Genomic DNA, 144,179 nt, shown 5'->3' with positions numbered 1-144,179 from the left:
GGGACATTCTTTGACAGTGAAATAGTAATCCTTTTTGGAACAAATGAAATATATTTTTATCTAGAGACTCTAGATACTCTGTTGTTTGACTTACTAGGAGCAAGAACTGTTTTAAAAGAGGTTATTAAAACCAAAAGAGTCTGTAGTGTTATATATTAAGTAGCAATGTTTTCCAGACAGGGTTAATTTGCGAGAAATGGAAAAGAATGTGAAACTTGTGTATTTGTTATATTGCGAAGAGGAAAATACAGACAAGATAATATGAAAGTATTCTGAGAGTAAGAGATCATTTCCAAAGTAGAGAAGTAGTTCAGTATAATTCCCGCAACCAGTACGAAATCTTCGGAGAAGAAGCATTGTGGAGATCGACGCATCCGTCTGCCTTGAGAAGAAGATCGGCTGCGCACAATACGTAAGTCAACGGCGAGAGACGTGCGAGTCTTGCACACCAGTACCACACAGTCTGCGGTCGTCAGGAAAGCAGTAGAAACTCCGGTGGTAATTCCTTCAAAATGGCTGTGAGCACTATGGGACTCAACTGCTGAGATCATTAGTCCCCTAGAACTTAGAACTAGTTAAACCGAACTAACCTAAGGACATCACAAACATTCATGCCCGAGGCAGGATTCGAACCTGCGACCGTAGCGGTCTTGCGGTTCCAGACCGCAGCGCCTTTAACCGCACGGCCACTTTGGCCGGCTAATTCCTTCTGTACTTTAATTAGATCCTTTAAATACTGCTCTGACGACAGCGAATTTGCACCTAACTGATCCCTTACAGCCTGCTACATAGCTTCCTATAGTTCTCTCACTTTCCCTTGTGCTTCACAAACACTAACATACACCAACTGCAACCACTTTGTCATTACTACTTCCCTGCCTAAGACTTCCACTTCAGTTTGTAGTTCCCTGGTATTCTGATCAAGTGCTTCTTCTGCAACTCGCCGCTTTACTTCTCAGGTGAGTTGTAGTAGTCGTATGTTATTCAATACGTCCTTCTCTAAACCTCACCTATCCGCAGGAGTACCTATTACTACCCTCCCCCTTTAATTCTTTGCTGCCCCACAGCTGCTTACACTAAATATAAACATAACTAAAAATATATTAATGTCCATTTCCTAGGCATTAATCCATATGGGTTCCTCATTACTGTTTCTTTCACAACTTATTTTTTCCTCTTCTAATACCTTTCGCCTCACTCTCACTTTCTGGTTCACATTCCTATCCCTGGAATTACTTCCGTACTCCCTTGAAAAGCTTTCAACCGCCCTACACGCACAATTATCGGTCTCCTCGACAATTTAATCTTGACATTTACTGGTGACATAGTGTCTACCACTTGGTATGGCCCCTGATACTTCCCAAAAAACTTTTTTATCTTTCCATTAGGCGTACACAAAGTTGGCAGCATCGCCACTGATCAACCTTATACTGTGGCATTCTTACTGTATGGTACACTGCTTCTTCCTGTTTCTCCAGTGCGTGTATTTGCATTCTGTACTGTGTTACAAATTTCCCTAATCGCTCTGGCAAATTCCTTAACAGACTCTCTAGTCTTCCCGTTATTCACTTTCAATATGGTCGTAAGACGACATCACCATTTGACATATTGAAAGTGACGAAAGGGAAGACTAGAGAGTCTGATAAGGAATTTGCTATTTCATATAGCCATAATCCTGGATTTGTATGCTGTTTTAAGTCGAAGGTGGAGATGATATAGTTCAAATAGACATTCTGGTTGGTTTGATGTGAGTCATTGCAGTATCCAAGCATGTCCCTGACTGTCCTGTGCGCTCTTTCACTTCTTCCATTGGCTTGTCGATGGAGAGAGTTCATTCTTAACTTCTTCACATTCAGCAACGTACACAAGTTCTTGAATAGATCTGACATGGAATTCGTTCCCTGGTCTATCGTTATTGTTTCAGGCAATAAAAAATCAGTATCCAATTATTCAAAAGAGCTTTTGCCACTGTTTCTGCCTGTTAGTTTGACATTGTGACAATTTCTAAGTATCATGAAAAATGATTTATGATTGTATGTAGTTATTCCCTTCAGGTGTTTTTTTGAATGGACCTAAACATCACTCCCCAGTAAAACCTTATGCTTCAGGTAAACCTGCAATGGTACTCTCATTGGACACAAATCCGCTCTCTGTGTGCACTGTATGCAGTTCCACGCATACTGGTTTACGTCTGTCTGCCTGTTCCTCTATCAATACCTTTTCACTACTCTTCTGTTGGTAGATCTGCAACCTCCATGACCCACTAATATGTGATTTTGAGCTTGTTGTAGCACGCTACTCCTTAGCTTCACCTGTGGCCCCAACTTGGTTTCTTTATATACCAACCCATCCTCCATACAAAACTATGACTGCTTAAAATACTGCTTAATGCTTCATTTACTTTTTGTGCAGCTTGCCATGCTTATGCTTATTACCCCCAACATGTAATACTGCTACTTTTCTACTTAACCTGCCCATATTTCTGTGATTCTTCCCACATTTATGCATAACTTCAAAATCAATTTCACTTAGTCTTACTGCACAACGTGACAACCTATTGGAAGTATTCTTTAATCCCAACAACCATTTTAATGCTGCATAATCTGTTACAACTCTAACCTTTTTACAGTACAGATAACATTTGAAATATGTTGTTCCTTAAATAAATCTTAACATCTCTTTCTACATTGTGGAATAATTTCTTTCCAGAGAATTTAGTTGCCCTAATACATAGGCTACTAGCTAGTTACAGTATATGATGTAGCTTCATTCAGTAATTCAAAACTACCCTCCAAAGTTGTGCATACAATTAATGACTCAACAATTAGAAATTTCGGGGAAGATCTTCAGCAGTTAGACAGGGATGAGGTGTACAAGGAACCCAATGCTAATTTAAAATATAACTTTCATGATACACGTGTAAGATAATTTGAAAACTGTTTCCCCAAGAAATTAGTTAAATCTAATTATAAGAAACCATGCATAAAACCTTGGCTTACTAAAGGAATAAAAATATCTCGCAACCACAAAAGGGAACTGTATCTAACAACAAGAAAGAGTAATGAAACAGAAACAGCCAAAATTATAAAAACTACTGTGCTACATTAAGAAAGGCTATTACAAAGTCCAGAAGCATGTGCATCATATCTGAGATTAATACCTCTGATAGCAAAATCAAAACAATTTGGAATATTATTGCAAGAGAGACAGGGCAACCAAGAGTACAATATTACGGCATTACCATCAAAGCGAATGGAAACTTGACAAACAACAAACCGGAAGTCGAAAACCTTTTGAATAATCATTTTTTAAATGTTGTAGAGAAAATAGGATCTAAATGTTTATTAGAGGAAGCAAGACAGTTAAAGGAAGAGGCCTTACCCACACAATTTGATACAACTGAAGTTCCACCCACCTCTCCTTCTGAAATTAATAAGATAATAAACTCTCTCAAGAATAAGAGCTCACATGGAATTGATGGTATTTCCAGCAGGATAATAAAAGCTTGTTCCCAAGAGATAAGTGGGATTCCTAGCCACATATGTAATAGCCCCCTCAAGCAGGGTATTTTCCCAGATAGGCTGAAGTATGCCATTGTTAAACCACTGCATAAAAAAGGGGATATGTCTGATGTCAACAACTACCACCCATTCTCCCTTGTGACTGCCTTATCCAAAATTCTTAGAAAAATAATGTATTGTACAGTAGCTTCACACCTTTGTAAAAATAAAGTTTTAACAAAATGTCAGTTTGGTTTTCAGAAAGGTTTTTCGATGGAAAATGCTATATATACTTTCACTAATGAAATAATAAATGCTGAAGTCACCCGTTGGGATTTTTTGTGATATCTCAAAGGCTTTTGATTGTGTATATCATGGAATACTCCTAGATGAGCTCAAGTACTGTGGTATGAATGGTACAGCGCTCAAATGGTTTAAATCATACCTAACTGGAAGAGTGCAGAAAGTTGAAATAAGCAGTTCACTTAATATGCAAAAAACTGGCGGTATCCCAAACTGGGGAACAATCAAGAATGGAGTGGCACAATGTCCGGTCTGGGGTCCTCTGCTGTTCTTAATATATATTAATGACTTGCCATTCTATATTCACGAAGATGCAAAGCTGGTACTTTTTGCTGATGATACAAGTATAGCTATCACCCCCAACAGACAAGAATTAACTGATGAAATTGTAAATGATGATTTTCAGAAAAACATTAAGTGGTTCTCTGCAAATGGGCTCTCATTAAAATTTGACAAAACATGGTATATATAGTTCCACACACTAAATGCAGAGACACCATTAATAAATATAGACTTCGATCAGAAATCGGTAGCTATGGTAGAATATTCAAAATTTCTAGGTGTATGCATTGATGAGCGGTTGAACTGGAAAAAACACACTGAAGATCTGCTGAGACGTTTGAACTCAGCCACTTATGCTATTAGGGTCACTGCAAATTTTGGCAATATGCATCTCAGTAAATTAGCTTACCATGCCTATTTTCGTTCTCTGCTTTCGTATGGCATCATATTCTGGGGTAACTCATCAGTGAGTAAAAGAGTGTTCATTGCACAAAAGCGTGTAATCAGAATAAGTTCTGGAGCTCATCCAAGATCATCCTGCAGACACTTATTTAAAGAGCTAGGGATCTTCACTGTAGCCTCACAATATATACATTACTTACGAAATTTGTTATTAACAATCTGAACGAATTCAAAAGTAATAGCAGTGTACATGGCTACAAAACTAGGAGAAAGGATCATCTTCACTACTTAAGGTTAAATCTAACTTTGGCTCAGAAGGGGGTAAATTATGCTGCCACAAAAGTCTTTGGTCACTTACCTAATAGCATCAAAGTCTGACAGATAGCCATATAGCATTTAAAAGGAAATTAAAAGAATTTCTTAATGGTAACTCCTTCTACTCATTAGATGAATTTTTGGATACACTAAGTCAGTAATTTTCCCACCCCTTACCCAAAAAAAATTAAGTGTCATGTAATATTTTGTGTAATTTAACATCTTGGATAGACACCTTTTATTAGCCTGATACGTTTCACATCATTACGAAGTGTCGTATTCATGATCTATGGAACAAGTACTAATCTAATCAAATGTCTAAACGACTTCTACCTCTTTTACAATACACAGTCTAGTGTATGGTTTCATACATCACATGATAAAAGAAATTCTCTATTAAAATCCGGAAATACCAATATCGGGCTCGATGTTAAAGCTTCTTTTAACTCATCCAAAGCACGCTGGCACTCTTCTGACCACAAAAATTTAGTACCCGTTTTTAACAACTGAACTGTGTCAATGGTATGATAGTATCCACAAACCCTTTTCTGAACCACCGGTAATAGTATGCTAGTGCCAAGAACGATTACAGCTCCTTTACAGATTTTGGTACAGGAAATTCACATACAGCTCTAATGTTGGGTATGCCATAAAATCGTTTTTACTTATGATGTGACATAAGTATGCTATCTGTTCCATCACAAAGCTGCGCTTTGATGTACTCAGTGTTAAGTATGCTAAATATGCTAAATTTAACCTTAGGAAAACTTCCTTTAATTGATGCATATGCTGTCCCATATGACTCCCATAGACGATTGTGTCATCAAGATACACTAACAACTGCCATGGTTTCAAACCTCTGAGTACTCGGTCCAACAACCTCTGAAATGCTGCAGGTGCATTTTTTAATCCGTATGGTATTCTTCTGAATTGGTACTGTCCACACTATGCTGAATAAGCTCATTTATGTCGATCCAGGTGTGAAGCTTCTATCTGGTGAAAATCACTCTTCAAATACATTGTTGAAAAAATTTGCATTACACTAAGTGATCCAAGGTTCTGTAATAATTGGTAACGGGTAGACGTCTATTATAGTTTTCGCATTTAGGTGTCTGTAATCAAAGAAGAACCTGTGTTTCTGCGACCCATTGAATGATTTTTGTGACATGACGACTGTTCCTGACCCCCATGGACTATTACTTTCTTCAATTATTCCATCTTTCAGCTGTTGATGGATAAATTCCTCCAAAACTGGCTGCAAGTACCTCGGTATTCTGAATGATTTGCGCTAGAAAGGTGATTTATTTCCAGTTGGTATGCAGTGGTGTGTAATATGCATAAGTGCTAATGATTCTTTTGGAAAAAATAAATCCTTTAATTCCAAAAGAAATTTTTCCATTTATTCTGCATAGCTGCTCTTTAGGTGCTTCATTATGCAGTTTCAATGACACCCCTCATATCCCATTCTTCTTGCTCCATACTAGCGATTAGCAACCTCTTTGTTAATCCTATGTCCTCTGCGCTAAAATTATCTATAGAAACAGATACTTCTCTTCATGCCTTATTTTTTGAATTTATACAATACCTCTTTTAACTAAGCAGCACACCTGACCTAATACTTCATTTTTCTAAGGGTTCCACCACTCACAAAAGTCCTTCTGGCAAGCTAGATTCAGTAATCACCCAAAGCGGTTTCGCAATACCCTTAGGTAAACAATCGTCTGAATCAAGCTTTAGTTTAGTCGGTTTGTCTTTGATGACAGAATTCCGTCGCAACATCGCTACGCTGACTATGGCTTCTCCTATCTAAAAATGTTTCGATCAAGTTCCACTCTATGTAGCTGGTACAATACTGATTTAAGAAATCAAATGCCAGGATCCTGTCATAGCCCTTACTCAGGTGTAGCACAATCTCTACACATTGTTTAACTGTACTGTATCCAGGCAGAAGTCTGTGTCCACCGATTCTAATACTGTCACTTCTTCTCCCCCCTTTCCACTCAGTCTGTACTGTGTTGCTTACATTTCACCAGATCACTACTGGCGACCAACACATGCGTCCCTGTGTCCATCAATTTCCTGCGACCTGTCATCCAATCTTACTGGGATGGATCGTAGGTGGGCCTGGCGCTATTCCTGCCTGATCCTCTACTTCTAAAACTATTACTTTCTCTTACTTTATTCACATCATCTGGTCATCGCTGGTGACACTGCTTCCTTACATGCCCCATTTGCCCACACCTGAAACATTTTATATTAGCTGCCAACACTGTCTGTTTCCTGAACATTTCAATCAACAAGTCGCTCTCTTCACATTCTATAGCTAGCTGAACTGCTGTGTGCAAATCCGTCTGACCCCAGCCCACACATGTCTTGATATTTCTGCATGCGACTTTCTTAAAAAAAGCATTGAGCACTCTGTGCTTAGTTTCTTGGAAAATAATTTCACATTCTATCCCAATTCATAGGTACATCCATGAATTTTCCTTAGCCCATATGCAAATTGTTCCACGGTTTCCATATTCTTCTTAGTTGTCAGCCCTAATAGTTCCCTATAGTATCTGGCACTATTTCGTTCCGTATGTCTCTGAATTGACCTTTCTTTAAATCCTTCGAATGTTGAGGCTCTATTAAGTGCTTCTGTATACCTACATAAGTTTATGCTTCCCCTGTTAGTCTCAGTTTTGCAACACTCAATAATTCCTTATCAGACCAAACTTCCATCTGAGCCAGATTTCGAAAGTCTCCCACAAAGGCCTGCACATCCTTGGTGCCTTGCGGGAAAAAAGCAGCAATTAAACCCTACTTGCAATAATATCTACTTTACAAAATGCATGACCATCCAACTTCTTCTCCATGACCAAAAAAAAAAATAATTTTTTTTGAATCACTGTACCAAAGATTGCAGGTTCATACTCTGATCTGAGAAAGTAACATCAGTGTTCTGACACCAGTGTTTAAAGACCCTTACATTGTCTCCCGTGCAAGTAGAAATGAGACATCAGTACGACAGTAGATTTTTTCAATTAATTTCTTTCTTCTGGCCCTCGGCCGTAGTACATCAGGAACAGCTTGGTGGAGGCCTCCAGTTGCCTCTCGTGTAAAAAATTGACGTCCATTACTTCTGAATACGCAGAGAGCGAGGCCTAGCAGGGCGTCACTCGAATGCTGCTGTCAGTCACATCTCTGGCAGCGACCCGAGCGCCTCCCTTGTGACTCATGGCAGGCTGCCCTGGCTCGTGGTAGAACAGCGGACCCCATACTGCACTCTGGGATGTCTCTATGGGTGTCGCAGGGTCGTGGTTTAAGCTGTGATACTGAGACGAGAATCATTTAGTACGTGAATGGGAATGGCTGAGAAATTCGACGCTTAAGGCACGTGCCCTAGACTCTTCCTTAGTTGCAAGTGAGGAAAGGCTTCTACATCTACATCCATATCTACGTGGATACTGTGCGAATCACATTTAAGTGCCTAGCCGAGGGTTCATCGAACCACCTTCACAATTTTCTATTATTCCAATCTCTTATAGCGCGTGGAAAGAATGAACATCTATTTCTTTCCATACGAGCTCTGGTTTCCCTTATTTTATCTTGGTGATCGTTTCTACCTCTGTAGGTCGGTGTCAAAAAAATATTTTCGCATTCAGAGGAGGAAGTTGGTGATTGGAATTTCGTGAGAAGATTCCGTCGCAACGAAAAACGCCTTTCTTTAATGGTGTCCAGGCCAAATTCTGTATCATTTCAGTGACACTCTCTCCCATATTTCGCGATAATACAAAACGTGCTTCCCTTCTTTGAACTCTTTCGATGTAATCTGTCAGTCCTATCTGGTAAGCATCCCACACGGCGCGGTTATTTTCTAAAAGAGGACGGACAAGCGTAGTGTAAGCAGTCTCCTTAGTAGATCTGTTACATTTTCTAAGTGTCCTACCAATAAAGCGCAGCCTTTGGTTCGCCTTCCCCACAACATTTTCTATGTATTCCTTTAGATTTAACTGATTTATCGTGTAACTGAAGTTTAACGAATTCCTTTTAGCACTAATGTGGATGACTTCACAAGTTCCGTTATTTAGGGCTAACTGCCAATTTTCGCACCATTCAGATATCGTATCTTCCAGAATGCTACTGCATATCGATGTTAATGATATGGGCATGTAATTTAGTGACTTACTCTTACTACATTTCTTAAATATTGCTGTGACCTGTGCAACTTTACAGTCTTTGGGTACGAATCTTCCGTCGAGCAAATGGTTGTATATGACTGTTAAGTATGGAGCTAATGCATCAGAATACTCTGAAAGGAACCTAATTGGTATACAGTCTGGACTTGCTTTTATTAAGTGATTTAAGTTGCTTCACAACTGCGAGGATATTTACTTCTACATTACTCGTTTTGGCAGCTGTTCTTGATTCGAATTCTGTAATATGTACTTCCTCTCCTTATGTGAACGCATTTCGGAAGGCTGTTTTTGCTGCACTGTCTTCGATAGTATCTCCATTGCTATCATGCAGAGAAGGCATTGATTGTTTCTTTCCGCCAACATACTTCACGTACGACCAGAAACTCTTTGGATTTTCTGGCAGGTTTCGAGACAATGTTTCGTTGTGAAAACCGTTATGAATATCTCGCATTGAATTCCGCGCTAACTTCCGAGCTTCTGTAAAAGATCGCCAATAATGGGGATTTTGTGTCTGTTTAAATTTGGCATGTTTGTTTCGTTGTTTCTGCAATAGTGTTACGACACGATTTGTATACCAAGGAGGATCTGCTCCGTCGTTTGTTAATTCATTTGGTATATATCTCGTAATTACTGCCCTTGGGGGTAACCATATTCAGTCTTGCTATGACATGAAAGGGAAGCAGTGGTTGGGAAGGGAGTAAGACAGGGTTGTAGCCTCTCCCCGATGTTGTTCAATCTGTATATTGAGCAAGCAGTAACGGAAACAAAAGAAAAATTTGGAGTAGGTATTAAAATTCATGGAGAAGAAATAAAAACTTTGAGGTTCGCCGATGACATTGTAATTCTGTCGGAGACAGCAAAGGACTTGGAAGAGCAGTTGAATGGAATGGACAGTGTCTTGAAAGGAGGATATAAGATGAACATCAACAAAAGCAAAACAAGGATAATGGAATGTAGTCTAATTAAGTCGGGTGATGCTGAGGGAATTAGATTAGGAAATGAGGCACTTAAAGTAGTAAAGGAGTTTTGCTATTTGGGGAGCAAAATAACTGATGATGGTCGAAGTAGAGAGGATATAAAATGTAGGCTGGCAATGGCAAGGAAAGCGTTTCTGAAGAAGAGAAATTTGTTAACATCCAGTATAGATTTAAGTGTCAGGAAGTCATTTCTGAAAGTATTCGTATGGAGTGTAGCCATGTATGGAAGTGAAACATGGACGATAAATAATTTGGACAAGAAGAGAATAGAAGCTTTCGAAATGTGGTGCTACAGAAGAATGCTGAAGATTAGATGGGTAGATCACATAACTAATGAGGAAGTATTGAATAGGATTGGGGAGAAGAGGAGTTTGTGGCACAACTTGACCAGAAGAAGGGATCGGTTGGTAGGACATGTTCTGAGTCATCAAGGGATCACCAATTTAGTATTGGAGGGCAGCGTGGAGGGTAAAAATCGTAGAGGGAGACCAAGAGATGAATACACTAAGCTGATTCAGAAGGATGTAGGTTGCAGTAGGTACTGGGAGATGAAAAAGCTTGCACAGGATAGAGTAGCATGGAGAGCTGCATCAAACCAGTCTCAGGACTGAAGACCACAACAACAACATGACAACCCTGTGTTTGCTGATTCCTGTATCCGTTTTTATCCTCGTTATTAACTCAGCATTATTTGTTGCTAAGAGGTCAAGTATATTTTCACAACCGATGGTTGCTATACCGCGCCCAGATGGCTCTGCTTCACAACGCCACTTGGCCGAGTTTTGCTGCGTCTGTCTCTGTTGCATTTCTGACTTTTTTTTTTTTACCGAATACAGTCGATACACTACAGGAAGTACATAGTCCACTGTGTGGGAATTATACAGTAACTGAATGTCAAGCTATTAATTAAAAAAAACACCATTAATTTCACACTTGTTCATTTCATAAACACACACACACACACACACACACACACACACACACACACACACACACACACACACACACACACCGTTGTAGTAAAGCCAACGTTTCTGTCATGTAACCAACCTAGAAGTACTAACTAACGAAAATTTTCCAGCAGCTGACGTAACTGTTCCATAAATGAGTTCAGAGCGACTGGCAGTTCTGTCTTAATGGTCCTGTTTAATTTTAAAGCATGAGTCAATACATGGTTAGACCAACATAGTTGCTCACTGGAGTCCAGATTGCAACATAAATGACGAGGATACAGTTTCATGAGGGTAAGTCAAAAATTATTCGGACTTTTAATGAGCCATTCCATTTACTTGAAAAATAGAATTTGATTTACACATTATTTTTCAATATAGTCTTCTTTCTGCAAAATGCGCTTGGTCCAGCCGTCCACAATCTTGTGTATGTCTGCCGAAAAGGTTTGTGATGGTTGAGAAGCCACTGGTTTGCGGTTGGTTGTGAAGCCACTGATGCGACACTTCTGGCACCCGTGTGTCCCAGGAAAATCGGTGACCTCGCAAAGCGTCCATCAGCGGCCCAAACGAATAAAAGTCTGATGGAGAATGATCTTGATTGTTAGGTGGATGTTCCAGCGGCTCGAAACACAGTTTCTGGATTGTGTCAAGGGTGAGGCGAGTCATGTGAGGATGGGCGTTAGGCCTACTACGTAACGGTAAAACGTACCATGACAAAAGACCTCATCCTTTATTGCAAATTGCTGGATTAAGTTTCTTAGTCAACAATGCACAACAATAGACTATGTTGATGGTTTTCCCCTTCTCCATGTAATATTCCTTTTGCATCGAAAAACACGGTTTGCATAACCTTTCTTGCTGATGTTGCAGACTAGAACTTTTTCTTCACTGGTGATTCTGGGTGCTTCCACTCCACACTCTGGTGTTTTGATTCTGGCTCATACTGATGAGCCCACGTTTCATCACACATCACTATTATTTCCAAAAATGGCTCGCCTTCTCTGTTGTAATGGTCGAGTACTTATTGGCTGACCTCAAGACGCCTAAGTTTGTGTTCTTCAGTGAGTTGTCACGGCGTCCATGACAAACAAATTTTATAGAAGCCAAGTTCATAACGGATGATGGTATCAGCAGAACCTTGACTGATGTTCAGTGTAGGCGCTATGCTGTCGATAGTAATCCGCCCATTCGTCAAAACCGTCAACTGAGCTTGCTCCATTTTGTCGGCCGCTGTGGACGTTGACAGGCGCCCTGCTTCCTGTTTGTGAGTCAGTTTTGTCCAGCCACATTTGAATTCTCGACCCACTTGAAAGAACTTGACCTTGGCAGTGTAATGTCCCTGTACTGTGCTAATAGTCTACCATGGATTTTAGCCCCTTTCACTCCTTATGACCAATTAACCGTATCACTGGTCCTTGTTCTTCGTTTGCGCATGTTGCTAATGGAGGGGATATTTTTACGCTGCCACTGCCAGCTCACTTCAGTTGCGATAAAGATCAAGTGAATTGCATGCCACCATAGTAATACCAACGGTAAGTATGATTTCACAGACTACCGCGAAAGTGTTATTTTTAGGAAGATTTGGATAATTTTGACTTACCGTCGTACATTGAGTCCTTTGCAGAACTGGAGTTTGCTTCGTTTGGAATTACTTGATTGAACTAAGTTTACTGGAAGTTGATACAAGTGCCACTCGAAGATAAATAAACGGTCCCTCATTAAAATGTAAAAGTAGAAAAGTAATTTCTGAAGCATGTTACTCATTTACGTTTTGTGTATAACTGTTGTTCCTGTTATTAAAATTCTCCCTTTATTGATGTTAATGAGGTAGTTGTCAATTTAACAAGGTTAAATTAATTATTTCATTAATTAATTGTGTTTAATTTGTAAGGGGTGAGATAATTATGTGCACTACATAGGCTACTTACGTAGGCCACTCATCTATTATTCGTATAAATTTCTGCAAGGTGGAGCAGTAAAGTTGTACATCTGTGTAGTTTTATGTCTTTGGTTACAGTTCATAGCTCATGAGAGAGGTATCTGATGTAGTCATTTCATGTAAAAATATGTGCCCGGGGCACATGAGTATCCCACTGCAGTGGTTCTTGAAGTTAAGCTTCTTTTTGTAGCGTATGATCACCTGATTTTAACATATATTGTTATAGTTCAAATTGTTAAAAATCCATTGTCTTTTTCCGCTACTACCAGTAACCGTTTTCTCTTCAGGCAAAATTAAAGTTTCGTCTAAAATAATAACTTCCGGGGAACAAATCTGTATCATTTGTGGAAGAGGCACCAAGGTAGAAGGCTTTCAGCATTGTGATATTAACAATGAAACATTATATCCTTAGGAAAAACTCATCAAACCTCAGTACGAAATCCAGTCACCTGTGTTCGTGGGATTATACGAGTTTCTGCAATGTAAAGCCTGCCATGTGCCTTGAGGGTAGAATAGAACTAATGTTTGTCACGAGGTCCACTGAGACATAATTACAGTCAAAGAATTCTGTGTCAAAGGCAGTTGGGAGTTATCACTACAGTCTGTGATTATAGCACTAACATAGGTTACATTTGGACGCTTCATAAGGTGGAGTTCCCCATCTCAAGAACATCAAGGTTGTGTCTTCTGCTCCGTAACAGAGACAAAACACGAAAGCGACTGTTGCAGATGGCCTAAACCATGTATGGACAAACCGCAGCTCTCACAATTGATATGATGGTGGCACACCGCTCACTGTTCATTCTAGTAAACTTTATTACCTACCTTTCACTCTTGCCTGGAAAGGAGTGGCTCAGCCCTTGTACAACTTTTGAGTCACGCCAATATAGCTGGTACTGCGGCAGAGGAATCCACATTCGATATAATAACTTATTTTACTGAAAATTATTTCTGAAGTGGCACACTTCCACAACTGAGCAGTTCCTGTAACAAGAGCTGCACATGGGCCTGTGGGGAACAGCGTTGTTTAGTTGTCAGTGGGTTGGGTATTATAGAGTACATGCTTTGCATCAGTGAAATTCTTCACTTTGTGTCATTAGCCCACTAAACATGTATTATAATAACAAAAGCATAAAAAATAATTAAAATGAATCTTTGTGAAACAAATGACATCGACTTTTCTTAACTTGCTGCGATCCTTACATAGTCACAGTGAGGAGTTTGTGGCCTGTGCTACTAGCTAAGCTGAAAACCCTTGGCGTAAGACATCTTCCCTTTAACAGACTCAAATTACAAAAGATGAACTCACAAGTGTGTGTAGGAAGGTATGGGACGCGTTCTCCCTATCCATTCTGTTTAGTTATTGAATAAATACTGACCTATGCTGTAACTTTTCTAGGTGTCAGTGCTGCCCTTGAGCTTTGATACACCCACAACAGAACTCATGTAGCGGCATATTTCCATCGCTACAACAATTGGGCACAGAACTTTATGAGAAACGAAAAGATAAAAATCTACTTTAAGGAATCACTGTTTCGACGACTGGCATCTAGAGTTGCTCATCATTCACACTTTCGAAAAGACATATGAGAAATAGGTGAAGGGATCCTGTAAGTAACTTCTATTTAAAGTGTAACCGAGTTTGGTCAGACTCAGTTCACTTCACTTTGCAATAACAGAAATACAAAAACGTATGAGCATTGCAAAATGGTTTGCTCGCCTTTACAATATCTGGGTTAGGTGATATGATATTCCAAAGTGAATTCTAAAGTGAGCTGCTGAAAAGGTACAATATCTCAGACACTTGGATGATCATAATGAGGTTCGTAATAGAAAGGCAAATAAAAACACTATGTCAACGCCAATGAATAAGAATATTAAGCAGTTTCTATTTTAAGAGTGGGAATTAACATTAATAAAAACTAATTAGGGACCCACGCAACAGACGTAAAAGGCTCAGAATAATTTGCACTGTCCAGAAGGTACAAAAATTGGCCGAATTTTAAGATTTTTTTATCCGGTGTTTAGTCAATGATACGTTAACATGAAAGTAGAAAATCTCACTGAGCGTTCACAGAAACTGAGAAACAAGTATATACGAGTATGTCTCACCAAACGTCTTGACCTTAATAGCTGCCACTACATAACCATTATATAATTAGATCCCTGGAAATGAAAAACGAGAATTATTCCAGTCCAGTGGTAGCACAAAGAAAAGTTGCACCTCATTGTGAAAATTTTATCAAACCCTGTTACGGTAAAACCTAATACTCAAATGAAACTAGACCAAGCACAGTTGAACAGAGCATTTAAGTAAAAGGAAAACATCATTATAAATGTAAACAATTATGAAAAACCATCAAACATCTTTATCAAACATCGTAACCATTATATATCACATAGTCACATTTAGGTAGATAAGTAACAAATAATGTAATCCAATAAAGCATACAACAAATAGATGACCACAGTAGTAGTCATAGAATAAACCATTATCATTCGTTTATCATCTATTATAAAAAAAATGAAAAAAGGAAACTAACGTATTACCTTAATTGTATTCAAAGCTCACCTTACAGAATTGCTTAGGCGTTTCATGTTTTGTTTCATATTTACTTATTTCTCAAGATCGGAGGCCTACGGGATATTAATCACAAAATTCTTGGAAATAAAAATGAACTTGAAATCGCAATAACGAAAACAGTAAAAAAATTCTGGTTTCCTACAGCACAGAAATAAGTTACTTGAGCGCAAAATTCCAATTACAGGAGAGATTTGTGCCAAACGATGACTAGTAACGTTACAACGATTTGCAGTGGTACGTGACAGAGGCGAGGCACATTCTGGCATAATTTATGCGCATAATGAGAGCGAGCAGGAGATTCAAGAAGACTATGGCCACAAGCCTGCACTTTCTATTGTACTTGTAAGCAACACAAGCTGAAACAGGGCAAGCAACTTTAAATTAAAAATGCCTCTTCTCTGTGGGAATATACATAACGGATATTCGAGTGCAGATTGTAGACACATGGTTGACGACATATGGAGGTTTGGGTTTGGCCGTGACTCATGCTTGCGTAGCCTAATGGTCAGGCGACTGCTTGCGATAAGCGGGAAATCCTGCTTCGAGCCGAGGTCTGCCACAAATTTTCCCTGTTGTCATTCGGGTATGCAGCTGACGGTTGCCCACATTTGCAACTGTGAATGATTTTCATGTATTTCATAACTGCTTTAGTCGCTGCAGTTCCTGTTCCTGAGGACATGCGTACATGTCTAGTGGATCTCTGTATCGTATTTCTGAACAACATAGGCATTGTAATATCGTACAAACAGTAATACAGAGAATCGAGAGAAAAGGAGAGGTCAAGCAGTACTCATCTGTTTAGACAAAGGCTGTATCCCATAACCTATAAGAAAACGTGTGCTATAAATCATAAATATTTACATCTTACAGCATGAAGGAGAAGCTTTATGAGCCAAAATAATTTTGTGAAATAAAATCTGTCTCTATTTCTCACCTTCTCTTTCCATATATCCCCTCCATGAAACGTGTACAGTTGCAATAAATTTCACTTCATTAGGAACTAAATCTCCTCACTCATCAACCAAGATACCTGAAGAAGTGCACAGATAGGTCCATAGTCTGTTGCAGACGTAACCCAGAACGGACTTAACTACCTCCTGTGTTGGTGATGTATCAGCAGCATCAGCCTGTTGGCATTGAACTATGAAATTTAATATGGTAGCAAATGCTTTACTAAGAGCTGTAATGAATTACACACTTATATTGTTGCACAAGTTACTTAGACCATCATGTGTTGATCACTTATCACCAGAAATTTCACATATTCTTGTTTAAGAGAGATGAAACGCCATTATTATGAATGTAACAAAAAAAATTCCTATATCATAACACTTAAAAATGCACGCAGTAAAAGATAAATATTCACATCTTACAGCTTAATGGATTAAATTTGTTACCAACACAATTCTATGAAATATAACAAATATCTATCTCTGTGTTTCTTTTTCTCCTTCAACACCCTCCCCCCTCTGCTCCAAATATCTAAACACACTACAAATGTCATTTCATTAACATCCAAACCTGTTCAAAACTTCTCATTCCACCGATCAACCGAGATAGCTATAGAAGAGCACAATTGTGGCTGTAATCTGTTGCAGGAACCACCCAGCACAGAATAATTTCCTCATAAAATGCACTAATGATGTGTAAGCAACAAGTGTCTTGGTTTTGCGCAATGAAATTTAGGTACGGCAGTATACACTTTGTGAAGAGATTTAATGTATTACATATTGTTTTGTTTGCATAAGCCACTTGGAACACCATGTGTTGAACACTAACCACCACAACCTTAACCTCCATTTTCTTATCTGTGAGGTTCATCATAGATTTTCTGTATACTGTGTTGGACATTAGTCAACTACCCGAATTATCATCCCTCCCCCTGTCAAACACACACCTAAAATCACATTTGTTTTAGCAGCTTCTAGATCAAGTTAGTTCTGTATGAGCTTCTCCCATATATTTCTGTCAGCATAGGACTTGGAGTAGAGAGAAAAACAAAGGTTCTCTCAACCCCATGACCTAAACATTTTTAATTTAAAACATGGGGCCTCCATTCTTATCGATTATAATGTAATTACAGCGACATTTCCAGTATTTTTTAAGTTAAGATGTGTAAGTCCCTCCTCTCTTTAACATTAACACAATCATCAACAATTTTCTTCACAAAATCACTAACAAGCGTATTTTTAGAAAGAAGTACAGGTCTTTTAATATTCTATCTCAGCTATCATAAAATTACCTCAAGAAACATAGTGGAAGGTATGAAGTGCATGTACTCAGAAAAAAACACATACACTCTAGTATGATAAAAGAAAACAATTAATTAAATGTATTTCAATTGATTCAATTTTAACCTGATAGTTATATATATATTGTGTTTCATACTAGATTGTTGTGCTCCCAGTTTGGCACAGCTTTGTCACGGGAAACACGGATGAGGCCAAAGACGTCCATCTTCTGGTCGGTTCCTGATCGTTTTGAGAAGGAGGTTAGTTTTTGATTATGCAAAGGCTTCTATCATTTGGAAAAGAACAACCCTGACTCCTTTACGTAATCAGTATGAATTTTATAATTACCTAAGGGACCTTTAACAAGGAACAATAATAAATTGCATTTGCAGATGAAATCATTAGTAAATGGGCAGCTATGAGTTATATAGACGACAAGGAGCGGCCTTCTGTCTACGACCAGGATGCCGCAGTATTCGCTGCTGTAGTATAGGCTGTTTTGACATTTATAAAAATAATATGACATAGAGGTAAAAAAATAAAGGAAAAGAACAGAATAAGAAGTCTGGTAAACACTAAATATATTCAAATAATTCTCACAAGCAATTTGGGTTTATTTATACACAATATAATTTACATAAGTAATTTTCTGACTGTATAGTGCGATCAGATTTCAGCCTGTCCTATGCTAGCTTCTTGGTTCACGTTTTTGTCACAAATTACAGTCATTACTTTTCTCCTTCCTTAAAGACAATTCTTGCACTGTTCAACACTTTCATAACAATAACTTGCCGATTTACAGTCTCGAACATAAATTACTTGAATTTTATTAATTTATAACTATTGTCTGCATGCTGGTAAGACCGCTCACTTTTATGGCTTAAAGACGACCTTTTTACGCTTTCACATTACAAGCAGAAGTACGATAAAATCTGAAGAACTACAAAGGTTTTTTTAAATTTATTTATATCGAAGCAGAACGCTCAGTTCTGCTTCTGTTAAAATATTTCTTTGACTGCGCAATCGATGTATTAGCGGTGAATCTTTACAGTTACGTAAATTATTTAAAACAAATGTCTTTCAAAGGATAGGTTTCACCTCATAAGTTGATCATTTAATACACAGCTAGGTGAATGCCTTTCCAAGGGTACTCACATCTTTCATACGACGGGAAGCCCAATAATATTACAATACCTGTTCACAATTTCATTTTACCAAGTAACTCATAGAAAGACGGCCATTTTAGAAATTTGACTAATAACAATAAAAGCCACGAGAAATAAGCAGTCATGTTTCTCTAAAACCCGTAAAGTTTAAACATTGAATTAGATAATAATTCCTCTGTTGTTGCCACATTTTTCAGCAGCTTTTACACAGGAACTGCTGTGTCTGGCATTCCAAACATGTTCCCTTCTCAAACAGATATCAATTATAAAACAGAGGGGATCACACTCTTCAGTGATCTAAAGCACACAGAAGAGCAAGTATGATAGAACATGCCTTAAAATAGAATAAGCAATTAAAGCCTTTTACACTCTAAAATAAAGAAACTCTTTGAACAAAACCCCCTTGGGAAAAGACGGCGAACCTTTTTCTGTAATATAATTTGAAATACAAGTAACGATGCTAGAATGGGTCTTAAATCATATAAAAATCTGACCTTTGTCTATGGCTTAATTGAAGAAGAGTTTACCAATACCTTTACAAAATACTATAGATAAACGAAATAAATAAAACTTTCGCCAAATAAGATTTAAAAAGCACCAAGTTTCAAATGAATCGCAGGCTACCCAAAATCTTTCTCTCTAAAAAGATCCAGTACATTAATCTTAACCAAGAGGAAAATTTTGAACAGAAAATAAAACTTTCATCAGTCTTTTTCGTAGCGATGTCACTCTTCACTTGGTGGTTGGGAGTGTATCTTATGAAATCGGGTGATTTTCACAGCGGAGTTCTTTCATCACCTTTCATTTTCACTGCACTATAACTGGGGATCACCTTTTCACATTCTGGTGGAAAACACTGGGAATTTCACTATGTGAAGGGGTACGACATATTTCTTGACTCGACGATCCATCGGGTCGTGTCGGGAGTCAGGAAAGTTGATGACTGGTTCAATGAAGAATGTGTCAGTTTGGGGGCTGTCTTAATCTCATTCCAATTCATGTTTCAGCACATGAAAATACAGAGAAAAAAAATCTGTATTAGGTCTTGCTCATTAACTAGTATTTTAATCTAAGGGAATATGGAGTAAGAATTTAAGAGAATAAAAATTACTATACATACTATGCACATATGTATTATATATTATCCATGGCTTATGTCTAGGTTTCATATTCTTTCATTAGCAACCCTGAGCAAAACACATTTCGTCTTGTACAGGTCTTTTTTAAGTAATGTATTTAGCAATATTGCTGTATCAATTTTCATAGTTAGGGAAAAGTCATCATTAGTGTACTTTTCATGTAAATATAGTAAAATCGCGCGTAGTTTATTAACCGTTTTATTATTTTTATTTCCATTTTCATCTCAAATCTGGAGCATGCTCGCGCCTGTTATGGAGAGGAGTGCTTATTGTTGAGCGCGGGCCGGCAAGCAGTCATTGAATGTTGCCACAGTGCTTCGCAGTCACGTGGTAACGAACTGGAGGTTTAACAGCGTTGGCAGTCTGCGTCCTGCACGAGGCAGATAGTTCAGTGGCTACCAATCGTTTTATAACTTGTGCACTTAATTGAATCATGAGTACTGGAACAGCTCATCAAGGCAACATGGTCAACCTGGACGGTAAATTGACTGCACCAGCGACGAAGAACCGTCGTCGATGAAAATGACTACGTTTACCCATTGCAGTGAGTACAATAGCTTGTCTATCCTTTGTCTGATAACCACTGTATCGTCGTTGCAACGTGAGAATACTTATAATGCTACTTCACCCGCGGAATATCCGACGTGTCCATAAGTTTATCTCAGTTTTGATTCATACAAGAGGTAACTAGTTTTTCGTGTCCATACATGTGTCCGATTACGATTTTACACGCACATATTTATATATGTGTCCATCATTTTGTCATTAAGTGAGTCATACGCAGCAGTCCATACGTATCCATATAGGTATCTTTATACCACAGAGTAGCACAGATAATGTTAAAATTACTTATCATAAAAGGATCATTTACAAAATATACATAGCTTTTTTGACTACTGTCCAAGACCTAACGAAAGTCGTGTTTGCTATTATGAATGGTGCTTCTGAAGCACTTTAGATTTTATATGTATTTTAAATCTGATTCTTTTCTTCTTATTGTTCTCTATCAGCCTTTTTTTTAGTTTCTTTGTTAATCAGTAATCAGTAAAATATACCCTCTTTTGTGTGCCGAACTGTTCACGTTCAAAACTTCATCTAATAGAAATCGGGAAAATTATTCATATTTCCTAGGCTGCTTTTGCTCACAGCAAATCAGATTTACATCATATTTCGATAAGTAACTGCAGATACGCATTAACCAATGAACCACGATCGTCAGTACACACAATATACACACGTCAAGTGTTTTGAACCAATTTCCAAATTTCTTCCCCTGCCGGGTAAGGTAGAAAGGTAAGAATGCTAAAGAAGAAAACTACAATAGGATAATGCAAAGAAATAAAAGATACGAAGATACATAATAGGTGAAATAATCACTTTAGCAAATTCATTCTTTGGCTACACCGCTTTTAATGTCATCCACGCCGCATATCTTGACTTCAGTATTAAAATGTCACACAAATCCACTTCCAAAGCATCGTCAAATGTATCTCAAAATCACGCCATGCTGACATAGCAGTAGAATATTAGCAGATTATCTCGGCCCTCAACTAGGTATCTTAGTATCGAAGGTTTCTATATGATACTCGTGGCATAGGAATAGTCTCTCTAAGTTTCTCCAATACAGGACCTAATTATCATCATAAATGCACATTTCTGGATGTCGCATAGTATTAAATAAAATGAGGAATTTAAAGAAAACCTTTACTACTTGGTAGAAGGGAGATTTGCCATAACTTAAAACTAAAGCAGGAGGTGGCACTTCGGCACATCCCTTACTCAGTTCAAAGACTGCAACCATCTATGGCTTAAGAAAATATTAAGGGAAATCTTATTTTCCAAATACGTACAGTACCTTGTTCAATCACTTCATATCCTTCAAGCTCCATCATTACTTTGCGTCCACCTCACTCAAATGATTATGTCACCTGCAGAATACATGTGCATCCTGTTGACTCACATACTTTCTAAGCAGATCACACTCTTGCTTCAAGTTGCTGCTTAACATAACAAATGATTTTTTAAATGTTTTTCATGGTAATTCTTTAGGTCTACACGGTGGTAAAGTCCTTTTACTCGTCCACTAACTGGATCCGCCAACACATAACAACCAATATGTGGCTACCTGACTATAATAAACGGTCCTTCGTATAGGTGTTGCCAATTACGATTTTTACGTAAGTTGAGAGATGGTTTGAAGTGTGCTTCAGAAGAACACGCTCGTTCAAGCGATACAACAGAACTTTTTTGACATGCTTGTCAAATGCCTTTTTTCTTAAATTAGCATGAGTCGTGATAGAGATCAGGGCTTGTCTTAACTTATTATCTAGATTTACTTCTGGACCTTGTATCTTGTGGATAGGATCAGTCCATTCATTGCTTTCCTTTTGCCTGGAGATTAGTTCTGAAGGTGTCAAAACGGTCGAAGTGTGTGGAAGGTTATTTACACTCTCTTCAAATGGAGTAACGAAATCGACCCACCGTGTTTGCTGATTCGGTACATAGGTGCGAATAAATCGATTATATTCTTTGAAGATTCATTCTGTCAGGTTACTTTGGGATCTAAATCTTGAAATTGAAATACCATTACTGGCAAGAAACAGCCTCCACTTTTTTCCAACGAAGTTTGAAGCATTATCAGACAACATGGTTTCCGGCTTACCAAAACGTGGAAAATAATCCTTTTCCATTCGTCTTATTAAAGATTTTGCACTGGAAGACTTCATCACGTATAAACGCACGCGCTTAGTGAAGAGGTCTAGCAAACAACAAGATACTTAGCACCTCCTCTTCCTCTCGGAAGTGGATCTGCATAGTCGAGACTGACTATTTGGTTACGACGCTCGGTGTAGATAGGATTCAAAGGTATGGCATTCGAAAGATTGAAGGGCTTTGCCTTCTGACAGGTTAAACAAGTGCTTAGCAGTTCATGAATTCTCTTATGCAGATTGGGAACGTAGCAATAGGCAGAAATCTTTCTTTTACACTTCTCAGGGCCATAATGTCCCCAGGATAGGTGTGTGTACCATATGAGATATTCAACGCAGTCCTCAGGAATACAAACACACCATTGCTCCGTCAACATAGATGTGCGGTGAAATAAAACACCATTGTGTGATTTATAAAATTTCGACAAACGATTGTCAGGGTTGTCTTGTAGAAGCTGTTTGACTCTCTTCCATTTTCGGTCGCTTTCTTGCAGAGTACCCATCTGTTGGCAAAGACATAGAAAATAACTACGATTCAAGGGATCAAGGAGTATCTTGTGATGGAAACCTGTTCTACAAGTTCTGTAGGCTCCGGCATACCTTCCGGCATGCGTGACAATGCATCTGAAACGATGTTGTTCTTGCTTTCACGTAAACAATTTCGAAATTGTAGCCTTGCAGAAACAGGCACCAGCGTGTAAGTCTCGGATGATAGAGCTCACATGAGAGGAGAAAACTTAGAGCTTGATGGTCGTAATATACTTTGATCGGATGACCATAAATGTAATAATTGAAACGGCGTAACGCCCATACAACTGCCAAACCTTCTAACTCCGTAACAGAGTAAGATCTCTCGCACTCCGTCAGCACACGACTGGCGAAACTATCTGTCCTAATCTCTTTTTTATCGCCAGTTTTCCTTAGCTGGAACAAACAAGCGCCCAAGCCTTGAAATGAGGCGTCAGAATTCTGAGTTCGTATCTGGATGAGTGAGGATATTGCTATTCAGAAGAGCTTGTTTGAGTTTTTCAAAGGCTTGTTGACATTCAGAGGTCCATAACCAATGAACGTTTGTCTTTAGTAGATTGTGCACACTGGATGGTTCATGGATTTATTTGGTATAAAGCGACGAAAGAAAGACGTTAACCCTAGAAAACCTTTTCATTGTCTTTTGGTAGAGGGCACAGGGAAGTTCCTTATAGCAAACAGTTTGTTAGGATTGGGAGAAATTCCCTCAGAAGAGATGATATGACCATGGAATTTTACTTCTTTTTTTACAAACTTTGATTTCTTTAAATTGGCAGTAACGCCAAAGTTAGCAAACATCACGAAGATTTTTCAAATCAAGTCAAGATGTTCCTCCCATGAAGTCGAGGGTACGAAGAGATTATCGACATAGACAGTTATTTTTCCAGTAAATCATGACCTAAGACATGGCCAAATCCGGAAATAATGACAGCTGAACTAATATTCAAGCCAAAGGGCACAACACAAAATTGATATGACTGACCCGCAAAGATAAAGGCTGTGTACTTCCTTGAAGATGGCGATAACTTCACCTACCAATAGCTACTTCGAAGGTCGATGGAGGTTAGAAATTTGATACTATAAAACCTTTTTAGTTGCTCCTCCAATGCTTCCGGTCGGGTACACACAGTAACAATAATTTTGATGATGTTCCTAGCGTCTACAACATGCCTAACACTTCCGTCCTGTTTAAATATAGACAATAATGGGCTCGAATATAGAGAGTCAGACGGCTCAACTATTATCCAGTTTAACATTTTGGGGCTTTCCTGTCGTACTGCTTCCTTGCGGGATTGCGGAACTGCATAGGTGGTTTTACAGGAGGTGCTGTGGGGCTAAACTTTGAAACACGTATGTAACGCAGCAGCGATGGCGAGGCATTGTAGCATCTGTGACCAGAGAGTATGCGCTTGACCGCGCGAGTGTTGCGAGCGGTTCTCAGTCAGTCAGTTAGTCGTTGCGAGTCTGTCAGTAGTCGTTGCGAGTCTGTTAGTAGCAGTCGTTGCGAGTCGGTAGCTCGGGTTAGTTGAGAACAGTACTCTGTCAGTAGTCGTCGCGTGCGGTACGCCAATAATCGTCATGGAGAGCGGTCGGCAACACTGGTCAAGATGGTGAATAAGGTATACTGTTAATTAATATAATTATTAGATAATGTAAAAATTTATTTATTGTAATTATTCTCCAACAAGTTCCCCAATAATAATTTTATTTCAAAAGCATTTTTTCAAAATTTAATTTTTTATTGAACTAAAGATCTCGTTGCACTTCCCATTTCATTCCACTTCTTTACAAGAAAAATTTCACAAAAATCACAAAAAAAGGAAATATTATTATTTGCAATGCAGTTCCTCCAAGCGGTGAGCAACAACAAGAGCAGATATGTGACATCGATTTATTCTGAGGTAAGACTTTAATTCTGATTGTTTTACACAGGGCCAAAGACCGATATTTCGGTTTAATTGAATTTTCTTATCACTGAGTGGACTTTAATTTTTCATCAGGAATTTATATTTGAGTCAGATTGCGAATTTCACATTTTGTTGCCATTGTCAGTACATTTCATTGTGGGCAGGTTACGCTTAGAGCTATGTCCATCAGCATTTCTATTAAGTATTGTCCATTTTCTTTTCTTTAAAATTGCGGTGGGGAGGTTACACTTGGCGACACCCAGTCCAGGATCGTATTTCGTTGAGAGTCTTTTGAGCGACAGTCAGATATCTGCTCTTGTTTGCTTAGATATAATTAGGATTTAGCGCAACGCTGTTAATAATATTGTGACTTTCTCTCTACAGGTCAACGGCAGTTTGTTGCTTTGTTGTATTTGTGTGTTGCTTTTGCACTGTGTTGATTTGTTTTGTGAAAAATTTTGACTATTGTAAAAATGCCGCGAAAGACTGTGAATAGTGTATCGCGAAGTATTGTGAATGAAATTACCGACTTAAACAACGTGACCGATAGTAATTGTGATACGCAACGTAATGATGACAATCCTGCGTTCACTAACAATCAGTGCATTCCAACCACTAATGATGACTTTCACCTTAATAATGAACAAACGAACTCAATTGTCTCGTCTGTTAACTTGACGACAATTGATGACGCAGAATGCTCTATAGTAATGAGCGCTGCCGAGCCTAACACACCCGGTTTGAAAAATTCTCGTGAAAGTGGTCAGTGTACCGAAAATACGACGGACTCGAGTGAGAAACCTTTTTGTAAATTACAGAATGACCAAATGGTCACGCAAAACAAGACAATTCCAGATCCACCACTAAACAGCACAGAGAGTATAAACGCTAATTTTGGCCTTGATCAATTTTTGGCACTAGTTTTGCAACGAATTAACCAAATGATAGAAAAGCAAGACAACAGTCGTAAAGAGTTACAACAACTATTTAGAGAACGGAACAAACAATTTTCTGAAAGTATTAAACAGCCGAGAGAAAAACACGATAATGTTAATGAACAGAACAAACAAGTTAGGGAAGAGATTATAGCTGTTACCGTGCAATGTCAGGACAATAAAGTACAATTACATGTGGATACTAAGACTTGTGCTAATAACAGTAATGAAGAAGTTGGCACTGTTGCACAAGAATTAAGTAGCACACGTGTAGACACAACAGAATCACATAAAGACGAGATTATTGCAGTCACTGAACAATGTTCAGCAAACGAAACACTGATACACGAAATTAATGCAGTCACTGAAGAATGTCCTAAAAACGAAGTACAGATTCGCGACGAGATTAATTTAGAGTCAGTGGAAGTTTCACACACTCCGAATACGGAAGCTGATGAGAAATTTGCACGACAGATCAACCAAATTGACGAAAGTGTTACAGTAACAGAGTGGAAAACTATTTCAGTCACCAATACGTCACAGAATCCGCCACGTTGCGAGCATTTGTCAGAGTCACGCAGCGTGTATAATGTGAGCAATTTACAGCAACTACGCGAATTAAAATCCGAAAAGCCACGCGACTTAAAATCTGAAAAGCTACACAACTTAAAGTACGAAATGACACAAACGAGCGGATTCACACACAAGCCTGAGCGTGTTATCAAATTCAGTGGCGAGAACGTAGATTTCAAGCAATTTGCATTTGTAAGAAAATCTAAGGAATTTAATAATGACAGCGTACAGGTACACGCTTTGCACTGTATACGACAATTTACCTTTGTACATTCACCGCTATTACCTGTAATGGAGAAGCTAGCTTTGAACCAGATGCGACAATTTATTTTTGTATTTACAACAGCATTGCCTGTAATGAAGAAATTTGAATTAGCACGAATACAACAATTTGCCTTTGAAATTTTACCGCTATTGCCTGTAACACAAAAGCTAAAATTTATTTGCAGTGCGTAAAAGACCTCAGGGGATTCATTACGCTTTAATGAATATGTGCCGTAGCGAGCATAGGGCCCCGAGCTGTAGTAGTGCTGTTTCATCTTTAGTTTTCTGCACTGCTGCCTTCTCTTCTACTATCCTTTATATCTATCAAAACTGCTCTTTAACTATTGCTCTACGTAGTATTAAGAAACGAGTAATGAAAACCAGATATGACAAACTTTTACCGAATGTGACAGTTATCAGTAGGCACTCCCGTAATGACAACTACCGCCGTAACTTTATTAACAGATAAAATCGTAATCATCAGTATGTACAAAATTTTCGGCAGTCGCAACCACATTTTTGGTAACAATAGACCTTTTCACCACAACAGCATGAAAGTCAGCCGCTTAGCATACCTAACCAACAATGCAGTCTACAAGGTCAACCAAACTTTAATGTTTCGCCGCGTGCACGTATAGTCCCCGGTCCAACAAATAGTAACGCATGGCAGCAAAGAAATAACTACGTACAGACAACACACTATTTCAACACGTATCGCAATGCGCCGTATAGAAATTACTATCATGACAGACGTAAAAATAACGAGCACAATTTTCAGCGTACATTTTAATAACAGTCGATCTTATGAGCAGCAACAACATCAGCAACAACAAATAATCATGAATGAAACAGACAATAGGTGTCATCCATAGCGTAATACGTCAGTAAGAAATAACAGAACAGTTCATATAGTGGATATGCCACAACATTCGCCCGTAAATAATAACACGTACGATAGATTTTAACCAGATACAGCACAGATTGCATATTACAGAAACGCAAACATTACTTTTGACACGCAGAATTTTGCTCACGAGAATGTTATTTGAAACATGCTTTGTTGAATGCTCCACTTTTATCGCACCCAGATCTTACAGAAATTTTTCCATTGCCACCGACAGTTCTAACACCGCTTTAGGCGTACATATTTTCCAGGAAATTGAAGAAGAAGGCTCAACAGTAATTAAAAACATCGCATTTGCAAGTCGCATTTTGTCACCTGCTGAACGAAATTACTCCGTTACAGAACTTGAAACATTATGTGTTGTATGGGCTTTTACGAGATTTCGGCATTTTCTTTATGGCAGACATACCACCGTGTACACAGACCATAGAGCGATACAATTTTTACTTTCAGCTAAATTTACTCACGATAGATTAAGCAGATGGAAACTTTATTTGCAAGAATTTAATTTTACGATTGTTCACATTCCCGGCACACAAAATGTTATAGCAGACGCACTATCGCGTTCTCTCGGCAACAATCAGCAAGACGTAGCAACCAACTTCTGCAAAACAAATTTCAGTGTCATGTACATTCAACAAGTTGCATTTGAAAATTTTATTTCATCGTCATTACAGGACATAGCACAAGAACAAAATAAAGATAACGTGTGGAAAGAAATTAAACACCTTTGGCAAGATAAGAATAATGTTCCGATTAGAAACCACTACACTGTACGCAATGACATTCTGTTTCGCCGCTCTCATCCTGACAGCAACAATTGGTTATTATGCATACCTGACGAACTGGTTAACAAATTAATCTGGTACACTCATTTAAGTTACGCACATTACGGAGCACGAAAATGTTTTCTTATACTGAGACAGAACTGTTATTTTGCCAACATGGAGAAACGTATACGACGAGTTTTAGCGTCTTGTAAAATTTGCCAGAAAGCTAAATCAGACACCACTTCACATATTCCTCCATTATATCCCATTATACCTGTTAAATTAAGACACATGGCCGCAGTAGACATTTTTGGTCCGATTCCGAGAACTAACAGAGGTTTTTGCTACATCTTTGTCGCTGTTGAGCTCACTTCAAAATTTGTTACTTTCACTCCATTACGCAAAGCTACTGCTAAAACTGTTTCGAAAGCATTTGTAAAACATTTTCTATCTCATGTAGGGCATGTAATGAAAGTAATTTCCGACAATGGATCACAATTTCGTAGTAGTGTATGGACACGCATGTTACGAGCTAGAAACATTTCTCCGATTTATATATCCAAGTACCACGCTTCTTCGAACCCCTGTGAAAGATTAATGAAGGAAATTGGTAAACTGTGTAGAATATACTGCCACAAAAGACATATTGATTGGGATACACACATACTCTCATTCCAAGATGTAATTAATTCCATTCCAAATGAATCCACTATGCTATCTCCGACTGTTATACTGAAAAACGTTGAACCACCGAACAAAATTAAAGAATTAATAGAATTTCCCAAAAGTCGTCGCCTACGACACCACGAAATAATTGACATTGCGCTGAAGAACATCAAACGTGCCGCAGAGCGCCGGAGAAGACAGCAAAAACAGGTTTGTACACGCCGCGACTTTCACGTTGGACAGAAGATACTAGTACGTACACACTATTTATCCAGCAAATTAAAAGGTAAGTGCAGTAAATTTGAACTTCTATACGCAGGTCCATATCGGATTCGCAGCATCCCTCACCCCAATGTTGTACACGTCGAAACTTTGAGAACCAGAAAATCGAAAGGCAATCACCATATATCAAACATTAAACCGTTTATTGAGTGAAACCACTGTATGATTCAACACACTATGATGCCATTTACTAATGCAATTATTTCACGTGACTAATTATTGATGATTATCGTATTTTTTCTTGGCAAGTGCCCGGCAAGGTAAGGTTAGCAGGTCGCTTTTCTTGTCGTTACACATCAGACCGTGCATATTTTTCCAGATGAATTTACACATTTACGACTATTTCTGCAATTATATTTAGGTGACTACTTATTGATGATTATCGTATTTTTTCTTGGCAAGTGCCCGGCAAGGTAAGGTTAGCAGGTCGCTTTTCTTGTCGTTACACATCAGACCGTGCACATTTTCCATTTTTTTGTGTATATGACTGTACTCCAGTTTTGTTTGTATGGACTATGAAATAGTTAAGATATAACACACACCAGTCGACTTTGACATTTTTTTTTTGCCTTATGACATCTCAACATCGTGACTGTTTTACATTTTTTTTGCTACTGCATTGTATTGTTCTGTGTACATTTTTGCATCTGAACACTGTCAACGTCTTTAACATATTACGTTTTCTGTCATGTTATGCTGTAGGGTTAATTATGTTACCATAAACCAGTCATTATCTAGTGGGTATATGATTTAAATGCAGGACATTAATCTTTGTTCATCAATTTCAGAAGGGAATGATGATTCTAAGAAATAAATTTAACATAAATGGAATTTCACCTACGGAATAAACGAAAGGAGATGCAATAACTTTATGAGGAAGAGTAAATGGATCAGGATTAACAAACATTAACAAGAATATACTATACTCATCGAAGAATAGCAGTCTTAACTAATTTTTTCTTTCAGAATACAAGGTGATTGATGCAGGCTGTCAGACTGAACTACACATCTTAGTTTTAGTGATGAAATATGCTAGAGATAAGGAATAGTTATGAAATGAGTAATGAAGTGATTTTTTGCAGATGATAATGAATACTGATGAACAATGATGAAGGATATGGTATTATGAATAATGAAGTTTTTCTTTACAGGTGATGATAATGGTGAGGTTATGATGATATGGATAATGAAGTTTTTTTTTTCTTTACAGATGAGGATAATGTTGAAGTAATGTATTTATGCTACGTAGTTATTTAAGTATTTGTTGCAGTTTGCTTTGACAGCAGGTGTTACATTGCATAGTAGGATGACTGAAAGTTTTGGAAAGGACAGCTATGGAACACATTTTTATACACACTTCACTGCCTGTTAATTCGAAGTTCACTACTTTTCAGCATAGTGTGCGTTTCTTCTTTCAGGTCAATAATCCGTTTTTGTATTTTTTCCAGGAGAAGTTTTTCATGACACTTACTAAACCTGTTACTTATTATACCTGTTCTAGTACTTGCATTTTTATATTTTTTACCCATTTGTGTTTATCATTTATAAATGTGATCACATGTACTGCCTTGTTACATAATCTTGCTACAGCTGACTCATGACGAATGACGTTACCTATCCTCATTTGCAGCAATAGGTCAAAAGCAAAAAGTGTTATGCCTCAGCAATTAATTATCGATCCCAACGCAATGCATTGCTACCAAAAAAATGTATTACCAGTCCCACATAATGTCACTAGTTTATGATAATTCTGAATAATACTGATCAACTCTGAATAGCATGTCACTTGATTAATGACCTCTTAATGAGACTATATTCAAAATGATGCTTTGTCACTAGCTAATAACTGCCACTGTTTATTGTAATGATACCACTTATACTGCCAGTGATTATTAATGATTTGACTGTAATTAACTGATTTTTAATAATGACTTCGTAATAATCTGAATAATACTGAATGATGATTTTATTCAATACTTGCTGGCCACTGAGTGCCAATAATTAATGTCACTCCACGAATTGTTATTAATTATGCCATTGATTAGCTCTTGTTTCCAATGTTGATACTTTGTAATTTGAAATGAATGTGACTGTTTAATAATGCTTTGTAATTAGGAGAAGGCTAATAATTCTTAATATATTGGAATTTCAAATGATTAATTAACGATGCCATACTTTGTTGTTGGAAATGAATGTGACTGTTTCATAATGCTTTGTAATTAGGAAAAGACTAATGATTCTTAATAGATTGGAATGACACATAATTAATTAACTATGGTACTGTTTAATAATGCTTTGTAATTAATTAAGGCTACAAATGATTAATTAATTAACTGTAATTAGACAAATGATTAATTAACGACAAATGATTAATTAACTGTAATTAGGAAAAGGCTAATGATTCTTAATTATACTCTGTAACTGGAAAAGAATGCGATTATTTAATAATGCTTTGTAACTAGGAAAAGAAGATTACTGATTCTATGTAAAACAATTAATGAACATTTTTCTGTAATACTACATACATGGTACAGAAATGTTCAATAACTGGGCTATGAATGCCGCACACTACTACTGTAATTGACAATATTATGTGACTTAATGTCCTTCACCTTATGAGCTAACTACCCTGAATTACTGCAATGTCCATTTGTCCTGTTTATCCTAGTGATCATGGAGCACTATCTTTGGTTTTGCACTAATTCTACGTTGGTGTGCCTTGTAAGAGTGTGGTGTTGACACGACATGCTGTCCACCACCGTGAGCAATGAAGACGTTATTATGGTCCCACTGTTTGGTGTACCTAATGTACTGCCAAAATGAAAACATGGAACATTACTACGACAGTTCAGTGTCTTGGCTACACTGATAAATTCTGATGGGAAAAGAACTTCAAGTTGTTTCACTTGGTGTTGTACTTCTGTGGAAAGATATGGACTTTCAGAGCAGCTGTGTGCAATCTAAAGTGCTACAACCATGATGCAATCCTTCCCTTTCCTATCCTGATTCTTGTCACATAAAGAAAAATTTTTTTGGTAACATCATTTATGTTCATAGGTTATACATTTTTCGATTCGCTGAACTCCAATGCGAGTACACTTATGTCACTTGTCAACATAATATTTTTTGCCAGTCTGTTTATTTGTTCTGAATATGCTAAAGAATTTTCAGTGCCTGTGCACTTTGTTATCTGTCAAATAATTTGTATATACATTTTTCTGATTTGCTACTATGTTTTGTACTCACATTTTGTCTTTGTCTGATATATTTTGTACTTAGTGCGTGTGCACAACATTTAAATATTCTGTAAGTTGTAGGATTTTGTTAATTAAAGAAAAATTTTGCCGCGATTGGCAAGTCCAAATGACTCACCATCGCTGCCAAATTTTTGCCCCCCCAGTGGAGGGTTATGAAACACGTATGTAACGCAGCAGCGATGGCGAGGCATTGTAGCATCTGTGACCAGAGAGTATGCGCTTGACCGCGCGAGTGTTGCGAGCGGTTCTCAGTCAGTCAGTTAGTCGTTGCGAGTCTGTCAGTAGTCGTTGCGAGTCTGTTAGTAGCAGTCGTTGCGAGTCGGTAGCTCGGGTTAGTTGAGAACAGTACTCTGTCAGTAGTCGTCGCGTGCGGTACGCCAATAATCGTCATGGAGAGCGGTCGGCAACACTGGTCAAGATGGTGAATAAGGTATACTGTTAATTAATATAATTATTAGATAATGTAAAAATTTATTTATTGTAATTATTCTCCAACAAGTTCCCCAATAATAATTTTATTTCAAAAGCATTTTTTCAAAATTTAATTTTTTATTGAACTAAAGATCTCGTTGCACTTCCCATTTCATTCCACTTCTTTACAAGAAAAATTTCACAAAAATCACAAAAAAAGGAAATATTATTATTTGCAATGCAGTTCCTCCAAGCGGTGCGCAACAACAAGAGCAGATATGTGACATCGATTTATTCTGAGGTAAGACTTTAATTCTGATTGTTTTACACAGGGCCAAAGACCGATATTTCGGTTTAATTGAATTTTCTTATCACTGAGTGGACTTTAATTTTTCATCAGGAATTTATATTTGAGTCAGATTGCGAATTTCACATTTTGTTGCCATTGTCAGTACATTTCATTGTGGGCAGGTTACGCTTAGAGCTATGTCCATCAGCATTTCTATTAAGTATTGTCCATTTTCTTTCTTTTAAAATTACGGTGGGGAGGTTACAACTTTCATGTCGAATACATAGTTGGCTATGATTCCCGGTTTCTTAGAAAAGACATTGATAAACTGTGTCAACAGGTCGTATAGATCCTTTCTTTGTCGGTCACCTAATCCATCGGATTCATTAGCCTTCGTCAGTAATTCTTCATGTGTTGGTAATAAGTCAAAGTCTTCGTCCGCGTCTCCTGCCTCGTCTAAATAATTGAAATACTGTTGTCGAGACATGAGCTTGCGGAGCTTTACTTTATGTTATTGGCTGGACAACTTAACTTTGGTCCTCATAAGTCGAATCACTATACTCTTATCACTGCATCTGAGAGTACATGTACACTAGACAGCAGAAAAAGTGGGTCTCCCCTGAATTCCAACGTGTAGGTTGCACCTGACCGTATGCAACCAACATAGCATATCTGTGTTGTACATCGTCGCAACCCTACACAGTACAGTCATTGTAAGATACACAATGGATAGCGCTAGAGAGTACTAGAGAACACCGGTCTTTATGACAGCCCGTCCAGATGTAAAGCAACACCATGATAGTACAGAAGAGAGCAGACAGTCCTTAACTTTTGTAAACTAAACTTAATTACAATAAGTCATATTTCAGACGTTATGGGACAACTAATTTTGTCACATAAATCGTTCAGTAATCCTTAGGCACAATTAAATATTTGAGACAGTATATGGATTTATAAAGTTGTATGGCAGTTGGAAACAAATTCTTTGCTGTCCAAAAGGTTTACCCAACACATGCTGAACGTCGTTCAACGTTTAATGGGGAGTGGTTTCGCATCAACTTTACGTAATACTGAGCAGTTAAAAGAAAATGTGATTAACGGCGGCAAGTACTCTACGGAAATCCCAGCATTAACAGCGAAGCACAAGTAATATCATTGTTCACATTACTCGTCAACAGTTACTTGTACACAAAGTTGTACCTTGAATGACATGACCAACGTCTTCGTTCTGGATCCGGAATGCAAACCCAGAACATAAAGCCATTGTTAACCAAGCAAAGCTTTGTGCCTTATCGAGACTCGAGCAGTAGGCAGAAAGAGACGTCAAATATTGACGTTTGCACCAGTATCAGTTATCAATTCTCAACTTGAACGTCAATGAGGATAATGTTTGTACGAAACCAGGAACCCTAACATGACAATTACCTTCTTGGTAAATTAACCACGTTGTACAGTGTTGCATAGTCAAGGAACAAAGGATGCACATGTTTAAAATTGAAACGACATCATGTAATGCTGGTGACAAGAATGCGAACCCAGCACCTAATCGGATTGTTGAATAAGTACGTAAAATCAGAATGTTGATATCACAGTTTGTCACCAGTAGTGAGGTTGGAACCTTATATGACGACTGAAGTTGTATTACCTGACCGGGATTCGAACCCGGCGCCTACCGCCGTCGTTGTCTAACCAGGAACAGACGAGAAATGTGCACTGTTGGTCCACCATCAGCGAGATGTGCGCGCGTTTAACTAGAAATAAAGCGACGAAAACGTCCATGCTGACTGAGAGTCGAACGCCGCACACATGGTTATGAAGACACGTTAGTAATCAAATTCGTATTCAGTAGTAGCTAGGAGTAGCATGCTTAGTTGCAAACCTTAAGGCCTTTCTCAAAAAAAAAAAAAAAAAAAAAATGGTGCAAATGGCTCTAAGGACTATGGGACTTAACTTCGGAGGTCATCAGTCCCCTAGAACTTAGAACTACTTAAACCTAACTAACCTAAGCACGTAATGTTTCAGAGAAACTGAGTACATGTTACAAGTGCACAAAACGTGTATTATATACTACGTATATATTATCATTTGGAGAAGCTGTTCGCCAAACCTGTTACGTTTACATTCCGCTTAGCTGTCGTGGTTGAATACACGTTTTCTTAAGGCTATATCTAATGCAGAGCGCTTACAAGAAAGAATAGTTTCCTGCATCATGCTACTGCTAGCTAGGTGAAATATTTTGTGGTAGCTATGTTTAAAATAAATGTATTTTTGAACTTATTGTTCGTCAAATATTAGTATGAATCATCAACTGTAGGTGTGCCTGCACATGCTATAGCATAACAGCTGTAGCTGCGTTAGTTTACACTACAGACTTGGGTAGGTTAGGTGTAACTTTTGATCCTTCAAGGGGTGTTCGTGGCCTTGCGGCCCGGGTCTGTACTAGCCGCGGCTCGCGAGCTACGGGCCAGCCAGGCTGGCCGAGGCGAGACGGAAGTGAGCGAGCTGGCGGTGGCGTTGGTGGGCCAACAGCCCGGAACGAGCCAGCACGGCTGCGCCGCATGCCTCTGCCTCTGCCGCTCCGTTTGACGTAAATATGTTTACCTCCTCTCCTGGAATCAGTATGAGAGCGGCAAGCAGAAATACACATCAGGCTGTCTGCCGTAATGGCTCACTGGGAGAGGTCTATTCGAGATAGAGTCGTCGATCTCACTGAAGAAGGAGGATGTTCCATCAGAGAAGCTGGCAGACGGTATGGCGTACCACATACCACTGCAACGAGATGGTGGAAGAGGCACCACCAACAGGGCTCCTGGCTCAGGCAGGAAGAGAGTGAACTCACAGCAGGAAGACAGGGACCTAGTGTCTAGGAGCAGAGAAAATCCCTTCCTCAACGCGAAGCTGTTGCGGCGGGAGACCAACTTCCCCGGCTCCAGTGAGACGATTCACCGAAGGCTGAGAGACGCTGGACTGCATGCACGACGATCTGCCGTGAAACAAGAGATCAGTGAAGACAGAGTTTTATACTGGCTAGCATTGGCGGAGCTCCATATGAGGGCATCGTGGCACAACGTCATTTTCACTGATGAGAAGGTGTTTTCCACCAGTAACGACGGTCCACGAATCGTTTACAGGCCGCAAGGGACTCGCCATCGACGCGAATATGTAACCACGACGAGAAGACGTGGCCGGCTATCTGTTACCTGCTGGGGTTGGATTTCTGCGAGAGGAGCGGGAATTCTTCACACGACAGAAGGAACTCTGGACAGCGTGCAGTATGTCCACATATTGGAAAATGTGATGATTCCGTCAGTGCGAATGCTGTACGCAGAAGGGGACGTCACATTGCAAGAGGACCATTGTCCCATTCACAAGTCTGCATTTGTTCAGCAGCGGCTCTCCAGGATTGGCGTCAACGTCATGGACTGGCCGCCACGGTCGGCTGATATGAACCCCACGGAAAACATGTGGGCTGAGGCCGCCAGAACATTAACAGAGAACTGGCCACGAAACCAACCAACTACTGCGGATACTCTTTGAGACTGCGTCCTGGAAGCCTGGGAGAAAGTTGCTTCTTCAGGCTGTTACACCCGACGCCTTATACATTCTGTGCCAAGACACATGATAGAAGTACAAAATAATGAAGGATTCTGGATAAAATATTAGAGTCCCTAAAATGTTTTGTTATGTCTTCTTTTTCGTCATTTTTCCTCATTGGGAGCTAGTGGAAGATCGCGTGGCAACAGAAAAGATACAATATGGGTTAGTTTTCCTTTGAACTGCCTTTTTAATTCAAGTGGGTTTCTTTGAATATACAGTTTGTTAAATATTCTATTTTTAATTTCATTTACACCCTGTCTAGATACTTACAAACTAATCAGCGTAGATGGACACTGTCAAAGTAGTTTTTATTATTTCAAATGCATCTCTCTCTTCCCTTCCATCCATGAATACACCCTCCATCCTCCACACAATACGCAAACGATTTAATATTATGTTTACTCTTTGTTAATATCTCCTCTATTCTCTCTCTCTCTCTCTCACACACTCTCTCTCTCTCTCTCTCTTCTCTCTCTCTCTCTCTCTCTCTCTCTCTCTCTCTCTCTCTCTCTCTCTCTCTCTGACACTACCGCCGCAAGTGCCCTTTTATTTCTTTCCCCCAAAACTTTATAAACAAATCTAGCGGTTTCCATTGACTCTACATTTTCTCTTTTAATTGCTGCTGTCTTTACTCTCCATCATTCCTCTCAACACCTATGAAATCGTATTCTTTGATCTCTCCTTCCCTATAACTCATTCTTCGTTCTGAAAACAGTCCCTCCTTATGTCTCGGCCCTGAGATAAAACGAACTGTGGCGCACATCTAAGTGAGCAATACTCTGAAAGCTTATATTTTGCACTTCTGCACTTCTATCCATTCCCAGATCCCGCTCTCCTTCCTGTTACCCGTCACTTGATATCTGCATCTACATCTAAATGAATACTGTGCAATTCATAATTATGTGCTTGGCAGGGGGTTCTGTGGCCTGTTGGATTAATCTTCTATTGATGTGTAAAACGTGTAGGTTCACATCTCACGTCAGGCGTAGATTTTTAACACACACAAGTAACTCTCCTTCACCCCTAGTAACGCCAAGTGCAGAACGCCAGTAAGCTCCGTAGTTCAATATCCGCAGTAAAGGTAACATCCCTTCGCTGCCGACTAGGGCAGAGCCGCATTCGTTTGAGCTGTGACAGATGGAGAAACCCCGGAAGGCAGAGACTCTGTCACCAGCAAGCCGTCGTAAACTAGAAAACGTATTTCATTTAATGAACCAATGGTCATGCAAGTTCACAAGGCTCTTACTTTATTTGAAACTGAGACGTTGAAAATTGTGGTGCTGGACTGGGATTCGAATTCGATTTCACTGTGTTCCCCAAGATTGCAAACTCTTCTAGGCCTCCTCGAAAGTCACCTATCTGGTTTCGAATCCTAATCAGCACAAAATATTCATTATTTCATTTCAAGTCCTGGCATGTGCACTCCGAACTACTAGTGAAAAATAGTAGCATTTTCAACGCCTCTTCATGCGTTGTCAGCTGTAGCGTGTTCGTTTCAACTCACAGCCTCATGATGAGCTTTTTATCACATCATCACAAGATCAAACGGTTCCTTACATCTTTTCAAGTTCAAACATCCCTCTCCATACTACTGGCGAAAACGGATTTGGGTTTGACGTTGTGTTCGTTGTGATCACCAACGACGATATGTTGTGGCTGACTCTGAGCACTATAGGACTTAACTTCTGGGCTCATCAGTACCCTAGAACTTAGAACTACTTAAACCTAACCAACCTAAGGACATCACAAGCATCCATGCCCGAGGCAGGATTCGAACATACGACCGTAGCGGTCGCGCAGTTCCAGACTGTAGCGCCCAGAAGCGCTCAGCCACCCTGGCCGGCGATATGTTGTTGATTCAACTTCTAGCCAGCAGAGTATTTTCCATCACATCATTGAAAGTACGAACATGCCACTCTTAGCTATTATTCGAAAAGAATTTGATAGTTAAAGTGCCTTCATGACCACGTATGCGGGGTTAGAATTCCATTCAGCACAGAACATTTCGTCGCCTGATGTCTAGCTTAAACAGGCGCACATCTCGCTACTGGTGAACCAACAATAGCTATTTATCGTCTGTTCCTGGCTAGAAAAAGGCGGCCCTAGATTCTGGGTTCGAATCCCAGTCAGGCAAAAACAATTATATCGTCATTTAAGGTTCCAACATCTCGGTGTTAGTGAAAACATTTGATATTTAACTTCTGATTTTACATACTTCGTTAACAAACCGATTAGGTGCTGGGCTCACATCCATGTCACAAGCTTTACGTTATGGCATTTCAATTTCAAACCTGAGCATACCTTGTTCCTTGTGAATGACACCATATGAAACGTCGTCGGGGGTAGTTCCCATGAAGGTAACTGTTATGACAGGATTCGCAGTTCAGTACAAAAATTTTCGTCATTTATTTTCAGGATCTGATTTGATAACTGATACTCGTGCAAACGTCTATACTTCACGTCTCTTTATGCCTAGTGATCGGGTCTCAAAAAGGCCCAAACAAAGCTTAGCTTAGTTAGCAATGGCTATAGGTGATGGGTTTGAATCCAGGTCCAGAACTACGACGTTGGTCATGTCATTTAAAGTTCAAATATGTGTTCATGTAGCTGTTGGTGCGTTACGAGAACAATATTACTGGTGATTCGCTGCTAATGTTGAGATTTCCGTAGAGTGCGTGTTGCCTTTAATCGCCTTTTTTTACTTGTTCGTCCAATACCCAGTTTCCAGAGCCACTCGCCGTTGAGCGGCGTTCGGCACGTGAATGGAAAACATTTTGGAGAGCGAAAAACTTTTTTCCAATTGCTGTACAGCTTTGTAACTCCATATATTGTCTCAAGTATTTAATTTTGACTAAGGATTACTGTACGATATATGTAAAATAATCCGTTTTCTCAGAACTTTTGGAATGTCACTTGTTGTAATTAAGGTTAGTTTATGAGTGTTATGAGGTGTCTCATCGCTAAGAACATGTTTTCTAATATCTTTTGTATGACGATATTAGTTGACGCGTAGACTGACTGCCATAAAGACCTTTGGACTCTAGTAGTCTCTTGCGGTACCCATTGTGTGTAGTCAAACGACTGTACCCCATGGGATTTTGGTGTTTAGAGGACCTGCCACACAGCTACGTTATGTTGGTTGTATTCAGCAGTGACCCACTTTTTTTGCTGTCACGTGTACCTGATCTTTGAAACCACATCCCAATTAGGGCAGAGTTGCTAAGCTTAAACTACTATGTACTATTGGCGTCTTTAATTTCTCTTTAATACACTGGCTTTACGTAGTAAATTTTCTCTCGTACACAGAACATTTCTGTGAATGCCGCATACTACTTTTGTTTCGATGCTTCGATGCTTCCATGCAGCTGCTGTTTTGGAGATTATCCACTTACGGTTCTGGATTGAATATTTAGCAGCTTTCAGATTAGTCAGTATTGGTAACAAATGAAGCTACGTCGTTGTCAGGTCGTAAGGAACCGACAGCACTCATTTGTTCCGACATATTATGCTTAACCGTTCCTCAGCGTACACCATAACGTCACACACGCTATGTTAGTCTTGTGCCACTGACATATATTGAAACCAGAAAAAAAACGACGAAATCGATATTGTAACTTCGTCTTATTTATTTTTGTGCATGTTATTCAGCTCTCGCTGTGTGCACTGCGTTATTTGGGAAGTAAGGACGCGTCTCTAGTTAGTAACGGTAGCAAACTTTTGCCCACGGCTGAATCTCCGTTTGCAAACCAGACACGCTATCAAATCGGGTCCCCCTATATAATGAGGCGAAGATGTAATTTGACAAACTCGTTTAGATGTTCTACTTTTTACTTCCATTGGTTAGAGGAATCAACCGAAGGTACATAGTGCTGTCTCCCTTAACTGACAGAAAACACAGTAAGAAATGTTACGTGCTTGTGATTAATCTACTGCTAACTAAAGTCCTTCATCTCTCATCGTCGTAATCACATTTCTCTCCGCATCACAGCTCTGTAATTCGTGAGCATGAGATAAACGAACAATTAAAATGATGCGACGTTTATCAGTCTCCGCGTGAACAGCTGGGAACGGAGCCGCTCGCGACGGCATACTTGCGTCAGACGCCGTCCGTATTCTTGGCGAGTTAAACTTGAATAACAATTCTAGATTTCTTTGAAAACGTCCGTCGTCTTTTCTTTTCGGGACCGTTTCACTGCCGCCGTGCTGCTAGAGAAGGTGTCGATGTCTGCGACGCTGTTTCCCCACAATGAGAAAATAAATTGGGCCAGTTGCTCAGACGCTAAGACAATAGGCGCTGTCCAGGTTGGAACTACTGTTGGTAAATCTGTTCTCTGACGCCTCTCTGATGACAGAAAATGCAAAGCCCTTTTATTACGTAAAACAATATCTGCATCCCTCGATATTGCGTTGATAACAGTACTGTAGGTGATTCTGTCTAAAACAGTGGTGTGTACTGTTGTAATTAGTTAAGTCAAGTAGAAAATGACGAAGAATGTTAGAAATATGGCATCCTTACCAGCATTAACTGTTCCCTTCGCTTCAGTTGCGTTACATATACTCAGGTCTCGGGAGGCGTTTGTTGCTGATACACTGTGGTGACGTCATAACATCGACACTGGCGCGACTCATTCATTACGAACGGTCCTGCACTGCCGCCTATGCTGCCCCAGCAATCGAATGTGTCTGGCATGACATTCTTCTTACTAAAGTAATGCATTGAGTACTTTAAAAGATTAATCTGAAGAAACAATTATTTTCCATTTTAATGCGCCTCTTTTTTGCTCTAGTATACGCCTAATACACCTTGAAAACGCAAACGGCGGACAGCTTTCCGATCGGTTTTAACTCAGCTGCATACAGCTGCCAACTACATAATAATTAATCATTTTATGTTGCGACTCGGCAAAAGCATCTCGCGAGCCCTGTTGACGACATATTTACATTTCTGGGACATCTTTGCCAAAATGGTACTGTGGTGTCTTGCACATTCCGGTCGTACGTAGAAACAGAGTATTCACCGTATCGACGATGGAACCCTGCAAAACCACTGCGAAGTGCATGACAGAGGGCACAAGGTACCATGACACCTGTCAGAATTTTTTCCCGTTCCAGTCGCATAAGACGGATGAGGTCGGTAGTGACACGTCACAGATGAATAACGTGTCTGTAATCATCACTTGACGGTCGTCTGTGAAACGTTGTAAGCGGGCTCTCGTGGGACAGTTTGCGTATGTCTTCAAGAGTCTGCAAGTTCGGGTTTCTCGACGTTTCCGACGCGATCTCCCACGAGTGACAGAAACGGTCCTTGCGGCCTTCCAAAGCCCCTTGCTTGTCCTCTTTCATGCGGCTCCCACACGCCTGGACCACATTCCAAGACGGGACGCACGAGCGACTTGAGAGCGGTCGCTCTCCCTGGGCTGACCGCGCCTCCCCAGTGTCCAGCCTACGATCCCAAGTGTGGCTCGTGTCTCGCCTGCTACTGGGCCTCTGTGGTCGTCACATTCCACGTACCTACAAACAGCTGCTCCCGGATATTTGCGCGAGTTGGCCCATTCCAACTGTTGATCATAGATCCGGCATTCATACGATACTTGCTAAGTGTGCAGTTTCACATTCCTGTACATTGTAAGTGAAGTGACAATCTTTGTACAGCTTCGTAATCTTTTCACGACCTTATTGAGTATTTCTGCAACTTTGTTTTGCGACACTATATCAGTAGCTACTGATCGCGGAAGTCCTCTCTCTGTGATAGACCTACGGTGACGTCATAATATCGACTACGACGAAGTATTTATCACGAGCAATTCTGCAGTGTGACGTATACTCTAGTGAGCTTGGCTTTCTATTCCTCTCACCAAGGTAACACATTTAGCACTCTGAAAGATTAATGCTTTCATGACGAAACCGTCTTTCGACTTGAATGTGTCTACATTCTGTTATAATATAGTTCTGCTACGCACTGAAAACAAACGATGGAAATCTGTCCGACAGTTTCTTACGCACCGGGTTAAAAGCGCCGAATATATACTATTTTGCTGCTTTATTCTTGCTTCGACAATCGGACCACGTGACCTGTGCTACGTGTCAGCATTGCTGTAGCATCTTTCGTCTTGAAATTCTGCTCAAGTCTGCTCCATATTCCGAACGTACATTAAAACAGTTGTGTAGTTTTCTTTACGAGTATGTGAAACAAATTCTACTCTCATAAACTCTGCCATCCGTCGTGCTTAAATAGTCGACATCACAAAATTGTTTCACAAATCGGCGCGATTGGTATGTCTACTTCTTCTTTCAAGATCGTTGACCACTATGGGACAAAGGCACCTGATTTTCATTCAAAATTCTTCCTTGTCTTGCGAAAGGTTTTCGATACAGTTTTGCACGGCCGCCTAATGAACAAAGTAACGAACGTACGGAATATCAGACCAGCTGTATGAGTGGACTGAAGAGTGTCTAGCAAGCGAAACACAACGTGTCATTCTGCAGGGAGACAAGTCTTCAGACTTACAAGTAACTTCGGGAGTGCCCCAGTGCAGCGTTATAGGACCGCTATTTTTCCACAGTAGATATCAAGAACCTAACATACGACGTCGGAAGTTGAAGGAGGCACTCCGCAGTCGGTGGTGTTGTATGCAGACGAGTCGCGACTGTAGAAAACTGCAGCGAAGCGCAGGAAGGCGTGCGGAGGACCGACGCTTTGTGCAGGGAGTCGCGACGGGCCCTCAACACGAACAAACGCAACGTACTGCCAGTATATAACCTGGGAGACCCTTTAGTGTATGATTACTAAATTACAGAACAGTCACTGTAAACGGTTACTCACCTAAAATATCTTGGAGTAGGCATATAAAGCGAGTTGAAGTGGGACGACCACACGGAATTAACTTGCGTCCACGTCACACTCCTCAAGCGGAGGGCACCTCTGGTACCGCTGACTGACAACCATCTCCCCTTTCCAGTCGCGAACGGCGCTTGGGAAAAATGATTGTCAGCAGTATTACCTCCCACTTTCCGAATTTTCTCGTCGTGGTCATTTCACGAGACGTATGGCGGAGGAAGCAGCATGTCGTCCGACTCTTCCCGGAAAGCGCCCTCCCGCTACCTCAGTAGCAAACCCCTCCGTGACGCACAGCGCCTCTCTTGTAGCGCCTGCCTCCGGAGTTTGTTGATCGTCTCTGCAACGCTCTCCCGCCGAGCAGACGGTCCAGTAACGAAAAGCGCCGCTCTCCGTTGGATCTTCACTGTGTCTCCTTGTCGCTCGTACCCAGTAAAGGTCCCATATCCGTAAGGCACACGTTTCGTGATTGGGTTACTTTTCCTTAAGATTCTCCCTATCAAACTCTCTGGTGTCCGCTTCTCCTACTAATTGGGTTATGTGGTCATTCTACACGGGACAGCTCTGGATAGGCAGGCCTAGATGTTTTACGGTAGATAGTTTCCAGCAACTTGTCATCAGTAGTGTAGTTGTACACTAGTGAATTTCCTTTCCTATGCAAGCTCAGTATGTTACATTTATCTACGTTGAGGATTAGCGGGCAGGGCCTGCACCGTTCATCAACCCTCTGCAGGTGATTGAGCAAATCGATACTGTCTCCTGGCGTGGCTACTTCCTCATAGACAACCGCACCGTCCGCGAACAATTGTTGAAAACCTTCCAGCCGTAACACTGTCACATGAGGGCTACAAACGCGCATGTTCGAAATGTAGTCTGCCACTTTAGTCACAGATTCACTCACGCGGATGCAAAGTGTAACTCTACCACAGCAGATAGGACAATGAATGTCCGAAATACCGTCTGCCACAATACGTGCACTGGTACACACAGCGATGCTACGTGAGGTTTACATATGAAAGACCAGTGCGTCCGCCCCACACTTCTCGTAACTGATTCGTAATCAAGTTGCTTACCTCGCGTCTCGTATACGTTGCCCCAAAAGGTTTCTCCTCCGCCGGTCGCGAGCTCTAACGCTTGAGCCAAACACGGTGTATACGAATGTAACTAGTCCGTAGATTTAAATGGTAAGCATAATAAAAATCGTAAAATGTTAGGTTGCCAACTACTTTTGTTTTATTTCACCAATTGCAAAATTAGTAAGTCGATTTCTGGAGCCAGTCTATCATTAATATTCGTAACGTGATACCCGGTCATTATTTATTAGTTCCCGAGCACTGCTGACGTCTCAAAAATGCTTCACACGACCTTAGAATCAACTTGAGATCGCACAAATATATGCAGTTACCTCTACCTCTATGTGTAGTTACGCTTCACAGAGCTTCTGGCGTGTTGCCACTGATCGTCGACAAACCACGATCTAGCTTCACAGTTTGGCACCTACACTTTGGTCCATCCTTCCTATCAATAAGCCTGACAGTTACTAAAAAATCTATTTAGCATTTCCTGAAGAGCTGAGCGGTACTGATGTTATTATTAACTATGTTCGTTCCAAGAAACGTGACCAGCCCGGTTGAAGCTGTGTGCCTCTCTCTCTCTCTCTCTCTCTCTCTCTCTCTCTCTCTCTCTCTCTCTCTGCTCCAGCACGACACGGCTCTCACCCACCTGCTCGCCAGCCTCCCGTAGCAAAATCTTCACATACTGTGCACTAAAACATGGCAACGAAGTGTAATACGCAAACGTCGGCAGGGATGTGACGTACACGACACACAAAGCTTTCTGCTACACCACTTACGTACTTGTTCAACAGCAGTGGCCTATGATATGTACTTGGGATACTGCGGCAATTACCTTTGTATCTGTCTATTTTGTTCGGTTAAGAGCGACATGTTGAGTTCAGTCTGTAAGGAAGTTTTGTATCCTGCTGCAGACCTAGTGCGATACTCGCTAAGCTCGGATCTCTTCACTACACGGCAGAGCGGGACGCTGCCAGATGCCTTCCTGCAGTCAACCAACACGGCGCGAAGCTGAGAGCCGGTGTCTCATACAGGAACAGAGCGGGCTGAGTCTCGGAGGTCCCTGTCTGCGGAATCCACGTTCATTTTTGTAGACGCGATTATCGTTACCCAATAATGTCATAATTCCTGAGCAAAACTGTTTCCCATAATTCTACAACAGACTGACATCAAGAATAGAAGTCTATAATTAAGTGCGTGTGTCCTACGACCCTTCTCGAGAAACGGGAATGGCTTGCGCTTTTCTCCAGTCACTACAAACCCTTCATTGCTCCAGCGATCTACGATAACCTGCTGGTAGAAAAGGGGCAAGGCAGATGCCAGACAGGTTCATTGGACGTCCTCAGGAAATGGAGTCCATCAACACAGGTAGTAGCTTAACGAAACACTCGTTCGACCAACAATTAAAAACTGCTCGTCAGTACGAGATCAGTACCAGACAGAGCTGATGGAGGAAACGGAGAAGATCCAGAGAGGAGCAGCGCGTTTCGTCACAGGTTCGTTTAGTGAGCGCGAAAGCGTCTCGGAGGTGCTCTGCCAACTAGTGTGGCAGACGCTGCAAGAGAGGCGCTCTGCGTCACGCCGTGGTCTGCTGCTAAAAGTTCCGACAGCGTACACCGCTAGAAAGAGTCGACCAGTACATCGCGGCCTCCTAGGTGTGTATCGCGGAGGGTCCGCGAAGATAAAACTATAGAGGCTTCCTAGCAATCGCTCTTCCCCCGAACACGGCGGGGTCAGAGATTTTCTCTGCCTCGTGATGGCTGGGTGCTGTGTGATGTCCTTAGGTTAGTTAGGTTTAAGTAGATCTAAGTTCTAGGGGACTGATGACCATAGATGTTAAGTCCCATAGTGCCCAGAGCCTTCCCGCGAACAACACGCCACTGGAACAGGAAAACGGGGAAGTGAAATCGTTTTACAAACCTCCCTCCACCACACACCGGTACGTGGCTTGCGGAATGCACTTGAGATGCAGACGCAGAGCAACTCTCCTCACCTGTTATTAGAAAAACTTCAACAGGAAGAACTAAAATTAAGTGAAAGTGCCACAGTTTTAATTTTTAATCGTTTGCTGCGTGGAGTTTTCATCAGCATCTGTTGTGGCAAAGGACGGCACCTCAGCAGTTAGTGTTCCCTCTATCCTCGGACGCCAGTCAGAACTCCTGTTTTTGAACTGTGACTGATTGTTGATAACAAACTTCAGAAGGAAGTGGTCGTAACGCAGGGCTCTTGCCGCTCAGCCCAACTGTTCAGCAAGTTGTCTGTGTATGCAGAATCTTGCAGGTAAGTGCGATAAATATCCGTCCGAACAGTGTGCTCTATCGGATCCTTTCGAATACAGTAACTACTCTCCTCATAAACAGCCATAAACGTAGGTGTTTTCAGTTCCACAAATGAACAAAATTTGAACTTCACCTGGGTCACATTATACGACATCAGTACCGCTCCAGAATCTGACGGTACGTGACGAGACTCCAGTCTGACGCCCCTCCCCACCCCTCCCCCCCCCCCTCCCCCCCCCGGCGACAGCCACTGTCTGCAGTTCCTGTCGACACTGGCCCTCTTTTAAGCAGAACATTTTTCACAAACTACAGGACATATTCCTGACTTAAATGTCGCTTACACTGGCGAAACCACGAGAAACTAATTTTAACGATGAAACAATTGGCTCGTCAGACAAACTTTACTTTTTCTCTCCAAGTTAACTGCAAGTCGACTTACAGCACTTTGATTCTGTACCGTACCTTTTGGGACACCCTGCACAACATAATACCAGAGTGTATTAGGAATGGGCGCGGATCGTAAACATATTTAATCTTACAAAAACATGTCCAACCTAGCGCAAACACATTTGCTACGGCGGAATTACTGTGTGCTTTCTCATTAATACACTACATTTTTATGAGGAATCGCATCTGTCACTACGACCATTTCTATGAGTGACGCATACTAAGGAACGACTGCCGGCCGAAGTGGCCGTGCGGTTAAAGGCGCTGCAGTCTGGAACCGCAAGACCGCTACGGTCGCAGGTTCGAATCCTGCCTCGGGCATGGATGTTTGTGATGTCCTTAGGTTAGTTAGGTTTAACTAGTTCTAAGTTCTAGCGGACTAATGACCTCAGCAGTTGAGTCCCATAGTGCTCAGAGCCATTTGAACCATTTTTAAGGAACGACTTTTTGTTTTGCCCACACCGGTGCTTCGACATAAACATCTAAACGTCCAGCCAAGATTAAAGTTTTGGACCTTATCCTTGTACGGTTCTGGAGACAATATTTAGCGTCTTCGCGCTTAGGCGATACTGGTAACACATGAAAATAAGTTACGTTCTAGTGAGAAGAAACTGATACCACCCGTTTGTTCCGACAGACTGTGTTCAGCACCCGGCCGTTGTGGCCGAGCGGTTCTAGGCGCTTCAGTCTGGAAACGCGCGAACGCTACGGTCGCAGGTTCGAATCCTGCCTTGGGCATGGATGTGTGTGATGTCCTTAGGTTAGTTAGGTTTAAGTAGTTCTCAGTTCAAGGGGACTGACGACCTCAGAAGTTAAGTCCCATAGTGCTCAGAGCCATTTGAACCATTCTGTATTCACGCTCCACATCCAGCCCCGCGCCACGCACATAGCGTTGCCTTATGGCGTAGGTGTATACAGAAACCGTACAGAAAAGGTTGCTTCACATCACTAAATGACGCCTGATTCGTATTCGTGAAAGTTTAGTCTCCTGGCAAACGTTAGCCAGTAAGTTTTTATTTATGATACACGAGTAGCCTCTTTACAGCCGGGTTGACCGCCTTGTCCATTTGAGTGGGCACGTTTGTAATCTGGTCCACATACCAGGCCTTGACAGCAGGAAGATGTTGAATGGCTCAGCTTTCTGATGCTCTTCAGGATACGTTTAGCGTGTCTGGTCTTTAGAGTCGTGACAGTAATCAGTATCTTAGGCCAGTTTAATGTTATCATATTTTTGGGGCTAGATATTATCTGCACAACGACCACTTTGAATGTCCTGGCGGCGCAGTTGCAGGATAACTGGCGGTGTGGAGTACAGGACCCAGTGGGCAGTAGAAACTTTCTGCTCCAGTTTAACGTTGTGCCTGTTACCCTATGCAAAAGACACAGTAAGGGCCACACTAGATGAAAGTCAGATTCATCTTTCAGAAAAAGACCCACATCATCAGCATAGTCCGTGCACGTTACTTTCGTTGTTTCTATTGAAATGCCATTTTTTGATTTCTGGGCCGCTCAATGACTACATGTTTCCTTTCGTAGGAGTATAATTATCCCCTCACAGAAATTCTGCATTTGGATACGAGCAATAACATCATTCACATACTTTGTAAATGTGGTTCCAGTAACGCGAAAGCACGTCTGATAAAATTCGATGGGGAACCCATCGATACCTGTTGGTTTGTTATTTGCGTAATGTTTGAGAATCTGTCTAATGTCATGACTGTCAAGTGGGTATCGTGGTCGTTCGTTTTGTTTGGAGGTGAGTAAGGTCTGAACCTGCAATAATGGGGAAGACATTGCAGAAGCGTGAGTCGGGCTATGGGCGAAAAGAAATACGGAACTTGGGTGGATATGTTTAGTTACAGCGGTTATCATTGTTAAACGATCGCCATTCTCATGCTGAATACATGGAAGGAAGCTCTTACACATGCTGTGTTTTACGTTTTGAAAGTAGTTTCATCTGAGATATGTTTTAAGCTGAAAGTGTGGGTTCCCGTCACAACTAGCAATAGGGCCGAGTGCACCTTTCAAATGCGGACTGTGAAGTTGGATTGAAGTTTTTCTTGAAGAAGCTGCCTGAGCTCAGTAGCGCATAAGGTGCTTTCGTGTAGCAGGCTTGGCATAACTCTCCCACCAAACAATGGCTGGGTGTGACTTTGGCTGTTTGCGTTGACACGCTGCCCAGTTATGAATGACTTCAGAACGAAGGTCATGAGGAAGAAGATACCTGGTATTGAATTTCTAAAGAGAAGTACGGTTATTTGTAAAGGCATCCCGTAATTTTAGACTGCGTTCGAAGCCACGGTGATCTGTGAAGTAAGCAGGCAAAACTTCAGTTTGAATTAGATGATCGGTTAGGCTTCGTGAAACGTACATTCGTTCTTATCTGCTGGACAGCTTGGGATAAAAATGTGCAAAATGTGTTGTGTAATGTCCTTAGGTTAGTTAGGTTTAAGTAGTTCTAAGACCTAGGGGACTGATGACCATAGATGTTAAGTCCCATAGTGCTCAGAGCCATTTGAACCATTATTTTGTAAAATGTGTTTGATCTTGATGAACAATACGCCATCTATCAGTTGTGCAAAAACAGCTGATTAGTTGTTGTAAATCTACACATTTCATTATTTGTTGTAATTTCTTATGCCGCAGCCAGCACACAATTAAAATCCTTACCTCATATTCTGCTACAATCTGTATTTGCCAAAAGACTTACGACGTCGTGATTAAAAAATATTCTTATCGTGCACGTGTAACGTGAGTGCCTGATGAAGCGTACGTACTTAAGCGGAATGTCTCATCCACAGAACATGCAATTGCACGTCCGCTGGGATAAAGCCGGACATTTTCGGCTGTAAACCTATCCCTTAAGAGAATTGTAGTTCCGGAATTGATTTCTGTATCGGTAGTAATGACAGCTTGAAAGTCAGGCAATGTCGCTACTGTTGTCGTTGAGACATGTTCTATTAAATCGTCAAGTGCACTAATCGTAACAGAGGTGTTATCGAAATGATGTTTAGTGTTAGTAGATCGTGGACTGCCATTAGACAGATGTGATGTGCCGTGATACAAGTGCGAAATAACTGGTAGAGCAGGAGAAAAATCTTTGTAATATTGTGACATTAACTGGCAGCTGGACGCTAGAGTCTGCGATTAAGGCTGGATTTTAAATTGTTGAGAAGAACTGGAGCTCGAATCGCTAAACAGTGTTGCAAGTTTTATGTGAGAAGGGATCCTCCTGACTTAAGTTTCGGCCTCCCTGTCACGTCGCCAGTCTTTTCCCTCTCTCGCTCTCGGCGGGTGCGTGAATAAAAGTGCTGTAAACGTTTTTACATAAAACACAAGACCGAATGTTTACACAGCCTTTCGTTAAGAAGACAGTAACATAACATATTTCGCAGGTATGCTGCTCTTCCCAGACAGAACTGGTTTCTTTTTTTTGCTTCAGTTTTATCGATAGCATTCGGATCTGGGGACTTCCTTTACTGTGTTCTCATGTTCTCCCCGCGCCAGCGCACTGTTTTATGAAAATCACTGCCGTAAATTCCAGTGTGTGAAACGAAGTCTCAAACGCATTTACCGAGCGAGGTGGCGCAGTGGTTACCACACTGGACTCGCATTCGGGAGGACGACGGTTCAATCCCGCGTCCGGCCATCCTGATTTAGGTTTTCCGTGATTTCCCTAGATCACTCCAGGCAAATGCCGGGATGGTTCCTTTGAAAGGGCACGGCCGACTTCCTTCCCTATCCTTCCCTAATCCGAGCTTGTGCTCCGTCTCTAATGACCTCGTTGTCGACGGGACGTTAAACACCAATATCCTCCTCCTCCTCCTCAAACGCATTTGCAGAGGGAAAAAAGAACTGTATTTTTAAAAATTACTATATGTATATAATACTAATCTGTGCAGGCTTAACACGGTAACACACTACCGTGACATCACAACACTGGCACTCGCGACGCATTTATGACGACCGACACCGTACCGTCACTTATGCTACTTCAATAGCAGAGCCGCATCAGCCGTGCATCGCTCTACTCTAACAATAAATTTCGTGGAACCGGTATTAAGATATATGTGCAGACACTGATTCGTGTGTAAGTAATGATAATTTAGCTAAGAGAACAGCACGGAACACGTAAGAGAAGGCTACATAAAACAGGGCTACAGCTGTCCAAAAATTCCTCAGCTTTGGTCATCGGACAGGAATCGGTGTATTTTACAGGCAAGTGTAACGAAATGGCGGCCCAAAGTCGCCATTCGGCCGCTGTTCACACAAGCAGAAATGTAATCACGTATGCACCCCCACTTGCATTGTCCAGTATGGCGCGAACGTAAAGAGTTACGGTGCTCCACCGGTCAGTTTGTTATGACAACCTTTATCTGACATTCACTCCTGTTGGATTCGCCAACACACAGAAAAATTAACTTCTTTCAACCTAACCTAGACCTCGGGGTGTGCTACAGATCTGCCTGTCACCACAAGGAAGATTATGGGGGGCGGGGGATCGAATTCACGCACTTTGACCATTTCACAAGCCACCACATCAGATGTTATTGTGGATGTCTGCAGTGGAAAGATGCGATCAAATCAAATTTGTGCATTGGCCTACCGAGGTGCTATGGGCGTACGAATGTAAAACGTGTGTAAAGATTTACACGTATTTACTGTGAAATAATCAGTTGGCTGGTGACCATGAGGCAATCAGCAGAACGGATACTGGACTACCCCTTCTCCACATGCGCGGATTGGCGCTTGTACTGAATTCGTCTGCTGGTTGTGTGAGACTGGCGCCCTTCCTGGCTCAGGACAGCTGTCACAGTTACTCGTCTGGAGCCTCACATCAGGCATCAACACCTGTGGTGCACTGACGCAATGACCACTTCCCACAGAGGTGACCCGAGTTCGATTCGAGGCTGATGAAATATTCTTTGCCCCGGAGGTAGCTGCGACCTTTACACTTTACAGACAAACACGCACACACACACACACACACACACACACACACACACACACACACACACACACACACACACACACAAAACCTCTCCCTCCTACCCTGCATACCACCCACCCTAATGCCTAAATACCTTAACATTTCGTTAAAAGAACCCGAAAGCTAAGATCTAATCTTTAATCTGTAAGCATTGTTTATTAACCAAAAGTAACATAAAAAAAGCACTCCGTCTTCAGGCCACGAGTGGCCTACCGGGACCATCCTACCGCTGTGTCATCCTCAGTGGAGGATGCGGATAGGAGGGGTGTGGGGTCAGCTCACCGATATCCAGGTCGTTATGATGGTATTCTTGACCGACCCCGCTACTATTCGGTCGCGCAGCTCCTCAATTGGCATCACCAGGCTGAGTGCATCCCGAAAAATGGCAACAACGCATGGCGGCCCGGATGGTCGCCCATCCAAGTGCCGGCCACGCCCGACAGCGCTTAACTTCGGTGATCTCACGTGAATCAGTGTATCCACTGCGGCAAGGCCGTTGCCTAACCAAAAGTAACATATCGAACGTAATCGTAATACTAAAACTATTCATGAAATATCATCCTAAACTTTTTGCTTTGGGACTTTGTAAATAGTACATATCTATTTTACAATGATAATACATGTTACTTCTGTTATACTGCATGTAATATCAATAGGTGTATACTTAGTGTCACCAATGTGGATTGCGACAACTGAGTAAAGAACGTAACTTTAATCACTCTCGCCGGCCAGAGTGACCGTGCGCTTCTAGGCGCTACAGTCTGGTACCGTGAGACTGCTACGGTCGCAGGTCCGACTCCTGCCTCGGGCATGGATGTGTGTGATGTCCTTAGATTAGTTAGGTTTAAGTAGTTCTAAGTTCTAGGGGACTGATGACCTCAGTAGTTAAGTCCAATAGTGCTCAGAGCCATTTTAACTATTTAATCACTCTCTTTGGTTTATTAACATTCTGTGAAGTACATGCATGTTGCTACCTGTAACAAAGGTTGTGAAGAGCGGTAGAATTAACGTTACTGGAAAAATTACATCGCATTTTCCAGTATATTACGGAAAGCAGGAATAAGCCACCGCTTACTGATAAGTGTAAGTAATGACATTAAGTCTATCTCATGTCGGAAATAATTCACGCCAATCTCAGCGTCTACAGGTTTCATTTTTATGTCTTGCGACAGTTACACCATCCGTGCTAGGCAACAGGTGTCTACGATCATCTGATGATGAATCGCTAGGCGAATCGAAATCGATCACGATAAAAAAAACTGAAGATTCTTAAAAGGTGACTGGTTGCAGTACCGAAAGACTTTCTGAGCCACGGTGAGTTTAGTAACGTTTCGTTCTGCACAGCTAATTTTGTATTGAGATCAAGGTAAAATTTTTCTGCGCAGGTCAGTTGTTAAGTCATTCCTCAAGACATTCAAGACGCATCTTCAAAGTATTTCGTACATTAAAATAGTCTCAAGTATCCTCTTACTTAACTAAGTGGTAAAACCAATCGACCACCACTCACTCTAGGGTCAGGCCGTACCGAAATGAAACTAAGGCGCGGTTCACAGCAGCGGGTAGTAATGGGCTGCTCTACTTACGGGAAGCTGAAATTTGGCACCGGTTTATAGAGACAGATCTTCTGAATTTTATTCCCGTGCCTGTGCAGCTGGAAGCTACACAGAAAGCTGTGGAAGTTGTCCAGAAGAAGGAAGTAGGCCACTTGAATGCAGCCGAAAGCTTCAGTTAACCTCCGTCAACTTTAGAACACTGCATCAGGTATTCACAACAAACAAGAAATGAATCTAGTACTTGGAGCATTGGCAGAAAACCCGTACTGTCAGTACGAACAGAATATGATGTTACAGCGGCATTGCAGCAATATGGACCACAGGTAGCATGGACTTGGAGCTAGAGATTTCAGATCTCCAGCATTCCGACTTGGAGAGCACAAAAGAATTACCAAATATTTTCGGCAAGTGATGTTTTCTGTGGGTAAAAACGACTGAGAGGGTTTCCGAAACGAGAACTTGAACTGAGATTTGAGACACGTGAAAAGCTTTCTGTAGCCAGAACGAAGAGCTTCGCTTGTTAGGAATAAAACTCGGTTTATAATTAAGTACATGCACTTAAGATACAGACTACTTTCGATGTATTCTGGTTCTAGTATTTAGTTCTGTTTCATTTTGCTGTAAAAGTCTTTAGGAAGTTGCCTGTTCAAAAACAAGGAATGTGGTGTAGCCAGAAATTGAAAATGAAGTAAAAACAGTGTCTCAGTCGCTTGTTTTCAATAAATTATGGGTGGGAATTTGAAGTCAATGCAAGAAATGTTACTATTAGGGAATATAGTAGGCTTTCGACTTTACAGTGAACCATAGACAGGAAAAATGAATGAGTACATGAATGGATTAACAGGCCATCACAAAATGCAAAGGGAGAAACTGTGAAAACATGTAAAAAATAAAAAAATACTTGTGGATTTTACAAATTCTTACTTCAGATACATGCCAGTGGCCTACACAGCTGTCTTATAGATACACAGCTAAAGTGCTTGAAAGCAATTGTGTGCTCATGTTTAGCCTAATAGGTAGCACATAAGTGGCAATGTACTAGTTCATCATATTGTCAGTTTTTATGTAAGTTATGAACTGATATATTGATTAGGAAATAGCAGCTGAAATACAAAAGCAAAACAGTGTCTATCCTATAAAAAGCACTACCTTTAAGTATTTCATACTTCTAAAGGTTACACGGGGGGGGGGGGGGGGGGGGGAGGGGAATAGAGCAAGACATTAAGCAAAAATCCCACCCCTCTAGTGAATATATGAGCTTCAAGGCTAAATTATAAAAAAAATTATCACTGTTATTGAATTATGCTACAAACATTAGTCAATGTTTGTAATTATTGATGGGGCAAGTACCTTCTTCATTTCACCATCTCTTTAAGAGTTTGTTGCCATGACATGTAACTGCATGTGTTACTGTTTTATAGAGTTACTGTGCCATGGCCATATTTATCACTTGAGTATTCTTCTGCATTTTAGTTGGGAGTCTATTTGTATTTTAGAACTAGAAACTAACTTTATATTCATAAATGGTTTTCACACTATTAATATTGCCATAACATTCAATTGTAAGCACCTTTATCATTTTTTATTCATTTTTAATTACAGGTATGTCAGGTTCACTTCTACAAGGATGATGTTATTTGGGAAACACAAATTGTGGATGAAAGGACTGGTCAGTTATTAAGAGCCCCTCTTCTCAAACCGCGTTTGAGACCAGATGCAGTTCCATCACTACTCATAAACTGTCCTTCCTACCTTTCAAAGGAAGAAAGTAGACATGAAGGGCCAGAGGAGAAAAAGCAAAGGCTTGAAAATGAGCAGTTAGCTGCAGCGTTACAATATAGTTTAGCGTCACAGAAGGACTATGAAAACACTTTCAGCTTCAGTTCTTTAGAAGAGTTGATGTTGCATACGAAGGAAGTGGAATTGCCCAATGAGTGGAGTGTGATCGAAAAACACAGTGATTTTGTGTGTTTTTAAAGATAATAAGATAACCAGCACCATTAATCACACATTCTGTCGTTATAGGTAGTACTTTATATGTTTCATTGTTTAAGAAAGATGTACAAATTAAGACATTAGGAAAAAGATCTTTTCCTGTAATTGTAACCAATATCCATGGAATTGTCAGTGTACTGCAGGAGTCTTCAGTGACAGATTGTGGGCACTCAGAAACTTCTACAGATAGTATTGTAGAGATAGTGAAATACAGTCTAGGAGTGCTGAAAGGCAGTTTACAGGAGAGTGAAAAGGAGATGGTAGGCATGTGAACATGTTAGTCTCATAAATGTCAAGAAATTTAATCATAGGTTTAGTTCTACATTTATGATACTATGTTGTTTGCTATTTCCAATTTCATATCATGCTTACAATTTTTTACATAGCAGCTCATTAATGAAAATGCCACATCCAAGCACTCTGCGTAGGATCTACAGCAAATTTTATGTGAATCCATCTCACGAAAGGCTTGGGGGAAGTAATTTCCTGTCCTATGCAAGACAGAAATTTCAGTTCTTGAACAGCGATGATGTCAATGTTGTTTTGAGTGTAGATGAAATTCATCTAAATTCTTATTTTGAATATAAAGGAGGTAGTGTTTTGGGCATGTCATATAACTCGGAACGTGCTGCAAATTCAGAGTTTGTATTTATGTTGCAGAGTGTCAAGTCTTTGTACAGCGATGTTGTTCACATTTTACCGGTGAAAACCATTTCATCTAATGCATTATACGATGTGCTACTGCCCATAATAAATGGTCTTGAACTAATAGGCTATAGGTTTTTTTTGTGGTAACTGACAACAACAAATTCAATAGCAAAACCATGTCCATGTTTTCTCTGGATAAAGCTGTTAATATAGTTTTTAAACATCCATCTGATCCTAATCGCCCACTTTTCTTTTTAATTGATGCCATACACATTGTTAAATGCATAAGAAATGTGTGGCTGAACCAAAAAAATGATGGTAAAGGTATGTTTTATCCTCAGTTTCCAGTTAGAAAAGAAGTGGAAGAAAATAAGTTTTGTGTAGCTTCTTTTAAAACACTGAAACAGATTTATGACATAGATTCCAGTTCTTTAGTAAAATATTGTCACACATTGTCTCTCAAATCACTTTGCCCTACATCGTTACAAAAACAGAGCATGAAACTAGTGCTGCAGATATTCAATTGACATGTGTCAGAGGGCCTTGAGGTAGCTAGTGATAAATTTGATTTGAGACATGCACCATCAATAGCAGAATACATTCAAATAATAACAAAATGGTTTGATGTCATGAATGTGAAATCAGTGTTTAAAGGGAAACACAAACAGAATCCTTATATGGATCCGTTGACAACTGATAGCGTTTCTATGCAATTTTTGCTAGATTTTCTAGACTGGCTTGACATGTGGAAAGCAAAGGGTCTGTCAAGTGGGTTTCTCACAAAAGAAACATTTTTTGCTATTCAGCATACAACATATGCCGTTGTAGAGATTGGTCGATACTGTACTGAAGAGCTAGGTATGAGCTATTTACTGACAGCCAACCTTCAAACAGATGTGCTTGAGCGGCGTTTTGGAAAGTATAGACAGCTTGCAGGTTCCCAATACAATGTTTCAGTGACACAAGTCTATGAAGCAGAAAAGAAGCTTCGAATTCAAAGTGTAATACCTTTAGTCTTATGTTCTCCTTCCTATGGCAATATCACAGTAGGGGCATTAAAAATTTTTGTGTTTTCTGAAGTTGAAAAAACAGACACATTAGACATAGAAGTCAGTGTCACTGTAGACGATGTTCTTTCAGTGAAAGATATTGCAACGTCTTTAACTTTCATTGCAGGGTATTCTGCTCATGCAGTGATTAAGAAGCTGAAATGTGAGAGTTGCCTTAATGAAATTCTGATTGAAAAGGAGTTGCCAATAAACGAACATTTTAGTATGATACAGAGACTTGATCATGGAGGACTAAAATACCCATCAGACACTATTTTAAATATGATTGTCTACACTTATATTGTTGTCAGCAAATGTCTCAAAGAACATGAAAGAGATTTTCTTGCCTGTACAAATCAACGTGCTATTGCCTGTGCAGTAGCACTTGCTACTCTTCAAGAAAATGACTTTTTATTATTTGATGGGCTATGCTGCAATGGACATTCATCCCAGGCAATAATGAAAAGTGTTGTTTGGGTTGATGTCAATATATTTTTAAACAACTACTGTAAAAAGGTTAATGGAAAAAAATTTCAAAAACCACTCAGCGGAAACTGCAAACTCTTTCAACATTCTTTTTAAATCATTAATACAAAACCTGTCATCAGTAATATTGCCACATCAACAAATGCCTCTTAAGCTGAACTAATTAGGTTAATCTGAAACTAGTCAAACTTACCAAATTGCAACTTATGGCGGAGAGTTTATATAAATATTTTAATATATATCTGCTAACAGCTATCAACACTAATAGCCTAACTTGGAATTTTTATCAAAGAAATTAATCTTTAATATAAAGAATCTTACACTAATTCTTTCTCAGTTAAAGTTTGGATGGTGAATGATATATACAAGGGGGAGGGGAGGGGGTGTGGCAGGCAGAGAGGACCAGTAGTAATCTTTTTATAGTATGTGCAACCTAAAAATCAATTCACTTGGTTTTCCGAGTATGACTTAAACCACTTCTTTGCTGCACACCTTATTCACAGTATTTCTAATTTGTATAATAAAGTTATGTGGCCCAACATGGCACATGCCTTTGACAAAGACAAGACAATGCCATTTTGATCACCTTACTTTATTATTTTGAGAAAAACTTACACAAACTGTGCTATAGCAGACTCCACTTTTCTTGCAAACAAGGTTAGTTTGTTTTGGTGATAAATGGAAGACAAGAGCAAAACTGCTCTATATTTCTCTGCATTCTCCAACACAATTCTTTGTATACTGAAGTTATTACTTTAGCTTGTGATACATGTGAGAAATCTGCCATTTTGTAATGATTCATTAATTGTTACATTGAAAAAGCTACTATAGTATTTATGCATTCTTTAGGTAGACAAACTTCGATTTCATGTAGTGTTTGTGGTGTTCCTCTGTCTTCTACTAATGTCATTGTTATGAGTGCAGATGTGCATGGTGTGACAATTGCCTCTCTTTTTCTGAGTTTACTACTTTCTCTGCAGCTGTTATAACTGTTGTTCTCTCAACATTTTCTTATGTAGATCATTTTTGTATGTATTTTACTACCATTACAAATGGAAAAGCTGGTAGGGGAGGGCTTTGCAGTACTTTCATGGCCTTCTTTGTGTATAATGATTGGCAGGTCTCCTCATCTAATAGTAATGTAATTGTGGAACAGCTCTCACTTCTGTTACAAGGACTATTGAGTGCCACTAATCCTCAGGTTGACTAATTACTGAGCTCTTTAAATAGATACTTGCTCTGTGCTGTAAAGTGCCTTCTTGTTAGCTCATCTTTGCTGAGCCTGTCACAATTGCTTTTCACTCATCTAATCTAATTAATGTAACCAGATCATATTCCAACACCACTTGACACATTTTTGCCACATAACATACACTTACAGATGGTAATTACTTGCAATTTACAGGGTGACCTAATATAATGTCTATATGCATCGCCATTTTTCTACTAGTGCTTTCATATGCATTCTTCCTACACATTCTTTTAGTGTCCCAATTACTTAAAGACCTTCCATAACTACCCTGGAGATTATAAAATAGCAATTTAATAATTAATGTTGTTCAAAATGTATCATTTTATTCCTAAAATTATGAAACTTAAGTCTCAAGAATGTGCTTATTGTTAATGTTTGGACTTTGTGTCCATAAGTCTTAATTATTTTGTAGCTACATAGTATTCATGCTGTACATCTATAATTTTCTATTGTGAACCACTATAATCTAAAATATTTCTCATCCCATGTATTAGTGATTATTGACAAGAGTGTATGGAAGATGAATAAAAGAAATAAAAGAAATATATAAATTCATTCATACACAGAATTTTTTTACTTCATTTGCAATCTTTCATATCAGCATGGTCAGTAGATGAAACTTGTGTTCCACTTCTAAACAATTAAACTGTTTCTAATAGTTTACCAGTATATATATTTTGGAATGATGATCTATTAAAGTATTGCAACTAAATAGAGCTGAACCACCACCCCCACCCCTTTCCCCCAACTTATGGAAGGATGAAGTATCTAAGTGACTGGTGAGCACAGCCCAAATGTGATGCCAAATGAAGGTAAGTGTTCATTTTTCACAATTATTTCATCATAGGTCACATCACTTCATAAAACTTCTCAACAGATGAAATGAAAGTTTACTTCGTAGTTGAAATTTTTTTATGTGCAATTCATGCACACAGTTTGTTTCAAAGTATATATTTCTTAGTACAGAAACATTCTTTCTTCAAAGGTATTCAGTTTAGAGCAGCGGAATTCTAATCTGGTAATCTGTATTTTGAGACCTCACGTAATTTCAATACATAATGGAAATTTAGTTAACTTACTGAGAAAAGAGAATTCATTGAAATTTGTATTGGCATACCAAAACTTTATGGCAACACCATTACATACTCATCTTAGGTCAGTGAGATTTTCTTAATGGAAAGAAAGTTTCTTAGGGAAAGGTGCACAAACTGAGAAGAGATATCATTCATTAGAACTGCATTTCACTTAAAAACTATTAACAGGAGAAATTTCTTTAAGGGGCTCCGGAAAGGCTCAAAATCATGAAAAGTTAAATTTTTACTTTTTTGCGTTTTCTGAATCTGCAGACTATTACCTTTTAATAGATATATAATTTATTCAATTCCAAAGACTACAATTATTTTTAATTTTTTTTTGTAATGTGCTCTACATGGGCGTGACCCACTGTGGCGCTGTTAAACTGCTGTCAAATGGTGTTATTATTAATATCCGTGTTCATCAGGTACATTTTAGTGATGTGAGATAAAGTATGTGTTGTGGCTAACCTGTGATGGTTCAATATATATCGCTGGTGTGATTGACGATTGTTTCATGTTTATTTACTCTGTCGTTATCTCGAAAATATTCGTAATTAATTCTGTTTCTTGAGTCTCTGTTTTGTTGAAGTATAATAATGAGTAAAAGTAAAGTTATTAGAAATCCTCTGAAGGCTTTTAAGAAAAGGAGAAATGTTGGAAAGCCAAAGGTATGTGTTATTACTGTAAACAATAAAGACAATAACCAAGTGAGTGAACCTAACCTCTCAAGTACACCTGCCCATAGCAGTCAAAGTGGGAAAGAAAATACTTCACAGAAGAAGCTTGGTTCAATGAGTGAAAACTATGAATGTTTTATGGGCGAATCGGATGTGAATGAAATATTTGATATGTCGGTTCTCAAAAGAATTTTTTCAAACTGTGTAAGATGTATTCATTGTAGTGAAGTTGGTCTGGAACTCTCCATAATAAAGCATGTAGGACTTGCTAGTGAAATACAACTGAAATGTGATAAGTGTTCATACATGACCACCTTTTGGAACAGTGTTGCAGTAACTGCAACTGAAGAAAATGGTAGCAAAATCTACGAACACAACATTAGATTTGTTTATTCCTTGCGTTCAGTTGGTAAGGGTGCTACTGCAGGTGCAATTTTCTGTGGCATCATGAATCTTCCAAATCCCCCAACCAAGTTTACGACCTATAATAAATTAATAGGGTCTAAAGTAGAAGATATCTGTATAGAATCTATGAAGAACGCTGTGGAAGAGGCAGTAATGGAAAATAATGGTAACAGAGATTTGACTGCAGCGTTCGATGGTACCTGGCATAAACGGGGACACACATCACTTCATGGTGTAGTATCTGAAACCAGTATGTATACAGGGAAAGTTTTAGATGTAGCAGTAATATCAAAGTATTGTAGATGTCCACAAAAATATAAAGGTACACATGAAAATAATTGCAAAGCTAACTATAGTGGCAGTAGTGGAGGAATGGAAGTGGCTGGTGTTGCCAGTATATTCCAGCGTTCTGAGGCATGTGATAAAGTGCGATATGTTAATTACCTTGGTGACGGTGATTCTGAAAGTTTCAAACATGTTCAAGGACTGAAGCCCTATGGTGATGATGTTGTAGTGCAGAAATTTGAGTGTACTGGACACGTACAGAAGCGAATGGGAACAAGACTTCGGCGACTGAAAGCTTCGTACAAAAAACAAAAACTCAGTGATGGTAAAGGGTTGGATGGGAAGGGAAGGTTAACTGACAGTGTAATTGACAAAATGAAAAACTATTATGGAATGGCTATTAGGCAAAATACACAAAGTGTCGACGAAATGAAGAAGGCTATTTGGGCTCTTTTTTTTTTTCATACTTCTTCAACCGATGAAAATCCCCAACATAGCTTGTGTCCCAAAGAATAAGACAGTTGGTGTAAATATAACAAAGGATTGCTGACTGGTGAAGTGTACACTCATAAGCATTGTCTGCCTCATGGAATAATGGAGGTGATAAAACCTATTTTTAGAGACTTAGCAGCACCTGAACTGCTGAAAAACTGTATTCACGGAAAAACTCAAAACCCCAATGAAAGTGTAAATAGTGTTATATGGTCGAGAATCCCCAAGACTGTATTTGTTGGAATAGAAACACTTCACTTTGGTGTGTATGATGCTGTTGCGACTTTCAATGATGGTAACATTGTAAGGTGCAAGGTATTTAGAAATATGGGAATGAAGATAGGTTCTAACATGGTACGAGCGATGCTTGCTTTAGACAAGGAACGCCTTCGGGCTGCAGACAGGGCTGTAAAGAGTCTAGAAATACAAGCAAGAGTAAACAGGAGGAGGAACAAGAGGAAGCTGGAGGAGTAGTTTGCAGAGGATGAAGATAATCCATCCTATGGACCTGGAATGCACTAAAAAGTTAATCCAATCTTTGTCGCTCGATTCCCAAAACTTTTATTTTCTCATACAAATTACATGTTTTCTAAGGATCTTCCAAACTTTCAGTAAATGTTACACAGTACCTTCTGCATAATTTAACACAGCCTTTTTCCAAAAAACTGTATATTTTTGAATATATAAATAAAAAATTGCAAAAAAATGTTGTGAATTTTCATTACAATTGAAAAAAAATCATCTTTAATAACTGAACTAAAATTTTGTAAAATCCCTGTGTTAAGTTGTAGCCCATATTCCAATAAATAATCTGTAAAAAGTTCAACTTCCTACCTCAAATACTTTGTGAGGAAAGATGTAATTTATAAGCGTTATTTTAACATTGCAAGTATAGGGGGTTCCGGAGCCCCTTAAATTTAAAAAAAAGCATGAATACAAGATTGCTGAAACGGTGGACTAAAACATATGTAGAACATGTCTTTCATGGCAGTGTTAGTTTTTGAAACGACTCATACAACTGCTTATTACCAGTGCCTCTCTATAGGGGGTGCTGTTATAATTCGAACACTATTTGTCCAATTTTCGTGTTTCTTATTTTAATTCACAGGTATATCATCCAATCAGGTTTTTAAAATGAATTTTGCTACATACGGAATAAACAGCGGCAATAACGGTGTCCGTAAAATGTTAGCTGCCAGTGTGCTACTTTGCAAAGTGCCGTCCACATTATTAGACCTGCGTCAAAGTGATGCAATATTTAACTTAAAAAACAAAAACCCTAATAGAAAGCCCGCGAGAGTATACGAGAATCTTTCGCGGGTGGCTTTCAATCAAAATTTTTGTCATTAAAAATCGCCTTACACAGGAACTACAAAACGGAAGAATGGTGAATGGTGGTCAGCCATAAAAGATAAATATATATCGTTGCAGACGTTTAGATTGGTCTTTTCGAGATTTACAGTTTATACTACAGCACTTACAGTTTAGGAATGATATTGGAAAAGAGCACACTGGCGGCAAACACTTGCACTTTGTGTAGCTGACGATCTTTGAACGGCTAACCAGACTGTCATCAGACAAGTCGTGACAATCCTCATTAAAGCAACTTCAAAATAAACTACAATGAAATGGGTCCAGTCATTTGGGAGTTTTGATGCCTCAGATATTGAAAGTTATTACAGCCACTTTTTACGTCGGGGCTAAAAGGTATGCAGAAATAAGTTACAGACAAAAGAACTCTGTCATTTACGAAAGGAAATCTTGTAATTCATGAGAGAGATATGTCAGATTTCTTCATGAATTTTCCTCGTGCAGTTCCCTTAACAGTCTATTGCTGTGGCCAAACGGACTGCGAGCACCGGCACCAGACTATGTGCGTGACGTCACTGAGCGGGCGCGCAGGCTTTCCTCTATAGGGGGTGCTGCGTTTGATGACAGGTAATGTGAAGCGTGAACGTCATCCGCTGTTGCTGTCCATACGTGAGCAAACGTGCTGAACACGTTTTTGCCTAAAACACAAGACCGAATGTTTACACAGGATTTCGTTGCTGAGAGTAAGGTAACATGCTCCAGGTGTACTGCTCTTTCCAGGAAGAACTCTTTCTCTGGCTTCAATTTCATTCATTGACGACATTCGGATCTCGGGAATTTTTTTATTGTTTTCTCGTGTTCTGGCGTGCGCCGACGAGCTGTTTTATGAAAATCAGTCCCGCAAAGTCAACGCTGTATAAACAGGCCTCAAACGCATTTGCCCGGGACACACCTGTCTAAAGTGTAGTGTACAGTGCTCTTGAACTTCTTCCACTGACAACTACATTGTTAGTGCTGCAGAGGTTATATTTTTGTGCTGACCGCTCAGGTAGTCTGAGCTCTTGCTAAGCAGAACAATATTCCTAACTTTCTTTGTATTCATGCTTGCGACCTTATTCAGTGAGACTGTAACTGTCTTGTGATCGCTAATTCCCTGTTCTGGCCTAACAGATTCCGTAAGTTCGGGTCTGTTTGTTACCGGCAGGCCTAATATGTTATCTTCACGAGTAGGTTCTCAGATTAATGGCTCGGGGTAGTTTTTGGGTGAAGCTCTTGGACCAGTTTCTCATGATTCTTTGGCCCTAACACCAGTCTTATCTCCCGCTGTATAGACGGCAGGTTAAAGTTTCCACCTAAAACTATAATGTGGCCAGGAAGTCACGAGAAACATTATCCAGGTTTCCCCCAAGACTGTTCCACCACTGTTGCCGCTGAAGCGGGGGTCTGTAGAAGCATCCCATTACCGTGTTTGATTCACCTTTAACGCTTGTCTTGACAAATTATTTTACATTGGGGATGTGCACTAATCTCACTAATGTGATCGTATTTTTAACTGCTTTAAATACCAGCGTTCAACCTCTCTTTATAACATACATTCTGACTGGAATTTAGAATCTCATTGCCACTGTTTTCGGGTTTCGCTCAGCTTTCTGTCCCAAGTGCTATGTGGGAATTGTTTATAACTGAGATTAGCTCTGCGACCTTTCCGTAGACGCTCCTGCAGTTATCTAATACCATGTGGGCTTAGAGAGAACAGTTTAAGGCCAAGTTCTCTGGATTATAGCGTGCTGCGTGTGTGACGGCGCTGGATCGGTGGTAATAAACGCGTCACGAGTTGCGCGGATTCTGGGAGCAATGGCTGCCCAAAGTCAGTCTGTAGCCAAAGGATGGAAAACCAAACAGAGGTCTTAATCGGCGAGTAGTCCAAAGACATTTCGCGCATCATCAGTGAGGCCTAACCTGAGACAGCCTTTTAATTACAAGATTTTCTAAAGTCCTCCGTTCCGAAATCATTGATATCTGGGAAGCATGTCAATACACAAGGCAAAATATCAGCTCAGTTCTTAATTGGTGGCTCAGTTACAGTAAGTCCAGTGTGCGAAAGGATCTTGTCCGCTACAGTCGTGAGGCAGATTTTTGGAAAAGGAGAGTGCAATCAGTGTTTAAAAGACGCTCTCGGCACTTCTCCTAGCCGTAATGTGAACCCATACTTTGAGCTAAAACATATTAAAGCTCTCTATTGCCATTTATTGATTTGTGGATCACTCTATAGGAAACGACACAAGCCTGAGACATATAGAAGCACTGAAAGCGGACAGCCTTGCCTGACAGACCGACAAATTGCCACGGCACCTGTTTCTCGACCATTGATGTATATTGTGGAGTTTGCATTGCTCAGTAGATTTTGCAGTAAGTTTGTGAAGCGAATGCCAATTCCCCGTTTGTGCAGCAGTTACCGTAGCTATTTGTGTCTGGGAACCGAAAAACATGTGGGATTGTGATCTTGCTCTGTGTGGTATCACGCGTCTGAGCGGACAAATTGCTTCTAAAATGTTCTTGCGTGCGGATTTGCATTGAATGGTTTTGTCTTATAACTAAAACAAGTGTTAAGGGAAGTGACTGTGCGTAGGAAATTCATTAAGAATTATTTTCCCAACCTGCCTAGTTGTGAGAACTTTATGAAAGGGTGTTTTATTCTTAATGATTAGTGAAGGATAGTTATACTTGGAATATTTATTCTCATTTATCAGTCGTTAACTTTATTTCCTTATTTTTCATTCTTTACCTTTATGAATGCGTTTGCATATTCGAACTGCACATCGCGATTTGTGTACTGCAGAAACATTTTTATGGATACCGCTTGCATTGCATATCGCTCGCAAGTACGGTAAATGAAATTTGGTTTCTGACACTTTTTTCATTATCTTAATAGTAACACGTTGCAGAACAAATGAGACTTCCGTTCACACAGGTAGGCCAACAAATGTAATTGCCAGCAAAGTTCATGTCCACTGTAAGGTACAGTGACTGTCAGAATGTATCTGCGAAAAATACCATATCATTTTACAGGTTTCAAATAGATAAATGAATTCAGAAAGATGTTATCTTGTGAATTTTCATGCACTTTCAGCACAAGGTCAAATGTGTAAAAATTTATCCCGCTCAAAATTCAATTTTAACACAGTACTGCTGCCGTGCACTGAGATTTACGTGTTTATACACCAAAATACATTTTACCAGTTTCTCAGATACCAACCAGACATTTACAAACACGAGTTTAAATAAACAAGAACACGTTTCCCTTACTGAGCAGATACCAGCGCTGTACCGTTCCAGTGTGCAGTAATAGCAGACAACACCAGAAGAAGGGCGTCAGGCGCATTCCGAATTTTCGGCGAGGGGCATAACATTGCACTGTGTTAGCTACACAAAGAGTGTTTAATATCACGGCGGAGTTGTGTAAGATTGTGTGTGACACGGAAGTTATAGATGACCACAGAGCAATGAAACCTCAGTTTATATCTGCCACCTCTGGGTAAGATCTGGAAGAAAGAAGCACTCATGTTAACTACGATATTTCCTGATGACGTTTATCCTCTGTTTTCAGGACAGCTGATGTTTTTAAGAAATTCATCTAAAATGAATGTGACACCAATGGAAAGTTAAAAAAAATGTCGGCAACGAGATGGTCTGTGCGGGTAGGTCCCATGCCTCCATTTGCAGAGGATTTGCCAGAATTACAAAGGGTGGTTGAACTTGCAAATAATTTGGACTGCGGAGCCACACACTGAACTGAAGAGCTTTCAGAAGTATTTGAAATTATTCCAGTATGTCTTACAAATGTTTTAAAAATTATTACCTGCAATAAACATACGTAAAGTTATACTTCCAACCACAGAAACAATGACATGTTTTAAGTAGTACTATTAAGAGTGTCGCGAAAGAATTAAATCAACTGACAAATGTTGCGATATTATTTACGCAGGAATTTGGGAAGAAGCAGAAAGTATTGGATTATCACCTGAACTGAATGTAAAGATTCATGACAGAGAGAAACAGAAAGACAGAAGAAATCGCTTTGTTGGTGAAGCATCAGAAGACGATTTACAACAGAGCATGAAGGACAGTTTTTAACTAAATGTTTACCACGTTATTACACAGTTGTGGGATACTTAAGTGTAAAGTGTGCTGCCACAGACAACACAGACACATTCCGTTTCTTGTGGAACTATAGAACTGAACAAGATTCTCCAGTAGCAGACCATGTGGAAAACTTCGAATCTTTCACCAGTGTAGATGTTAATAAACACGGGCTTGGACTGACAAGGCAGCCAGTCCACAGTGACGGGGTAGCCGAAAGAAAGGCACGCGTACACACACGCCGACTGGCGCGAAGTCTGGAACAGGATTCTTATGAATGCGATAAAGAAAAGAACGTAGCTACTAGAACACTTATCTTTTACTGCTTCCTTTGGTATACAGCATTCTTGATGATACAAGTGAGACTCATTAAGATTCATGCAATGGTACAAATGGCGCCTTGCTAGGTCGTAGCCATTAACTTAGCTGAAGGCTATTCTAACTGTCTCTCGGCAAATGAGAGAAAGGCTTCGTCAGTGTAGTCCCTAGCAACGTCGTCGTACAACTGGGTCGAGTGCTAGTCAGTCTCTCTAGACCTGCCATGTGGTGGCGCTCGATCTGATCACTGACAGTGGCGACACGCGGGTCCGACATGTACTAATAGACCGCGGCCGATTTAAGCTACCACCTAGCAAGTGTGGTGTCTGGCGGTGACACCACAGGGCTGAAAGAAGAAATTTTGCTCTTAAAAAGATCCATGAAGCCACTTCTTCGCCTTCTCAAAGCTCTTCGTACGTCCAATTTTAATGACGTACTGCAGAATACAATGATGGCCTTTCAGATTGTTCTGCACTTTACTTTGCCTGTTAGCATTGCGCAAGCAGAGTGGCCACTGAGTGTTCTTGCAAGAGTTACGAACTGTTACAGAACAGCAATGGGGCAGGAGCGGCATGTTGGATCAGCTGGATAGCAGTTTATCCAGTCGTTACACTATATTGGGATTATAGAAGATTAAGCTTTCAAACGTGTGGTTCCTGAAGAGGGGCAGCAGCCTTTTCAGTAGCTGCAGGGGCAACAGTCTGGATGATTGACTGACCTGTCCTTGTAACACTAACCAAAACGGCGTTGCTGTGCTGGTATTGCGAATGGATGAAAGCCAGGGGAAACTACAACCAAACTTTTCTTGAGGGCATGCTGCTTTACTGTATGGTTAAATGATGATGGCGTCCTCTTGGGTAAAATATTCCGGAGGTAAAATAGTCCCCCATTCGGATCTCCGGGCGAGGACTACTCAAGAGGACGTCATTATACAGAGAAAGAAAACTGGCGTTCTATGGATCGGAGCGTGGAATGTCAGATCCCTTAATCAGCCAGGTAGGTTAGCAAATTTAAAGAGGGAAATGGATAGGTTAAAGTTAGATATAATGGGAATTAGCGAAGTTCGTTGGCAGGAGGAACAAGACTTTTGGTCAGGTGAATACAGGATTATAAATACAAAATCAAATATGGATAATGCAGGAGTAGGTTTAATAATGAATAAAAAAAATAAGAGTGCCGGTAAGCTACTACAAACAGCATAGTGAATGCATTATTGTGGCCAATATAGACATGAAGCCCACACCTACTACAGTAGTACAAGTTTAAATGCCAACTAGCTCTGCAGATGACGAAGAAATTGAAGAAATGTATGATGAGATAAAAGAAATTATTCAGATAGTGAAGGGAGATGAAAATTTAATAGTCATGGGTGACTGGAATTCGATGGTAGGAGAAGGAAGAGAAGGAAGAGAAGGAAACGTAGTAGGTGAATATGCATTGGGGGTTAGAAATGAAAGAGGAAGCCGCCTGGTAGAATTTTGCTCAGAGCACAACTTAATCATAGCTAACACTTGATTCAAGAATCATAAAAGAAGGCTGTATACATGTAAGAAGCCTGGAGATACTGACAGGTTTCAGATAGATTAAATAATGGTAAGACAGAGATTTAGGAACCAGGTTTTACATTGTAAGACATTTCCAGGGGCAGATGTGGACTCTGACCACGATGTATTGGTTATGAACTGTAGATTAAAACTGAAGAAACTGCAAAAAGGTGGGAATTTAAGGAGATGGGACCTGGATAAATTGGAAGAACCAAAGGTTGAACAGAGCTTCAGGAAGAGTATAAGGGAACAATTGACAAGACTGGGGGAAAGAAATACAGTAGAAGAAGAAGAATGGGTAGCTTTGAAGGATGAAATAGTGAAGGAAGCAGAGGATCAAGTAGGTAAAAAGACGAGGGCTAGTCCTTGGGTGACAGAAAAAATATTGAATTTAATTGATGAAAGGTGAAAACATAAAAATGCAATAAATGAAGCAGGCAGAAAGGAATACAAATGTCTCAAAAATGAAATGGACAGGAAGTGCAAAATGGCTAAGCAGGGATGGCTAGAGGACAAATGTAAGGATGTAGAGGATTATCTCACTAGGGGTAAGATAGATACTGCCTACAGGAACTGATAGAAGCGGAAGATCAGTTTCGATTCCGTAGAAATATTGGAACACGTGAGGAAATACTGACTCTACAACTTATCTTAGAGAACCACTAGTATGAATATCAAGAGCTCAGATGGAAACCCAGTTCTAAACAAAGAAGAGAAAGCAGAAAGGTGGAAGGAGTATATAGAGGGTCTAAACACGGGTGAGGTACTAGACGGCAATATTATGGAAATGGAAGAGGATGTAGATGAAGATGAAATGGGGTATATGATACTGCGTGAAGAGTTTGACAGAGCACTGAAAGACCTAAGTCGAAACAAAGCCCCGGCAGTAGACAACATTCCATTAGAACTACTGACAGCCTTGCGAGAGGCAGTCCTGACAAAACTCTACCATCTGGTGAGCAAAATTTATGAGAGAAGCGAAATACCCTCAGACTTCAAGAAGAATATAATAATTCCAACCATAAAGAAAGCAGGTGTTGACAGGTGTAAAAGTTACCGAACTATCAGTTTAATAAGTCACGGCTGCAAAACACTAACGCGAATTCCTTACAGACAAGTGGAAAAACTGGTAGAAGCAGAGATCAGTTTGTATTCCATAGAAATATTGGAACACGTGAGGCAATACTGGCCCTACAACTTATCTTAGAAGCTAGATTAAGAAAAGGCAAACCTATGTTTCTAGCATTTGTAGACTTAGAGAAAGCTTTTGACAATGTTGACTGGAATACTCTCTCTCAAATTCTGAAGGTGGCAGGGGTAAAACACAGGGAGCGAAAGGTCATTTACAATTAGTACAGAAACCATATGGCAATTATAAGGGTCGAGGGACATGAAAGGGAAGCAGTGGTTGGGGAGTGGGACATGGTTGTAGCCTCTGCCCAATGCTATTCAGTCTGTATATTAAGCAAGCAATAAAGGAAACAAAAGAAAAACTCTGAGTAGGCATTAGAATCCATGGAGAAGAAATAAAAACTTTAAGGTTCACCGATGACATTTTAATTCTGTCAGACAGAAAAGGACCTGGAAGAGCAATTGAATGGAATGGACAGTGTCCTCAAAGGATGATATAAGATGACATCAACAAAAGCAAAACGAGGATAATGGAATGTAGTCAACTCGGGTGATGCTGAGGGAATTAGATTAGGGAATGACACACTAAAAGTAGTAAAGGAGTTTTGCTATTTGGGGTGCAAAATAACTGATGATTGTCGAAGTAGAGAGGATATAAAACGTTGACTGGCAATGGCAAGGAAAGCGTTTCTGAAGAAGAGAAACATAGAGTATAGATTTAAGTGTCAGGAAGTCGTTTCTGAGAGTATTTGTATGGTGTATAGTCATGTATGGAAGTGAAACATGGACGATAAATAGTTCGGACAAGAAGAGAATAGCAGCTTTCGATATGTGGTGCTACAGAAGAATGCTGAAGATTAGATGGGTAGATCACATAACGAATGAGGAGGTATTGAATAGAATTGGGGAGAAGAGGAGTTTGTGGCACAAGTTGACTAGAATAAGGGATCGGTTGTCAGGACATGTTCTGAGGCATCAAGGGATCACCAAGTTAGTATTGGAGGGCAGGGTGGAGGGTAAAAATCGTAGAGGGAGACCAAGAGATGAATACACTAAACAGATTCAGAAGGATGTAGCTGCAGTATGCACTGGAAGATGAAGAAGCTTGCACGTGATAGAGTAGCATGGAGAGCTGCATCAAACCAGTCTCAGGACTGAAGACCACAACAACAACAAGCTTCCAAAAAAAAAAAAGCTGAAGTACAGTTTAGTAAAGTGTTGAATTTATGCAAACTGCGAGAATCAAAGTTTATTTAAAAAAGCCATTGATTGATTATTTTTATTACCTTTATCTTGCGTTATCCGAATTAACATTGTTTAAAATAGGAAAATTTGGAGGATGCCCAAAAACATTTAGCGGGTGCATGGAGAGTCTAGTACCAGACCTGCCTGTTGATACCTGTATCGATATGGAATAGCTGCTGTTTCATAACAATACAAACGAATTACTCCGACTTCAATTCTATTTAAAGTCAGAGAAACTGTGCAATCAGAAATAAGGGAATTAAGTAACATAATAGTAATTGACATTCATTACACTTATATACGTGGTGTATGAGTCAAAGTAAATATAATTTTATTACCTGTAGTTCCACGAGTTGTGTTACCGTCTCAACTGTGCCATTATGACTGATGAGTGTCGAGATTCGTGTGTATCGTTGTGAAATTTGTTTTGCTTGCATGTGCTGAAATTTGAGCCTCAGCGTTCTGTATCAAATAGTAATTACTTTGGTTGTTGCAATCCTTTACATCAATTACAGACAACAATACTAGAAGGACAGGATTTCCTCTACATTTTGAATGTGGTATCGTTACTTTACAACTATTTTACTGCGACTGGTGACTGCTTTTCATTAGAATCAAAACGGATATTTTGTGTCTTGATAAACCAAGTGGTCTACGATGAAACGTCCATAAATTTTACAGCTAAGTTCCCCAAGTTTATAGCAGCTTTATATTAAATTGCCGCTATATGAGAGAGTGAGGTACAATGTAGGTGCTGTGTGGTTTTGAGCTGTAATTCAATGTTGAACTATTGGCACTGCTGATGATGCTGTTTTCTAATTTATTTTCGAAAACTGCAAAGTTTTCTCTGTGTGCATAGTTGTTTCACAGAATATTAGTAGCATCATTGGTTTTGGTGCTTTGGTAGTGGAACAGGTGTGACATTCCTGTGCCAGTTGCAGAGCCGGTGAGAGCTGTAATTCCGCAGACCGCCACCTGGGGGCAGTGAGGTAGCTGCCGGCAGCGGCGTCTGGCTGAGGGAAGTGTAGTGTAGACTGATGGGAGGGGAATGTGAAAGAGAGAGCGGGGAAGTTTATTGTGTTATCCTGTAATGTGGGAATAAAGGTGCACGTCGTCTGGTAGGTTGTGGCACGGTTTGCAAGAGCAGCGCAACAGCTGTCTGGGAACTGTGAGGTGGGAGGTTGTACTCCGATCGTGTTTAGTTAAATGTGGACTGACCATATAGTTCCAGATGATAGGAGCATAATATAGTGTGAATATTACTACTAATATCTCATTGTAATTAGACACGGGGAGTACAGTACTTTACAATGTTTGTTGAATATGCAGGAGTAAATTGAGTGTGATATCAGAAGTGAAAATTCTGGTGATAGAACTCATGTAGCAGTGATTTCGATATGTTGCAGATTGCGATAGTCTGATATAGCACCTTGTTGACCGCTGTGAAATAGTTTTCAGCGATCAGATATTATAGAGTAACAGTGTTTATTCACATTGAACTGTTGACTTTTGCAAAGTTTAGTGTAGATATGCACTCGAGGCATTTTCCTTGAGGGAAAGTTTGCCTGTTGTTACCTGAATTTCTTTACTGTTACCTAGTGCTGTGTCAGTTTTGCCACAGCGTTGCTTAGACTATTTGTGTGCAGTATGCTACTCGAGGAGGAGTAAAATTAGTGAGTGACAGTAGGATTGAATTTTTGAATTGTTTATTGAAGAAGAATGCTAATTATTACTGGAGAAGTTCTTTCAGTTCTGTTTTTTACAGAGAGTCCGTTGGAGTGGCTGCCTCATGACAGCAACTCCATCAGCCTCCTCTCGTTTTCATCACTGGCGAGGTCCAGTGCTGTCCGACCATCACCAGCTGTGGCCCCCCTGTCAGCCCCCGCCTCGAGTAGTACAGCCGCAACTTCTGCGTGGCCATTGGCTGCCGCCCAGTGTAGTGGCGTCCACCCTCTGCCATCCCTGGCGTTGGGATCAGCAGTCGCCCTCAGAAGCAGCCTCGCCACAGCAGTGCCGCCCCACATTGCAGCCACGTGCAGAGGCGTCCTCTGCCACCAGCTGTCTCTGGCGTCCACCGCCGCCCCCGCCTCCACCAGCAGCCACGCCACCTCGACGTCTCCCCTGTGTGCTGCACAGTGCAGGGCAGTCCACCCCCACACACCGCCCCTCGCCTCCACGTCGGCCCCATCGGCGAGCAGCGCCCTCAGCTCCCCCACTGCCCCCTGCTCGGCCACCTGGATCAGCCTGCTGCATCTCTCCTTTGCAGAGAGCCTCCTGCACAGAACACAGAAACTGCCACACTTTGCTACAAACACACACACACACACACACACACACACACACACACACACACACACACACACACACACACAACGAAGAAAAGTGCAAAAAAAAAAAAAGGTTCAAAATGGTTCAAATGGCTCAGAGCACTATGGGACTTAACATCTGTGGACATCAGTCCCCTAGAACTTAGAACTACTTCAACCTAACTAGCCTAATGACACCACACACATTTATGCCTGAGACAGGATGCGAACCTGCGACCATAGCGGTCACGCGGTTCCAGACTGAAGCGCCTAGAACCGCACAGCCACACTGGCCGGCGAGGAAAACTGTCACATGAGGAAACAACTGTTGTGAATGCAAGTCTGTCCTGAAACAAACCTACCGATCCCCCCTACCGATTCCCCCTCCCACAATACAGAACAGTGTTCAACTCTGCATATATTAAGCTACAGCAGATTTGTTCAATCCCCCTTATAAAAAATCTTCATTCATTGTCCATTAAAAGTTGAATTATACAACCTATGAATGAATTAAGTAGTCACGTTTTGTCTCACTCATTCCTGAAGTCAGCTCCTTTGATCTCACTACGCTGTAGCTAATGAGTGACTCACCTCAACTGCAGAACAGGTTTGTTACAGGTAATACTACAACTCTGTCTGCAGCTTAACTACCACATATCACACTCCATTTCAAGATTTTCAAAGAGGCACTTCCCCCATACAAAGCCAAAAAAATTCAATCCAATTATCGGTCCATTTCTTGACACAGGCTCAGAGATACTGAACGTTTCTGACACACAGACACACCGAATTGTTTAATACATCTCAGACATAAATAGCACCAACTACCTGAATGATCAGAATTTTGTTTTACCTGATTTGTATGCAATCCACATAACACATGTCCTCTGCTCTCTTTTCAGTAAAGTCGTTTCACTATACAAAATGGTTACGCCAAGAGACCACAAGAGACAACTGCTCTGTGTGACCACCAGTTTAGATGCAAATTAGTACTACGATAATGCAAATATCAGAAAACATGGTATTAGAGATTACACAGCCATTACGGTTATACACACGAATTCATTACATAGCCAACGTTTCAAAAAGCAACTTTCACCTTAAAATTGTACAACAAAAATTTTGTTTCAGCATTACACTCTCTGAATACAATCCAGCAGCTATTACTCCTGTTAACAGTAACATGAAATATGATAAATATGGCTTCAGTCACAAGTGAGGAAGAGTGCCCATGTGTAAACTTGAAATGACATGACAAAGTTTTCTGTTGACCGGAGATTCCAACCCTGGACTTAATCTGACACTTAAGTAAGCACAATCAAACATTAGAAATCGTCACTTTTAACCAGTAGCGCGATGATAAATTGAAATGACGAGATGAAAATGTTTTACCTTACCAGGGTTCGAACCCTGCACCCCACAACGTTCACTTCTAGTCAAGTGTAGACGTCACATATCGGTTTACTTAAACAGCAGCGAAATGTGCATATGACGAAACTATCTGTACTGACTATGAATCCAGCCTGCATCTCGTGGTCGTGCGGTAGCGTTCTCGCTTCCCACGCCCGGGTTCCCGGGTTCGATTCCCGGCGGGGTCAGGGATTTTCTCTGCCTCGTGATGGCTGGGTGTTGTGTGCTGTCCTTAGGTTAGTTAGGTTTAAGTAGTTCTAAGTTCTAGGGGACTGATGACCTAAGATGTTAAGTCCCATAGTGCTCAGAGCCATTTTTTGACTATGAATCTAACATTACACACATCGTTGTTGGCTACATACAAAGAGACGTTGATTATTGAATTCCTTTTAACCGGGAGCTGCTAGCTGAAACACATGATATGACGAAAAGTTCCATGTTTGACTTGCGAGTCGAAACCAGTACCCATAATTATTGTTGACAAAGTCCGGAGAATTGTTAAAAACCATAGTAATTTGTCATATGTTATTTTGTGTGTGCGTATGAACTTGAAATGACAGGCCAGGATTCGAACCCAGACGCGTGTCTTTTGTGAAGGTCTTGAGGACTTTGCAGTCATGCAGAAACAATGAAAGGGTGGAAATGTATCATCTCAAAGGGATCAAACTTGCCGAAAAGGGAGATTTGAGTGCAGCACCAACATTTTCCACATCTCAAGCTCAAATGCAATAAGAGTCAAGTACCCTGTGACCTTGCACGTCGATTGGCTCATTGATTAAAGAAAAGAAAATATCGTTTAAGAAACGCAATTGGTGACAGAGTTTCGACCTGGCATGACTTTCGCCTCTGTACTGACTCCCCTCCAGGTTACCAGAGGTGGGAGACATGCTGCTTCTGCTTGTTAAAAATGATTGCCTGGTGTCAGAAACGAACCCAGATGTTGAGCCTAGGTAGCTCGAATCATTTCAGCTTCTTTAACTGATACCCTCACGGAAGTGATGGGATTCAAAGCCACTACGTGCATACTAGAAACTGGCCGCCTTAACAACTTTTTTCAATTTTATTTTTTAACCACTACAGCATCCTTTTCTCTACACGGTATCTTCCATTACAAAGCTTTACTTTTTTATTTTTTTAGGGTGTCAGTGCCAGGAAGGTGGCGACAAAGAGGGCAGGGGCCAAGAATCCACAGACTTGTCTGCCGTGCCGCCCTTGTACCTGTCTCAGCTGTCCGCTCTCTCTGTGATGTACCGACATTCTTTTTCCGGGAGTCACTGGTCAGCACCAGGCAGGCGGGGCCAAGGAGGCCAGCAGTTGAGGACTCCGAGGCCTGCCCACGATGCATCCCCCATCCCTGTCACCGAGGCGATCCAATATTTTCGTGGATGATTTTTTATTTTTTATTTTATTTTTAATACTTCATCCAGAAGACCATGTCTGCAAAGAAACTATCTCAGCTGTGAGCGACGACTTGGAAGTTACGTGTTCACGGTTGTTTGTTTTCGATGTATTTCGCAGTATCTTGTAAGTCGCCCAGTGCGTCATTTCCTGAGGTATGTTTGCCAAGTTGGTCTTCTGTTATCTTCCACCCGCTGGAAGCTCCATGCTGCGATTTCTGAATGTAATGCATAATAGTAGAAATCAGGACAGTCCCTTCTTCTGGTTAAAACAAGTTTTGGCGTACAGAATTAGGTAAATAACATTTATTGAAATGTACGAAATCTTCTCTCTTGAGGACAAAATTGTCCTATGAGATTCCTTCAACATAAAATAAGGTACTCCTGAGCTACGTATTTTAGAGTAGATTTCTGTTCCCATAAAAATAAATAAAAAAAATACCGTTTAAGAAAAAAGAGCTTTAGGACGATTCGTTATGTTGTTCTTGTATTTACGTCTTTTCCTATTCACTTTGCAGACTGTTTCACGTAACTAACTAAAAAGAATTGCGAAGTTTCTCTTGTAGTTTTTCGCCTCAGCGAAGCACACGCGGGGGAGACGCGCCACCCCGTGGTCGGCGCCACGTCCGCTTGCGCCCGGCGTGCGTGCGGCGCCTCACCCAACGTCTGCTCGATTTGTTTCCCTCTGTTACCAGGTAACACGTTGTTTGTCCTTGTGGCCAGTTTACACCATTTCTTCATTGTAAATGGACATGGTACGTCTATATGACTCAAAAAATTGTTGGTAGGTGAGGAGTGCTGCTGTTTATCCAAATGATCCAGCTGTAGTGCGACTACTTTTTGTGCAGTCACATTTCTGCTTTCGTTTTCCGTTAATTCCACGTATATGTTCCTAACTTTTACCATATTTGACGGGCGAACTCTGGTTTGGGTATAACTGAGTTCGAATTAAAGTTGTTCAAAATTATAAAAACGATTGGGGACGTGCCCTACTTCTATCGGTGGGCGCAAGACAGTGGAAGTAATTTCGTCTGGTAAGTGGGACGTGAGGTTCATGGGTGTCTTCTTCCATAGCTCATACGTTGAACGCATGAAGAGAGTTTGTGACTTTCTCCATACGTATGTGAGATTTAGTCCCCCCCTCCACATTTTCAGCTGTGGAGTTAACGTGTCAAACTTTACCTTCAAAATGTTACCACGAGTTACAAAATGACTCGAAGCTGAGAGAAATCTTGCTGCAGTTTCACGTGGAATGGGTACAACCTATGCCACGCAGTTGACTTTAGAAACCACATACATACTTGCAAAGCTGGCCTTTTGGATATCGTCAAGTCTTCTCGCGCTATGTTCTCTGACGCTAGCTGGCACGCTGGCAAGGATTTTCCTAGTTCTAAGATGTAGTACGATTTATGTTATACCTGTAGCCGATACCCAAGATTTGCATTTGGATGACCACACTGAGGTCTCCCGTGTTTTTCAAAGATATTCCACGAGTGATTTAGTGTTGCTCAGCTTCGCACTCATGCAAGTTCGTGTTTGCTGATTACCTGCAATGCCTTCTCCCAGTCACTTTCGCCGGTGATCACGAGACCCACAAACGATACTCTGGCGCCGGCCGCGGTGGCCGTGCGGTTCTAGGCGCTAAAGTCGGGAACCGCGTGACTGCTACGGTCGCAGGTTCGAATCCTGCCTCGGGCATGGATGTGTGTGGTGTCCTTAGGTTAGTTAGGTTTAAGTAGTTCTAGGGGACTGATGACCTCAGATGTTGAGTCCCATAGTGCTCAGAGCCATTTGAACCATTTTTTTGATACTCTGGCCATGTATGTGCAGCCCTCGTAGCTCTTTCTGCAGAGTGGCTAGCAGGGGTCCAGTGGCAATGGCAAACAAGGCCGTCGACATAGGACAACCTTGTCGCACCCAACTTGTGAACCCAAGTTGTCTGGTTAGCTGACAATTAATCGTGATTTTTGAAAGGCTGTTTTTCGAGGTGCTGTTCTTCAAAATTCTACCAGCGATGTCGGCAAAACACTTGGGAAAATCCAGTACGGTCATTGTTTCAAGAAGGCACTGATGGCTCACCTATCGAAAGCATTCTCAAAGTCGAGCGATATACAGCGCACTGAAAAAATGGCTCTGAGCACTATGGGACTTAACTTCTGAGATCATCAGTGCCCTAGAACTTAGAACTACTTAAACCTAACGAACCAAAGGATATCACACACATCCATGTCCGCGGCAGGGTCGAACCTGCGACTGGTCACGCGGTTCCTCCAGAGTGTAGCGCCTAGAACCGCTCGGCCACTCCGGCCGGGTACAGCGCACTGATGCCTGGGAACATGTGTCGTAGCTAGAACGTGTCTATATTCACAGACAGTTTGAATAACTGATCTGTGTCTACCTGCACTAGATTCATATGGGCCAGTTACCTCATGCATTGACATTTTTACTCTGCAGTCAAGAACGTGCACCACAATTTTGTAATCACTATTCAGGAGGGTAACTGGTCTTAAGTTTTTTACTGTGCACTGTGTGGGTGTTTCGGAACTAGCACCACGATTCCTTCAAAAAAATCCTTAGAAATTTTTCCGTCAGAATTCATTATTTCATTACACACTACAAGCAGTTTTTGGCCTCCACAACCTGCTATAAGTCTGCCGGGAGGCCCTCGGGCCCCGGCAGTTTCCTTTTGGGACTCTGCACAACTGTGGTTCAATAGAAGTCTTGTGAGGATGGACATGGTCTGTTTCGAGAATCTGCTGTCTACAACAGAAGATGGAACTAGCAAGTGCAATACAGTCATGAGGGAGCCTATCTCACCTTCTCGAAAGTAGGAATTAAATCATATATTTGTATGTTTTGTGATCATACCAACCTAGATCACTTATAAAATAGCAGTACATGCCCTGTTATGTTCCAGCCTGGTTGTAACATTACGTTTCCTGGCGACTGGGGAATGATTTAAGTGTCTGGCTTTTAGTCACAGAATAGCACAGACCACCATTTTATACGTTGTTGTGGGTGTATGCATTGCAGTTTGCAACACTTTGAAGGATTAACTATTTCTCGCATAATTTCTAGTTCAGATACGAGCATATCTTGCTAGTGGTGAAATAAACCGACATTGTGCTTCTATATGTGGCTAGAAAACAGCGTGATATGTGCTGAGTTCGGAACGCAGCAGGTGAATACTTTGTTGTAAAATCATTTAAGTTTCATCATCCCTCTAGTAGTGAAAAATTTCGATACATTAAATTTTGTTTCATTCACAACCTCTGCCCAAAACAAAACTTTATGCCCCATCATATCAAGTTTTAATGCTGTTACATGTGGTTAAAATGATAGTTAAGATCTCTCGTGCTTTGTTAGCCGAGACAGTAGTGAGTGGGTTGGAGTCCTGGGTCCCAGTCCAATACAAAACCATGTAGTCTGAAGTTGAATTTTGACTTTGGAAATGTCATTTATTTTAATGAACTTGAGCTTACAAGCACTGACGACTGTCACCTCTGGTAACAGATTTTCTGATATTTACGTTATTGTGGAATTGGTTTTCATATGGACTATAACCGTAAAGGGCAGTTTTCTCTAGTGGTCTGTTGTAGTAATAATATTGTGTAGTGAAACGACTGTATCAGAAAGAGAGTAGACAAACTGGAAGACCGTTAGGTTATGTGGCTGCATACAAACCAGGTGGAACGCAGTTCAGGTCATTTGGCTTCTTCTGAGCATGATAACACATGCATATAAATTGGACAGGCACGACACTCATCTGGTTGTGAAAAAAATTTTAATCTTATTAATGTGATACTTCGATCATCAGACAGCATTCACAGCGTGTTTTAAAACCTGGCCTTTGAAAGGTACAGATAACGAAATGGTTGACAGTGTGTTTCAAAGGAGGAGAAATTCAGTACAGCAGGCAGTGCAGCAAGGTGGAACTAGTGACTTGACAACAGAAAGAGGCTGTGGCAGTGCAACAGTTACCCGTCATAAAAGTATTACAACATAAATCTAAATAATACGGCTGACAGAAATTTAAGTATTTTTCGAACGAGGGTCCTCCCTTTGTAGGCACACATGAAACCATGAGGCAGTTAATGTATGCTGTGTCATAGCTCAGTCACGGAAAAACAAACACTGATGTACTGATGTGTGTGTGTGTAGAGGGGAGGGCTTATGAGCAATGTTTGTGACTGATGATGGATTAAGTTGTGCTGTGGACTTGCTACTGAAATAAAATTAAGTTTGTCCTCCATATACAGTAGATGTGAATGGTAAATTCCATGAGAACTGATGTCTAGAAGGCCTGGCATGGATACAAGGGGAGGAGGATGAACATGGGATCATGAGACATCCTCCCTGAAAAATAGGAAAGCACTGTATCACTTCACTGTATGAAGTAAAAAATAATTCTGCTTGCATGCCGTTGTATCCATCTTATTTTAATTATTATTAAAATTCTAAGAATTTTAGTGTGAAACTAAGTATAAGTTTTGAGGGGGAGGGGGAGTGAAATCAGTGAAAGACCGCGGCAGCTCCAGAGCCAAACATTGTATATGTGTCTGCAACTGACACCCATTAGTGTGAGAAGTATGCGGCAGTGGATTGGGTTAAGATCACTAATTACAGCATGGATCTAATACACATCAACAAGAGAACCTGTAAAATATACACAAATAGTTCTACGGGTGTAACTGAACTTTGGTAATGTAGACGTATAGTTTTTTCAGTAACTGTAAAATTTTACCATGAGTGAAAGGTCTGTCGTAGGTTTGTGAGTAGTGGATTACGGTGTGGGATTTGTTCAAAGTATTTTCATTGGGGGGAATGCAGTGGGGAAGCCAGTGGTCATTTTAGGATGATTTTCTCCTGGGAATGTAGAATCTGTAGTAGAAACAAGTTAATAGAGGAGCAGGACCATAAGATCTGTGCCCTTCAGGTCCAGTTACAATGCGCAAAGGAGGAACTAGATAGGTTGAGGAGGGTGAAGGGGGGTGGGGAATGGGAACTGGCAGTTGGCAAGAAGGTAGCTAGGAAGAGGAGGTATTCAGACAGTTTCACTTTGCATACATGCAATAGATACAACCAACTGTCAGAGTTGAGTGGAGAGGAGAGGAGCCTCGTGTAGCCGTAAATGTAGGTAACTTGCAGCAGTCCTCAGCAATTAGGAGGCCTAGGTTAGTTGCAAAGTCTAGCAGAAAGAAGGTTCTGCTGCTAGGTAGTTCCCACGGTAAAGGTGTGGGCCAGCAGTTGCAGGAAGTGTTGGGGAGTGAGTACCAGGTCACCAGCATTGTGAAGCCTAGTGCAGTAGTGCAGGGTTGGCTCAGGTGACAAAGCATAGGGGAGTTATGTAAGAATTTTACGAAAGAGGATCAGGTAGTGATAGTGGGTGGAGCAGGGAACAGTCTCGATAGGGACGGGGAATATGATGTCAGTGGTGACTTGGTTAAGACAGCTACTCACTCAATCTGGTGGCACTAATGTGCATTTCGTGCAACTGTTTCAGCGTCATGCTCGGCCTCACCTTAATGCAGCTGTTAGGTGCGTTAATGTGGGGCTGGGGAGGGCACTGATGGTGGAGGGCATGGATCACATCTCAGTGGTGCCAGTTGGGTCTATCAGTAGATGGGGTTTCACTAGGCATGGCCTGCACCTCAACAGGTATGGGAAGGGGAGGCTGGCTAAGCTTATAGGTGACAGTGTAGTGGGTGGTGGTGGTGGTTGTGGTATCACTCATGGAAAAATTCCTGTAGTAGTTGGTGTTAGAGCTGCACCTTTTTTAGACTGAAGTCAGCTGATAGGTATACCTGCTTAAAGGAAGTGCCTGTAACTAAGGGCTCACCTCCAGAGGATGTAATGTTTCCAAGTAGAGAAGGAATTAGCATATTTCATCAAAATATAAGAGGTATTAGAGATAAAGTTTGTGAACTGCTAATAGATGTTAACTCTGTAATTATTGGTATATCAGAGCACCACTTAAATAATTTGATAATTCAAAGGCTTCCTTTACCAGGCTACAGATTAGCTGGCTGTTTCTCAAGGAGTTCCTTGCGGGGTGGAGGAGTGGCTCTGTACGTAAAAAACAGTATTTCATTTGAGTCCATAGACTTATCACGAGACTGCACTGAACAGATATTTGAAAGTTGTGCAGCATTAGTTGAATTTAGTGAAACTAAACGTCTAATTGCTGTTGTTTATAGGTCCCCTAACTCCAACTTCAAAGCATTTTTGCTTAAGCTAGAGAGGGTTTTTGATTCACTTTGTCGGAAGTACCAGAAAGTAGTTAAATGTGGTGACTTCAGTATTAATTTTGTACATGATTGTGCAAGAAAAAGGATGTTGGTAGATCTCCTAAATTCATATGATCTGATGCAGACTGTGTTTTTTCCAACTAGGGTGCAGGGGAACAGTAGCACAGTCATAGACAATATTTTTATTCATTCTTCATTACTAGGCGAGCATTCTTTTAGTAAAAGGGTGAATGGCCTTTCAGACTGTGGTGTCACCGCCACACTTGCTAGGTGGTAGCCTTTAAATCGGCCGCGGTCCGTTAGTATACGTCGGACACGCGTGTCGCCACTATCAGTGATTGCAGACAGAGCGCCGCCACACGGCAGGTCTAGAGAAACTTCCTAGCACTCGCCCCAGTTGTACAACCGACTTTGCTAGCGATGGTTCACTGACAAAATACGCTCTCATTTGCCGAGGCGATAGTTTAGCATAGCCTTCAGCTACGTCATTTGCTACGACCTAGCAAGGCGCCATTATCAGTTACTATTGATATTGAATCATGTACTGTCAAGACCGATGTTCACCATTAACGGATTAAAGTTAAGTATTCCACCAGCTACATCCTTTTTTCTAAATTCTAATTTCCTTGTCCTGTTCCAGACCTCACGCCAGCCTGCGTGAGCTAAAACGCGTGCCTTTCAGCCTCCTTCTAGTAACACAGTGTTGGCTCTCCTGCCAACCGAAAAACAGACCATGATGCACAAATTTAACACTAAAAGGTTTTTGTACTCAAACCAATGTCGTATTTAATTACAAACTACGTAGGTAAGTTAATCCAACAGCAGTAGAGAGTTTTGCAAAACTTGTCAAGGAACAAGAGTGGTAAGATGTTTATAGTGCTGATAATATAGATGATAAACAGAATGCTTTCCGTAACACATTTCTCATGCTCTTTGAGAGTTGCTTTCCATTACAACATTCTAAACGGGGTACTACCAGTAATGGACAGTCTGGTTGGCTGACTAGTGGGATAAGGATATCATGTAGAACAAAGCGGGAATTATATCAAAATGTTAGAAGTAGTCACAATCAAGCTACAGTAGCCCACTTCAAACAGTATTGTAAGGTGCTTAAAAATGTTATTAGCAAGGCAAAAAGTATGTGGTATGCAAATAGAATATCTAATTCACAGGATAAAATTAAAGCCATATGGTCAGTTGTGAAGGAAGTGTCTGGTCAGCAGCACAAGGTTGATGATATAAAGTCAGTTCGCAGTAATAATATTTCTGTTACTGGTAAATCAGATATATGTACAGTATTTAACAATCATTTTCGGAGCATTGGTGGTGAATTAAATAAAAATTTAGTTTGTACAGGAAATCATATAAATTTCTTAGCAAATGCCTTTCCGAGATTGACGTCTGAAATACTCCTCTGTGATACAGACAAGAGGCAGATTGAGTCAATAATTAAATCACTGAAGACTAAGGACTCTCATGGTTATGATGGAGTGTCTAGCAGACTATTAAAGTACTGTGCTGCACATGTTAGCCCTGCATTTAGCCATATTTGTAAGTTTTCCTTTAGGAATGGTTAGTTTCCTGAGTGATTAAAGTACTAATAAAGCCGCTTTATAAAATGGGAGAAAGGGATAATGTAGATAATTTTAGACCTATTTCTATGCCATCAGTGTTTGCAAAAGTTATTGAAAAGGTTGTGTATGTAAGGTTAATTGATCATTTTATATCACACGATTTGCTATTAAATGTACAGTTCGGCTTTAGAAGTCGTTTGACAACTGAAAATGCTATATTCTCTTTTCTCTGAGGGGTGCTGCATGGGCTAAACAAAAAGTTTCGAACACTTGGCGTATTTTTTGATTTAACAAAGGCATTTGACTGCGTTGATCTCACAATATTGCTCCAGAAGTTGGACCATTACGGAATAAGGGGAGTAGCTCACAATTGGTTCACCTCTTACTCTAGCAACAGGCAGCAAAAGGTCATTTTTCACGATGTTTATAATCGCCGTGATGTGGGATCTGAGTGTGGTACTGTCAAGTGGGGGGTGCCACAGGGATCAGTGTTGGGGCTGCTCCGGTTCCTTATTTATATAAATGATATGCCCTCTACTATTATGGGTAACTCTAAAATATTTCTGTTTGCTGATGACACTAGCTTGGTAGTAAAGGATGTTGTGTGCAACATTGACTCAGTTTCAAGTAGTGCAGTACATGACCTCAGTTCATGGCTTGTAGAAAATAAACTAACGTTGAATCACAGTAAGACTCAGTTTTCACAGTTTCTAACACACAATTCAACAAAACCTGACGTTTTAATCTCACAGAACAGGCATATGATTAGTGAAACTGAACAGTTCAAATCCCTAGGTGTTCAGATAGATAGTAAGCTGTCGTGGAAAGCCCACGTTCAGGATCTCGTTCAAAGACTTAATACTGCTATTTTCACTATTCGAACGGTATCGAAAGTGAGTGATACTTCGACACGTAAATTAGTCTACTTTGATTATTTTCATTCACTTATGTTGTATGGTATTATGTTTTGGGGTAACTCTTCCCATTCTAGAAGGATATTTTTGGCTCAGTTCACGAGTCTGGGTATTTTGACACTGGCCTCTCAATATGTATATTTCTTATTGTCGTTTCTTGTTACCAATATTAGTTTATTTCCAACAATAAGCAGCTTCCACTCGGTTGATACTCGGCAGAAATCAAACCTCCATTTGGATCGGACTTCCTTAACTCTTGTGCAAAAAGGTGTGCAGTATACTGCTGCATCCATTTTCAATAAGCTGCCACTCGAATTAAAAAATCTTAGCAGTAATCCACGGGCTTTCAAATATAAACTGAAGAGTTTCCTCATGGGTCACTCCTATTCTGTCGCGGAGTTCCTTGAAAAATTATGATTCTCATTGTATTGCTGATAGCGTTTGCTTAAACTTATGGACTGATTTTCTTTCAGGTTCATGAACATTTATTTTTATCCATTATTACTTTTATGTTGTATGTTCATGTACTGACACGTTCCATGACCTTGGAGATTTGCTCCTCAATTTGGTCCTACGGAACTTGAGGTGTAAATAAATAAATAAAAATTACTGTTAGTAAAAATATTACCCTTAATAAAAACTTTTTCAAACTTAAGAGCCTGTGTCATTTCCCACAGGGTGCAGAACGAGTTTGGAGTGATGTTTTAAGTTTTTTCAAGAACATAAATAACAATTGTAATATGTTCATTGTTTCAAACATGAATTTTCATGTTAGTCTTTATTGAATAAAAGAAACACACTGAATGATTTACAATACTGGCTACAAGTTCATTAAAACTGGTTCACGGAATGCACGTAGTGTCATGTCAAACACAAGATTTCCAATATGCAAATTGCACATAAAATACTACATAAGTATTAAAATCTAGCTGAAAAATAAATGATAATTTATCAGTGTTAATAGCTATTAGACTTGTATGGACATATGTTATTGTAAGATAGTGCAAAAAGAAAGGAAACTCTGGTTGCAGAGCCTCATTAATGCTCACCAACTATCAGAGGTGGAAAGCAACAACAATAGATGAGATATATATATATATATATATATATGTCATAGTGAGTGTCACAGTAGAATGAAAGTCTGTAGTGTTCACTGGGTGGCTATAGTAAAGCCATAGAGCAATCGACAGGCAGACAGGGGAGGGATACTTGTTCATGGAAGACACAGTAAAACATGGTATTCTGTGTGCCACAGAAGGGAATGTATCCTAGTACCGCGTGAACTTTATGTAAGGGCTGAGTAGAGAGGAGAACAAAATGAGATGGGAAGACTCAATTTTATGAGACCAGCCAGAACCGCCATGAGGATTGGCTCTAGTCTCATGAGGTGGCCTCACGCTGCAAGAGGTGTGAGCAGCCAAACACTGGAGCACCGATGCTTACTTCACCTGGTCTTCTGAACATCTTCCATACAAGCTCTGACAGCAGACCATTATCATTTTTATGTAACGTGCCTTTAGATCAATTAGAATCTTCCATGCAGAGTTTGGATTAGGAGAGAACGAAGAATTATGTTGGGTTGGTTACTGATATATGGCTTGAACGTAGAAAAAAGTGACAGACAATTATGCAACAGACAAAGCTGTAGTAGTGAGGTGTGAACAGTGATTACTCTGATAGTCTGCTTTACTACATGAAGAAACTTCCAAAGGTCAACACCAGCAATCTAAAATTATAAATATGTTGCCGCCCTCCTATAATCATTCTGCAGTACACTACCTTGCTCTAGGTGTTGGTTGTAAGTGACTTACTCGGTCTCATCTTTATGCAGCGTGGCACTATTCAAATGTGTCTCATTGTCATCTGCCACAGAGGCACTGAAGATGTTTAAACGCTACTTTATGTGAACAGGCTTACAGCAACCTGTACAGGCTGCCGGCTGCAAACTACACACATCACAGTGTCTGAGCCCTTGCTGGGCAATACAGCTTTGTGCCCACAGCAGAATGGGCCATGCTCTATTCGCACAGTGAGTGTACCATTTCTACTGACAGTTGATGCCAAAACCTAAACAAGCCCTTTTTGTATACATGTAGTTTAACAGAATAATATCTACAAACTGGCTCTTTGAAGATTTTTGTTCGCTAACATTCCTGGTAATGAACTGGATTCAGTTTAGGGATTCACTGACTCTGATACAGAAGGGCAATGATAGCATTGTGAGCTATCATGAAACGACTGTCTACGATGCCGTATTTTATGGCATAGACACATCTAAAGAAACTCAGTTGGAAATACGCACACACACATCCAGAACTGAGAGACACAAGTGAGTGGGCTGTCTCACACTAACCTGATTTTTGGTGGTGGATCGTACAGCAGCGGGCTCACTTCGATCAAGTCTTGCGGCTGCTTCCACATGGCATCTGCCCACCCCTGAGTGGCCATCACCTCACGGGTTCGTGTCTTCATAAATTCGACGGCGGCCCGCCTGAGGTCGCTGCAGGAGTGGCGGACTGCTAGGGCGGCTGCAGCCGCCGCGGTCTCCACAGTCAATTGAGCGGCCACCTGCCGCTCACACTCCGCCTTCAGCCCCGACACGCCGTACTTGTCCGCTGCGGCCAGCAGCTGGGCGGCCATCGCGGGCAGCTGGGGGGCCCGCAGGGTGTACAGGTAGGAGACCAGCTGCCTCAGCACGGGGCCCCCCACGTCGGCGATGCTCACCACGCCAGTGCTCGCCTCGAGGGTGTCGTGGGCGAACATGGCGGCGAACACGGGGCTCCTGTCCACCAGGACGGCCCTGTGCGCCACCAGCCGCGTCTCGCCTGCCACGAGCGTCACCATGGCGTCGTCCCCGGCGTCCAGGAGGGCACCCAGGTCCACGGTCACCGTCTCCGTGACGTCCTTATCTGCTTCCATTGCTGACGATTCTGAAACACGACATCATCGAGCAGCCCTTTCAGCTTACAGGTGACTGTCGATACTTCTACCGGAAACAGACACACCTGTCTCCAGCGACACTTTCTCTCAGACTGATGCCATTGGTGAATAACTGCAATTCTTTAATAATACCGTTTTCAAGAGTTTTTTTCAGCTCATTTTATTAGGAGAACAAGCTCCGTAAGCGGCTGGGGAGCGCCACTCGCGGGCGCGGACCGAGAAGGGAACACCAGGAGGCCAGTTTTTTTTTTTTTTTTTTTTTTTTTACTTTATTGATATTGAGGCCACCACCGCAGTTGGAGGCGGCCGGAGTGGGCGCGGACGGAATAGGGAACACCTAGAGCGGCAAGATAGCGCGACTCGCGGGCGCGGACCGACTAGGGAACGGCAAACAGAACACCAGACACCGGGCAGACATAAATGTGCGACCCGGTCCAGCAAGCAGCCAGTCTCAGGGAACACCTGATGAAGACGTCAAGTGATGACGTCGAAATATCGCGTTTGCAAGACGCTGATATCCGGCAGAAAACCCGATTTCCACGAGATCTCATATAGATCATTGTCATACTGACAAACGCCATACGAACTAGCGTGACAAATTTTTAAGACACTGTGAATGCAGACGACGGAAAATTTTCTACTGTAACACCCCACCCGTTGCTGGCAGGATTTTGCATGTGTGTTCGACCCTGACAAACAACTTACAGAGAAATTGGGCGTGGAACTGTACGCAAAAATGGATAACGCTAGATTTTAATGTGGCCCTGTCACCCCTAATTAATCTGCGGTGGTAGTATTCGCGACAAATCACACCTATTTTTACTTCCAAATATGAATGATCACGGACACTTAGGGTGTTCAATGACACCAGACACATACACAAAAATAAAATAAAGCGAAAGAGTGAATTCAGGATCAACTACTGAAAGTAAAGGCTCTACTGAATCACAATAATTTTATTCTAACCTTCAGATCAATGCTGAATAAAACACAAAGAACAATTTACAAATTACCCTCCTAACTAGCATTGGCAGTGAACTGTGTTAATCGGTCCAAATGCGATCTCTCATAACTTGGCTCACCGACTGACATCGACACAAAACGCAAAATACGAAGAACCTCTACACCCCAAAGTATCGTGAAGCCTCTGTGGAAACAGCAACTGCACGTGATCCAACTATTTAACGTTACTCCTAACACAGGCCGAAGCGGGAGCGATCTCACCGTAATATTCCTGTTGCAGCGGCGGTCTCCGACGCCGACGGCGCGGCCGTCCGATCGGCGTGTGGCGTCTCGGAAAGTACACTCCTACAATACTCGGACAACAGACCGCTGTCCGTAAACTTCTCTAATTACGACAGTCTTCCCCGCACCAAAGAGCTGGCGCGGCTAACGTCGTCTCAGAACGAGAGACCAAGACGGGAGACGACTTGGCTAACGTCCTCTCAGTACGAAAGCCCGGAACGGAAGACCTCGACAGAGAGTCGAGCAAGATCGCTCTTCACCTCTGTTGTCCCACCTCAACTTTTACCGAGCCAAACACACCGCGAGACAGGCTCAAAGTACCCATTTTGCATGTGCCGCCCAATGTATGGCCTGGGAATCTAAAGTTTTTTCCAAAGCTAGAGCCACACGTGCAGGCAAGAATAGTTTTACTGGAATTTTTCTCCTAAGAAACCACTCGAGATTTTCCCGGCAAAATTCCCCGTCGTTCCGAACGCAGACTCCTGTATTGAAAGTTGTTATTCGGAACTCCTGGCCTGCACCATTTGAGTTACTCGGAGGCGTAAAATTAGTGGGACATAGGCGAGGGCACGCGCAGGAAAGCCTGTCCAGCTACCCACTGCTCTGTTTTGGTAAACACCTGAGCATCTGCAGCCTCAGAGGCTGGCGGTAGCTGTGGCCTCTCTAAACTGATTACAGAACTTCCCCAGTTGACCATTTCTGCCGTCAGGCTGCGGCCTTCTGCGGCTAGGCGGGGAGGTAGCCGAGCTCTGTCTCGCATACTGCATTTCTGCAAAGTTTTACGATTAGAAAAACGCGTAATTCTCACTGTATTACCTAGCCTGCGTGCCGATGTGTTTCCACATACATTTCCTACGCCGTATTTCAGATTATTTACCAACTACTCATCTCCAAAGTGATTATTGTCACGTTAAATGGACTCCTGTAAGGTGCAGGACCGATGCCACCTTACAGTATCAAATAATGTCAAGTAAGTTTATGCTAAAAGGGAAGTTAATTCGAGTGCAAATCAAAACAGTTAATCACGTAAAGTATAAATAAAATATCATAAAGTTAAATATTTATTTCCGAAAAAAGTACAATTCAAAAGTGTGTAATTTGGCGATTGGTCAGTCATGAAAAGCCCGGGCTAACGCGGGAGGATAATGTATTTCTATTGGCCTTAAAGGAAACTGATCAATCAGAAAGGAGTATTCTTCGTGCGTCTTTTGTCTTGGGTACAGAATGCTTACGCCAGTCTAGTGGAGTCGGAGTCCAGCCTTTCAATGGTACGGTTGTGTGTAGTATGAGCTCCAAAGGAAGTTATAATTTGCCAGTTTTAGCTGTGGTACACGACTCAAAAGTGCTTTAAAGTGATGGCAAATTTATTCTGTTCTTTTTTTTTTTAGAAAGTACGGATTTTGTAAGTAATTTTGTGCATGAGAAAAGACAAATTCCGCTTGGCATATTGAGCAGATCGGTGACCGAAACCTTGATTGTATTAGATACCGATGAACTTAATAGTGTGGCGAGCATTATCGTATAATAGCTATTCTTACTTAGTAGCTGTTCAGATTTCGGGACATACGTTGCCATAGACTTGCTAACGTGAATGAAAGGGTTAGTGCATGGCTGTGTTAGGATTAGCACGGGCTTCGCAGCGAACTTGTAATTCTAACTTCAGATTATGCCGAAGTTTTATGAGTACTTCTACCTTTCACTCAAAATTTTGACCTTTTCCGAATTCTTAGAATAGCTACGTTATATGCAGCAGCCTAGGGCGGGTCGCAGTACGGTAGGTTTCTGCTCGGCTTTCCTACCGGCGATCTGCTGCAACGAGTTCACAGGCAGGTGCAGGGCAGAAGGAACCGTGCTGCCGCACCTGGCGCACAGGCCGGGAAAACAGTTAAAAAGCCGTAGTACATTGAACCCGTGGTTGAGAGAAACTTTGTGAGAGACCTGATAGTGAGTGATAATGAAAAATTTAGTAAATTGTTACATGCAGAAGTTTGAATGGAAACCGTTTCAAGTTGCCAGACATACTTAGAAGAAAGATGTTGAACAGTCACAATAACAACGAGGGCACATCGAAGCAGCAGACGGCGTCACAGCGGTATCAACGACCAGCGGTACGGCAGGGCCGCGATGCCAACTTACACGACGAGCGGGGACCCTGAAACTGGTGCGGCAGACAGAGGAGGTCGGACTCTCAGTTTTAGCACGCCGAGGCTGCAGAATTCAACGTAAGGTAAATTTGTTACATTTGTTGTGTGTGTGTGTGTCTGTGTGTGTGTGTGTGTGTGTGTGTGTAACATGGAAAGTGAAAGATTTTGTAAATACGAAAAAAGAGGAAGGACTTTCATTCAGTGTAAGTGCTTCGCAGACCAGCAAGCTTCAACAGACAACAGCGACCGATAAGCTACACACATATTATATGAAACACTAATAATCCTTCTAAAATCAACTGAAATCTACCCAGAGTTAATTTGCTAAGGTTATGACACGATTCATACGACATTGCTGCCATTTCGCACTACTAGCAGTTATAGTGATAACTAAAATTATGGATTCCAACCATGTCGTTATTTAACTTAACCCTGTCGCAGTATTTGGTAGTGAAAAATAACTTGACAGTTATTGATAACCGTTAAAAATAATGGTTATCAAAGAATAACTGGAACCGTGATAATGGTTACTCCAGAATAACCGTTTGGCCCACCACTAGGAAGAAATGTTGTCGGTGGGCGCGTAGGAGGGGGCAGAAGAAGGGGGAGGGGAGGGGAGAGGAGAGCTGCCGGCGGCCGACAGATGGTGGGGGGCAGGCGCGGTGCGCGGCGAGGTCTGCGGAACACGGCCAGGGCAGTACTGTGTGGTCGTGAGTGGCGACAGTGCGGTGACATTTGGCGAATACGGATATCCCACGACAGTCCTGTGGGCCCAAACTCACAGAAGTAAGATCCGACCAGTTTCATCTTTAGGCTGTACGAGGGTGGCCAGCGTAGGAGTTTTTCTTAACTGAATGAAGAGGGTTCAGTGCAGCAACTGTTATAGACTAATTAACTTTACCTCAATCATTTACCTAACAGTCCTATCCATTCACCATTACTGACCCCGAGAACAACACCAGTGAAACTATACTAAAATATTGAAAGTGATTCCTTATTTAATTTCGGTAACCAAGATAAACACGTGCAATATAGAAAACAGACTGCTATTCAAATCCGCCATTTAACTCCAGTTAACTTTGTTGCTTTTCAAAGCAACTAGTTAAAGAGTAATGACAAAGTTTAAAAGTATAAATTAAATGCCTCTTCACAAAATATTACCACAGAATGATATGTTTTTGTGTGCGGTGCAAACTCTACTCACATTTCCAAATTACGTCAACAGAGTGTTTACACGTCTAGTTCTGCAGGACCAAACTGAGAAGCTAATCTCGAACGTCATGCAAGGTGTCTGTACATAAAAGTACAACACAGAAGTAATAAGAGTGAAATAAAATGTTTATGAACGCAAAAAAGACATTATGTAAACACAGTCAATAACACAACAGAGGAACCAGTTTAATATTTCAAGGAACTCCTCGACAGAGCAGGAAGACTGAGCCATGAGGAATCTCATCAATTTCGATTTAAAAGCACGTGCATTACTGCTAAGATTTTTTAATTCTTGCGCTAGCTTATTGAAAACAGGCGTACCATATACTGCACACCTTATTGCACAAGAGTGAAGGAAGTCCGATCCGGTAAAATTACTGATTCTTCGCCGCATTAAACATTACGAGCTTCCCACGAATAAAAAAATGGCTCTGAGCACTATAGGACTTAACTTCTGAGGTCATCAGTCCCCTAGAACTTGTAAGAGGTGTATTACTCATGCGCTGCATGTGATATGCAAGGTTTAAGAAAATCTCTGACCAGAGAGCAGTGTTGACTGCAGTAGGAACTGTTTAGCTGTAGCAGTAAGTTGTTGCTAGTCTGGAGTAGAGATGGGCAAACTGAAACACGTAACTGTTTCGAAACAAATGAAACAGTACAATGTCATGTTTCGATACGCTGTTTCGAAACCGTGAAACAGTTTGTGTTTTGTAATCTAATAAACCCAGACATTTTATCATCTTGAATGTCTATTGTACAGGTATGTCCATATAAAAACAAATGAGGTGCGAGAGCGCTAATCATATCGCAGAAAGTATGAAACTATCACTTAGGCGTCTTGGCAGTTTCGTATTTCATGCAGCAAATACGCTGCTTTCGTGTCGTGTGACTTTCATACTTTTCAATTGGCTGAGGACAGCCATAGCTGAAGACAGAAGAACCACCACGAACGGAACTGGAGGTGGGAGCAAACTGCAGAAACAACGGGTATGCTACTGGGATACCCACATTCCGTTAGTATGGGTAATATACCCATCCTGCTAATTCCCATGCACACAAAGGGAATCATTGTCGATAATAGGCACAGTGACTATAGACTCTCAAGTAATGCCAAATAATTCGAATAAATAACAAAATATAACAGAAAAAATTTTGTCTTTCAAGGTGTGTCGAACCGTTACTATAAATTCACCATGCTTCCCAGCCCTTCCCGTTCACCATTACACTATCAGTGATATGTCAAACAGATTGCTTGCAATTATACCTACATTAAATTTATGTATGTGTATAATAACTGTCACTCTACGCCTTTTTTTATTCAAAATGTTCTAGGTTTACTTGCGTTTCTTAACATGATTACTGAACTTGAACAGAGAAACGTATGTTATAAAAAAGTGTAATTTAACTGAATGATTTTCACATATTTATTATTTTGAATGTGAATAGTATGCGTTTTTTTATTGTTTGGTTAATGTTTATAAAGCAAATGTTACGCCATTTCGGAATGGGGCAGTCATCTAGAAAGGGAGCTTTATTTTCGGATATCTTAAGCTTCATGCTATTGCTTGTCAAAACGATTTCGACACTCTTGAAAGTGTTTGACGAAGTGATATGTTGTGTTTCAGTACCTGTGCCGAGCCCGAATCTCGTCCAACACAGAGCAGAATGAAACATCACTGTTTCGATACAATCAGTCCGTTCCAAGCACATGTGGACTGAAACAAACTTATTTTGAAACAACGATATAGTTTCTGTGTCTGGCTCGAGATCGAATCTGGTCCGGATATCCGAGACAGGGGCGGAATGAAACACCACTGTTTCGAAACAGTGAACCACAGCCGTTCCGAAACACTGAAACAGTTCCACGTATCGATACACTGTATCGAAACATAGAAACAGTGGCCAAGTCTAGTCTGGAGTCTTCTCCGGTCTGGTATGGTGTATCGCGTTGGCTGGCCCGGTCGCGGTGCAGCGATGTCGCAGCCTGAGTATTATTGTGTAAGGTAAAAAGCAGCCTCGCCCATATGTAGTAATGTTATCTCAAGTCGCATGTAAATGTTTTTAAAACTCTCGTAATAATAATCTTCCTCAGAAAAAGTAACTTTTAACAACCATTCATTTCAATTTAAAGAATTTACTAATTCCTCCGATCCATGATTATCCCGATTATTGCAATATAAAAATCAGTTGCTTCCTTTCATAAATGACAGGTAGGTCGGCCAGCATTGCACAGAGCTGTGCCGGAAAAATTTATTGTAAGAGCAGATATATCCGGCGACTTCATTGAGGTAAGAATTTTTCCTTTTTTATTCAGAATGATCTTTCAGGGCCATGACGCAGCACTGCTGTCGTCCAAAATTTACAATGTTAAATTCACAGTGAATTATTGAAAAGTCTTAAGTGAGCGACAATTTACTTGAGAGGTTAGTTACATTGTTTTATTACCAGGTTACTGAATTTTTTTTTTGGGACGTTACACTGAATGTGAACGACATAATTATAATTTTTACTGTTGTGAGGTTTAGGATTTTTTCTGTTTTCAGCTTACACTAAACGTGAATAATATTTATGTTAATATTTTCTGTTTTGAGGTTACGCTACATGTGAATGAATTTTGAGCTTAGATTAAATCAGAAAGAATTTTGTGGGGAGGTTAAATGAGAATATTATTCATACTATTTATTAAATTTTCTGTTGGGAGGTTACAAACTACTTAAACCTAACTAACCTGAGGACATCACACACATCCATGCCCGAGGCAGGATTCGAACCTGCGACCGTAGCGGTCGCGCGGCTCCAGACTGTAGCGCCTAGAACCGCTTGGCCACCCCGGCCGGTCCTACGAATAACTTACTATAATACAGAACTATTATTTCTGAACATTTGCATTTCTAAAGTCGGTACCACTTATTACAGTGAGTAACGCAAAGTTGTTCATTGCGCGAACTGTTTTGCAAACTGCCGGCTTTTACATGCCATATGTTCAGTACAAAGTGTTCTCCTGGTTTTCTGGCCGACTTCGTGTCTCACGGCATTAGCCGTGTTTCGACGTCTGAGCTAGAATAATTGCTTCTGGTTCCGTTCTCTGCTGACTGCAGTCCGATGACTGTTACTGCAGTCCAGAAACAACTGGCCGAGTGATCGCCGCTTCGATCGCGCCTACTGTATGGCCTGCGCAGACTTTTTTCTGTTGTTATTTAATCGAAGTCTTATGTTGTTCACACACTGGAACACCATCTACGCTTTTCACTCTAGTTAAGGCCGTGTAAGCAAGGACTTTTCCGAATGTAAATCTGACCAAACAGCGATCCTGATACCTGAAGTCCGGAGTTTTTCTTAATCACGCCTTTTGCGTTCTTATGCAGATATTTACACAGCAGTTTTCATCCCACAACAAATATTTGTTTATATCTAACCGAGAAGTGAAATACAAATTTTCATAAATTTAGCTTTAAAACTTTAATGCAACAAAATATTTTCTTAATAATTTTCATCCTGTAATGGACACCTTTAGGGACTGAATTTCCAGAAACACTTAAACATGTATTTTCTTATTGTCTGACAGAAGCCAAATTACAGTTTTCGCAGTTCTAGCTTCAAAACTGCCTTAATAGTGACTTTTTAAAGAATCCGTCATCCCCGTTTCACCCCCTTCATATTGCGGACAATCCTTTCTTAAACTACTGCTACAGTATAAGATCCAATCCACACCTTTTCCAAATTTCAATTTTGGATCCTTGTATCCTTCGCAGTTTGGGCTGGGTGATGAGCCGTCGGCCGTTCTTAAGTAATTTCAATCGAAAATACCACCTTCATTTATTCCAAATTTCACTAACTGTTTTTTAATGTTACCTTTCGTTCGATCGTTACCGTGCAAACGTTGTCGCGCAATAGCAACTGTCTCTGTACATACCCGGATTTTCATTTTTCATAGGAACAGACGCATTTCCCAAAGAAGGAACATTAGGCGTACATGACATTTAAAAAATCCTATGTAACGTGAAGAGTAGGTCCGTTATAACTTGCACAGTCGGGAAATATGTTGAACTGTTCGCTAAATTTTAGCAAAAGCTGCACCACAATATATATTTAGTCGTTCTGCGTATATTTTTGGTGACATGCGACAGTTCTACGACCAGTTAAAGATCCGTCCACGAAACATGTATGACATCTGGAGCAGATAAGATATCTTTCAAGCATTTTTGCCAAGAACACTCAGGAAGTGACAGATTAATGACCTCGAAAACGTCGCTGCAGTGCTGAGTGCTGTGTTGTGGTGTTCCAGTAGTCTCTGACGGCGTGAATCGCGTCAGCCCAGAAGGAGCGGCAGAGCAGCCGGCTGTGCCGCAGCGCCGGTCAGCTGGGCCGTCGTGGGGGGCAGAGCGTGCGCTGCGCCCTCCCCCCTTACGGACTGCATTTATTTCAGTCAGAGACGACATGAACAGAATTTTTTATGGACATGGAAGCACTTTTAGCAACCTTCAATTTGCGAAGAAAATTCGACGTTGGCTACATAGCTTTTATTTATTATTTCATTATTAGTTACTATGCAGGAAAGGTTCCAGACCAGAAACGCATGTCGAGTGGGACGCTGCACCGGTAATAGCAGCAGAATAATGTGTTTTGTTGTTACGTATTTACGTCAGTTGATGCACTGTTTTCTGCGTGCAACACTGTTAAAGCGGTAATGGACGGAAGAGTTTCGAAAGCATGACTACGTCTAGCAGAGAAGAGGCGAGGTGAACCACGCATCACGCGACAGGTCGTCTCCTACAGCGACTCGCATTCACGGTCTGTGCAGCACTGTCTGCAGTCTGTGGTTAGCGTCCCAGGTTCGATTCCCGGCCGAATAGGTAGTTTCCTTCTCTCGGTTTCTGGCTGTGTGTCGCCCCCATCACTTCAGCTTGTCTTCAGCGCCCACGTTGCGTGAAACAGGACGGCTTTCTCCTTCGGGCCGAGGGACCCGTAACGTTATCTCCTGGCCTATAACGCCAGGCCATCACTTCAGTTCATTTTTAGGATTCCGCAGCTCTGTCTGTGAAAACAGGCCTTGTAGGGCCACTCCGTCTGGAGTGTGTGTGTGTGTGTGTGTGTGTGTGTGTGTGTGTGTGTGTGTGTGTGTGTGCGCGCGCGCGCGCGCGCGCGCATGCGCGCGCCCCCGACTGTTAAGGCTAGGCGCAAATTGAGACGCATACACCGTACTTCGCACGCGCCGACTGGCGACGCTCTGCGCTGACAATACTGAAGCACGCACACACTGAATCCTTCTCAATCGATTTTACCGAAACTATTCCATAAAAATATTTGATTTTCGCCCTACATGTAGCGTTACATGTCAGCTTCGTGGCGAGGCGCTCATAATCCTGCTAATGGTCGTAGTTATTGTGATGTACACATTTTATTAAGACACTACAGAAAATTCGAAAAGCTTGCAATGGAAAATGGAGGTCACTATGATTTTGCGTTTTGTGCATATTGCACCATATGTTGCTGCGTATGAAATTTAGGTAACATATTGAATTTTTCTTTAGACTTGGGAGGAGTTCTCTATCTGACTTCCATCTCGAGAAAATGGATTCTATGTAGCGGGTTTACTCATGACCTCACGCCCACGAGAATGAAATGTTCACAACATCCCTCACATCTGAAACTGCACGAGACATCGAAACGAGATTTTGGCGAATGATGGCACACGAGGAGGCGGGTACTTTGCCAGTTCGTAAACACACTCAACTGTCTTTTCTACGGCGATATATGAGAAGATTTACTTTCTATTTTATTTTTTCGCTCCAGTGACCAATTTTTTATGAGTTATCGAGAGCTAGTGAAACAATACTTTCCAATTACGAAAATAAATATGAAATTTCTTCTCTTATGTTACCACAAACCGAACAATGAGGTTTTTCGTAAACTATTGAGATCTCTGGCCGCCAATTACCTGTTTAATCAGCCACTCCGTTTCAGAATTCTGTCACAATAGCTGCTGCAAAAATGAGTTTGTGCAAATTATATTGTGTTATGCCAAAACAAGTACAGTTGAACCTGTCAACAAGAGAAATGTGGCCGTTACTCACAAATGGTAATGCTTCTTTGAATGAGAAAAGGTTAGCAATTCACACAAAAACAAATCACCAATTCTGTTGGAATTTTGGTTGAATCCCATAAGCCATCGTATTTTTAACACTAAATGACTGGAATGGAGACTTACCAAAGGGTTTAATTCCTTTTCTTCCTCTGACCAGTATTGATGTACTGACTAGCGTTCCGTTCAGGCGGAATGACACGCAAATGCCAGATGCTGGTTACTCATCTACAGCTTGCCAAACTGGCAATGTGTAATCGGCGAATAAAATAGTTGTCATAGTGTGAAATATACTAAAAATAGTATAAAAATAGTATAAAATTAATACTTAGCACAACGTAATGGTCAGTGTATTGTCAGCAGCTCAGAATAATGTGCGCGACAGGAATGGGGAAGTTGGCCAAGTGTGGTTTGTGAAAGGAAGGGTTCACGTCGTTCGAAGAACAGTGTAATGAAAGAAGATCTGCCTTTGTCAGCAATACATTTCAACACATTAAATACATAAAATCACCATACTGTTTTGAGATACTCATACATTCGGAATAACACCGACCAGTACTTCATTTGTGCAGTCTGCTGGATAATGCTGATGGTGTGTCTGCAACCACTGAAATACTTTTTCTCGTCACGACGAGACGATTAAAACATCGTTATTCGTGAAAGCTTCTAGACTGTTTCTAGCTTGCGGTGGAAATGTGACGACCGCATGTATGTAGTATAATGTGTCTTATGCTCCATATCCAAGTAACGAAAGTGAAACTGTACTTCGTATTTTGGACGCTTTTTGCCAGGAGCAGAAAGGGGTCATACCTGTGGAAATTAAGCCCTTTCGACTTTTTGTAACAGATCGTAGGGACACATAGTCATAAAAGGCAGCAAGTAGATAACATTATTTTAGTTTCACGCCTTGCTTCTAGATCAGTATTCCTTACTTCCTTATTCAGTACCCTCACGACGAATCATCTGTCCCTTCTCACGTCCTCAAAACATTGTGGAGGCAGAAGATATAGTCCCAGTGGCGAATGGCTCATCAGTTACTGAAATGTTTATTGTTCTTGGAAAAAGGATAAAGGAAACAAAAGAACTGCACATTGTCGCGAATAGTAGAAGATAGAATTAAAATCATGTAGGCTGTAGGCTGGAAAATTATTGCTACAGATCAAGCGAGGCGGACGTGACCAGACTATCTCATGTGTAATGTGTAATGTGTACTCGACTAACAAGAGCGGAGTATGCAGTATCACGAGGCTCAAACACAGTTAGTGGCAACCCGTGGACACAGCAAACAGTGGAGAATGGCTAGTTCATCACGTAGGCATCACATGCTGCCGCGTGACTAGCCTACTCAGGGCTCAAAGTTCGGGGTGCTAGAACCTTCTAGAACCTTCTAGAACAAGTGGTGCCGGGTGCACTAACCCCTATAAAAGCGGATAGCCGCTAGATCGAAAGACAGTGATGGAGTGAGGTACTTAGGAAGCCGGTCCACGTCAGTCCGAGTCGGGATGCTGCAAGAGTTGCGGGAGAGTATTGAGCACAGCAACAAGTAGGGACTTAGGATGAATCGACACAGCTGACACCTAGTCTGGTGCGCTCGCCTCTGCTGTATTAGGACTTGGGTTTGGGAAGTTAGGGACGGCAACTGCATAGCCAGGTAGACAATCATTGGAGACTGTATATAGAATCTTATTTAAATCACAAGTGCCAGGGGTACTTCCAGTATAATCGTTCTATACATCGAGTGTTCATACATGAATGCTTCCCTAAGATCCTATCCGAGTTCCGTACTCTAGCTCACCTTGCAGCCTTCTCTACAACGGAGCAGTGAGGAGTTGGCGGCCCACACCACCGAGACCTCATGCCAAGTAAGTTCTCTGACGAGCACCAACGCAGTCCTTCCACTCCCTCTCAGGACACGTCAGTGGGACACAACAGAGGTTTAGACATTTTTCTGGTTCCCGAGAGGGAGTGTGGGGTGTAGGTGAGGTATCTACGGGTGAAGAAGCGACAGTATAGAGTACTGGAATAGGCAGAGGGGCGTTAAGTAGCACCAGCATCGCAGAACGAGAGGGTCGACACATCGCGCCGTCGCAGAACGAGAGGGTCGACACATCGCGCCGTCGCAGAACGAGAGGGTCGACACATCGCGCCGTCGCAGAACGAGAGGGTCGACACATCGCGCCGTCGCAGAACGAGAGGGTCGACACATCGCGGGTCCAGGGGGCCGCCGCGGCACGTCTAAGCAGAAGGTGCTGATTCACGCCAACGCAGCACCAGCGTCGCATCGCGCCGCCGCCGGGGTAGAGAGGCGCCGGTCCGCGCCGTCCCAGCATCTGCACCGCCTCGCACCGCGCTCATCTCGAGCGGGTCTACGCGCCGCCACCGCGACGCGCCACATTCAGCGCCAGCCAGCAGGAGTCAAGCTTCGTGGAGATGTCAACCTCCAATGAAGTAGACTCGGGCGAAGGCCCGCAGACACTCCAGTGTAAGCAGGCTATATTTAAGTTATAGTGAGGCTACCAAGTTGGTACCCCATAAATTTGATGGGGACAGAGAAAGATTGTCCGAATTTATTGATAATTGCGATAACGCTTACAAGTTAGTAAATCCTAGTTATAAGCAAGTGTTTCTGAAGTTCATTATTGGTCAGATAACGGGCTCAGCCCGCAGTAAACTATTGGTTAGAGATCATACAGAGACGGTCTGCCGTGAGGTCTATATTGTTGGAAAATTATGAGAGCAAACGCACAATTGACTACTATGCTTGTACTATGTTTAATAGTAGGCGGGGAAACGGTGAAAGTGTGGCTCAATGGGGCTCTCGCGTTGATTCTATGCAATTCCACTTTCGAGAGGCAATGAAGAGGGTCATGGATGAGGACGAGATTGCAGGATGCAATGCGCTGATAGGGAAGCTAGGACGGGCCGTGTTCATACAGGGATTATACGACGAGAGAATAAAAACAGTAATACGGGCACAAGGCGAACGGATAACCCTGTCAGAGGCTATTGACTTATCCGCAACGGAGGAACGTGCGATAACGTCCGAGCGAGATAACGCCGCGTGGCGACTGCAAGCAGGACAGGACGGAAAAATAGTATGAAATGCTTTAGTTGCGGAAAAGAAGGGCATGTAGCGCGTGAATGTAGAACAAAGTATACCGTCAGAAAAACAGACGTGGTAAAGGGCGGCTCCCAGGGGACAGACCGAAATCGATTACCAGTCAAGGAAATTGACGTGCGAGAATTTAGGGGAAATGGGGGACGAGCTCAGTGTCCTCCACCTGTACGGTGTACAGCATGTAACCTACCGGGACACACACCCCCGTGTACCAAAGCCAAACCAGTGACATGCTTCACGTGTCACCGACAGGGACACTATGCTCGCGACTGCCACGAAAGTAAATGGGTTAACATCCGTGGGAAGAATATGCAGGGAAACGAGAAGAGGGCGTAATGCCGCAGTTCCATTACGCTGCGTCAGGAATAATAAGAGCTGCCGAATGCACGGGAAAAAATGACTATATATGCGTGAGGAGCAAAGATGTAAAAGGAACAGAGACGAGATTACTAATAGATAGTGGGGCCCACATTAACCTCATTAAATCCAGGGTTTTGAGGGATGGTGTAAAGAAGGAAACCGAAAGGGCAGTGACAATAAAGAGTATCGTCAATGAAGAAGTCAGGACGGAGGGTCCTGTATTAATCGAATTAAGTAGCGGTATAGGAAGAAAATGGGTTACTCAGTTTCAAGTTGTAAATGAATGTCTTGATCTACCGTTTGATGGGTTACTTGGACGGGAGTTCCTGGACGAACATAAAGTCGTGCTGGATTATGGGCGACGGAGAATGTATGTGCAAGACGAATGGGTAGAATTACGAGAAGCGTGCGAAGAGGACACTGCAAATCGATTAGTTGCGCAAAGTGGTAAGATTGGGACGGAGGTAAGAGCCAGTTACGCAGATGTAGCGCGAGGAGACAAGGCGTCGGTCGAGGTTACGACGCGCGCGCGCGCAGTCGCTGGGAAACAAATAAGAGATAGCGGTCCAAGTTATACAGATAGTAAAGGTGGCGGTTACTCCAAATACCCGACGAGGCGAGACAGCCGAGTGCCGGTTGCGCCAACTTGTAAGAATTGTGCGACGCCAGATGACAGTGAAGTTATTCGAAACGAAGAGCTGCCAGAACGAGCAAAGAAGCCCTGTAATATCACGACGAGTAGGCGTGACAAGTCGCTAGCCCCGGAGGATCTGGAAGAAGTCAGGATACGACCCCGGGAAGAGAGGTTTATAAGAGTCCGCGTGACGCGAAAAATAGGTAGGGAGGCAGTAATTCCCAAACAAGAAATTAGACCAGGGGTCTATATACCAGAAGCCATAGTGGCCGTCCAAGATGGGACATGTATAACGAGCGTAATGAATACCCGAACCCAAGAAGTGCGGTTTAGGGTGCCGGAAGTACTAGCAGAAGAGGTCCCACCGCCCAGTAGCTACAAAGTTAGACGTGCACCCCAGAACAGGAGGATCGAGAGGAAAACGCGGCAAAAGTTGTTAACGGAAAATATGCGTATAGACCAGTTAAATCGGGAGGAGCACAACGCCATACGGGAATTGTGCTTGGCGTATAACGACGTGTTTCACTTAGCAGGGGACGTGCTCACCTACACCACCGTAGTGAAGCACCAGATCCCACTAACACCGGAAGCTGAAGGAACAGTTATAAATCAAAGACCGTATCGCATCCCACAAGCTCAGCAGGATGCACTGCAAACGGAAATTCAGGGCATGTTGAGAGACGGCATAATCTCGCCGAGTACCAGTCCATTTACTTTCCCCTTGTTATTATTGCCAAAGAAACTTGATGCTAGTGGTAAACCCAAATGGAGAGTAGTTGTTGATTATAGGAAACTAAATGATGTCTCGATAAATATGGTTTACCCGTTACCTAGAATTGACGAAATTCTAGATAGTCTAGGAAAGGCAAAATATTTTTCAACGTTAGATCTCGCGAAGGGATACTACCAAGTATTAATAGATGAGAAGGATCGGGAAAAGACGGCATTTAGTACGCCGACGGGACATTACGAATATAATAGAATGGCCATGGGCTTAAAAACGGCCCCATCTACATTTCAACGGCTAATGAACACCGTGCTGACGGGCGTGCAAGGGAATAAAGTGTTCATTTATCTAGATGACATCGTCATCGTAGGTGCATAGCTTGAGGAGCATAACGCACGCCTTGAAGAAGTATTTGAACATTTAAGAGAAGCGAACCTGAAGTTGCAGGTCGACAAATGCGAATTCTTGCGGACAGAAGTTACGTTCTTAGGACACGTTTTAACGGCAGAAGGTTTGAAACCCGATCCCACGAAAGTAACGGCAATAGAAAATTACCCGCCGCCAAAGACAACTACGGAATTGAAATGTTACCTGGGAATGGTCGGATATTGCCGACGGTTTCTGAGCAATTTTAGTAAAATTGCCAAGCCTCTACATGAACTACTAAAAAAGGGAGTTCCGTACGAATGGGGCGAAGTGCAACAGGAAGCTTTCCAGACCTTGAAAGAGAAGTTAACCAAACCTCCAATACTACAGTACCCGGATTTCACTAAGGAATTTTTGGTAACCACAGACGCCAGCAAATACGCGGTAGGAGCGTATCTGAGTCAAGGTCCTATAGGAAAAGATTTACCGGTTGCGTATACATCGCGCACTCTCAATAAAGCAGAGATAAACTATAGTACAATAGAGCGAGAGTTAACTGCTATAGTGTGGGCTGTTAAATATTTTCGTCCTTATCTGTTTGGGAGGAAATTCAAAATACTCACGGACCACAAACCCCTGATGTGGTTAGGCAGTATCACAGATCCATCGTCTCGATTAATGAAACTTCGGCTAAAATTGGAGGAATATGATTACCAAATCCTGTACAAGGAAGGGAAACAAAACCGCGTAGCTGATGCATTATCACGGATTCGGAGTGTACAAGACAGCGATAAGGAAGTACCGCAGGATAGCGGGAGGCAAGGAGAAATAAAGGCGGACGCCGCGCAGCGGGACGAGAACCGAGAAGTAGATAACGAAGCAGCGACAGAAGCACTAGCGACAGCTGAGATAACAGACCCCGAGGAAACAGCTGACGCGACCGAGAAAAGTGAAGACGGAGCCGCACCGCCGATAAACGAAGAAGACGTTCTAAGCGCAGAGGACAAATTGGAAATCCTAAAACAGATGCACATATCTCCCATAGGAGGCCATCAGGGAATGGGAAGAACATATGCGCGAATAAAGCAGTACTGTACCTGGCCGGGTATGAAAGCCGATATAGAAAAATTCATAAGAATGTGTGAAAGTTGTCAAAAGAATAAGATAACCCAAGCCAAAACGAAGCAACCGATGGAACTAACGCCGACTCCCGAATTCATATTTGGGCGATGTGACATCGATATAGTAGGTCCCTTACCAGTTACCAGAGTTGGCCACAAGTATATTTTGACCTTTCAAGACTCTCTTACGAAGTTTGTAGTAGCTGAACCGATACCTCGACAGGACGCGGATACAGTAGCTCGAACGTTAGTAGAGAACATTATTTTGAAGTTCGGCGTTCCGACCGCCCTATTAAGTGACATGGGGAGTAATTTTATTGGTGATACGATGAGACGAGTCTGCAAATTACTGAGAATTGAGAAGATACAAACAACGGCGTATCATCCGCAGTCGAACGGAGCATTAGAACGTACGCACCGCACGCTAACAGAGATGTTACGACATTACGTGAACCGGGACCAGACGGCTTGGGACGAATGGGTATCGTTCGCATGTTTTGTGTACAACACCACACAGTACCACGGGATACACTCCATTCCAGTTATTCTTCGGCAGGAAGTGTAATCTGCCAGGGTGGTTACAGAAGAAGCCAGCCAACGTGATCTATAATTATGATGATTACGTGACGGAAATCCGACAGCGACTGCAGTTAGTACACCAAGAGGCCCGTAAGGCAACACAGGAAAGCAAAATCAGGAATAAAAGCGATTACGATAAAACGCAGAACCCGAGAGAATTTAAAAAAGACGATCGCGTATTACTGTATGATGAAAGCGTGCGTCGGGGACGCTCAAGGAAGTTAGACAGCCAGTGGCGAGGACCGTTTACTGTAGTAGATGTACAGGGACCGAGCGTGATAATTAGACTGAAAGGAAATAAATGTATGAAAGTGCACGCGAATAGGCCGAAGGAATTTTACTAAGCAGGCAAGAATATCTTTTAGTTATTCGTGGTAGAGGAAGTGAACAGATTGCAGGCGATAGCAAAACATGAGAGTGACACGTGCGTTCCTCTTACAGATGCCACTGACGAGGGCTTTGTGGATGACAGCGATATTCGGGAGTATATGGCAGATCGGACTCGCAGGACGCGAGGCAAACCCACAAGATGTAAGAGTGCAAAAATTCCAGTCTGCACCAGGAATGTATTACGACAACCAGGGCAGTGTGAAACTATACAGCACAACGTGGAGAGTGGTGACCTATTTCAACCTCAAGGAATTGCATGACAAATTTGAAGAGACGCAGGTGGGGGCCAATAGAGCGATAGCACATTGTATAAGTACGATGAATCAACCAAGTTAGATGCCGGAGAATGTGAAAATGTACAACAAACTGTAAAATGGCAGGTGGGAGAGATTTCTAAATCAAAGGACTTGATTGACCAGTTGGCTAGACATGAACGGCCCAGAACCAAAAGGGGGATATTGAACTTTATTGGGGTAACAAGCAAGGTATTGTTTGGTACACTAGATGAGGATGATGCGGAATTTTTTAAAGCTAAGATAGATGTTTTAGAGGAACAGCAAAGGGAATTATTGCGATTGTCCAAGGAACAAGTAACCATTGTGAGGGCGTCACTGACGGGGGTGAACCAAACAATTAATGCAGTCACCAGGAATACTCAAATAATTGCGGATGGGATAAGGAAATTGAGTAAACATGTCGAGGATTACGAAAATAGTACCAACAGGAAGATACAACACACCCTGATTGTTTTGACTATTACGGAACAACTGATGCAAATCTCTAATATGTTCAATGAGCTCGGAAGGGATGATCTATTGATCTCTGCCATAGTTAGTGCGCAGAAAGGGCTATTGGAACCACACTTGATTAACCCTGTACAAGTAGTCACGTATCTCGAACTGATAAAGGAGGACTTAAAAGACAAGAAATTTCCCGTTGAACTCACGAAGGACCAAGGGTATCTGTTACTTCGTATAATAGATATAGATGTAGTTCTTGCCGGCAATACCTTAAGTTATGTACTAAATATACCTTTAGTAGATAGTAGTGTATACACTTTATATAGAATATGGCCATTACCCGCAGAATATGATGCAGCTAAGAAGTTATTTGCGTATATCGAGCCTGAACGAAACTTTCTACTTATTGACGATGCGAAACGACAGTACGCACTACTGTCTCGTGACCAATTTTAGTGTAAAACGGTTACGGCGAGAAATCAAATTTGTAAACAACGGTTCGTTCTGATGTCGACCTATGATCACGAGCGATGTGAAGCTCGAATGCTACAGCCTATCAGGGAAATTCCGAAAGATTACAATCAACAGTATGTCATACTGAACGAAAGTATCTGGACACAGATACAGGACAATGAGTGGCTGTATGTCGCTCCCAAGGATGAAGGACTGACAATATTATGTAACGGATTACCCCCAAATGACCTTATTGTAAGGGGTACCGGAAAGTTAACCTTTACGAGTCACTGTAAAGGATACGGTGCGCAGGTCATGTTACAAGCTGACCATATAATTAGTACTAATGTAAGTAAGAATGATATAGTACCTATGCTAAAATATAGATTGTTGTATCATAGACGAAACAAAGCAAGAGGTCACACGTATACCTATAGATTTACCCTTAGAACATTGTTAGACACTTAGATGACCTCAAGGTAGCCAGTCACAAAGTGGATGAACTGCAGAGTGAAATAGAATATCAGCAGTGAACCACCTTTAGCGGATGGTCTAAGAGCGTATATTCCGTATGGGGGTATACGGGTTCAGTAGTGTTAGTTGTCTTAATTATATCATGTTTATGCATCTATTGTTAAGTGTTGCCGTATGTGTGGCAAAAGGTTGTGTGAAATCGGAGGACACTGTTGTGCCAAAGTGTGTGTGACAAATACAGTGGTAGCGGATGGCCGCTGGGAACGAAGTGTTCGGTACACCACTGCCCGACATACCGAGCAATGTGAAGCGGCAGCAGAAGGTGGAGAGTATGAATTAAGTTGTACACGTCGCACTCCTCTCTCCGATAGGGTACAATGGAGAGAACAGAGTCGAACGCCACAACTCTCAGAGCCCCGTGCCAGAGCAATGGAGCTGTTGACCTCCAAGACAGACAGGAGATAACACAATTGTATGTTTATTGATAATCTTACCCTCCTGATGTATCCTAAATTGATGACAAATCAGATCTTTTGTATGTGTATAAAACTCAAATGTGTACTTATGTATGTAACTATTCTGTATGCTCTTGGTAAAAATTTGCAGCATTTTTTTAATATGTGACATGAATTTTGTTTGTTCTATGCACATTATGGACGGCACTCAACTGTATCTTATAACTTCTTGTGTTTTTTTTATGTTTGTGCCATGTATTCTTATGTTTATAATGTCAAGTCTTGATGACAATAAAGACTGGTAAGTTTTACTGGCACCGCGAGTAGAAAACGAAAATTTTGTAATCTCGAGGGACCGAGCTTACAAAATTTTCCCCTGGGGAAGGGGAGGTGTCGCGAATAGTAGAAGATAGAATTAAAATCATGTAGGCTGTAGGCTGGAAAATTATTGCTACAGATCAAGCGAGGCGGACGTGACCAGACTATCTCATGTGTAATGTGTAATGTGTACTCGACTAACAAGAGCGGAGTATGCAGAATCACGAGGCTCAAACACAGTTAGTGGCAACCCGTGGACACAGCAAACAGTGGAGAATGGCTAGTTCATCACGTAGGCATCACATGCTGCCGCGTGACTAGCCTACTCAGGGCTCAAAGTTCGGGGTGCTAGAACCTTCTAGAACAAGTGGTGCCGGGTGCACTAACCCCTATAAAAGCGGATAGCCGCTAGATCGAAAGACAGTGATGGAGTGAGGTACTTAGGAAGCCGGTCCACGTCAGTCTGCGTCGGGATGCTGCAAGAGTTGCGGGAGAGTAATGAGCACAGCAACAAGTAGGGACTTAGGATGAATCGACACAGCTGACACTTCGTCTGGTGCGCTCGCCTCTGCTGTATTAGGACTTGGGTTTGGGAAGTTAGGGATGGCAACTGCATAGCCAGGTAGACAATCATTGGAGACTGTATATAGAATCTTATTTAAATCACAAGTGCCAGGGGTACTGCCAGTATAATCGTCCTATACGTCGAGTGTTCATACATGAAAGGTTCCCTAAGACCCTATCCGAGTTCCGTACTCTAGCTCACCTTGCAGCCTTCTCTACAACGGAGCAGTGAGGAGTTGGCGGTCCACACCACCGAGACGTCATGCCAAGTAAGTTCTCTGACGCGCACCAACGCAGTCCTTCCACTCCCTCTCAGGACACGTCAGTGGGACACGACAACATATATATGTAACTGGAAACTATTATGTACTAACGAAAACAGATGGAGCGCTTAGATGGCAAAAAAACGAAACCCTAGCCACTGACAAATTTCCGTATACAGTAGGGCCGTATTTTTCGTATGGGCAATACTTCCGCTGCCCATATGCGCCATGCCGGAGTGCGCGTACGGCAGGACCGCCTTCCCACTCCCCGCCTCACCCCTCCCTCAGTGCTCACGTGACGCGCGGCGCGAGAAACTGTGCCGCAACCACAACGCCGCGCGACCTGGCGCAGGCGCGCGTCGCGTCCCAGTCGCGTCGCGTCGCAATTTGCGCGGTGGTCCCATTTGAACCTGTGACGTTACAAGAAAGTGCGCTGCATGGCGCCGCACGCGCTAAACGCGTCTCAATTTGCGCCTAGCGTTCAGACGGCCTTTCCTCAGGAATGGGAAGGCAGCAGAGACTTATGGGAGTGCCGTGAACTCAGTTTCTCTCAAACGCACTTACAGAAGCGTGGAACAGGAAAGTGGAGGCTACACGCCAATCGACAAACCACTTTTACTTTATCTATACCGCAACGAAAAATCGTACAATTTGTGTTTTCAAACTATACCAACATATAAACAATTATATCATTTACAAAAGCTGAAGGTAACGTTCGTCCAGTCGAAACATTTTGTAGTCCCAGTGTTTTCCATCAGTCTGAAGCCACGTTTTCAAACGATATGATGTATACGAAATGCCGCGTTATGAATGTAACTGTATGCTCTTATCTCCGTAATTGCAGTTCGTTATATTGCTCTTTTCCAATACATGTCTCATGTAACAATCGAATCTAAAGATGAACTACTACAAAATTAATATTTTGATGGAACACGTAGGAAAAATGACGTACCACCTACATCTTCACACCTCACACCACTTCACGGTATGTGGAAGAGGATACTTTGTGCACTGAGGCCATTCTACGCTGCGCCGTCACCTCAGCGTCGCTGCTGCCAACTTACTTCCCTCCCTCCCAATACCGCTAAGAACTGTCGGCTCCGACCAGCGTGGCCGCGTGACGTCACCGGCTGACCCTGAGCTGGCGACACGCAGTTGCCTGCACTGCGCGGATGCCCGCTTCCCGCCCACAAACCACTCTCTCGCAATGACAACGCGTCTCCTCGCAGCTTTAAGGCTTGCAGCGAGATGACCACCGACGGCAAAAATCGAGAAACTGCAGCCAATAAAGAGGTCTCGCCGACGATCTGTCTACCCACGCGCCATTCCCGAGCGCAATAGGAGTAAACGGATAATATGAAGAGAAATCAGGTTGATAACAGTATTAGTTGCTACTAATGCCCTCTGCGGTACTATCCGAAACGGACAGATCCCAAATCCGTCGGCAATTATAGTACCATAGACTCAAGTTTATCCGAAATCCGCTTTATCCGAACAATTTTTTTCCGAATTTCGCAGCTCTCATTGGCGCTGTCTGACGCATCGCGCAGCTACGCTTTTGGCTACCTAGACTCACACTTGACAGGTTTCAACTTGAAACTTTCTGGCAGATTAAAACTGTGTGCCGGACCGAGACTCAAACTCGGGACCTTTGCCTTTCGCGGGCAATTGCTCTACCAACTGAGCTACCCAAGCACAACTCACGTCCCGTCCTCACAGCTTTACTTCTGCCAGTACCTCGTCTCCTACCTTCCAAAGCTGTGAGGACGGGGCGTGACTCGTGGTTGGGTAGCTCAGTTGGTAGAGCACTTACCCGCGAAGGGCAAAGGTCCCGAGTTCGAGTCTCGGTCCGGCACGCAGTTTTAATCTGCCAGACAGTTTCGTATCAGCGCACACTCCGCTGCAGAGTGAAAATCACATTCCAGGTTTCAACTTGTCTGCGCCTGGAGCCACGCATTCGCTGGTGTTTTTCGGCAGTCTACTGGTAGTCAGTGCACTGGCGCGCGTCAAAATCCCGAGTGTCGCCTATCCGTGTGTGTGTGTGTGTGTGTGTGTGTGTGTGTGTGTGTGTGTGCTGTGTGGTGTCACCGCCAGACACCACACATGCTAGGTGGTAGCTTTAAATCGGCCGCGGTCCGGTAGTATACGTCGGACCCGCGTGTCGCCACTGTCAGTGATAGCAGACCGAGCGCCACCACACGGCAGGTCTAGAGAGACGTCCTGGCACTCGCCCCAGTTGTACAGACGACTTTGCCAGAAGGGGATCACTGACAAATACGCTCTCATTTGCCGAGACGAAAGTTAGCATAGCCTTCAGCTACGTCATTTGCTACGACCTAGCAAGGCGCCATTAACATTGGTTATTTATCTTGTCATGCCTGTACCGACAGACCGATGTTCTACAATTGTGGATTAAAGTTAAGTATTCCAGGAGGTACGTACTTTTCTTTATAGCATTCATTACGTATCCTGTTTCAGACCTCACGCCAGCCTGCGTGAGTTTAAGCGCGTGCCTTTCCGCTACCTCACCTCGTGTCTAGGCTGTCTTGTCTAGACACAACATGCTGGTTGAAGTTTTAGCGTGTTTCTTGTTCGTATTGCGTGGCTTCGTGCCACTGCCATCTATTGGAACTCCTTGGAAGTGCTGTAGCACAGTACTGCTCTGTTAGGCGCGGAGTAGCCCTGTCGAAACCGACAGTGAGCGTGCGGCGCCAAACACTTTCCGCCTGTTGGTTGATACATCAGACTAAGCCGAGCGTCTAACAATGTAACGGTGAACTTACAACGCACTGATGTGTTGCCGCGTGGGCCTCGGTAGGAGACGGGATAGGTGTATCGAACGTTTTCATGCGATGGCTGCCACAGCAAGGTTTTAAAAGTCAAAAGCTTCGTCTAGTGGGTCTCCAGTGTCTAGTCGTGCGTCGGTTGCTTCCGATTTAACGGTTCGTGCTCGCACTGCATGGTTTAAAATGTCCGGAGATCAAAGGGGCCAAAAAACAAAATCATCAGTGGAGTGTAGGTAAAAAAAAAGGAAAGAAAAAGAAAAAAAAACGCTGTACGTGAGTGCGGTTGCGAAACGAGAACAGGATGTGATCTCATTGGAACAAAAGCTTCGCGCTTTGCACAGAAGTGATGCTGGTGAGCCACCCGCGAAAGTTGCTGCGGATCTGAACGTCGGTTACTGACTGGAAGACAAATCGACCTGAAAATGAAAATTTTTGTACATCCAAGCGTCAGGCAGCGCAGTGAAATCCCGAGAAACAATGAGAAAAGGCGCACATCCTCAGAAGAGGACTTATGTTTGTGGCACGAGCAGATAAGAGCCAAAGGTGTGACCGTGTTTCAGGTCCTCTACTTCGCCAAGAAGCGATGACATTTTAGGAGCTGATTGAAGGAAAGGAACAAGAATTCCTCGGAAGTGATGGCTGGCTGGATCGGTTCGAGAAGCGGCATGCTATTCGTGAAATTGCCATCCGGTGATAAAGCAGCTATTGCTGATTTTAAGAATAAATTGCACACAATCATCGACGAAGGAGGTTATAGTAGCGATCAACTTTACAACTGTGATGAAACTCTGGCAACAAAAATCCTTCCCACTAAACACAGAAAAACGGAATCCGGATATAAAAAAACAAAGAGTTACTGCCTTTGCCTGCAGTAATGCCACTGGCAACCATAAACTGAGCCTTACATTAATAGGCAAATCCAAAAAACCAAGAGTATTTAGACGGCAACCAGCTGATAAGCTTTAGCCGTTGTGGTACACGAATCAATCAAAGGCATGGATGAACGGTGCCACCTTCAAAGAGTCGTTCCACGCAGAGTTTGTTCGACCTGAAGAAAAATACATGGAGGAAAATGGACTTCTTCGAAAAGCGCTACATCTTGTGGACCACGCTCCTTCTCACCCTGATGATCTACCAGGTGGGGATATCAGAGTTGTGTTTCTCCCATCAAACGTCACGTCTCTATGTCAACCGATGGACCAAGGTGTTTATGAGGCGACGAAACAACATTGCAGACGCAAGCTGCTGGAATACTTAATCGGTGCGATTGATGTTGAAGAATGTTTTGTGCAAGCTCCATGAAAAATCGATGTTTAATTCGTTGGATTGCTGAAGCTTGGATCTAATTCCTCCAATTTCTCTCGTTAGGTTTTGGGAAACACTCTTAGATCATAAGGCAACTCATCAGTGGTGGGAAGGAGGAGGCAACACCAAAACTCAAGCTGACGTGCCAGAAAGATGAAAATGACGTAATTTTTGTGAATTTACTGGAGAAGCTACAGGGTTGTGAAGACGCGAACTTCGAAGATGTTGAAGAGTGGATGGAAAACGACTTTTTTAGTTTGACTGAAGAAGAAATGGCCCAAATTGTGACCAATCAGAAAGCGTCAGAAGAATATGTCTCTGATAACGAAGCAGAGATAAAGTTTCTTCACACAGTCGCTTACGAAGTGACCCAAACCGCCCTGGAGCACATCAGCCAACAGGAGGCGACCTTCCCGAAATCGTCTGTTTCCAACGTTGGAGATGTATTGGCGCAACAAAAGTTTCTCAAGCCGAAGAACAAAAAACCATTAGACTTTTATACCAAAAAATAAATTCTAATCGAGCATCGTAGAACTTCAACGTCCATAAGATCCTCTAGACAAATTTTTCGTTTCTCTGAGTAAATCTCTAGATTTGTATCATAATTTTGTAAAGTACATACTTTATTCAAAAAAGTAGGTTGTAAAATTAAAACTCCTGTTTTTTTCGTGCTGCCAAACAAGGCTGGATTTTCCTGTAAGAATGCAAAATAAACGAGCTTTGTTATTGAGCATTAAAAAACAGTTTTCAGTCATACTTTGGCGGCTTTTTACCATGTCAACACAATTTTTTCAGTCAAAAATATACAGGCTTATTCACACACATCAATTACATTCTACATACCGTACACACGTTTTACGATCATATTCCTTGGTATTGACGCAATTCGGGGTGTTTCAAGCGTGAAAACAGGGGAACTTCGGTTTTTCCGAAATTTTCCGTTATCCGAACAGGTCGCCGTCCGGATCATTTGGTACAAACGGGAATTTACTGTATTACATCGGTTGCATTCCAAGGCACGGATGCACCAGAAATACGAGGGAATTGTATTCAGACAAGATGTATTCCGAAGCATACTACCTAATTCTTTGGGAACACTTTCTGTCATAGTTTCACTTCTTACCATAAAATAACATCTGCTTCGTAAGAAAGTATTTATGAGGGAACCCGTAATTTTCATTAATCTATTCCGCCACTTAATAGCAAACTGAATCAATTATACCTACAAGACCTGAAGAAAAGCGTAAGCTGCATGTTGCTGCCTTTTGGGATCACTAGAACAATGAGAAAACTCGTTTGTTTTGAGATTAAACTGAGCACATACTGACAGTTGAGTAGTCGCCGAGAACAAGCTTGTAACCCTCATTTTACAAAAGCTGGCTTTTACACAGAGGAAAGTTAACAGTACTTGGCACAAGGTAGCGATGCTGGAACTGCTCTACACAATGTGTTGTAGGCGACAGACTGACAAGTTTGCGTTGTGTAAGAAAGATGGTGGTCACATCAAGTACACCTCTTACAGTCAGTGCTCAAAAACCAGAGATCACTGACAGAAACACACGAGCAGGGCCGAAAAGCGCAAACAACCTGTGAGTGACCGGCGTGATGTGAAACGTAAGGCACTCAGGGATGCTGGAAAACTATACGTATCAAAGAGGGGGAAGGTCATAGTGGCAAAATCTCCTCCAGATGAGGTACGTAGTACAAGCAAGGTTGCAACCCATTTTTTCATTGTAATTTTATGATACCATAACCTTAAATAACTAGCCTAGTTTGTGACTAGCGAAGCTAATTTCTCTCCAGCCTTTATTGTGAATCACCAAGTAGTGCAAATCATATTGCAATGAAAAGGTTATGTAGCAATGCGTAATACAGTAACATAACAGAGCACGTGACTTGCACCTTTAGGCATTATTCTTTAATCGTTGTCTTCGACTGGATAAATAACGTGTTAGCCTGAGTTAATGTAACTACAGTATGTATTTATTTAAACACTGTTTCAAAACGTGATTATCGTTTTTTTGCGCACGTAGCAATGTAAACAAATTACATTGGATATAAAACACACACTGGTTAAAGGCTTCTGTACTTTGAATTACAATCAGTCGCCATTGTTAGGCCGAAACTGTGTTGAACTTGAGCACATTAAAAGAGAGGTTGAACATCTTTGTCGTAGACCCTACAATTTTCCTTATTTGTTAACAGTACCGTCAGGTGACACCTGGTTTGTCGAAGGACGCTGTCTCATGTTTATAACACAACTCCTCGTAGAATACAGAAACTGCAAGAGAAAATAAAAACTTGGGAGTCGTTCTGTGCCAAGAAGGGCAAGCATAAAAATCTACATTACACTATACTTGATCATGGGAAGCTATCCGAAATCATACGATCATTGTCAAAACAGGTAAGTCATTATAGTCGCCACAAATCCGGAAAGAGTTGCTTGCCGCTGCTGTAAATTTAAAAAAAGATACTGATATTTTTAGAAAACAACATTCTGAATGTAAGTACAATTAATGCACAAATAAAGCGATTTTGCACTCGTGTTTCGCCAGCCGTGGTGGCCGAGCGGTTCTAGGCGCTTCAGTCCGGAATCGCGCGACTGGTAGGGTCGCAGGTTCGAATCCTGCCTCGGGCATGGATGTGTGTGATGTCGTTAGGTTAGTTAGGTTTAAGTAGTTCTAAGTTCTAGGGGACTGATGACTTCAGATGTTAAGTCCCATGGCGCCCACAGCCATTTTAACTTTTGAACACTCGTGTTTCAATCTGCGATTTCGTCTGCCTAGAGCACATTCTTGCTCATACTGTGACAGGTTTTATTTGGGTATTATGTCAGCAGAGACAGATGAAAGACACGCTATTGAAATTCAAGGAAGATTACATCATTCCAACGCTGAAGGGTCTTATAAAGCAATGAAGGAAGACGAAAACAATCCTATCTACATTGTACTTTACGTTGATATACAGAAAGTATTTTTCTGTCCTGTATTGTCCCGCTCCTCCGTATTCTATCAACGGCAGTATTCCTGTTGTAATGAAGCCACACACAATGCTGGTACTAGTGACGGAACAATGTGCTTTTGGCGTGAAAGTGTGGCCAGGCGCGGATCAGCCGAAATTTCTCCGTGTGTATTGAAGAACATCACCTCAAACTATCAGCTCCTTGCTCGGGGAGAGGAAAAGACTTTAGTCATTTTGTCTGACAGATACATGGGGCGAAACAATAACAGGCATATGTTGTCACTTTGGCAATACTTAATAACTCTGGGATATTTTACGAGAGTCAATCAAAAGTTCTTGGTATTAGGTGAGAGTTTTCTACATTCCCTGATAGAGCGTCAAAAGACACATACTGTGCATGTTCCTGAACACTGGGTAGAGGTTATCACTTCAGCAAGGCGATGAAACCTTTCCTCGTATGTGATATGCAGCCTGAGGGCTTTTAAGATTTGAATGACCTGGAACATTCGCTGAGAAGGTACTCGAAATAACTTCATCACATTGTATGCTGATATCTGCAGATGATCCAGGAAGAGTTCGCATGAGAATCAGCCACAATGTACTACAACCGTTGCATGCATATTCCACCTTAAAGAAATCACGAGGGGTTCGCAATACATACTGTGTAAGCCCTATAGTGTGCCACTAGCTGAAATTCCTTTTCTCTAGTCTCAGCGGTTGCCAATATAAGCAGGAAAGTTGAATGACGCAATGGATATGTATAACTATATTCCAGTCGAACTGAAACAATGTTACGAAGAAGTGAAGGTTGAGTAACATTTTAGTGTACAGATTTCTTTGTAAATCAACTGAGGATAATGCATACTATAAGAAATAACTTCCGTGACAATTTGCTCTGCGCTGCACATAAAATATAGGTAGATCTATGGTAATTTAGTATTCACAATATTTCATATGAAGATTTTGTAGAATACTGTGGTTAAATACAATCCTTTTACAACCTCTTCCTTATGTGTAAGGTTAAAAACTTGTTCTTTGTGAAGATGTTATTTTTTTCAGTGATTTCTTTTTTAATTCACGTGTGGCCTAAGTGCTTGTCAGTCAAATGACGGAGTCAGTACAACTGTTTCATTACAATTTTGGATTTAGAAGTATAAAGATTTATGCAATATGTTTTCCTTTTTCTTGGAAAAAAATTACTTTTGTCTGTTACAACCTTGTTTTGGGAGACTATTCAGTTACAATAGCAGTCTGTATTCTGCCGCTCTTTATACTGAACTCAAGATATTACTACCGGCCATAGTTGCAACATTTTTTGTATGCAAAGGTTCCACACTAGAGAGAGCAGGACGTGATACGTGTCATACACGTAAGTAAGTACGTCACTGGAAGTGCAGTGTTCCGTGTCTGCAGCCACGTGCGCGTTCAGACGAGACTGGAAGTACAACACGACGCTGTCTTCAGCTTTAGAAAGGATATCGACAGGTCAGCCACACATTACGCAGCATTTTACGGCCTCGGGTCGGAAACCAGACAGTGTCTACATTCTTCGACCGAAATGCTACGAATTAGATTGCATGTATTACGTAAATTCCAAGGATAACAACTAAGAAAAATAAGTGGAAGACGACTGTCACTGTCAAATAGCAAAGCGGGACTGTGACACACTGCATAACATTTTTTATCACTTAAGAGATTGTGCCTCTGCACACACACACACACACACACACACACACAGGAGTGGCGGGGCAGCGGCTCTGACCTCACGAGATCCCTGATGGCCCCCCCCCCCCTTTCCCCTCTCCCAGCCACCAGCAACAACGCTGCAAGCCGTGACCTTCGCGCTTCGGCCTGCTTCTCTCTCTCTCTCTCTCTCTCTCTCTCTCTCTCCAAGAAGCGAGCCTCCTGTGACATCCCGAATAAGCCGTTCCGTCCTCCACTTGCCTCCAAGTCCGCTCAGTCTCTTTCACCAGCGACAGGGAAGACCCTAGGCCAACGTTTTGACACGAATCCCTGCTTTGCAGTGCAACGCTAACGATGCTTGGCACAGCAGACCTCCACTTTTGACGAATACGGAAATTACCTACACAATGCCGTATGTGCAAATCGGATACGATCGTCCAGTCTCAAGTATTGTCCCGTTTTTTGAGGCTCAAAAATTTTTCCCGACTTTTTTTTCAAACAAGCAATTTGTCCCGATTTTCAAGGATTATTTGCAGACATTTACAAACTAATTAAAATATTTTCTGAGTGTCGATTTTATAAACTATCAATTGAAACTGACATTCCGTACGTTGGTACCCCCTGATAATGTACAGCTTAAGCACTATAGTTGTTGCGTACGCTTATTTTCTTTGCTTTTGCTTGCCATTGTTGTCAGCACTCAGTATCAGTTTCGTGAAGTGCTAGCACGTCGTGGCGATGCCGAAACGAAAATCAAAGTTTTCGGAAGAGCTTCAGAGGAAATTTCCTTGCTTCACTGCTACAGACAACGACTGTTCAGCAAAATGTAACGCATGTAACTGTGCTGTTATCCGTGTCTCATGGTGGTGCTGCAGATCAAGCATCATATGGAATCCGAGAAACACAGGAAGAAACTTAGATCGGCAGGTTCCTCGCAAAAAATGACGAGATATTTTGTAACTTAAAATACACAGGAACAGAAAAACGTAGCTGCAGCAGAAGGAACCCTGTCATTCCATTTTGTTAAACACCACCAAAGCTATCGTTCTAATGACTGCACAGTGTTCAACTAAACAAAACAAAAATTCCTGGTTCTAAGATTGCAGAAAACGTTTCGTGTGGAAGAACAATGTGTGAACCAATTATCAACAATGTTATAGCTCCGCATTCCCAGAAACAGGTAATAGCTGCTGTAAACACTGCAAAATACTTTTAAGTATCTACTGATACCATGGGCATCAGAAAATTTATCCTATGATAGTTCAGTATTTTTCTGTAAGTGAGGGTGGACTCCAGACGAAATTGCTTGATCTTGATGAAGTGCAGAACGAACAGTCCGAAACAATTTCCAATTATCTTTCTCATGTTATACAGTCATTCAGTATCATCTCAAAGTGTGTTGCATTTGGTGCAGACAACACTAACTGTAATTTTGGGGCGTCAATGAAGAAAGAGGGTAATAATGTTTTCACACATCTGAAAGAAAAATTAAAAACTCTAACATTGTTGGCATAGGTTGTCCAGCACATGTTGTTCATAACACTTCAAAGTGCTTGTGATGTTTTACCTGTTGACATTGACTGCATTGTCATGAAGTTGTACAGCTATTTTCATATTTTTTCTATTCGTGTTCCAGAACTCACTGAATTCTGTGAATTTGTTGGTGTCACTTACAAAAATTTACTTTCCTTTCATTGTTGCCAGCCATAGAAAGGATCTTGAAAATGTATGAACCTTTGAAATCTTACTTTTTGTCACAGTCTATCTCAAAGTGCTCTGCAATCTTAAAGCGTTTTTTCAGTGATCCAGTAAATGAATGTTATGTACTTTTTGTACATTCACAAGTGAGTGTTTTCCAACAATCCATTCTGAGCATTGAGAAACAGAATAATTCCATATGCGAAGTATTAGCAGTCTTAAATAATGCTTTGACAAGTCTAAATTCAAGGAAACATGAACATTTTGTACCACTAAGTGTAAAAAAAACTGCTGAATGATTGTGATGACCAGTCTGTTAAGAAATTTGACATAGCAGTGTCAACGTTTTATGATGCTTCAGCAGACTATTTATCCTCATGGTTACAGGGAATAGCTGAGTTTTCTGTATTCTCATGGATGATGCTCACAGAACCACCAGAATGATCAGTAGTTGAAAATACTTTAATGTGGCAAAACGAAAAGGGCATTCTAGTAAATGACAGCCTCTTATTTGATGAAGTAGTTCATATACGGTCATTTGTAAAACAATAGGAAACAGACAGTGAACAATGGAATCAGTTGATGGAACATGAAAAATGGTGTAGGTTTTTCAGATCTTGCCAGTGTAATGAACAGTTCAGAGAATCGCTTAATATAGCGCAGTACTTCTTTTCACTCCCTGCCCACAATGCAAATGTTGGAAGAGTTTTCAGCTATCATCACAGTGGACAGATCAGAGGAATAGATTTACGTTGAGAAGCGTTAAGTGTATTTTACTGACCTGTTTAAACTTCAGTAAATACAGTTGCACTGACTTCTATTCATACCTATTAGGCAAACCTGAGTTGCTGAATGAAATTTCATCTTCGAAAAAACATGATTGCAGTGTGGAATCCACAAAACCATAAATTCCTTGTGTTCACTAAGAACCCTTTGTTTTGTAGTGATTGTTACTGTATGTCTTTCTACACTCTGTGTTATAAATGTTACATTTCTTAGTAAGTAAATTTCTGAAAACTACACACACACACACACACACACACACACACACACACACACACACACACACACACACACATTTCAGTGAAGGCTATATTTGCAGAGGAAGAAGAAATGGTAGCATTAAAAGTGATATTTAACGAGAAATAAAAATTGTCCCACTTTTTAGCCAAGAAAATGTATGAAAGTCCCACTGTTGCCCGAAGAAAATACGGTCACCCTAGTCTCAAGCAAATCTTACGTTCAGAACGTATCCCTAACGACTATTTTCGCTTATAGTACCTTTAACTCGAAATGGTCGCCGCTTGAAGTTTCCATATTTTTTTTTATTTCAGTACTACAGAGAAGCTGATAGGTTGTAAGTACACAACATAATTAATTCGTATCAGCTGGCCATTCAGAACATTTTACCGATTCAGTTTCTGTTGGCTGAATTGTATCCATCCCGGAACTTACGTTTTACCGTCTGTTGCCTTGTGTTGCGCCGAGTACAACGGCCGGAATTGTTATTTTGTGTCCGCAGTATCTGCAGTAAACGTCGTTTCTGCGCCAGTCATTTTTAACAGTTCCCAGTAAGCGGCTGTTATCTGTGCTGTGATCCGTTGACGCAGAAGAGGCTGACCAGTCCCGTATTAAGTTTTATACTACCGGAGCACTGGTGCCACATTTAGTGGCTTTGTGCTGAACATAAGTGCAAGGGAAAAAAATCCCTCGAAAACTCTTAGTTATAGGTACGAAATCTTAAAATATAACAGCGCAAAATATCGCTATATGACAACGTCATGCCCGCAAACTGCACTTACTTTAAGGTCAAATACTTAGTTTAATTTCTGCTGCTTCAAACCAACTACAGGAAAAAGCCAACCGAACTACAGTAAGAAGCAAACCGAACTACGGTAAAAAACTAACTACAGTAAGAAACTAACTACAGTAAGGTCAGCACTGTGGATCACCACACAAAACTGTCAAGAGTTCACGCCCTAGTAGTTTTCTTCAGTCCTGTCGAAAATATTTCGTTGGAGAAAAGCCACGTTAGTAAAGTTTCGCATGGACGCAGTAAAACTGCGCCATTCATCATGTGAAGGCTGGGTATTACATTTCGTACTGTGAGAATGGACACTGCTACACCTGTTATTACACTTTTTTCAAGACCTCCTGGGTGGTGTCTCCACATGTTGGGACAGTATCTGACCGCAGTGTCGGCTCCTCTATCCTGACTGTCCTGGACCGACGTAAGGGGTCGTGGGTTCTCTCCCAGCAGTTCCTCTCCTGTTCAGAAATCCGCGCCTCGCCGCGGTGTGTGAGAATGTGGAGATGTATCTGTCACAGCCACGGCCACACAGAACGCGCCTGGATTTCTCTTCGCGTTTTTAATTATTATTCACTATCATTGTTTTAGCTTTGCCGCCACTCGTTCACAGCAGACGATAAACTGCTGAAAAGATAATAAACACAAAGACCTCATCAAAAAAATATGAAAATCGGCTCCCTCATTATCGTTTCAAATAAGAATTTCTCCTAATTAATTTTGGGTCTCAAAGAAAAATATTTCGAATGATCCGTACACGAAAGAGATTACAAAGATTAAAGTAATTCTCTTGCAGCAGCATTAAAGAGTAACCGACCACAGATACAATTTGCATGTTTTACGTCTATCTACGTGCTAATGATCATCTGCAGATTTTTTTATGTGAACAAGTAAAAACAGGAAATAATTTGTACAGGCGATAGGTATAAAGAAATATTCAATACTAATTTACATACTAGGAAAAGATACAGAAATAGCTGTTTGAAACTGATAAATTAGGAGACTAAAAGTATAACTGACTTGGTAGTTAACTTTAATGCTAGGAGTTGGAAAAATTTACTCGACTAAAGAAAATGGTTCAAATGGCTCTAAGCACTATGGGGCTTAACATCTGAGGCCATGAGTCCCCTAGACTTTAGAGCTACCTAAATCTAACTAACCCAGGGACATCACACACGTCCTTGCCCGAGGCAGCCGCGTGGTTCCCAACTGAAGCGCCTAGAACCGCTCGGCCACAGCTGCTGAGGGCGTGAAGGTCGAGGGCGTATTCTGATTAAAGTGTAAGTAGTGCAGTATTTGCTATCACTAGATTTGCCAAAGTATTCTGCTTGCCGATTTTATGTAAGGTCAAAAGTTCTTTTAATTACTAGCCAGACAGGTTGACAGTACTGTATTTAGAAATTCTTCAAATTATATAGATAATATCTACACACACAACATGCCTCCAAGGATACTCCTGACAATGTTAACAATCAAAGTACTCCTGTGCTTCTCCAGTTAATCACTGGAGCGCTTAATATTTCATTCACAGAATGTACTAGCACTTCTGCACTAACTGATCACACAGTGCCGAAACTATGTCTTAACTTCAGTGCTAGTACCTACATTGCCTACATTACCATCTACAATCTTGCTGAAAGAAATCAACGATTACGTACGTAAATGGTGAGTATCGGACCTATGTTACTCCTTTCCAGTACACTATTCATTAAGTACGTACGTGCAACCCAACGCAATTTCGCACCTGGCTGACGTTCTCAACGACAAAGACCCACGTATCGTTAACAGGTAGCGTGTGTTCGAATTCTACAATTAAATCTACAACTTCATTTTGTGCAGAATCAAGTACGAAAAATAAATACACCAATGGCTTTATTCTTCCTGCAAAATAATGCTGAGTAGTTTATATATCATAGTGTTTTGTAACACGTATGGTGTTGCCATTCACTAACTTGTAATTCACGTCTTACAGACAGTTTACTTATAGTATCCCTTATCTGCAATTCCGATTACAACATACGAAGTGCCACAGTAACTGATATACACTTCTTTAAAGGGCAAATAGACCTCGACCATATCGCTGATTGTACACATAATGTACATAATTTTCGTTACCGTTCACGAATGATTCTGCTTCTCGTTTATTTTTCATTGAAGGCTTACTGAATCTCTAGTTGCTTTCACTGTTGCCTTTCATTTAGTAGTGTGGTGTCCGAACACAAAGCTCCGATGTAAGTAATTTGCATCGGAAAATTTACTCGATAATTTCACATGTCCAGAGAAAAACCGATCGTGAAGATTTGATATTTTGTACAGAAACGAATATTCTTTTACATGGCGGTTAACGCAAGTACTGATGAGCTTTTGAAAGCCATCTGACAACGGATTTTTGAAAATCTGAAACCGGTAATGGTTTTGTGTAAATAAACTCTGCATATCATTCTCGTGGATGACTGCTGTACTGTTTAATGTTTATAATGTTTATAATTCTACTACAGCCTAGTTTCTCATGATGTTTGTTTTCTAGAATGTAGCAAGAGATAGCGGGCTTCAGTGCACTATTATTTCCACTATAGTGTGCGTCGAATCAACATCAATATTATTCAGATAGCCATTAGTAATCGATGTGTGTTGCCACTACATTGAAAAGCACGTTTCGTTGTAACATTAGCAGTAAAAAGTTCAACTCGATTATTCATGATATTCAGAAGCCATACTGGATGTTACCAATAGCTACTAGCGTCGTAAGTATGCACGACAATATTCTTCAGATCTATTTGTTACTTTTTAGCCCACACGGGCAATGGGTTAACGAAAATTTGAAAGCACACGAAAAACGGGAACTTAATAGTAAGACGCAGTAAAACAGCAAACTAAATAAAACCGTGGACGGAGCAGCCCGGTCTGAATTCGTGTGGGACGTGTGGAGACTCCCGCGGTGGCCCGTGCCCACGTGTCAGAGGCGTGCGAGGCTGGCTGCACCGATGCCTCTCCGTGCAGAGGCTGCGTGCGTCTCACTCACACCGAGAGTTACACAGGTGTAAACGTACCTCTGCACTAGGGACGAACGGTGCCCAATACTGAACATTGCGATTGCTACTATATTTCAATCCATGACATCAAAACGGACATAAAACATAAAAATCCAACATGCGTAAAATATGTTCCACAGCAAGGATTACTGTTACTATAACATTCCATTTCTTTGGCTTCGCTAACTGAAAACCTTACTGTAACCTGTCAACCTAGCCTAGACCTCGGAATATGCACAGATCACTTTTCCACTACAACCTACATCACAAAAAAATAATGTAGCAGCCATGTAAACGTCATTGTCTTCTCCTGTATCCGTGTGTTCATATATGACGTCACACAGCACATCATTACGCCACGGGGCAACGTCGAAGCGCGGTATAGGTACCTTCGATCTGCTCCAGTTTGGACAGTCGCCTGTACTCGAAATACAGGTATTTGCAGAATCTAACGAATGTTGATACTTCAAGAAAATGAAACATACGACGGAAGTCTGAGTCAACTGCAGATTTGTAACCGACTACCTACTAATTGTAATTCTGTCAGAGACAGCAAAGGGCTTGGAAGAGCAGTTGAACGGAATGGATGGTGTTTTGAAGGGAGGATATAAGATGAACATCAACAAAAGCAAAACGAGGGTAATGGAATGTAGTCGAATTAAGTCGGGTGATGCTGAGGGAATTAGATTAGGAAATGAGACAAAGTAGTAAAGGAGTTTTGCTATTCGGGGAGCAAAGTAACTGATGATGGTCGAAGTAGAGAGGATGTCAAATGTAGACTGGCAATGGCAAGGAAAGCGTTTCTGAACAAGAGAAATTTGTTAACATCGAGTATAGATTTAAGTGTCAGGAAGTCGTTTCTGAAAGTATTTGTATGGAGTGTAGTCATGTATGGAAGTGAAACATGACGATAAATAGTTTGGACAGGAAGAGAATAGAAGCTTTCGAAATGTGGTACTACAGAAGAATGCTGAAGATTAGATAGGTAGATCACATAACTAATGAGGAGGTATTGAATAGAATTGGGGAGAAGAGGAGTTTGTGGCACAACTTGACAAGAAGAAGGGACCAGTTGGTAGGGCATGTTCTGAGGCATCAGGGGATCACAAATTTAGCATTGGAGGGCAGCGTGGAGGGTAAAAATCGTAGAGGGAGACCAAGAGATGAATACACTAAGCAGATTTAGAAGGATGTAGGTTGCAGTAGGTACTGGGAGATGAAGAAGCTTGCACAGGATAGAGTAGCATGGAGAGCTGCATCAAACCAGTCTCAGGACTGAAGACAACAACAACTACTACTACTACTACTACTACTACTAAATGGTTTGTGACAAAATGAACCACAAAGGTGACAGTGAAATTTTCACGAATCGCTTTTTTCTTCAACGGAGACATGGCAGTATCGTGTGGTCGTAAGTAAAATGCAGCCACTCACCGAGGTCCAGTGTGGTCTGTAGTTTTCGCATGGCAACGAAACTTGGCAGATACGCTAATGCGGTAATGTGAAACTAGTTTGCACCGAAAAAAAAAATTAGTTCCAATTTTGGCTACCAGGTGCGAATCTGTCGTTGTGCAACATCTCGCCGAAGTCTCTGGTTCTCAAACTGTACAAATTGAGCAAGTGGCGGTTAATAACAAGCTCAACATTCTGCTTCTCACTTATTTGACCCTTCCTGCCCACGTTTCGTTCCCAATCCATTACATATGGAAAAAATTCTGTACGTCTCTTCCATTCATAGCACTATTTGGTCGCAACACTGGAAACAATTTCTTTCCAGTGTAAATCGGTTTTCGCATAGGCGCACTAGTACACCGTGTTTCGCTGCCATACATAAGGTGCAGTCCACACTGGACCTCTGCGAGTATCTGAACTTCACACTGTCATCACCCCGTGGTACAGTAGCGTTACTTTCCACACGGGGTGGCGTCAGCCACGCGTCATGGCGATACACCGCCACCGCCTCCACGTGAGTCACGTTTACTGCCAGCCCAAGTACCATGTGAGCCACCACACTATCAAATATTTTGCTGATGGACAAAACACCGCAAGAATGAAAAGCGCCCAGAAACAATGTACACATTTCTAAGCCACACTAGTGATCTTACTCCATTATTATGGGCATTCGATGTGTGTCTCAAAGCGCGGATTCCACACACTCGCGATTAAATATCTTTATGAAACTTTTGACTGCAGCTACTGTTCATCCAACAATTCTGCACAACTAATCTGGCCACACACGAGACGTTTTGGACAGGGTTTTAATACGGTACATCAATTGCATTGCATATGTCGCGACAGGCGAGTATGAATACTGAAACCAACGCACACAATTCAATGCCACAGAAGTGGAAAACATTTAGAGCACCGATTTCGGGTTGTTTATTATTAGTAAAATTCGTGCAACTTATCAAATCATCCTGTCCCTCACGTGTGAGGACAGTCAGTTTTCCGTGACGTCGAGCGTCCTTTGTTGCGACTGGATGAGGGGATCGAAATGGGCAGTAGCTGTGTTGATGTACCCATGTGCGAAGTTGAAATTGAAAATTTTATAGTTTTGAACTCAAGTTTGCGTTTTATGATGATGGGCAATGTAACTGATACACATTTTCAGTACTTTCTACTACTAAAGTGCCGGTAAATGTGACGTCAGTGACTTACCATAAATTACGGGTAAGGCTTCTGTAACAGTACGTGGCTAAACGAAGTTTCAGTTAAATATAATTTGCAAATCCCTCCACAAATATAATTCTAGCGTGATTCAGTCCTCTGTCGGGAACCAATAACAAATCTACCTCGATTCTCCCAATTATTGACGTCAAATAAAAAAGTTGGTAAATGACGGTGTCAAACATAAGATACGACTACTGTGCAAGCACAATTCCGACAACTTTTCTGCACAACAAGCCGCACAGAACACGACGCGTCTCAAAGATCTCTGATGCGTTGCTTTGTCCACACACCAGGCTCTCTTATCAGACGAATATTAACACGAGAACAGCCAAACAAAGCGCTGAAGTGTTGTATAGTGCAAAAAAAGTGTTGTGTGTGCTCGCTTCCCTTTCACCAGCAAATCTCAAAAGACGGGACGTGACGTCACAGAACATGAAATAAAACCTTTCGTATTCGCTTTATTAACGAAGGGCAATCATTACGATAACTTCTCAAGAATTCGCCACCTACTAACCAAATCTTCGCCTCGGTCTAACCAGGATATTGGGGAAAGCGCCCGTGCATCACAATGGTAATTCCATAAAATTGTAAAATACTGAAATGAACGCGAGAGCTGCGTTTCATCCCCAGAAGCATGTCGGCATGGCGCCAGAGTTCTGATTCGCGAGTGGACTACTGGATTCGGAACGCCCACGCACAAAACAGCTTCCGACGACTGGTTACTTCGCAGATGAGTTAACGTGTGTAATATCCGACGTTGAGCATGTAAGCGATAAGTTAGGGAGGGGCTTGGAATTATTCTTAACGTGTGTTCTAAGTCGCCAAGTGCTCTCATTCTGAAACACGGGTTTCAATAGTCTGACCAGTTTGCACTCATTTTTAAACAAAAGAAAGTTTTTCTCGCGGCTAAATGTTGGAGACGTAATATCTCCTGGCGTGTGTGTGTCGTACGATCATATAATTTTGCAAATACTTTCTATGGGGTGTGGGGATACCGTCTGAAAACTGTGTTGCGAATACAGTTTGTATTAATACATTATAACGTTATGTCTGATGCCTAAGCTGACTGCATGAAAATGTGCTAGTTCACGTGTGTGTGTGTGTGTGTGTGTGTGTGTGTGTGTGTGTGTGTGTGGCGGGGGGAGATTAGCGAAAATTTTCTCAAGTATTTGAAATGTCGTCTGGAGATTGTTGCGAGCCGCTGACTGCCCTTGTTGTGAAATACTGGCTGAATGACGTCAGCGTATTTCAGCGCCGTGCGTTACGTTACCTCGCGACAAGCCGAGTTTCCAACTGTGATACTTTTCTTAGTGTGTGAAGCCCTTCAAGTCAGATTACACCCCTGAATGAGTACATTACGACAGCATTGTAGAAGTTTAAAGTCGGCGAAAATAGGCGAAATATTGAAAAGTAAATGTCTGTCAGCTAGATGGGCAAACTGCAATCGCCCTCGGCTTGCGGGCTGGCGGTCCAGCATTACAGACAACCACGGCTGCTGGAATCAGTGGCGGAAGACGCCGCGTCGCACTAAAACTCACCCAGTCCCAAGTGCTGACTCTGATGGTTTTCACATACTTGCATGATACGAACATTGGTTATTTCGTTGCAGTTACGTGATCAGAAACGCGTGGCTTTCGCTTTGAGCAACTGTGCTACGAGAATTCTGTTGGAATCGATACCGGTACATCGAAACACTGCCCGACTGAACGTGGCGCTATCTTCCGTTCGTTCCACGTTTATCTCGCTCAAGTTATCAGTGGTTAAACGACTGTAACAAGGTGATAAGTAACGATCAATAAATTATTAAAAAGTCGACACGCTGATTTATCACACTATTCGCCATCCCTTTGTTCGAACTGATCCTAATTTTTTGAAGTAAGACAATGTATTAGACAAGACTAATTCGTTGACGTTGCTATGTCGCGAGTTACGCGGCAAACCATAGTAAAGCGTGCAGAACAGGATCCGCAGCTTACAAGTAATCCAGCAGAGGCCAGCTGCCCGCCTTACCTCTCTCTGGTATCCTCGCCGAGGTGCGGGGGCGCACACTGTTACCCGACTGGCTGCTCCGTCAGAACTGCGTCGGTGCCCTGCTACGGGGGAAGTAAATGAGCGCCGCCTCGCCAGCCACTGTGGTGGGGCAGCGGCTCTGACATCACGTGACCCCTCCCCACCCCCCGGCTCTGACGTCATGCGACCCCTCCCCTCCCCCCTGTCCTTCCACTAGCAACGAACGCTGCAAGCCCTGACCTCGCTTCGTGTAGTTATTTACTTTTTTCCAAGAAGCAACACACGCAACGCTTCCTGGGACAGAACGCTGTATCCGAATACATAATTCCGTCCTCCTCTTGCCTCTACGTCCGCTCAGCATTCTTCAGTAACAACACGACGGATCGTAAGCGCCTGAGGCCCTGCTTTGCACTTTAACGCAAACGATGCTTTGCACACACTTCTCTTTTCGGTCAATACAGAAATTATCTACACAGAGCCACGTGTGCAAACCGCATACGATCGCAAGCCTCCAACGAATCATAGGTTGAGAACGTATTCTTAAACACTTTAGCTGCACTTCCAGCATTACAAGTCCTTTTAACTCGAAATGGTCGCCGCTTCTATTTTGCATAGTTGTTTTGATTTCAGTCTTACAGAGAATCTGATAGGTCACAAGTACATAAAGTAATTAATTAGTAGAGGTTAAATTTTTCTGTCTGCTCCCTTGTGCTGCGCCAAGAAAGATGGCCAGAACGGTTATTTTGTGGCAGCAGTATCTGCAGTAAGCGTCATTTTGGCACTGGTTACTTATAAAACTTTGTAATAAGAGGGCGTTAACTGTGCTGTGATTGGCTGAGGCAGAATACACCGGGCAGTCGCCGTATTCGGTTTTATATTACCGGCGCTTTCATGCCACATTTGCTGACTTTGTATTGAAACTTAGGTCCAAGGAAAAAATCCACACTCAAGTTACCTGCGCGATTACTTACAACGCAACAATATCGGTATACCATAAAGTCATCCGTGCACGCTGCAGTTATTTTAGGGTCGAATATCAAGTTTAACGAGCGAGGTGGCGCAGTGGCGAGCACACTGGCATTCGGGAGGACGACAGTTCAATCCCGCGTCTGGCCATCCAGATTTAGGTTTCCCGTGATTTCCCTAAATCGCTCCAGGCAAATGCTGGGATGGTTCCTTTGAAAGGGCACGGCCGGCTTCCTTCCCTAATCCGATGAGACCGATGACCTCGCTGTTTGGTCTCTTCTCCCAAAACAATCCAATCCAAAATCAAGTTTAATTTCTGCCGCGACAAACTAATTACAGTAAGATTAACGCTGTTGATCACCACACGAAACTGTTGACGTCGAATCCTTTTGTTCAGTCCTGTCTGAAAAGTTTAGTTCGAAAAAAACTTTGTTGATAAAGTTTGGCATCAACTTATGAAAACTGCGCCATTCGTCATGTAAAGACTGGCTATTGCATCTCGTACTGTGGGAACAGACACTGCCACACCTGTTTCAAGACCTCCTGGGTGGTGTCTGCACATGTTGGGGCAGTGTTTGGCCGACGAGTCGGCTGCTGAGTCCTGACTACTGGACCCACGGAAGGGGTCCTGGGTTCTCTCCCAGCAGTTCCTCTTCTACTCAGAAATCCGGGCCTCGCCGCGGTGTGTGAGGATGTGGCGGTATCTGTTAGGCCGTGGCCAAACAGGAGGCGCCTAGGATGTTTCTTTGCATTTTTCATTATTATTCACTATCGTTGTTGGTTTGAGTATTTATCTTTGTTGGTACTCAGCCGACGATAAACTGCTATAAAGATAATAAACCTCAAATGAAGATTTGATCAATAAAAAATTAAAAATCACCTCTCTCATTCTCATTTCAAGTAAACAGACTTTTCATAATTAATCTCGAGTCCCATAGAAAAAAATTTAAATTTTTTTTAAAGACACCTACGAAAATAGAGATTACAAAGATGATACTGATTCTCTTTTAGCCGCATTAGAGATTAACCGTCCACGGATACAATTGGCATGTTTTACGTTTATCTAGTCGGTAATGATCATTTGCATAATTGAATGATGTAAGAAAGTAAAAAGAGGAAATAATTAATTTGCGCAGGCGATATGTATAAAAATATTTAGTACTAATTTTCATAATAGGAAAAGACAAAGAAAAACTGCCATTTGAAACTGATAAATAAGGGGACTAAAATTACGTCTCTGACTTGGCAGTTTACTTGTTTGCTTGGAGTTAGAAAAGTTTACACGACAAAAGAAAGAAGGCACGAAGGACGAGGGCATATTTTGAAAAATGTAAGTAGAACAGTACTTGCTGTAACTAGATTTGCCTAAGTATTTAGCATTTTAACCGCAAATAAACGAGAGACGGATTCATTCGTGAGTGGTAACGAAAATTAATTATGTTATCTCTGCAAGTCAGAGATAAGTAGAGGGCCAACTGCGCTTTAAAGAACATTAGATCGCTTACTGTGGCATTTCGAAGTTGTAATAGGAATTTTACATAAGGAAAGGAACCACGCTTCATTGATACTATAAGTGAACTAAGGGTCGATTAGACATGAATCTCAAGTTAATTAATAACAACACTGATAGCTCACCATACGCTGGGTATTGACGTGTTACAGAACACTGATATATAAATTTCTCAGCATTATTTTGCAAGAAGAATGAAGCATTGGTGCAGTGGTTTTTCGTACTTGAGTCTGCACAGAATGTACTTCGAGATCTAATTTTAGAATTCGAACACTTACACGCAGCCTGTTAACGTTACCTGGGTCTTTGTCAATGTATACATCAGTCACACGCGAAATTGCGTTGGTAGCATGTAAATGCATAATTAAATTGTGTACCACGAAGGAGTAATACGGGTCCTATAAATGCGAGCATATACTTACTCTGTACGTACGTATTTGTTGATTACAGTCAGTACATTAAGTGTAAGCACAGTGTGATCAGAAAGTAGCAAAGTGCTAGTACATTCTGTGAATAAAATATCAGGCGCAGCAGTGATTAATTGTAAGGGCGCAGAAGTACCTGGATGGCAAACAATGTCAGGGGGTATTCTTGGAGCAAGATTACGTGTACAAATTTGATCGATCCGTAAATAGAACTGTAAAAATATTATGTGCGTTATTCAAGAATTCATAAATACAATATTGCAAATTGATCTTACTAAGAATTTAAAGATATTTTGGCCTTGTATAAAATCAGCAAGCGGATCGGGATCACGAGTTGAGTCGCTGAGTGACCACATTGCCACAGAAACGGAAGACGACAGACAGGAGGCGAAATACAGGGCTACCATAAGTGATTCACTCGCTTTCTGAATTATAAATTGTCCTAAATATGGCATGCACAGTATCACAGGAGCATGAATATAACCGCAAACTCAGCGAGTTTAAGCTGTGCCGACCACCTGACACTACGAATTCCAACTCGTTGCCAAATTGCCGGCAAAGCAAGAACAGTCTTTTCGTGTGTTGGAATATGCCAGACATTTCACCAATCGTGGCAGTTCAGCCGTGGTGGGAAGGGGCGTGGGGGGGGGGGGGGGGGGCGAAATTTTTGTACGCAGTACAACAAAGTCAACAGCATGCACAAGCTGTGAACTGTCAACACCGCAAGTCAAGTGTGTGGAAGACCATGCGTGGGCATTCACTCTTCAAACCACACCGTATGCAGCTCGTACAACAATTAAAAGCGGAAAGTTAGTGACGGCGCCTTCCGCTTTACGCCACAACTCAGGGACCAGTGTAGGATGGACATTTCGCCTCCATGCTGATATGCAGCGACGAAGCCACCAACACTTATCTGAAAAAGTTTATCTCCACAATGTGAGTGTGGCGAACTGAAAATCCTCATGAAATAGCCTCTCATGAACGACATCCGCGGAGTGTTAATGTTTTCTGTGCAGTGTCACAGACGAAGTTGAATGGGCCGTTTTTATTCTGTGAAGGAACTATGGCGGGTACCTCTTACCTCGATGTGTTCCAGTTGTGTTTGTGTCCACAACTGATTCCCGATTCCTCGAATTTCATGTTCCAACAAGACACCCCCCCCCCCCCCCCCCCCCGCCCACTCCTTTTCTGGGAGCATCAATGTTTGTCGGTACCTAAATGACGAACTTTCGCATCGCTTGATTGGCTGTAGGTCTGAAAGATAATGTATTTCTGTTCCTTTAGACCTCCAGGTCTCCTGATGTAACGCGTTGTGACCTTCCCCTTAGGGGGGTCATTAGGCGCCGTATTTACGTGTCCCCACTGCCAGGAACACAGGAACAGCTCAAAGAAGGAGCCAATGTTTCTGTGCTGACCACTGACGGGATGTTGCTACATAAGGTACGGAACGATCTTGACTACCGCTTGGCTGTGTTTCACGTCGCCAGAGAGACACTGATAAAACATTTGTGGAGTGCAAAATGTAAACTGGGTGAGTTTACAGTTCTATTTACGGATCGATCAAATTTGTACACGGAATTCTTCGCAAAACGTGGCTCTCTAAAAACGAATTACTCGTTAACAGTAGCCCTGCAATTTCTTCCATCTTCCGAAATTATTTCGCAGGGGGAGATAGTAATGCGGTTCGTCCATTCAGTCAGCAATTCATGTTCGAATAGAGTATATGTTCCAAACTTCTACCGCAAATAGACTCCAGTGATATGGAGCTGTAATTCATCACATTATTCCTATTTCCTTCCCTGAGTGTTGTGTGGCATAGACTTTATGAACTTTTCACCTAAAACCTTAGCTGCATATTACACAATGGAATGAATGTTTTTGATGCAAAATACCCGTATTTATGCCGCAGCATACTGTGGGGTCCAAGGCGCCTTCCTTGATACTACACCCTGAATGGCCAAAAGACGAGAAGCGTATGTATATGTTAGGTGTGTCTTTGATATTTATCGTCTTTGGAACTACTCGATAAGCTTACACATGAAATTTCATACACGTTTCGTTCACGGCAGAAACGTCACCAGAAAGACGTGCACAACGACTAAAAACAATCGAGCAGCGGTTTTCTTTAAAGCGCAGTGGACGATGTGTCATACGATCTACTTGCATGATGAAATTTCTTTAATAGTTACAGCTGCCGAAGTATGACACAGACTAATTTCTCACTGGAACTTCATAGCTTTCCTGTACCATTGTAAAGAGCTTTCCTCCAGAGGACTAACGACATACGGCCACCAAACAGTGACAGGGTAGCCGCTCCGCAGACCTCTTTCCCTCAGTCAGCACAGCAACACCCACACACGCCTGCCCTGCTGTACTCTGTGTGTCGGCAGGCACGAGACGCGGGTGCGGCCCGTGTGTTTGCCGCTTCGGCTGTCACGTAGTGTTCAGAATGTCGACATGGAGCGCCGATAAAGGGCATAAAGCGGCTGCGGACAGACGCCAGTGAACGTTGAATTTCGTCTCGACTTCAGCACTGAGGGCCGTGTCATGTCACGTCGGCGGCGGTGTTTCCTCTCAGGCTTGTCGTTTTAATCTGTCCGTTGACCCCTCTTGAAAACGCCAGTGATCAGAATTTTTCAGTCGCTTGGTACCACTCGTTGTTCCAGCGGCCTGCGGTGAAATGCTTCTGGGGACAATCCCTGTAGAACATTGCAGGTACATCATCTGGTCCCGACGCCATCTAACCGTTGTGGATTTTTAGATGAACCTATATTCCGCAACCACTTTACATCTGCCATTTCGGCGTTAGTGCGAAGACTGAAACGAGGAGCCGTATTACGATCTTCCACTGTAAGATAACTTCTGAAAATACTGTAAAATATTAATTTGTTTTCAGATAGCCACATTTTGCGAAGTATCGCGTGTACACAGTGGTGAACTCACCAAGATGGCATTTTTCACTTCACGAACGTTCTATGAGTGGCCCTCTGGTGACACGAAACACGCCCAAGCGGTGGTCAAGATCGTTCCGTAACTGATGCAGCGACATCCTCCCAGTGGTCAGCACAGAAACATTGACGGGTTCTCTGAGCTGTTCCAGTGTTCTCGGCAGTGGGGACACGTTAACACGGTCCACTAATGAACCCTCTAAGGACAAAAGTCACAAGGCGACCTGGAGGTCCAAAGGAACCGAGCGACATCATCTTCCACCTCTAATGCCAATCCAGCGATCCAAAAGTTCGTCATTTGGGTAGCGACAGACATCGATGATCCCATAAGGGACGGTTGTCTTGTTGGGAGATGAAATTCCTGGAATCCGGAATCAGTTGCGCAAACAACCGCAGCTGCTATATATCGACGTAAGACGTACCCGCCATAGTTCCCTCACAGAGCGCGACTTATTCGACGACGTAAGTTACGTCACAAATCACGTGGACCACGGTGTTCTGGAGAGGGAGGCCGAGACGTAGACGACCACAGAGCACCAGTGGTCAGAGGCGTTCCGAAAACTTGACGCGCGGCAGGCACCGGAGACAGAGAGGCAGCCGGCCCGACAACACGTCCAGCGCCCTCCCTGTCTGCCAGCGACGGACGCGCCTCGTGGCGAGTGTTTCCGTCGACTAGTGGATGAGCAACTTGAAGCCGAAACGCAATGCCTAATGGAAAATAGAATGTGGGGAGCTGTGAGAAATGCAATGAAACTCTAAACCAAAACCCAGAGTTAATAAAATGTCACTCATGTCGGAAATGTGTATTTAAAACAAATTACTACCTTCGAACGTACATTCCCTGCGTACTTTCAGGGCATCCGACATCTTCAATCGCTTATCCTCAATCTCCAAAGACATCCACACGATTGTCCCGCATTTACGTTCCATAAAGTTTGCTGTCCTAGCAGAAGAGAAGTTGCGGCAGAGAAGACGGGCAGAGCTGAAGTGTATTCCGTCCAAGGAAAGGTGAGTAACGAACTGGTACCGGACGCACCAATAGTTTCATCAATAACAACACTGGGGTTTGAGGAACCAGAAGTTGTGCGACTACGAAGCAGACCGAGAGGAGCCAGTTCCGGAAGTGATCCACTGCAGGTTAGCAAATGGAACCCGTAAGAAAGCCCCATCACATCTCAGTGAATACTGCGTAAGCGGTAAGAAACGAAAATTTTGGTAGACAGTGAAATACAGAGATGCGCTTCAATAACTAATTTCTCCTGGACGGCGTACGTTTATCAAAGTAACTAGCCCAAAAGGATGTGGACTTCGAAGCACGAATTCTAGCCACGGCATTTTGACAACACACCTTCGAAATCTAGTAAAGGGTCTCAAACGCCAATACAAGTTAGTATACATGCCGTGGAAGCTATCAGTAACAATTTTTAGGTACAAGATAAAAAAACGAATGGGTGTTCACAATTTCGTGAGACTGAAGAAAAATTACAGTGGAGCAACACTTGTCTGAGGATCAATGGTTTCGTTGATTTATAGAAATATATTCGAGATTACTAAGAATAAAGCTAAAAGTCTTTTTCTACTATTCACATTTGTTCCTCTGCTGCATTAAAAACGTCTCATAACGTATGCGACTACACTGCACCCCACAAACCGCGTGCTCCGTGTTTCAACAGCTCTGATACTGCGTGCTTCACTGTGCATTATGTCTGCATCAACTGATCAAGATCGAAAGTGTCTAGTGCTCTGCGACTACGCAAAGCTGGAATACAGAGATGTTAATTTGCGCGACTTAGCTTGGGAATAAGTTTCCCAAATTATTGGGAATCCAAGTAAGTATTTCTGAATTTCAGTGACTAAAAATGCTATTCTCCAAATAATCAGATAGACCTGGATAATGTGACCGCTACCTGTTCTTCTCTACGAAAATTAATCTCTAGATATCGATATACTTCCTAATATATATTGAAAGACGTGCACTTCATTCACCATTCAGTGCTCGCATCTCATATTTCTAATCCACGCATCCTGTTATTCGGTAAAATAATAATTCAGGTAATATTAATAACTTCTAAGGGTTGCCTGATTTATCTGACGATTTTTACAGCTTGTCTCATACTGATCTGTGAGAGGAGCTTGGCGCCAGGAATTTTCTTTATTTATGGGCGAGGGCAGCAGTCTTCCTAGCAGCCATGATGGCTCCCCGTTTCTTATCCTTTTTCCGATCGCCAAGGTAGCACGTGGTGGCGTTGGAAAGTTCTGTAGTGGCCAAAGTTTCTCCCACTCTCAGTTCCCCAACCTGCCTTACCAACCTTGTAACTGATATTTCTTCTGAATTTTAACGTCGCGAGGTCGCCTCCCTGTGAAATTCCGGCCCTAAGATTGGCCAGTTCAGGTGCGCGCCCGTTTTCCGCGGGCGGGCGCCAACCGCCCTGCGCGGATGGATGGTGGACAAAGGGGCAGTAGGGGCAGCTCTAGTGTGGCCGTGCCGGAGACCGGGGGAGCCGCTTCCAGGAGATGAAGTTCGGTAAGCATGAGCGCCGACGTGCACTGTAGATTCGCGCCCTGCGGCCCAGAGCGGACCTGACAGGTCATTGTGAGTAGTTTCGCATCTTGCGTGTTTTATTGCTTTAATACGGGAGGCTACCGAGCGATTCACGCACAGTAGCATCTTCTTAGTCTTGGCCAATTCCTGGTGGCGGTCGTTGCACGCCTGCAACCCGTTCCTTTACTAAATGGGATTCTGTTTGATAATACGGCGATCGTTACTAAAATTCCTTTCCTCCTGCTATCATGGCGTCTTATGAACGAACGTTAGGGCAGGCTGCTGAACTCGAATCTTTCTTCCCCCCACCCCCATTTGGTTGTATTATCGTTCGATTCTCAACTGTTTAATAAATGTGTCCCTTAATCTTACATTCTCTCTCTTTCCTTACGTGAACTCACCCCTAGTGTAACAGAATAATGCTGAACTAGTACAACAGTTGCTATAAGGTCGTGCAGCTCTCGCGCCACTAACAATAGTATAAAGATTCCATATCGCGCGCCTGCCACGACCACTGCACGCATGGCACCGATAACAGTGGTAATCAATTATTCCCACATTGATAAACTGGGAAGTGTTCACGGCTCGCTGTGAGTACGTGAGCACTAAATCCACTTGATGTGACGCAAGTAGTGGCCTCTGTTTTGCCTTGCTGGTTTAGACAAAAAATATCAAAAATCACAGCCCCTACAGCAAGGAATAGCAACCTGTAAAAATAAGAAAAACGAGCCACCGCTTTTAACGCCATGTGCCAGCGTGTGTAGTGCCAACACTAAAATTCGGAAGCGATGGTATTACGGTGTGGTGGTGTTTTTCATGGAGGGGGCTTGCACCCCTTGTTGTTTTGCGTGGCACTATCACAGCACAGGCCGACATTGATGTTCTAAAGACCTTCTTGCTTGCCACTGTTGATGAGCAATTCGGGGATGGCGATTAGTATTTCAATACGATCGTGCACATGTTCATAAAGCACGGCCTGTGGCGGAGTGGTTACCCGACAATAACATCCCTGTAATAGACTGACCTGCACAGAGTCATGACCTGAATCCTATAGAAAACCTTTGGGATTTTCTGGAACGCCAACTTTGTGCCAGACCTCACCGGCCGACATCGATACCTCTACTCAGTGCATCACTCCGTGAAGAATGGGCTGCCATTCCTCAAGAAACCTTCCATCACCTGATTGAACGTATGCCTGCGAGAGTGGAAGCTGTCATCAAGGCTAAGAGTGGGCCAACATCATATTGAACTCTAGCATTACCGATGAAGGGCACCAAGAACTTTTAAGTTATTTTAAGTCAGGCGTCCGGATACCTTTGATCAGACAGTGTAGTTTCGCAGTGAACTTCCATAACTCTCAAAAGGACGGCTCGAGCACCATCATACAGATCACGAAGGACAGCATAATAAAATTCGCAAGTCCTCATTTCAGCATCTTTACCAGCGGCATAAAGGTATGAGTGCATTGGGGAGCCGAGGTTGGCAATGGAAGCCCACCACTCCATAACTGTGGGAAGAATGGGTTGATATCATCCAGAGAGGGAGAGACGTGTCCATGTGGGCCGTTCCATTGAATTTGCAAAGCGAACTTCGGTTTTAAAAAATCTCTTCGCATCTCTGATGTTCAGTGCGTCTGTGCTTCAAAACAGAGAATAATGGTAAAGTGCGTGATTTAATAGCCACAGTCGGGTTTCAGAACCAGAGGAGGGTGATTTCTTAATTAATACGAAGGTTGCCCAGAAAGTGATGTACCACATTATTTTTCTTCACCAATTCTTTACTGAACATAATGAGAATCGCACAGACGAAAGAATGGTGTTTTATCTACACCCCCTATTTTTCCACGTAACCTGCATCCCGTTCTATGGCCTGCCTTCCAGAGCGAAAGAAGGGCGTGTATGCCCTGTCGGTACCCGTCCTTGTCCTGGTGGCGGAGCCAGTGCTTCACTGTGTGAATCACCTCCTCATCGTCCTCAAAATCTTCCGCAAATGGCTTCCTTTAATTGCCAAACAAGTGGAAGTCGGCGAATGACAACATCACCTCGCTGCAACATGTCAGCTATGGATGGTCTCCCCGACCGCTGCAAATCGTGGAGCTATGCCGAACCGCCTTCTGATGTAAATGCCCTGTGGCTAGGGCCTCGCGTAGGGTAGACCGTTCGCCTGGTGCAAGTCTTTCGAGTTGACGCCACGTCGTCGACTTGCGTGTCGATGGAGATGAAATGATGATCATAAGGACAACACAACACGCAGTCCCTGAGCGGAGAAAATCTCCGACCCACCCAGGAATCGAACCTGCGCTGTTAGGTATGACATTCCGACACGCTGGCCACTCAGCTACCAGGGCCAGACTTCAAATAATACATACCTAACGTTTCACATTCGTAGCACTGTTTTCGACTGAGAAAAAAAAAAAAAAACTCGGCGCATTACTTTTTGGGCAACCCTTGTAATTTATGTTTCATATTCTGTATGTGTCCATATAACCCAGCCTCACATCAGCAGACGAAGGCTACCTAGAGGCCGCCTGAGCCACAGCGCATGCGCACTGTGCAGGAGTTTCAGTGTCCAATCACTGTCTCGCGCCACTGGCTTAGTTGGCTGTTTCATTGACATCATCAAGTAAAAATTTCTCGTGAGAGTAATAACAGAAACAAAACTTTTACAAACAGTGTGAAAGAACTAATTACGTTTACAATTGTATCTGAACTTAACCCTTAAGCCTAGTTTACACGACGACAGTAGGTTGCATGCAACTGCGCTACCCAATCACTGCGCATGCATGGCGCGCTTTCGCGCAACTGGCTGGTGAAACTAACCAGTTTCGGTTCATTCCAGTTTTGGCGACGCTATTTCCACGAGATTTGAGGTTAGGTGCGTCAGTATAGTGTTTTTTTATCATTATTTCGTTTGGCAAAAATAGTATAGTGTAAAGACACTGAAGTATGAAGTGGGAAACGGAAGAAATTCTTCGCGTTCTGGACATTCATGCTAAGCATAGGTGTTGGGGAATTTCTATGACGCTGACTACAAAAACAGGCCGCGACGCATTGCTGTCCTGCGCGATCTTAACTTTGGAGGACTGTCGAACTCTGAGCTACAGGACACAACACATTCGGTGAGGAGTGTTACACAAACGAAACTCAGAAGAATGCTGGGGAGTGGAACATCTGGCGGCGGAACAGCCGACGTCTGTGGTACGAGTTGGCTGGTTCGTTTTTAGAAGGAAATTGTGTACAGCATAAAAGTATATAAACATCTGCTAAGATCAATTCTTTACTCAGCATTCATCTGTTGAAGTACTTCACATTCACAATTTGTGGTACTGGTACATACATTCAAGTGCCAAAGAAACTGGTATAGGCATGCGTATTCAAATACAGGCATATGTAAACAGGGAGAATACGGATCTGCGGTCGACACGGCTTATATCAGATAACAAGTGTCTGGCGCAGATGTTATATCGTTTACTGCTGCTACAATGGCAGGTCATCAAGACTGAAGTGTGTTTGAACGTTGTGTCACAGACGGCGAACGAGCGATGGGACACAGCGTCTACGAGATAGCCATGAAGTGGGGATTTTCCCGTACGACAAAACACGGGTGTACCGTGAGTATCAGGAACCCGGTAAAACATCAAATCTCCTATATCACTGCGGCCAGAAAGAGATCCTGCAAGACGACGACTGAAGAGAATCGTTCAACGTGACAGAAGTGCAGATTGCTGCACATATCAGTGCTGGGGATCAAAAAGTTTCATTGTGCGACCCATTCAACGCAACATCATCAATGTGGGCTTCGGAGCCGAATCCCCACTCGTGTACCCTTCATGATTGCACGGCACGAAGCTTTACGCCTCTCCTGCGCCCATCAACACCGATATTGGACTGTTGATGACTGGAAAGACGTTGCCCGGTCGGACGAGTCTCGTTTCAAATTGCATCGAGTGGACGGACGTGTACGGGTATGGAGACATCCTCATGAATCCATGGACCCTGCATGTCAGCACGGGACTGATCAAGCTGGTGGAGGCTCTGTAATGGTGTGGGGCGTGTGCTATTGGAGTGACACGGGACCCCTGATACATCTAGATACGACTCTGGCAGGTGACACGTACGTAAGCATCCTGTCTGATCACCGGCATCCGTTCATGAGTTCATTGTGCATTCTGACGGACTTGGGGAATTCTAGCAAGACAATGCGACACCCCACACGTCCAGAATTGTTACAAAGTGGCTCGAAGAACTCTCTTCCTCTGGCCACCAAACCCCCCAGACATGAACATTACTGAGCATATCTGGGATGCCTTGCAACATGCTGTTCAAAAGAGATGTCCACGGCCTCGTATTCTTATGGATTTATGGACATGCCTGCAGGACTCTCGGTGTCAGTTCCCTCCAGCATTACTTCAGACATTAATGGAGTCCACGCCACACAGTGTTGCTGCACTTCTGCGTGCTCGCCGGGGCCCTACACGATATTGCGCAGGCGTACGAGTTTCTCTGGCTCCAGTGTATTTTTAAACTCTTAAATTTTGCCAAAGTACAGCTCCATCCGTAGGAAAGGAGTTGGAAAAACCATTCTCATCTTGTTGTGGCTCGTTTCGAATAATTATTGCTGCCGGCTTGCCTCCTTCCCCCCCCCCCCCCCCCCACACCAAGGATTTATGCTTCTACATGTCCTTGGCTGATACACTCCACTATCCACATTCTCTTCACGCATTACAGTGTCTTTTCTCCTCTGGTCAACTGCATTGAAAAGGAAGTGAACTGGTCTGGTGACATTCTAAGATGATTAAAAAAACATTTAGGTCGATGAGCAACTGAGCTGACGTCTTTTCTTGAGCCAGGTACGAACCCATATACGTTTCTCAACTTTTTTATCTTTTGTTTTGCGCAGAGGTTTCACGCAAAGAAACATTAACTCCGCCACAACCTGTACACTTGCTGGAATTTTCATTCTACACGTTTTACGCGGGACTCACAAACGGTGGAGCTGGAGTGTACACAGACGCCGCCTCCTGTGCAGACGCATTCGAAGCTTTTCGCGTGCAGCTCGGTTCACACAACGCGCTAAATCACTTCAGGCAAATGCCGGGATGGTTCCTTTGAAAGGGCACGGCCGATTTCCTTCCTCATCCTTCACTTACCCGAGCTTGCGCTCCGTCTCTAATGACCTCGTTGTCGACGGGACGTTAAACACTAATCTCCTCCTCCTCACACAACGCGTGCCGCGACCCATTGTCGTCGTGCGAACTAGGCTTAACAAGCAAACTAGTTTCGTATTAAAAAGGCCAAACAAACGAAACTATGTTATTGTTGATTGTACGCTGTTAAAATTCACGATCTTCTTCCAGGTAAAATTTACACCAAACTCAGTTTCACGTTTTGTAAGTTCAAGAACAAGGGGCTTCTAATATTCGTGGACTATTTTAGCCATGCACAGTAACTCAGTCGCCTTTTTAAGCCATCATGAGGCTGTTTCCCGGCTTCACAGACAACAAGTATCGGA

The 144,179-nt window shown here is 42.0% G+C and overlaps 1 protein-coding gene across 1 annotated transcript; it reads right to left on the bottom strand.

Moving 5' to 3' along the window:
• Window positions 1-73,980: 73,980 nt before the first annotated feature.
• On the bottom strand, window positions 73,981-130,363 carry LOC126427220 (ankyrin repeat domain-containing protein 65-like). The gene is made up of 3 exons (XM_050089460.1): window positions 130,278-130,363; window positions 88,494-89,070; window positions 73,981-74,565 (listed from the first exon to the last, which is right to left on the bottom strand). Exons 2-3 carry the CDS (start codon window positions 89,057-89,059, stop codon window positions 74,079-74,081), a joined length of 1,053 nt encoding a protein of 350 aa, XP_049945417.1. The 5' UTR covers window positions 89,060-89,070; window positions 130,278-130,363; the 3' UTR covers window positions 73,981-74,078.
• Window positions 130,364-144,179: the final 13,816 nt, after the last annotated feature.

Source organism: Schistocerca serialis, chromosome 11 (genome assembly GCF_023864345.2).
Source record: "Schistocerca serialis cubense isolate TAMUIC-IGC-003099 chromosome 11, iqSchSeri2.2, whole genome shotgun sequence".
Lineage (NCBI taxonomy): Eukaryota > Metazoa > Arthropoda > Insecta > Orthoptera > Acrididae > Schistocerca > Schistocerca serialis.
Note: the sequence above shows the minus strand (reverse complement) of the source record. Positions and strands in the feature narration are given on the sequence as shown.

Bases quoted from the DNA above. Each gene is read 5' to 3' on its own strand.
- LOC126427220 (XM_050089460.1), bottom strand. From the start codon at position 89,059: ATGGAAGCAGATAAGGACGTCACGGAGACGGTGACCGTGGACCTGGGT. The intron at 74,566-88,493 runs GTTAGTGTGAGA...TGTTCTGTGCAG, and splicing joins GATCCACCACCAAAAATCAG to GAGGCTCTCTGCAAAGGAGA.